General features: G+C 40.9%; 3 protein-coding genes across 7 annotated transcripts in view; all 3 read left to right on the top strand.

Annotated features, from left to right (window-relative positions):
- The window catches only part of LOC130256821 (phospholipid scramblase family member 5-like), a 13,386-nt gene extending 5,158 nt beyond the window's left edge, over positions 1-8,228 (top strand). The window contains exons 4-9 of the mRNA XM_056498850.1: positions 1-33; positions 4,663-4,705; positions 5,448-5,668; positions 6,510-6,671; positions 7,330-7,491; positions 8,190-8,228. The exon at positions 1-33 is cut by the window's left edge and continues 119 nt beyond it. Of these exons, the coding sequence (XP_056354825.1) occupies positions 1-33; positions 4,663-4,705; positions 5,448-5,668; positions 6,510-6,671; positions 7,330-7,491; positions 8,190-8,228 (660 nt within the window). The remainder of the gene's footprint in view (positions 34-4,662; positions 4,706-5,447; positions 5,669-6,509; positions 6,672-7,329; positions 7,492-8,189) is intronic.
- An 11,854-nt stretch (positions 8,229-20,082) lies between these two features.
- On the top strand, positions 20,083-32,008 carry LOC130256921 (phospholipid scramblase 1-like). Of its 4 annotated transcripts, none has more exons than XM_056499081.1 (11): positions 20,083-20,301; positions 22,303-22,412; positions 23,133-23,164; positions 23,777-23,845; positions 25,387-25,544; positions 26,496-26,538; positions 27,653-27,873; positions 28,600-28,761; positions 29,828-29,989; positions 30,937-31,469; positions 31,666-32,008. In XM_056499081.1, the coding sequence occupies exons 3-10, from the start codon at positions 23,158-23,160 to the stop codon at positions 30,967-30,969; spliced, it is 855 nt and encodes a 284-aa protein (XP_056355056.1). In that variant the 5' UTR covers positions 20,083-20,301; positions 22,303-22,412; positions 23,133-23,157; the 3' UTR covers positions 30,970-31,469; positions 31,666-32,008. The 4 variants fall into 4 exon arrangements, with proteins under 4 accessions (XP_056355056.1, XP_056355055.1, XP_056355057.1 ...); XM_056499080.1 differs by lacking the exon at positions 20,083-20,301 and adding an exon at positions 22,092-22,194; XM_056499082.1 differs by lacking the exons at positions 20,083-20,301; positions 23,777-23,845 and adding an exon at positions 22,108-22,194.
- A 19,163-nt stretch (positions 32,009-51,171) lies between these two features.
- PLOD2 (procollagen-lysine,2-oxoglutarate 5-dioxygenase 2) lies at positions 51,172-100,368 on the top strand. Of its 2 annotated transcripts, XM_056498884.1 has the most exons (20): positions 51,178-51,506; positions 66,084-66,175; positions 67,610-67,746; positions 72,464-72,627; positions 73,677-73,789; positions 75,655-75,718; positions 76,492-76,589; positions 78,306-78,407; positions 82,685-82,810; positions 84,384-84,505; positions 90,226-90,330; positions 90,571-90,696; positions 91,871-92,012; positions 93,205-93,267; positions 94,594-94,707; positions 95,101-95,166; positions 95,670-95,774; positions 97,612-97,758; positions 97,988-98,113; positions 99,162-100,368. In XM_056498884.1, the coding sequence occupies exons 1-20, from the start codon at positions 51,410-51,412 to the stop codon at positions 99,315-99,317; spliced, it is 2,265 nt and encodes a 754-aa protein (XP_056354859.1). In that variant the 5' UTR covers positions 51,178-51,409; the 3' UTR covers positions 99,318-100,368. The 2 variants fall into 2 exon arrangements, with proteins under 2 accessions (XP_056354860.1, XP_056354859.1); XM_056498885.1 differs by lacking the exon at positions 93,205-93,267 and having other exon boundaries at positions 51,172-51,506.
- Positions 100,369-143,496: the final 43,128 nt, after the last annotated feature.

Below are 143,496 nucleotides of genomic sequence, written 5' to 3'. Positions count from 1 at the left end.
AGCTTGCCACCTGGTCTGGAGTACCTGAACCAGGTCCTGAATATTTCTGAATGTTAGAATTGTTAGATTTCCTTTTATATTGCTTTGATACCCTGGAGGATGAGGTTGTTTGAGTTTTTCCCCTTTGAGGAGAGGTAGGCTGAGATAGAGAGGCTTTTGTGCTGTTTAATATTACTATGAGATAAGGAACAAAAAAAAAAAAAGAAGCTTTTTCTTCATTGCTAGCATTCATTTTGTAGAAATTAGATGTGCATAAGTCTGAGTGGCTACAAACTTGCATTAATTCTGTGTGGGGAAGAAAGTGCTCATGCCTGAGAGAGGAAAATGCTTGAAAATGGAGGCAGAGAAGGAGAGGGAAGAAAAATGAATGCTTCTGTCTTCTCCATCTTACTGCTAAACATGTGGCTGTCCCTTTTGCTCTGTGAAACCTCTCAGCCCCTGGAGCTCAGAGCACTGATGGTCTGCAGCTCTGCTCCAGAAATTTCATCTTTTCCTGAACCTTTTTACCAGGAGAGTCACTCCCTGCTGTTGACACTGACTGAGGTTTGCATTTCACATGTGGCTGGATTGTGCCACTCATACATGCTAAGTAAGGTGTCACACGCCCTGCCTGCTGTGGGCAGAGACAGAACCAGCCCCCAGCACAGTCAGATCACAATTCTGATACATCTCTGCTGTGTTTGCATTTTGGTGATGCTGGGAAATGCTTGCTTCGCTCAAGATGTGTATTTTAGGCACACATTTCTGCTAGCTTTGTGTAGAAGCAGAAAATGAATGTATTTTATATTTGGAGCTAAGTTACCTAGATAGCTAATGAAATGGGGAGACTCTTCAGAAGCAGTCTTTCATGTGGAGCCATGACTTTTATTTCAAGTTGCCTGAGCACAAAATGATATGTGTTGTCAATTACATGAGCATTTGCTTACAGACCGTGGAAGCTACATTTTTTAGTCTAAAAGTGATTGTGATAAGTAAGTACTTGGCAGGTTACATATTCAGGCTCCTGTAGGAACATGAATTACACCTCAGATTTACCCAGACAATGTAGGCGAGTGTGGCAAATATTGTCACTGCATTTTATGGAAGCTTTGCATCTGACATTAAGACAAAAGAGCAGGTCAGTCTCAGAGCTACAACTGGAACTGAAGACCTTGTTCATGCTTATTCTTGGCCTGTGCTGCACCCCTTCCTAATCATTCTTGATTTTCTCTGCAGTCTGAGAGTTGGGAAGCACGTGTGCAGTGCTGATTGTTGGCATGTACCCACAGCTTGAGTTTCTGTGCACTGCAGAATGTTTCAGTGTGGGATGCTGGAGCCATACAGGTGTGTGGCTGATGGATGCTGGATCCATACAGGTGTGTGGCTGATGGATGCTGGATCCATGCAGGTGTGTGGCTGAAGGATGCTGGATCCATACAGGTGTGTGGCTGATGGATGCTGGATCCATGCAGGTGTGTGGCTGAAGGATGCTGGAGCCATACAGGTGTGTGGCTGATGGATATTGGAGCCATACAGGTGTGTGGCTGATGGATGCTGGAGCCATACAGGTGTGTGGCTGATGGATGCTGGATCCATGCAGGTGTGTGGCTGATGGATGCTGGATCCATACAGGTGTGTGGCTGAAGGATGCTGGATCCATACAGGTGTGTGGCTGATGGATGCTGGCGCCATACAGGTGTGTGGCTGAAGGATGCTGGATCCATACAGGTGTGTGGCTGATGGATGCTGGAGCCATACAGGTGTGTGCCTGATGGATGCTGGATCCATGCAGGTGTGTGGCTGAAGGATGCTGGATCCATACAGGTGTGTGGCTGATGGATGCTGGAGCCATGCAGGTGTGTGGCTGAAGGATGCTGGATCCATACAGGTGTGTGGCTGATGGATGCTGGATCCATACAGGTGTGTGGCTGAAGGATGCTGGATCCATGCAGGTGTGTGGCTGATGAGAGGGGCTCATTCAGCATAGATGGGAGCATAAAAGAGGTCTCACCAGCAGGGAGAGGGCTGGCTGCAGAATGCCTGTGGGATTCTCAGATGCTTGGGTAATCCCTTGGGGTTTTTCCTCATGGGCTAAGAGAGTTTTCACATAATGAAATGCTCGAATGAAGATGTTTCTAGCAGAACTTGGAATTATTTATGCCACTGGGAAGACTTCTAGAAGACTGTGTTTCATTCTGGTGCTGTTGGTGAAATGTTGGTGTGCATTGGTGAAATGTGGGTCCAAACTGAAACAGGCACAGAGAGGTGCTACTGGAAGTGCACAGGGAATAGAGAACCTCCTTTAAAACAAAACTCCATCTGTTTCATCTGTAGACTAAAAGCAACACTATCAGAGAGGGAACCATACTGAGTGCCTAGAAGAGTAAACACACTGTGGGAAAGAGACATATTTAATTTATAGAATTATGTTACTGGTTGTGCATAAATACAGAATAACAAATAGAAATTACATTCTCCAGCAGGAGTGGGCAAGATAACTGGATAGATTTGAGAAAGCTGAATGTATTTCTCAATAAGACCATGGCATGTTTGACTCTGATACAAGGATCCAAGTTTAGTCAGTCTCAGAGAAATCCCTGCAATCTCATTCTAAATAGCAACCCAAGGATTGGATGAGAGGAATGGAAAATGTGTGTCCTGTAGGTAAAGGCCAGCCAGCAACATTTCACTCTGCAGGTCCACACCCAGAGTGAGTTCAAGTGAAAGAACAATTCCAGTTGGCTGTTTGAGGTGCACCAGAGAAGGGCAAAAAACTGCTTCTGCCTCAGCAAACACATCAGCTTTCTGTGACTATCACTCTTGAAAAAACTTCAACAACAAAAACTTACCTAAACCTCATTACTATCTTCCAGATTACAGCCATAGCTCAGAGTGTCCATAACAAAATCTGAATGAACCTGTTCCCACAGCAGGAATAAAACCTTGGAGGAGAATTTTCTGAGTACTTCAGCTGTATGTTGTGCCACCACACAGGTTTAACTACTTTTGTAAAAAACTTTTTTGTTTAGACTTGGTTAAATTGATGTAAATTTGATGCCCACAGAACTGAATAGTGAGAATTAGCTGTGTATAAGGAATTTTAATGTATCTGAGCTCAAGGGGACCAGACCCTTGTAAAGTCAAAGGGCTTTGGATGCTTTCAAATGCAAGTGCAGAATTCCCTCAATCCTCAAGTGCCCCAATAAAATGTATCAGAATATCTGCCCTGCAGAAACCAGTGAAAGGCAAAGCAAGGATAAAAAGTGATACTGCTGTGTTGTCTCAACATTGTTTATACATTGTGCACAGTAAACCAAAATCACTTAAAGCTTTTGACAATTCAGGCTCAATTTTCTTTTCCCTGTGAAAGTCTACATGGGGCAAAGAAATTTGTATTAAAATAAATACTAAACTACTAAAATAGCTCTACCATCTTTAACTTTTTAATTCTCTTTCCATCAGCAGAGCCCTTCCCATGAGCTCCAAGAGCTCTCTCATGAGACCCAAACAACAAACAGCAAAGCTTCTTGGGAGAATATTTTTACGTCTAAGTATTTTTTATTATTTCAATTACTGGCATGCACATTTCCGAGATTAATGGAAGGGATAAAGAAGTTCCTCTTTTTTACCAGCTTTTCTTTGCAGCCTGAACTACCTGCAGGAGCTGACTAGAAGTGACAAATGGCTGCAACAGTTTGAATACGTACCAGGCAAGATTTATCAATTTTAAAATATCCAGGGACTGAGCTGTGACATGCTGGTCTCAGAAGGTCGCTGTGTGCTTTGTGTCTGCAGCTGTGAGTAATGGCAAAACCCTGTGCCAAGCATTTGCTCATCAGGAATTTACAGAAAAATTATAGAAAAGAGATTGGTAAAGCCTAAAACTGTCACATAAAACAGCGTAAAAAGCCACATAAAACTGAAAGGTAGACTGAAATTAAGTCTTGCTGGTTTTATAATGCTAACAACTGTTCTAGAATAATGTCAGAGGGATGATAAGCACAGCAAAGCTGGGTATCATGGCAAGCAGTTTTCCTCCTGCATTTGTAACCAGCTCCTGGGGGAAGACATTTTCAGCCAGCTGAGTGTTTCACTGTTGTTTTGCTCATTCTGGTAGCCTGGCATGACCATTTGCCAGATTTAGGGTGCAGGGCTGGTGTTCCTGAGACCAGAGGGTTAAAGCTCTGTGTGCCATCGTTGGCATCCCCTGGCTGCCTTGCTGGGCTGCTCCAGCAAGGTCCTTTGGGATGTGGCCACTGCACCTTCTGAGCTGGAGCCAGGCTGACTCACTGATGCACTGCCACAGTGCCCAGCACCAGCCCTGCATTTGGGGTAAGGGGCTTCCCCTCTGCCAAAGAGGAGCAACAGGAGCAAGAAGAGGATTCTGTTTTCTCACACAGCCTTCTCTTGCTGTTGTCCTCCTTATTCCCCCAGTGAAGATGATTTTTCGTCAAACATATGGATGAATTACATGGCCACAGCACCTAATCTCACATTCCTCAGCCATAATTTCAGAGAGAAGTCCAAAGTGTGACTTGAGATATCCTTCAGGTACCCAGTCTGTGCACCTCTGGAAGGAAAGAAATCTTAATAACAGGAGATGAACAATGAAAATAGATGGGTGACCATTGGCAGCCCCAGACATATCCAAGACTCACCATCTTGTTTATTCTTTTAAAACAGCTGGACCAGATAATTATTCACCAGCAGGTGGAGCTTCTGGAAGGTATGGTGCAATCCTTGTCACCCTTTAACAGTGCTGGTACATGGGTGTCTCCAAAAGGCATCCAGGTGTTGCCCCCAGCTCACTGAAGTCACTGTGCACACTCCTGCTGCCCTTGTGTCAGGCTGTTATGCAGTGCTTTATTGTTTGCCTGTTCTGCAGCAAACCACTGAGGGGTGAGTAATCTCTACAACACTCCTAAATTCTCTCCCTCAGACACCTCCCTCTCAGTGTTATTAAAGTTTAACCATCTTTCCAAACCATGGGAAAATTTATTGCCCTTAACAATGACTAACTTTCTATGAGCAAATAGAGAAAGGAAGGTCAGAAAACATAAAATGAAGCAAAAGATTTTCTAATTACTGAAAAAGTATTAAGTTCTGTCAGTAAAACACTGTAAAATGTATTTCTCCCATTCGAAATGGTTGTGGCCTGGTTCTTGCATGACCTGCTGGGTGGAAGCTTTGTCACTGAAGTGGGGTTAGTCTCAGGATGTTGCTTTTCACAGATGATAGAGCCAGAAAAAGCCCAAACAAAAACTCAGGATCTGAATTCTCTGTTGTGATATGAATTAATTTCGTTCAAAACACAGATCTTTGTGCTGCTACTTCAAAACAATTTTTTAAGCAATCTGTGTCACAAGACTTTTAGAATAAATGCTCATACGCATATATACACTATCAATATACTACGGTAATAACAAAGATGATGTTAAGTTAATGTTCTATGTGTTTGGCTTTGTTAGCCGTACTCGGCAGGGAGCCCTGCAGCAAGTACGAGATCAAGAACGGGCTGGGGCAGCGGGTGTACGTGGCGGAGGAGGAGAACGGCTGCTGCGACCGGCGGCTGTGCGCGCCCGCCCGCGCCTTCACCATGCGCGTGGCGGACCGCGGCGGGCGGGAGGTGATGCGCGTCCTGCGGCCGCTGCGCTGCAGCAGCTGCTGCTGCCCCTGCTTCCTGCAGCAGGTCAGCATCCTGCACCGAGCGGCTCCTGCGCGGCACGAGGGGGTCGGGGATTCCCAGCTGTTGGTGAACCAGTTCTGCTCCCTGCGCGCCTCCTCCCTTCCATGCGACCTGGCTTTGCTGGCATCCCACACACAGCTCTCTGTCTGGTGATGTCTTCCCCAAAACGCTGCTCGCCCTGGCACAGGCAGGGATCACTGGACTCCAGGAGGGTGGAGGATTGAAGCCCAGGGAAGGTCCCTGGGGTCTGTGGGTGTGATTTCAAAGCAGCTCGTTGAGGATGCTGAGCCTTCACTCCATGGATCTGCCTCTTCAGGGCCATGTACCTCTGGGAATTGCAGAACATGGAAGTAGGCTGCTTGGAGTGAAAAAGGCAGATCCCATAGAGCATCAGCTCTGTAATTTTTTACTCTCCCTTATTCATAAATCTTTCTTGTGTTATGAAAATGTTTTACAGGTTAGCTCACCCACTTACCTTCTTAGCATTTATTTTTGTCAGAATTTTTAAAGAAGAGTTCCTTTGGTAGTACAGCTACTTAAAACAAGCTTGTAGGACACTCACTGAATACAATAACAATTTTCCCCCCAGTTTATAGCTTTTAAAAGTCTTTTATTGTATGTAAGATGTTGGTTTCTGGTGCAGCTTTTGAGCTTCATATTGTCCACTATCTTTAACAACCGACAATTCTGCAATATCCAGTTTCATGTTTGGTAAAACAATATCTTGCTAGATTGAGTAGATATATATTTTGTCATTATATAAACAGTACACTATCACAGAAAGATATATTAATATAAAATCAGTTAAAGACATTTTTTGTTGTTGTTTTCTTTTTTTTACTAGTTAGAAGTTCAGTCCCCACCAGGTACAATAGCTGGGTATCTTGTACAGAACTGGGACCCTTTTCTGCCAAAGTTTACTATACAGAATCAAAGTAAAGAAGATGTGCTAAAAATAATTGGCCCATGTGTAACCTGTGGCTGTTTTGAAGATGTTGACTTTGAGGTATGTTTTGTAAAAGAGTTAATGATTTAAAAGTTTTACTATTTTGAATAAATTTCTCAGATGAGAGGGAGAATGGGAGATACTTGAAGAAACCCAGAACAGTTTTCTGACGTGAGCAAAGTGCTTTGCCTTACTTAAGAATCATAAAGGATTATGATTATCATAAAGGATTTAAGAATCATTTTGGGTTTATCAACTCATTAGCTAAATCAGAAGACCCCAGTGGGTATTGTGTGAAATTTTAGTGTACTGTGAGAAACATGCAGATAGCTGCATAATTGAGAACATGCCTGTCTCCTGTGGGGACAGTGGTCCACAGCAGTGGGGCTAGGAGAAAATAAAAAACATGAGAGAGGAAAAAACCCCACAACTCTGTGAAAGAAAGGCAAAACTGGCATAAACTTTCAAGATTGCTTTCTCCCACTTTTTGTCAGCTCTAAAGATGCTGATGTTTCCAAACTTGAGACCCTTTCTTGCGTGCCACTCGTGAAGGAAATTTGACACTAATAGAACATCGCAGCCATGAGAATAAAAGGAGAACCTGACAGCTATAGCATACTCTGCATGTCAGGACACAGCCATTAATTCTGGGGAGATATCATCAGTGTGCACTTGATTTGTTTGCATTTATGTCTGCTCCTGTTTTTTCTTTGTGCAGGTAAAAACTCTCAATGAGATGACAACGATCGGCAAAATTTCCAAGTATTGGTCTGGATTTGTCAACAACGTCTTTACCAACACTGCCAACTTTGGGATCCAGGTCCCTGTGGATCTTGATGTGAGGATCAAGGCAGTGATCATTGGTGCTTGTTTCCTCATTGTAAGTGATCTTAAATTTTTGGTTATTTAACTATTTAAATAATACTATACATGCAGTTCAATATTTTATGTGGCAGAATCAAATCTCAACGTATATATCAAACCTACCAAACTCTCCCAAACCCCTTATTGTGTATAACAAAAAAATGTTATGTTGTTTTTAATGGTAGTTTAAAACCAATTCAAAAATTCTCTTGAGTGTTGTATGTAAGACCTTTAGGTGATATAAAAATTCCTACAAATATTCTCTCATGAAGATAACCATAAGAATTAAATGAGAAGGGGAATACTCAGTGCTAGGCATAAAGATGAACTGAAGATGTATCTTTCCTAGAATTAGAAATGTAGACCTCTTCTACCAACATAATTGTGTTAATGTGAAATGGTTTCAAAATCATCTGTGATACTTGCATCAGAGATTATAAACCAACATTACAATACTATTTAAATTATTCACTGAAACGTGTTTGCTTTAAAATTCCAACAGTTCATACATTTTGCTTTTAGTAGGATAGAAATGACAGTTAAATTTTCGGATTGCCCCCTCCAAAACTCCTGTTTCTCAGAGGCATTGATAAAAAGTGATTGACTAATATAATTACTTTGTGTAACAAAAGCCTACAAGTAAGACTTTTGATAGTAATTGTTGCATTTTTGTGCCTTCTATATCTAATTCACAGTTTGTTTGTTTATTTGTAGGACTTAATGTTCTTTGAAAATTCGTTGGATGGATTATAACAAGATGACAGAAACAATGAAATATACAGAATGTGTTTCAGTAGGTAAAAATGAACATAAATTGATCCTCTGGCTTTGAAGGCTTATACATTTCTAATTCTTTTTCATTTTCTTCCAGAAATCGCTTGAGCTTTGGACATGATTTTGAACTGCAAAAATCCTTGTTCCTTGAAGGAAAAGACAGGGAGCTAATGATGATGTTTATTAAAATATGTCTCGTGTAAATAATAATTTCCCACTTACATTTTATATGTGCTGTAGCTAAACACATACTTTTCACACAGAGCACTGTTGCTTTGGAACAGTGCTATTCTCTTCTTTCTCTTTTGATGTCCCTGCATGGGAAATCATGAAAGATTAGATGAAGGCTTGCAGCATCACTGATGAAAGTCTATGTTTAGAGAAGCCTTTGATGTTTTGCAAGTGCTGTACCAGTTACTAACCACATGAGGGTGTTTTGGGGGTTTTGCTTTTTTGTAATTTTAGAAATAATCTTCTGATTTGTTATTTAATTAATAGTAGCAAACTAATTTGTAAGTAACAAATATAAAGACATGCCCAATGGGAAATTCAAGATGTTATCTGTTTCAGTGAGTTGGAAGAAGGGAAGTTATGTTTGCTAGTACATTAATTTTGTGACAAAGATGGTTTTAATGAGTGGCAGCCAGAAATTAGGCTTCCAGCCCAAGACTTGGGAATGTAAGGTCTATTCTAAAAATCTGGTGTTCCACTGTTTCCACTGAAGGCAGGCCTGGATAAAGTTTGAGTGATGGTCCCCTGTGTGCTAGAGGCTCTCAAATCACTTCCCTTTGTATTAGCCAGTGTTAGGGATCCTGCTGCCATCTACTCAAGGCTTTCCTTGAAAGGTTTGTTCCTCTTTGAAACACCTGGTGGCTGATAATTTTTCATTCAGACTTGCCTGAGGCCATCCTAGAACAGAATATTCTTTTCCTTTGGCAAGCTCAAGTGCTTTCTATGACTGTGCAGAAGGAGCTTTTTGCAGTTCAGCAGTTTTATGTAGCTGCTCCTTCCTGCAGCCACACCTCATTGTGCTGTTCCCAAACATTTCCACCCACAGGCTTTTGCCAATAAAAACTTCCTCTGTAGGAATGATATATATACAAGACATAGATTTTTTTTGCTGTTTTTGCAAAATATTTGCTGTATGAACTTATTGTTCTCAAAAACTCCCTTCAAGAAGCAAACCAGTACCATGAAATATTGGTGGCAAATCCAATTGCTGTCATAGTTGTCAGTCAAGTTTCTAAAGGGAACATTTTACAAATCATTAGAAATGCTGGATTTTTTCCTTTTTTAGTGTCAACCAGTAATTCAATTCTTGCAAACAACCAACACATCAACGGAAAGAGAGGAGATAATGAATAATTCATAAAAATGAAAAAGAGCTAAATTTATCAGGTGATTAATGCTCAACAAATATTTAGACTAATTTTAAATTAATGTTCATGGATATGAATTCAAACACAGTGAAGTCAGGAAGTTGCAACTAACGATCCCATAGTGAAATTAACTCAGGAATGCTTATAGATTTAAACAGTATGTTTTAGATTATATACCACACTTAGGTATTTATACAGATTTACATATGTCTTGAAAAATAATTGTGGTTAACAAGCTCTGACAATCATCATTATCTGTTAACCATTTCACTCCTGGCTCTGGCTGTGACTCGCAGCAGTGCAATCAGGCTGCACGAGCTGGGAGCCACTGCTGCCACCTTTCCCAGGAGGAAACTCCCTGTGAGCTTCGCGGGCAAGAAGCTCCCTCGTGTGGAAATTTCAGAATTTGCAGAGGAATACAGGATGTTTTTGCTATTCTTGCTAATCTCACACTGATGTTGTTCTGTTCAATGCAGCTCCTGCACGCCTGGCTGTAGACTGAGAAATATAACCAGATTATTTTTTTCTCTTTAAATCCCTTTGCTGTCTAAGACAGAATCACTGCTGTTGTAGCCCAGAATCCTGGCTCTGCAGTTATTGAGCTATGTGTATCTGAACACTTGACTGCATTCAGTGCCTTAAGATCAGCAGGATCCCCACCTATCTCCCACTTTCCCCCTGCAATTCCCACTTTTCTTGTGGCCCTTAACAAGCCAAAGATGTCTCTAAGCAAATGTGTCCAACCTCATTGAAGTCAGCACAAAATAAGATTTTATTTATCCACAGGGCTGAATTTGGCTGTGAATGTCCATGTATATATATATATCTTCTAGGTATATGTTTTTTAATGAATTGCAACCAGATGATAACACTGGATTTCTCCCACGTAGTGACTTTGTTGCTGTTTTTTGTGTTAATACAAGGGTGTTCTGCTGTTGATGTGTATATACATGAGTATGTTTGAATACCTCTGTTTACACTCAGAGGCAGCTTCTGGGACATACAAGAACAGTCTCATTCCCTGGATAAAACAAGCAGTGGGGCTGGGATAGCTCTTGACCTCTGTGCCACCCTTCAGCTTCCTGGTGGAAATTCAGTGCCAATGCCAGTGCTTTTCCAGCTGGGAGATTTTCATCTAAACCCCAGCTGCCCCACAAGGGCAAGCATCCACCCTCAGCAGAGTTTATGGATTCTGCATGATATTGCTAGAGAAGAGCTAATGTGTTCTAAGATCTCAATAACCTACAGCTGTAACTAATAACCCTTTCTTATTAATAGCAATGTGTTACCCCATGGGCTAGGAGTGACTCCCAAAGAGAATTCAGAATCTCCCAAAGGTTCACAAGCTTTTTCTAAAGCGAATTCATGTTCTGGATATCATCTAGAAGGAAATGTGATTCCTCTAAAGAAACAGAAATTTTACTTAATCTGGCCAAGCAAATATTTTTGATCAGTAGCCAAACTGTAAATCAGTGTAGTTCACACTCCTTGTGTTCAGCAGATGGCAGTAACAGCTCATTATGACAGTATTCAGCTTTTCACATATTATAAGCTGTACCCAGGATGCTCATTGAAGTTCAACATACCTTTAACCTCTAATTAAATTCTACTCTTAACTGAAGGATTTTATTTTTTCTGTCCAATATTAAACCTTTGCCACACAATACTGGATTACCTTTATTGCCTGCAATTTACAGTGTGAATTATTGGTTATTTTATAAGATCTGATCAGGGTGTGGGTGAAATACAGTCTACCACAAAGTGAGCTCCTGTGGTCAGCACCCAGCCCAGATTTTGCACCTGGAGCATCTCTCCATTTTCTGCAGGTGGGCAGAGGAGAGCCCCAGGACACTCCACCTTCTGCAGGAACAGAAAGTGCCATGGGTAAAGGAGATTGCTGCGTGGTGGTGTACCCAGAAATGTGGAAGGTTTTTTAGTAAAAGGTCATGTCGTGATGGTCTGTCATTATGTGCTGGGACAGAGGGGGGAGATCCCCTGCAGTGCCCCAAACCCAGGTGGCACCAGCATGTGGGGAGGAGCTGGTTTGCATGTGGGTAATTCAGACACTTCCTGTGAGAGAGCAAAGACACAGAATTGCTTAAGTTCTGAGGTTCTTTGGTTATCTGATAATTTGGTGGATGCAAAAGTACTTTTCCTCAAAGACTTTGCTGTGTGTATTTAAAAAAGATATTTTTGCATCAATTTGGTTATTTGTTTTAGGATTAGACATACCTGGAAATGATCCAAAATACACATTTTCTAATAGAGTTGTCTAAGTGAAGCTGTTTGGAAAAAGAAAAAAAAAAAAAAAGAAATTCCCTCCTTTTGGCCCTCATTTGTATTGGTTTCTTTTCAATTAGAATGGTATATTCTGTGTTAGAATCATAGATCCTAGTTTAATTCAATTCAAGGTGAGTATTGAAGGAAAAATAACCTGCAAGTCATTTCATCAGGACTCATTAAGTTGACGTGCTCATTTGAAGGACTTGTTTTTATCTGTTCCAGTCACATTAGGTAAGTGCTCTATTTACACTTCTCATTTTTTGTTTTAGAAAAGCCCATACACAGCAGCAACCAAATCACAAAACATCCTGCAGGCTTCCTTTGCAGACAATGCTCTGAGAGAGATAACTGTTCCTATCTAGAAATGACCTTGGGTGTTTCCTCCTCCTGCCCCTCCCTTGTCCTCCCCAGATTGTAGAATCACAGGATGGTTTGGATTGGAAAAAACCTCAGAGATCATTTAGTTCTGCCTCTCTGCTATGGGCAGGGACACTTTTCACTAGACCACATTGCCCAAAGCCCTAAGAGAGATATCACAGTGCATGTGCCAAGGTCTGTTATTGCTTCATAAGTTTGTTCTTAGTCATTTATAGATTGCTTGAGTCACTTATGGAATCTTGAGTGAATTTTGGACAGGGTTAATGACTGTATTAATTTTCTATCCATGTGTTCTTTCTAGACCCTTGAAAAATTATGTTTTGCCATCAGGAATAATTTTAAGCAGCTGTCATGATAATGCTCATTTATACCAACAAGGACTGAGAAAATAAATGCAGGGATCAGAACAAGGCCACTACTAGAAATACCTTGTATGTTTCACACTTTTCTAGAATTCAAGAGAAAGTTTTGAGGTTTTTTGTTTTTTTTTTTTTTTTTTATTTATTTCTTCTTGGCTTCCTTAAGAGCCCAAAGTGTCAAAATACTGTTTTATTTAAAAAAGAAAGAATCCTATTTACTTTGCAAATTTGGGCTGTTATGTATAGAATAGTGTGCTCAGTGTATAGGATAGGAGTAAATAAAGATTTTTTTTTTAATAATTTGGTAATAATTAGTAATCTAGAGGACTTTTTGTTCCAAGCTGAGAATTGGGGTTTTTCAATCTGCAGAAGAGAAGGGCCCAGCCAGACTTTAAAGCACCTTTCAGTACCTAAAGCTGCCACGTGAAAGTTGGAGAGGGACTTTTGACAAGGACATGTCAAGGACAGACAAGGGGAGTGATTTAAGCTGAAAAAAGGCAGGTTTACATTAGACACAAGGAATAAACTCTTTGCTGTGAGGGTGCTGAGGCCCTGTCACAGGTGGCCCAGAGCAGCTGTGGCTGCCCCATCCCTGGAGTGTCCAAGGCCAGGCTTTGAATATAAGACTAGTTTACAAATGTTATGGTTTAAAATTCAAAGGACTTTAAAATAGATTAGTATTTAAACCAAGAACTGTGTGCACTTGACACTCCTTAGAGCATGGAACAGTTTTAAATATTTTCTGAATTAAATTTTTTATGAAATTTTTTCACTTAAATAAGCCTTCCATATGAGAGCAGCATCAACTCAATGCTCTGAAAATGCAACAGTTGAGATAAAAACAAGTTTAGCAGAAGCCAGGACAAGTGGGTTATTACTTAAATGAACAATTTTGTGAATAAATTAATTAAATGGTTCCCTATCAGGAAGAGTTTAATCTCTGGTTTTACTGCTTTCAGACTCTCAAGGGCCTGATATGAAATTAAATAAAAACTCACCAAAGAGTGAAATGCCACCAAGAATTAGTGGTGTGCAGTGTATTTCATCCTCCTTGACACAGTGGGTATTGCCCTTGCTAAGTCAGTGCAGTCCCACAGTTTGATCATTCCCTTTCCTAACTGAGCCTAATCAAAGATCAAAGAGATTTTTTTTTCCTTTTGCTGATCTGCAAGATGGGTCATTAAATGTCTTTTGTCTGCTGTGGGTACATACAGTATTCATCATTGTGATGCCAAAGCAGTACTTGCATTGTTACGAACACACAGTGTGTGGTGGTTCTGTCCTTGCTGAGGAAAAGGGTTCAACATGTGCATTTTGGCTGTGCTTTGCTCAATGCCTGCAAACAGTGAGTAAGGAGATGATGTGAAAGTTTCAGGGCAATAAAATAAGGACAAGAGACACTAAATCTAGGCAGGACTGTAGAAAGAAGCCCTCGTGCAAACAGGCAGGCGTGTCCTTGGCAAATATTTTTACAATAAGAGCACAGAAACACCAACTGATATGCCAAGATCATCTGTGCCAGCAGGCACAGCATCTAAATAAAGTGGCATGTGATCCACAAAAGCTTCTGCAAGGTGAAACTTTGCTTTTAGCTGCAGTGATTGGAACCAGTGGGACCAGGTGTTTTGGTTTGTAATTTATCAACAGATGAATTTACTTCCTTACCTCCTCCAAAGTTTATACTTTAACCTGCTGTTGTCATAAGGAGGTGTGGTTTTATTGCTGGGACACAAAGAAGATATGTGCATGACCCAACTAACACTCATTTGAAACAGTCCCATAAAGTGGTTTATCTCACCTCTGGTGTCTTTTGCAGTTCTCTCCTGCCAGTATTGAGTTTGAGTGAACACGAGGTTTTAGTTGAACTGCCACCATCCTGGGTAAGACCCCTGCCAAAAGGGAGCAAGTAAATGATTGTGGAGCTTGGGAAGAGGAAGAGTCTGATGGAAACAAATCCCTGCAAAATCAGGGTAATATGAGCTAAGGAAAGAGTATGAGAACAAAATTAGCAGGGGTGGGAGAAGAACACAAGGAGAATAAGGTATTTCTAAGATTAAATGGATGTTTTCTGTCAGAAGGGAAGCCTAATACAGTCTTTACAAATACATTCTGAGTGGAAAAGAATTATGGATTTTGCTAAAAATAAGCACCTGCTTGGTGAAGTTATAATTCTTTACTGCATTGCTGATCTGTTCAAGCTAAAATGTTCTTTTGTACTTCAGCAATATAACTGATAAGATATGATTAAGAGAGAAAAAATGTTTAAGAAAATCTGCAGAGTTGTAAAATGCCTCATGCAGCATTGATGTGCTTAGTACCATATATATTTATTACTACAAGTACCTTGGTGAACTTTTTTAATCTAAAGCCATTACAATAAACTGAAATAGAAGCCACTCCTGAAGCAGATATTTCATTGCAGATGTAGCAAAAAAAAAAAAAAAAAAAAAAAAAAAGTCTCAGTTTCTTCTCTTTTCCCATGATGTCCCAGAGAGTAAATTTTGTAAATAGCTTTATTCAGTGTCTAATTTATAAAACAAAAATATCTTCTTGACTGTAGTCTTTGTTGATTTGTAGTAGGATTTAGAGTTCCAGCACCTCAGTGAAGCATTAAAACCACAGAGCTTCACTGAAAACCTGATAAAACAAATGTTAGGGTTTGGATCACTCATGTGGCCTTCTGTCAGATGAGTTCAGTGCAACTGTAGACAGCTCTAAGAGCAAGTATTTTCTATTATTAGTTCAGAGAGAAATGGTGTAAAACCTTTGTTGTAAAGCCATAGAAAATGTTGCTTAATGTTAATATAGATCTAACTGGGCATAAATCATGTGCCCTGAAATTCTGGAAAAATCACTGCAAGAGAACCATATAGAATAATTATAAATACCAGTGTGAAAAATACTTTTACTTCAGTTTTGAAAGACTGCTTCAGGAATGTATTGGTTCCAGAAACTTGCAGAGTCTGCCTGCACAGAGCTCACAGGCCACCTTACCCCAGCCAGCTGCAGAAGCTGCAGAAGTTGGACCTCTCAGGATCAGGGGGACCTGGCACACAAGAGCTGGTCCTGCAGCAGAGCAGGAGCACCTGGGCAGGGCTGGCTCGTGTGTGTGTCCTCTGAAGGGGAAGGGAAAGGGAAAGGGGAAAGGGAAAGGGGGAAAGGGAAAGGGAAAGGGAAAGGGAAAGGGAAAGGGAAAGGGAAAGTGGGAAAGGGAAACTGGGGGAAAGGGAAAGGGAAAGGGGGAAAGAGAAACAGGGAAAGGGAAAGGGAAGAGGGGGAAAGGGAAAGGGAAAGGGAAAGGGAAAGGGGAAAGAGAAAGGGAAAGGGAAAGGGAAAGGGGAAAGGGAAAGGGAAAGGAAGCTGCAGCCTGGCCAGGAGGGCCCATCCCAGAGGCAGCTTGATGCATCCTGCTGCTGCCTTGCCAGCAGAGACATAGCTAAGGGAGAGGAGAAGAGAGGAGAGGGCATCTGCAGCAACCTGATCAGCAACAAGCAGCAGCTCAATTACATTAAAGAATTGAATCAGAGATTGGATGGCAAATACAATTTATAATACTGCATGATACAGCAACCAGGGAGAAAAACCTCCTGGGCTGGGAGTTACAAATCTGGCAAACTTGATTTAGGAAATAATAGGACTAAATGTGAAGCTCTGAAAGCTGTGCTCAGGATTTCTGGGAAATGGCTCTGGCTGAGGCCCACTGCTTTGATGAGCAATTTCTGAATGTGTGATTATTCCACATCCCAGGTAATCAGTGTGAGGAAAGAGTTTACAGTACCTGACATTGGTGACTATGTCTTAATAGTGAACAGGATGTAAATATTTTCCATTTTTCTTTTCCTGTGTTTTCTCCTCTCCAGCTTCCAAACCTTCCCAAATCCCCCAGCTGTCTGTGTAAGAAGCAGTGCCTGGTGCTGGGCTTCCTCAATTTTCATTCTTAATTGAGCTGTAAATTCACCTCATAAACTCTTGCAGATCTAGTGGTCCTTCTACATTTACAACTTTTTAATTATCTTCTTAATTAACGGAAGCCTCAAGGTCCCAGCACATTTTTATCAGATGAGTCTGTTATGAAACACATTAACTTGAACTTCATTGGTTTTAATAACATCCTTTCCTCAGTTTGGTTCTAGTATTGCTCTGTTTGTCCTCATGCTGATAAAAGTGCCAGTGTATATCACAGCACAGTCAAAGCCAGCTTCTCCTTTATCAGCAGCTCCTGAACAAGCCAAGGGTGCCTCATCAAGAACCTAAGGCTAGAAGGCATTATTTTCCATGATGCTGAATTCAAATGCAATGCAAGTATCCAGAAGATTAAGATACTATAAATGAAAGCAGATGTGGGCCTGGGTGCTGCATGACACTACAGAGAGGTGTGAGTGGTGAGCAGGGGCTCCAGAGGGTGGGCACAGGGAGCAGTGTGGCCAGTGAATCCCACCCACACGTGGTGTGTGCTTGTGAGAAAAGGCATTGGAGGAGGGGAGGGGAGTTCAAGGACCACTAGCACATCACTGCTGCTGCAACAGTGCTTAAATGAGAGAACTTGGCTTTGCAAAAACCCTCAAAGCCCTCCTTCTCCCCCAAACACAAACACAGGTAACTGAGCAGTCTGGGAGTTCACAGTGCCAGCTCTGACATACAGAGCTGGATGTCTGCCCAGGATGGGATAGTCCTGACTTGATTTTTTGGTGTATTTCATTAATTAGGCTGGTATTATTTATACTTTTTAGGAACAGAATCATGCCTAGGAAGATGTTCCCTGTAAGTATCTATTTGCAGTAGCAATATCCCTTCAGCAGAAAACAGGATTTACACAAGCTGCATTTTAAACTGTTGGTACCACAGTTAATCCTAAATGCTGTAAACTGTAATGGCCTATTTCTTTATGTCAAGTTGTTCTTTTCCTCCCAATATCCCCTTTTCTGACTGCAAAGCAGCTTATGCTGGTTCATCTACAGTGCTGACATTCAAAACCTTGCATGACTGGCAGCAGTAAAACTTTATTTAGCATCCTTCTCAGTCTGAGAAAGAAATTGCTGTGGCACAAAAACATTTACTAGCAAAACCAAATGTGTGGTATTGCTTCCATTGTTGTTAAGTTGTTGTTTTCCCCTTGTGCTTGAGTATCTGGAGGAAGGGCTGATGGTGACAGCTCTCTGCAAGAATTGCTTTTCCTCTGTGAGTGATTATTACGATTGTTAGTGACAACCCAGGGGGATGTGTTGCTCCTCAGGATACATAAAAATATAAGGAATGTTACTTTATGTGGTTTGGAACTCATAATTGTCCACTGATGCTATCTGGATGCTGAATTAACTCAAACATTACAACACTAAATCCATTTTCACCCAGTTTCCCTCTCAAAGGAAAACCTAATCCTCATTTGTTAGACTGCAGGCTTGATGACTGACTTGACATTGTTAAATGAATTCAAATATGTGAACAGGCCTGTTTACAATTTCACAATTACAAATCTTTAACACAGAGATGATGTGTTGGCTGCTTCTTCTGGCTTTATGACTGCATATTTTATTAAATTACTGGAGGCCTAACTACCAAAACAAAGGAGAGCTACACTGAGATTCAGGGGATGTCAGATGCCTGTCAAATGTTAGCAGGATGGAATCCATTTCCCCACTTCCACATCAAAGAAATACTAATAAATACTAATAATACTAATACTAATCCTAAGAATAGCAATTTATCTACTGTTAAAAATGCTTGGATTTAAGCTGCCTTTTGCTGCCTGTACATCATGTCTGTCACACTGGTGGTGGGCTCATGCTAGACTCGCCATGCTGTATTAAAATGCAGACATTGACTATTGGAACATTATTTGCCTGCCTGCTTTCAAAAGCACTACTAGTTTGGATGTAACATGCAGTATAAATGGGAAAAAACTTATTGATTCTGGGGAAGATTCCTTAAATGTGAATAGTTAGGGTGGAGGCAGTTGTTTGAAATCTAAACTTTCCAAGCAAGGTCTAAATTGTGAAAATTGTATCAGGTCATTATCACTTGGTCATCAAAAGTTGGGAGTGAAACTAGCACTGTAATTTCAAAGAAAGTGGAATTTTATTTTATTTTCACTTTCAGGGCATGAGGGGGATCTCTCTGCCTAACCCCTACACTGCAGATAGAGAACAGATGAGTTTAAATCTGTGTAAATAATTCAGACTCATTACATTTTCCCAAACTCATACGTATGAGCTAAACATTCCCACCAATTCTTCTGCACATTTAATATTATTAAATTATTTGATATAGGAAAGACTGATAAATTACTTCCTGTTTTGTAGATCATGGGCATCTTTTTTTCTGCCACTGGAGGTGAATAGGTTTTTTTCCTACTAACAGATGCATGAAAGGAAGAGATATGCTGCTATCTTTGTTCTCTCTGATAGGACAGCAATATTCTCATCTAAGAAGTAACATTCATCTCTATGTCAAAAAGTCATGTTTGCTTGGCAATACAATTTTAATTTCAGTGTGTAAGTCTGAACCAAGCTAAATATAACTATGCTATATTCCTGTAAAAAAGAAGGGTAGTAGCAAAAGCTACCATGTCTTTCTAATTTCCCAACCATGTCAAAATAATTCTGTTCCTATTTCTTAAGAGATGTCTAAAACCGTGGTGTCTGCACTTAATCCTCTTAGTGGACTCAATGCAGATGTGTGGGAAAATGCTAGTCAGCTTTAGATTCGATTCTTCTGTACCTGAGGAAACAAGTTAAATAAAATTCCCAAATCCCTGTCAAATCTGGTGTTTAAGTGAAATCCAGTGCAGGAGGAAGGTTTTATTGGTTTGGTTTTGTTTATGGAAAGTTCAATATTGAAATGGAGAGCTTATTTTGGGAGGTAGAAGACAAAAACTACAGAGTATCTCCAAGGTGACCTGCACTTACTGAATCCCCAGTCTTGGGTTTCATGCATGCACCAATTACTGTGATCAGATTTGTGTGGTTTACATGAAATGCAGTTTCCTTTGGAGAGGCATACCTGGACACCAGCAGCTCCAGTCTGACGTACATGAATGCACAGAAAGGGGTGCAGAAGATGGATTCACCAGAGCTGTTCATCAGGGCGGGACCCAACTCACTCCAAGTCCTTTGTTTCCCAAACAATTCAGCATTGTACGTTCTTGTTCCTGTAACCATGAAGTCCACATAAATATATTTTTCCTCCTGAGGTCCTGCCTTATAAGCAAGGTAAAATTGTTCCAAATACATTTGTTCTCCTTTCAGGGTGGACACAGAACTTGGCGTTGTCACCTGTATGTAACCTGATGTCCTCTGACTAAAAGGCAGAAATTAATCAATCAATCAATTAATTAATTAATTTTAAAAGGACTGAATGGGCATTGATGCTGATAGAAAAGGAAAAAGCAAATGTCACGGAGAGCAAGGCTGCAGAAATGTCGGCGTTTCTTGGCAGGGCTGGCAGCAGTTTCCTGCCCGGAGCCCTGCCCTGCCCTGCGCTGGCTCCCCGCCCCGCAGCGAGGGGAGGGACCGGGACACACCGGGACAGCCGGGACACACCGGGACAACCGGGACACACCGGGACAGCCGGGACACCCGGGACAGCCGGAATACACCGGGACAACCGGGACAACCGGGGAGGGATCGCTGCACTCGCTTCCAGCCGCTCAGTCAGGTGTGCGGGGCTGTGCTCACGGGGATGGGGATGTCAGCGGGGATGATGATGCTCAGCAGGATTGGGGATGGTCAGAGGGGATGGGGATGCTCAGCGGGGATTGGGGATGGTCAGCAGGGGTGGGGATGGTCAGCGGGGATTGGGGATGGTCAGCGAGGATGGGGGTGCTCAGCAGGGATTGGGGATGGTCAACGGGGATGATGATGCTCAGCCGGAATTGGGGATGGTCAGAGGGGATGGGGATGGTCAGCAGGGGTGGGGATGGTCAGAGGGGATGGCGATGCTCAGCGGGGATGGTCAGAGGAGATGGCGATGCTCAAGGGGGTGACGATGCTCAGCGAGGATGGGGGTGCTCAGCGGGGATTCGGGATGGTCAGCGAGGATGGGGGTGCTCAGCAGGGATTGGGGATGGTCAGCGGGGATGATGATGCTCAGCAGGGATTGGGGATGGTCAGCGGGGATGATGATGCTCAGCAGGGCCTGACGGGGAGAACGCCGCTCGCTCTGTGCCTGGTGGGTCGGGTTAATTTCGGGCGCATCCCTTCAGCGGAGTAACAGATTGCAGACCCGCCCTGAGGGCAGGTGTGCTGCCCCCAGGTCTCAGGAGAAAAGTCAGTGTAAGGGGAGAGGGTACCCTACTGCATCACAACAAAAAATAATATTAATTCCTCCTCTGACTAATATTTTGTTAACATTGGACAGAAATAATTCTGAAGCAGAGATTAATCTAAATTTTATTAGATCCACTAGATGATTTTTAAGCAGACTGTTTCTCCAGTGGTCAAGGTTAAAATCCAGGGACTGAGCAGTCTAATATAATGCAAAAAAAAAAAAGCACAAAAGGTGAACTATGCATGCCTCCTGGCTGTTTGGCTTCCTGTTTCTCGAATATTACAACTTGGAAATCTTGGAAATAGCCTGGCTTGTTGTTTATATGGTACAAAGCATGTTTGTGCTTGGGAGTTTACATTAACATACTCTTTGCAGCGTTCTAGTGAGCTGGATAAGAAATTAAACTATGTGTCCTACTGGATAAGAAATGCTTATCATTATGGTATTCTGTTTTTCTGATAAAGAGCAGAAGCCATGTAGTTAATGTAGTTATGTCTGAATGACTTGCAGCATATCTAGTGACATGTGTCAGGCTAAGGGATGTGTAGCTGTGTTATGTAGTTCTGAAAACGAGAAAGTGACTGAAAAGGAACTTGGACATTCATAAAAATGTGACTATCTTGGGATAAAATCAGAGTTGAGCTTTATAAAATACTTAATTGCTTTCTACTGTAGAGCATATCAACCTTTTCTAAATCCTAGATTGTGCAGCGGCTTGTGTGTGTGGTTGTAGGGACAATGAAAGATTCTGGACGACTACAAAGCCTTTCTTTTAAATAAATCATGTGATTCTGTCTCTACTCTCCCTTTACCAAAGGGTTTAGTTGTAATTCTCAGTATTTCACTGAAGTTCATGTAGCTGGCACATCTCACAATATAAACTGATCTTTTGCTAGTTTAAATAATTATTCTATGATTTGTGATATTCCTGCATTCATACAATTCATACTACATTCCAATCTACCCTATTAACCAACCCAGTTAAAGGGAGTGTAACCGGACAGTGGTTTTATTAGTAGAGCTAGTAAAGTAGAAGAAAAAGTGTATTTAAAAAGGAATATTTTACAAGAAACTGAAGCAGCTGCTCTGAAATAGGATGTTCTCTAGGATTTGGAGAGTGAGCTGGGTCCACAACATTCCAGAAGAGTCAGGCATCACCCTGGGAGATCTTTTATTCAGGAAGTAAAAACAGGGAGGAATTGCTTTCGGTTTCATTTCTCAGCCTCGTACATCTTCATTGAACTGAAGCAGCAAGGATAATCAGACAGAAAAAATATATTGGTAGTTTATTTTGAACTGGATTATTTTTAAAGAACAACTAGGTTTATTTTTTATTTTAAAGCTTTCAGACCTATTAGAAAGGGGTGCCTGTACCATTCTTTTTTACAGTTCCACGTTTGGACCTCCTGAGTGTTTTGGATCTGTTTGTAATAGCCTTTGCTGCTGTTGTCTTGCTTCACTCATTACCCCAGAGAAAGAAATAACTCTCAAGGTTATCAGTAAGTGGGGATTTTTTTTGTGTGTTTTAGTTTTGGGGATTTTTTGTGTGTGCTTTTAGTGGTTTTATTTTATTATTGTTTTGTTTTGTTTTGTTTTGTTTTGGGTTAGGTTGTGGGGGGTTTTTTTGTTTTGTTTCTTTGTTTGTTTGGGGTTTTTTTTGTGTGGGCTATATTGTTTGGCTGTTTTTTTAGGTTCTTTTTTTTATTCCTCTTGGCAACCACCCTTTGTTATCCTGTGGAGGCAAGTACTGGATATGTGATGTTTATTACTACCACTAGGGATGTGGAACAGGTTAAAGAACTGAGTAGGTGGCAGCATGGCTGCTCCAAGGTTTCTCTGAGCAGGTTTTGTGATCAACATCAATACACTGAACCAGCTGCCCTTAAATTACTGCAGTAAATTGTTCATAGGAATTACAGGATGTTTCTGAATGGCTGCACAGGGAAGTCTTGCACATCCCAATGCTTTTCTGAGTTGAGGATGATTTCAGGATCCTCAAAGCATGACTGCAGGCATAGGAAACTCAGACTTATGTAATAGTGGAGACATAGCTTAGAAGGAAGCTGAGATATTTATTTATTTTTGCTTGTATTTTTAATTTCACTTTCCCATACAGTTTAGAGAAGCAAATATCTTTTATCAATAATAGAGAATTCTGAGTTGCTCTTGTGTGAAATTATATATTTAAAAAATCATGAGACAAAAATGTTCTTTTGCAGAACAACTACAAGCAGATCTACAACAATGCAAGGTGAGTAAAATATAACCAAAATGTCAACTTTTACCAACATCAAAGACAGAACATTCAAGCCATATTAGCTTAGCTATTAGCTTACCTTCTAATGATATGAAATATGGATGAATGTTTTAACCTGAGGAGGCATTAGTATAGTCTGAACTTGAAGAAGCAGGGTTTTACACAGAGGGAAATGGCTCACTGCCATGTTCTGTACTGGAGGGCAGCCTGCCAGTTCCTGGCAATGCTTTGAATTCAAGCCCCTTTCTAAATATCAATGAACAAAAACATCTTTGCTGCAGACAGATCTGACTGCTTGAGCAGGGCTTGCATTAGGTGATCTCAGGAGGTCCCTTCCCAGTGAAACAATTCTGTGATTCTGTGACATCTTCATGGCATCCTGTGCAGTACCTGTCTTTCTTCTGTCTTTAGGGACCAGAACTCCATTAAGTTTTATTGATGCACACGTTGTCCATAAATATGATCTTGATGTATATTTTTGCTATACAGAAAACAGCTGCCTAGATTTTGTGCTGTGTGTGCTCTGGAAAAGGAGTCAGTGCTGGGGATCTTTCACCCAGGGTAGGAGGAAATTATCCATACTCAGCATATTTTCCATTTTTCCAGGACCTCAACCTGCCACAGCACCTGGAATGCCCTATGGCCCCCCTCAGCAGGTCCCTGGGGCTTACCAAGGTGGGTGGCTTGGTTACAGACCAGTGAGACTGCTGGGAAGCAAGCATGGGGAATATGGGGTTGTGCAAGGGAGATCATCTCCAATTTACTCTTCTGCTGTTGATTCTATAGAGTTTCTTTTAATTTCTGTTTTGCCCAGAAGTGATTTCTTTCCTTTGTGGTTCTACATGTTAGTGTGTGCTGAGCAGTACCAACAGTGGTAGGAGATAAAAACATCAGGTGTTCTCAGTGGTCATTGTGGGGAGTTTGCTAGGGAGGCTCACCAGGTGTTACTGATTGCAATGAATGTGCAGTAGGTTTTTACTGAGAATATATTTTTAAATTATCATGTTACTTCAGTACTTAACTTTATTTTTCTCTAGAAATATAGAAATGAAAAAAGAGTTGCTTTCCTCTTGCAGTTCTGCATGTGTTCAGTTCCTGTTTCACACTCTGTTGCTGTACTTTGCAGTTGGTTTTACTTACACTTTCCCTTACTTGCTCCTCTCCTCTTCTGTCTCATTTTCTGCTCCACTTCAAAATGCAGCACTCCTGAACAGCTTCTCTCATTCTGGCAATGATTTCTTTCTGAAGAACCAATCACAATAAATATCTAACAATCAGGCTCAGAGCACAAGTCAGAGGTAAAAAGCAAAATGTTTGGCCTAAGTTACTGTACTGTTAAAGCTTGTGCATCCTGGGACAAGGCACTCTGAGGTCTCTAAGTGCACTTGGCTGTAGCAGGGAGCAAGCACTCAGTGCTTGTGCCATGGGGGTGGCAGGAGCATTGCTCTTTTCAGTAACTGTATGTGCACACACTTGCCCACAGTAGCAGCAGGTAGATGGTGTGCATAGCCTGTGCTCAGACATAAAAGTGATTTTCAGTTCCCAAAGGGAGGATTCTGCTTTGGGGTGGGTGATGTGGCCACCTATGAGTTTTGAGCCACTGTTTACATCACCTGAGGTTCTGGCCTGCTTGTGGCCACAGCCTGATCTTTCACGTGCACTGGTCCATGGGTTGCAATGCAGTGTGAAATTTGGTGCTGAGCTGGTGTGGGCTGAAGGTCTGAGAGTTATCTGGTTTGAAAACTGTAGATGAACTTTGCTATAAGGACATTTCTTTTCACAAAAATAGAAGATATAGTTCCAGGAAAACCTTGTCTTAAAATTCCTCATTTGCTCAACAGGCAGCATGTAAATGCCAATGCTTTTTGTGTAATTTAAAGTATTCTTTCTTCTCTACTTATAAAAACCTTCATTTATTTATTTCTGCTTTTTTATTTGACTGTTTCTATGTGAATGAATGAAACTTCTTCTGTATTCAACAATGATGCAATTTTTAGATTTATTTTGTTTGGTTTTGTGTGAGGCATCAGAATCTCCCACAGCAGTGTAACTCCCTGCAGGAGAGTTATTGTATTCAAAACTAAAATATGTGAGGTATAAGGATCTGCATAGTTCCAAACAGTGAATAAATTACTCTTTTGAAGATGGATGGGGCAATTCTTTTCCAACATTTAGCTTTCATAACCATATCTCTCCTATCATGCCAAATGTCACAGGTGCAGGGAACTATGGATTCCAGGCACAGCCCATGGGATTCCCAGGTGGATTTGGTGTTCCACCTGTCCAGAACCAGCCCAACATGAATGGGGCAATCTGGATGCCTATTCCTCCTTCTATTCCCAACTGCCCTCCTGGACTGGAGTACCTCACACAGGTACCTGCACCCTTCCTCCTTCCCCAGACATGAGGCATTCTGCTCTGGGAAGCAGCCTGCATCATGAAATAGCTAAATAAAGCATCTGGCTATGTGCAGCTGAGTGGGTTGCTGCTTGTGGGCTTCTAAGCAAAGCCTTTTGTAATATCAGAATGCAGAGATGCCTGTTAGAGATATAGCTCTTGTTCATGGAGTGCCTTCCTGCCAAGGTGGGTGCTAAAGGCTGAGGGACACAGGGCTGCCATTCATCCTTCCCATTTCTAAAGTTTGGGAGATGTTATGTCCTTTGGAAAGGTGTGTAAAATAAATACCTATAATATGGGCAGCTCTAGCACATTAGAAACACTTAATTTTCTACATTATGCTTTCTTCACACCTCTTAATATTGTTAATAGAGCTGCCAGTCAGACTTCACAGCACAGAGAATGTTAATAGCAAAATAAGAATTGTTTCCACATTGCTGAATATGTCTTTGTACTGTAAAATACAGTTCATCTCAGCACTGGAAAGATTAATACTGATGTACTGTTGCCAGTTTTGCAAAGTGCTAAAAAAAAAAAGAAAAAGCAAAGAAACCAGCACTGGTGAGGAGAGGCTGATTTTACCCTGAATTTTCCTTAGAGCTGATCAGTAGCTGAGCTTCTGCTCTAGAATATCCCCATTTCCTGCTTTTGTCTGCCCGGAGTCTCTGGGACGTGATGTCAGAGCTCTGAGTCCTGAAAGGAGCAGAGGTGTGTCAGCCCTGAGTGCCTGTAGCCAGTTTGGGATCAGTCCAGTGCTCTGGAGAGAGCTGTTTCCATAGCTCAGCTGGGAGGCAATCTGCCTCTACACACTGCACTGATCCATACCTTTTTATTCTAAAATGAAACACCTGAGGTTCTTAAAATGGTAGATTTTCTTAGTTGCAACTTGTTAACTGTTTATTTTGTTTCATTTTTCAACCATGAACAGATTGACCAGATATTAATTCAACAGCAACTTGAGCTTCTTGAGAGTAAGTACAAAATATTTTAAACTAATAATTCCAAGAACAGTAAAGTTTAGGCTTTTTTTGACTCTATGCTTTTATGGTAGTTACCACCTTTGCCTTTCTTTATTACCTATCTCAATTCCTGCAGGAGTCCTGAAGAATTGGAAGAAAGGAAGAAGAAAATAGGAGGAAAGAGATTTTCAGCAGGTTCTAGATCTCAAAAGATGCACAGGAATGTAACTGAATAATCTTAGTTATAGATGCTATAGTTGATATATAGCTAGTTGTAGATGAAGTCACACATTTCCAATGTTACTTGTTAACAATGATTTCTACTTTCCTCTCTTCCTTACTTTAAGATCTTGTTTTCTGTCCTGTCCTATCCCACCTAATTCCATGTACTGGGATGTGGCTTTGATCCCATTTACAGGCAATCCTGCTGTTTTAGCAAACTGAATGGCTTTCCTTCTGCTCCCCTCATTCTGTGCTTCAAGAATATCCAAGTTGTATTATCAGTGCCTTTGAGATAGAAGGAATAAAATGGACCATACATCCCAGCTGGCCCTTAATGTTGCTGCTGCATTTTTCTTTCTGGTTTTTTCTTAAATTTAAAAGACTGCTTTCATTTGTTATAGAAATTACTTTAAAATTCTGTCCTGGCTCTTGTTGCTTTTGATGTGTGCTGCTGTAAATCTTCATTGAGAGGGTTGTTTTGTTTTTTTTTTTTTTTTTTTCTTTCTTATTCTAAATGTATTTGTGCTCTTTTCAGGCTTCACCCCCAAATTCACACCTCTCTTTAGTTTTTGTCCATTCAATTCTCCCCTGAGAACCTTCCCTGCTGTGTTATTGGTAATGGTGGTGCCTGTTCAGGCAGCAGGTGCCTGTGGCTGGAGGGGGCACTGGGGACAGATGGCAATCTCTGTTTCTCTCCCCATGTCCTTGTTCACGGTGACTTCTTCCCTCTGAACTTCTCCATGAGCCTTTGCTCCTTGAGGGTCCTTTCCTGTCATTTTCCTTGGCCAAAGCTGCCTCTGACAGGCTTGAGCAAGGCTTGCCTTCCCAAGGAGCAGCTGCAGACTCAGCAGGGACTTCTGACACACACTCCTAAGGAATTTAGCTGTTTTTTCCCATTTTCCAGTTGTGACTGGCTTTGAAACGAGCAACAAATACGAGCTGAGGAACGCAGTGGGGCAGAGGGTGTACTTTGCAGCAGAGGACACTGACTGCCTCAGCAGGAATTTCTGTGGCTCCGCTCGGCCCTTCGCGCTGCGGGTCATCGACAACCTGGGCCGGGAGGTGATAGCGCTGCACAGGCCCCTGCGCTGCTCCTCCTGCTGCTGCCCCTGCTGCCTGCAGGAGGTGGGTGCCTCTCCTGCCTCTCCCGGGCGGTGCCAGCTCGTCTTGGATCGGCACAGGAGGGAAATGGGTCAGGGATTGCCGGTTAGAGATCTGCGGGATTTGTGCCTGGGGTTCTTGGTCTGGGGAGAAGCAAGTGTGCTGCAGCACTTGGACTCATGGCCAGTGCTGATTGTGGTGACTGAACTTGTGGCTGGTGCTCGAATCTGCACTGGGGATGGACTTGGAATGGAAGAGAAAGGCAAGCCTTTCATAAAGTAACAGCTGGAATTTCCATTTCACAGCTCTGAAAGCTAGAGCGACATTCAACACAGGGGTCATGAGTTTTTTTAATATTAACATAATTCTGGAATGGCCCAACTTGTGAAACTCTAAATCTAACCTACTCAGAGCTCCTGCTGAGGCATTTGTAGTACCTGCAGCCTTTAATGCCTTCACTGAATGTTTTTGGAATATTCAGTACCTTTCTTTCACTGGACTTTGGTCTTTATATTGTAGATGCATAGTTTGTGTGCTCCAGAGCCTGAGGAGTCTCTTACTCTTTTCTTGAAGGCAAAAACTGAGTAAGAGGTCTGCAATCTGAGTGGTCTTCTGAAAACACTCACAGAAAAATGCTTTGTAAGGCCAGATTGTTGTGGAAACATATGTTGTTTCTCATGGTGTGGGTTTTGTCTCATTAGCAAATGGAAGCACGCTCACTCATGTGGATGTTTTCTCTTCCCTCTGAAGCTGGAAGTCCAGGCACCTCCAGGAACAACAGTTGGTTATGTTGTCCAGAACTGGCATGCCTGCCTGCCAAAGTTTACCATTCAAGATGAGAAAAGAACAGATATTCTGAAAATTATTGGCCCATGTATTGTGTGCCGGTGTTGTCAGGATGTTAATTTTGAGGTATGCAATGTAAAAACTGCTTGCATGTATCTGTTTTAAATAGTAGTTTGATATTAGTTTGTTGCTTGACCTATCAAATTAACTATAGTATATATTTAAGTATATATTAACTGTAGTAATATAAAGTAATTGCTACACCATCTTTTAATGCTGATATAATCAAAGAACTTGTCTAGATTCCTAAATTACTCTAGACAAACCAGACAAACTTCCAGAAATGATGTGTTAAAGCCACTCATCAGTGATCACTGGGAATTCCCTGTGGCTGCACACAAATCACTTAATTAAAATATTTAGCAGCAAAATTTTTTTGAATCTGTTATGTCAGGCTTGAAGAAAAATATAGTCAGCTGTATCAAGTATTTATTAAAATTACTTCCTTCAACCACTTATTTAATCATCTAATAATCATGCAATGAGCTAGTAAGTTAAGATAATTTAGACCTGAAATATGGAGTTGAATGACTGAAGAGTTACAACTTTCCTTTTAATATAATATTGATTAATGCAACGTTGTTTTTTGTGGACATTAAGTAAAAGACATATGAGGCTACAGTTTAATGTTTAAAATGATGTTGCAAATATTTACTGCGGCAAATTTTTATCTTTTTTTTTTGAAACTAGTCTTTCACATGACCCAGAAGGCTGGATCTAACTTTAGAAAATGCAGTGTTGCCAGAGGGCTAATGTCTCCTTTTGAACAGAAGAATGTAATTTGTTTAATTTTCACTTGAGCAGCTCCTAATGCATGGCAGGAGAAACTAATTCACTGTCTTGGCTAAAAGACACCACTTCCAGCAGAGTGTGTGCATGTGGTTGCTGCATCCCAGCACCATCAAGGAATTGAACTTCCCAGACAGATCCAGAATCAAATTCATGGCTCTAATTCTATAGACCAACTTTCTGATAGTCTGATTGCCTTTTGGTACAAACCCTTCCATTCAATAACTGTGTTACTTGAGGTAACAGTCTGAAGCTTTTAAATGGATCTATTCCAAAATGGATTTGGGAATATTATGAATCACAGGTGTAATGATGCTTTTTTAAATGTTATGTTAAACTACAGGTGAAGTCTGTGGATGAGACTTGTGCTGTTGGGAGGATTTCTAAGAAGTGGACTGGTTTTGTGCAGGAAGCTTTTACAGATACAGATACCTTTGGAATCTCATTTCCAATGGACCTTGATGTGAAAATGAAAGCTGTCATGATTGGTGCCTGCTTCCTTATTGTAAGTCTGTCATTCACTAGTACATGAACACAAACCAACCTTTTCACCCCCATGTTTAAATTGTGATGGTAAAGGAACCACTTTTGAGCTCCTTCAAGTGGGAAAGAGCTTGTGAACTTCTGTGTGTAAAACTGACCACAAAAGGCAACACAGAATTATTTTAGACAATAAGCTTGTCCTAGACTACATGAAGTGCTAGTTGTATTTAAGAAGAGTTTCATATTTGGTGGGACTGAAAACTCAGACTCATTAGCAAAGGAAAGCAAGTTTATGGATGGTGAAACCAGAGAAATACAGGTTAGCAGTAGCCAAGAGACCCATCCAAAGCTGAGCAGCCCACTGGTGGACATGCTCCTGTTTCACCTAACAGGACAGTTCTGCATCAAATACCAATACAGAACACGCACTGCTTCTGTGCTGGCTGGGCTGCTGAGGGCAGGAAAGGGGCATGTGAAGCACCTTGAATTTGGAAAGGTCTCACCAACCTCTGATTGCCCTGTGCACAGCAAGGTTTTGTTCAGCTGTGTGTGTTCCTGTGCTACCAAGTGCATCAAGTGCAGTGTCAGTGAGTGTGAGCAACCTGGGCTTCCAGGCACAGAAATGGGGTCCCCATCAGTAACCTAAAGACAGCATTATTGTGGTGGACTCCAGTCTGAGGTAAAATGAGAGGGAATCAGCCAGGTTGAACAAAGTCAGGGTGGAAATCTGAGTAAAGGAAGTATAGCTTTGCCTAGTGAAAAATTAAAAGTTCCCATGTTGGTCTTTCCCCATCTTCCTGTCTCTGTGGATGTCCCATTCTGGGAGACCCAGGTGGTGAGGGCATGGCAAATGTGCCCCACCTCCTTCTCACCCTTTCAGGTTTCCTAGAGGAAGGTGTACAGGGGATCTCAGAACTAAGAACCACATTTAAGAATTATTTGTTTTGTTTGCTTTTTTTATCCCTTTAGGACTTCATGTTTTTTGAGAATAATGGTAATTAAGGATCTGTGAGCAGGAGTTTGGGAGTGAAATCTAAATGTTCTCTATGGAAGGAAGAAGAACATGGATCTCCCAACTTTCCAACGAATTGCAGAGCTCCAGGAAGAATATGAGAAATGTACATGTTATAGTTACATTTCTATAATCTAAAAGCTTTATGTTTTTTTTAATTATTTTTTTCTAATCTGGTGAAATAATTTGTAGTATTCAAAAAAGGACTCTTAATCTCTACAGATCAATAATATGATTTAGAGAAGTATATATCAACCTTTTTTTCTTTTCAAAGAACTCTGTAATTTTAAAGTAATTAATTATAGTAGTTATTTATAACTACTATAATAATGCTTTGATTCCCAAAGAAGAAGAATACTTCTATATTCAATAATAATAATAACCTAAGCCTAATAAGGAGACACTGATATTTTCCTGGGTATTCTTCGGTAGTTTTGCCTTGGTGTTCACATTCTGTTGTCTCCATCTTCCTATCACACACATCAAATATGTACATTCAGAGCAAAGTAATGCACTTGAACAGAGCTATCTGAAATCAGTGTAGAATTTTATTACTCTGGTATACTGGGTCTGTCTGAGCTGGAGCTCATTCCCCAGCAGTGCTCACAGAGCTGTGCTTTGCTCTGGGAGCTGGTAACTCAGCAGGGCTTTGGCTGCAGATGAGCAGTGCTGGCCCAGCAGCAGAGCTGCATCTCCAGCATCCCCACTTTGGGGGTGGGCAAGGCTGGGGGGGAAAGGTCCTGGGAGGGGACACAGCCAGGCCAGGTGGCACAAACAGGCCAAAGGAATATTCCATGCCAAATGACATCAGCTCGAGTGTGAAAGACAAGAAAAGGAGGAGGAAGGCACTGCATTCATTTTTTACAGTGCTTGCCCTGCCAAGCAATCACTTCCATGCTGAAGCCCTAATTCCCAGGAAGTGGCTGGGCATTGGAAAGTACAAAATAAATTTTTTCTATATTTTTTTTTACTCTTGGTTTGTACACACACAAATGTTTGCTTTTGTTTTAATAAACTGCCTTATCTTAACCTACAAGGTGTATTGTGTCTTACCCCCCTGTCCCTCTGGGAAGGGGAGGCATAGGGTGGCTTGGTGGGCACCTGGCAGCCAGCTGAGGTCAGCCCACCACATCTGGTGATGAATGTGCTGTCAAATATGACTGCTCCTGAGCATGACCTAATTTTCTTGTTTGGGTTGTTTTGAAACTTAAGGCTTGCATGTTCACCAGTGGAAGTGTAGGGGTGGCAGGAAATAAAACTGTCTGTACCTGCTTCTGTTTAATAATCCTTAAGTAATTGCTTTGTGCAGGAGTGTGACCTGAGGCAAGGAAAAACTGGTTAGTTACTTCTCAGTTTCTCCAGCCCTCTTTGCTCCTCGTTTAGTCCATGGTTTTCACAGATTGTGAGTCTGTTTGTTTTGAGGCACAGAGTGAACAGAACAAGTGTTATGTGTAAACATACACAGTTTTACTTCAAAACCAGACACATTAGACAGCAGGTTAATTTCATAGCATTTATAGCTTTATTTAAATAATTTAAATATTTTATTCAAATGTCCAAGCAATGGATAAGTTGCAATTTCTCACCCCAGCACACAACCACATGCACAGAATGGTTCTTGGGATCCAGCTATGGGAAGAAGTCCTTGCCAATTGCATCCTAGTCCTGCTGAAGAGTCCTTTTGTTCAGTATTTTAAATGTATTGGTTGCTTCTGGCCAGTCAAAAAGCAAAAGAAAAGGTAAATGCCATTGCTGCTGTGTACCTGGATTCTCTTTGATGTTGGAATAATTGTGCAAATTTGGAATGACAGTCCAGGCTGTTCTGAAAGTCTTTAGAGTGTTTATTATTCCTTAATTAGCTTAATTAGTTAAATTAGCTTCTAGTGCTAAAGTTCCTTGTATATGGAATTGCTGGAGGTGCATTTTTGATTCATCAGCACTATTCTTGGGGAACTAACTTAATACTATTATTTTAAAAAATATTTTGTGCTTTATTTACCATCTGTTAATGAGATACCAGAAATTCAGTCGTGTTAAAATCTGTCAAAAGTTTCTGATTATTGAAGTTAGGAGTAGAAGCTACATGTGTTAGAAACCAGACCTGCCCTCTAGGGATTCACATGGCTAAACCCATCATTATTATTTTTCCTGCAAGGTGTGGCACACAGCTTCCTTTCTGCTGTAGCTCTGAAGTCCCAGGCTCAAGCCTTGATCCCTGAACTTCAGCAGTTATTTGAATATTCCATAAACATTGTTTGGGAGGTGTTTGAAAATACCTATTTACTCCCATGGCAGGTGCTGCATAGAATTTAAATTTACAATTTGCATTAGAGTGAGGTCAATGGCTAGCTGAAGAGTGGATGGAATAATATTTTGCAAGTAGACAAAACAAGGATACCTTTGCCTTTGGTGAAAAGGATCTTGTATCATAAATTCATCTGCTGACAATAAACTGGGGAGTGTATTCAAATTTAAGTGAGGTATTAGGAGGTTGACCTAATAGGACAGAGGACCAGGAGACTTTTTCATTCCTCCAAGTAATTATTTTTTTGGGTTTTTTTCTAAGTTATTCACCCTAAGTCCTGGAAGCACCGTTGCTCCAATAACCTTGGATACAAAATTACATAGAAAAATTAATGTACATCTCTGCAGGGCAGTGATGGAAGAATGGGAGAACACAAAAAGTTAAAAAATTATCAACTTCACATCAAGATGTATAGGAAAACAATTCTTGTATCTTAATGAGAATTTCAGTTGCAGCAGTAACAATTGTGTGAAGCTTAATCAGAGCAAAGATATCTGTGCTGACATACAGGTTTCTCAAATATAATGAAATCCAACAATGAAGTTGTGTAAGTTTTGCTGTTGCCCATTTAGATATTTTGATTTTGTGCTGCTCAAGTTTAGTTGTCAGATTGCTGCAGTTTATTCCTTTACCATATATTTAGCAAAATCAGTAAATAAGGTGAAAAATTAGATAACCTGAGAGAATAAGTGAATCCAGCTAAGGAGTAAGAATCTCCTAAGCATCTTAGATTTGCCAGAATTGTGGTAAGAACTGGAAAGAAAGTTCTATGACCTCAGATCATAAAACAACAGAGAGAGTGTTGGACTTTGAGGAATTTCCATCAGCTGGGGAACTGGATAACTCTGACACTGGTTACACAGCTCATAACTTTTGTCTTGTGAAACAATTCACACTCTGTCATGAAGGTAAAAATACTGCATGGTAAGTCCTAACTAAAGCTGTCAAGGGATAATTCTCTAGTTAACCAAACAATATCTTAGTGCCTTTGTCACCTCCCTTTTTTCTGATGCTATTGAATTGAAAAATGGTTAGTCCTTAAATTTTTTAAGGACTTCTGGAGACTTGCCCATTTCTGAAACTGTGTTAAATGAAGAATAAATCATTCTTTGAGCTGTCTTTTTTCGTTTTGAAAGAATAATAACAGCATCCATTTTTAATAAATCACCAGTGTAGAACTCTCCACTCTTCATCCTCCAGACAATAAGCAATACAACGATTTAACCCCCTGTCCATAAATCCAGGCTTTGTAAAGCATTAGAAGATTTCCAGCATGCTGTCTGTTATTCAATAGCATCTCAGTCAGATTGAGCTGTTACATAAAACCTTTTACAGAGTGAGATTTGCAGATGGGTTTCTCTTCTTCTGTTAATGACCTTTCCATCTGTGCCATCCTGGTAAGTTTTCATCTTCAGCTGCACAGGAGATGCAGTCACTTAATAAAACCCTAGGATCCATATAGCACACAAAAACATAATTTATATGATGTTTCTCAGTAGAAAAGCATAATTAATTCCACTTTCCAGAAAATGTTATAAATGCTAAAAAAAAGTGATTTACTTTAGTCAGTCGTTGGTGAGATTGGGTTTTTGCTAATACCCTTGCTAATTGGAAAATAGATGGAGCATTGTTTTAAAGTGTTGTATAACAGTTTGCCTTTTAAAAACATTTGAGTTCATATTTGCAAAGTTCACAAAAAGGTCTCCTTGGGTATTTTGTTGACCCAAGGACAGCCCTTCCATCCCTCATGTATCTCCTGTTGGCTTTACTAACAAGAATAACTTTGACCAAAAGCTGACAGTGGGAGCAGGACTGCACAGCAAAAGGTGAGTCAGGGAAGGAGAAAGCAGCTGGTTTCCTGAACTAAATTTAGCTCCCACTGCTGTAGGGGCAGGGGTAACCCTTGGGAAATGCAAGAGATAATAAAGAAAATCAAATCTTTGTGCAAAGGAATTTATTGTAAAATTACATGGTTCAAGTGTTTCACTGCTAATGGCTGTTGTATGATATGGATGTTAGTAATCTGTGAGAGGAAATGGTACAGGTAAAAGCATGATTCTGGGAAGGAGGTGTGAAACCAGAGACACTTGAAAATAAGGGAACCCCTCACAACCAGGGCAAGGAAAAAACCATGGGTTGCATTGAGGGGAAACCACAACTAATTGCACCACAAGATGAAGTCATGTTAGGAAAAAAGCAATCATGGTTTGATCTTAACATTAGTGAGGCAGAAGATAAAAAAGAACTTCAGAGAAAATAGCAAGCAGTCAAAAGGAGATCCTTTCCCTAACAAAGGAAAAGTGCAGCTCTCCCAGGGTGGAGGGAAGAGCCCAGCTGCTGGAATCCTGTTGGATCAGGGCTCTCATGTACTTTCATGATATATCATATTGATGAGCTGGGGGTTTAGCTCCCTGCCACCATTCACAGGGAGACTTCCATACAATACTGATTCTGGAGAGAATTTATCTTCTGGGTTATAGCTATATTTGCCCTACCACTTAGGTTTAGTTCATTAACAATTTTTACCTGATAACACTACATTTTTAAAGGCAGCAGTGAGGAGAAAATATCCATGAAAACACTGCAGCAAATGAAAGAGGAAGAGATGAAAACAGACATACAATGACTGTGCCTCTTATTTTTCGATGGGTGGCAGTGTTAGCATAGAAATTATCTTTCCACTGCTTAAACCTGGCTCTGAGATCCACAGGCAGTTTCCTTAGATGTCATACTGATTTTCTCACTGGAGGAATTTCACATTACACTATCTCCAAAATATGTATTCCCTACATGAGTGTGGAAAGCTAGATGTGTCTTTCCCACCAAAGCAGCAAAATCCTAAGCTTCCAATGCAATTACACACCACCAGGAAAATTAAAAAATGTGTGTGTGTGCATGTTAAACCATGATTGACTTAAAATACTTAGACAAAATACTGTGTAATATCCTTAAAGTTGCATTAGGCTTGGTAAATGGTATAATTTGGAATTGGACTATGATTTCTGACAGAATTTACTACAGAAAGCAAAAAGTTATTAATATATAACAGCAGGGTGCATCAAAGCAAACAGGCTGATTTCATTGCTGCTTTAATGTCACTGATTTATGTCTAAGGTGCATTTAGCCTCCTAGACATGAGATGGCTTCAATGTGAATGGGGGTGTGGACTGCCAGCCCCCTGGCTTTTGGTTTTTTTTTGTTTTGTTTTTTGTTTGTTTGTTTGTTTGGGTTTTTTTTGTGGGTTTTTTTTTTTTGGGGGGGGGTGGTTTTTTCTTTGTTTTATTTTTTTTGGGGGGGTTGTTGTTTTTGGTTGTTGTTTTTTTGTTGTTGTTGTTTTTGTTAAATTTAAACTTGCTGCTTATGCCTCGGCTGGTTTAACCTTTAGCTGACCCAGTTATCGAAGCAGGGCAGCTGGCAGCAGCTGAGGCAGTCGCTGTTTCTCCTTTGTTGCTTGCCTTTTTTAGGGAGCGACCCCGCTGGTGGGAGGCTGAGCAGCCAGCCCCGAGCTGTCCCCGCCCCGGTGCACAATCCCGGAGGGCAAATTAACGCCAAAAAATAAATTAGAGAGTGGGCTAGTGCAGCGCAGGTGCCACTGGCCAGGAGCCTCCAGTTCCTTGATTCGGGTGCTGCAGAGAGGGAGTGACATGGAGATGTTCAGCTACAGGAAAATTCCCAATCGACCCTACATCACCGCCCCAAGGAGCACGGATAGTGCATTCCCAGGTGCATTCCCAGGCGCATTCCCAGGTGCATTCCCAGGCGCATTCCGGGTGCATTCCCAGGCTCATTCCCAGGTTCATTCCCAGGCGCATTCCCAGGTTCATTCCCAGGCGCATTCCCAGGCTCATTCCCAGGCGCATTCCCAGGCTCATTCCCAGGTTCATTCCCAGGCGCATTCCCCGGTGCATTCCCAGGTGCATTCCCAGGTTCATTCCCAGGCTCATTCCCAGGCGCATTCCCAGGCTCATTCCCAGGTTCATTCCCAGGCTCATTCCCAGGCTCATTCCCAGGCGCATTCCCAGGTTCATTCCCAGGTGAATTCCCAGGTGAATTCCCATGTTCATTCCCAGGCGCATTCCCAGGTTCATTCCCAGGCTCATTCCCAGGCGCATTCCCAGGCTCATTCCCAAGGTTCATTCCCAGGTTCATTCCCAGGTTCATTCCCAGGCTCATTCCCAGGCTCATTCCCAGGCGCATTCCCAGGTTCATTCCCAGTTTCATTCCCAGGCTCATTCCCAGGTGCATTCCCAGGTTCATTCCCAGGCGCATTCCCAAGTTGCATTCCCACGGTTCATTCCCAGGCGCATTCTCAGGTTCATTCCCAGGTTCATTCCCAGGTGCATTCCCAGGCGCATTCCCAGGCGCATTCCCAGGTTCATTCCCAGGTGCATTCCCAGGTGCATTCCCAGGCTCATTCCCAGGCGCATTCCCAGGTTCATTCCCAGGTTCATTCCCAGGCGCATTCCCAGGCTCATTCCCAGGCTCATTCCCAGGTTCATTCCCAGGTGCATTCCCAGGTTCATTCCCAGGTTCATTCCCAGGCTCATTCCCAGGCTCATTCCCAGGCGCATTCCCAGGTTCATTCCCAGGTTCATTCCCAGGCGCATTCCCAGGCTCATTCCCAGGTGCATTCCCAGGTTCATTCCCAGGTTCATTCCCAGGCTCATTCCCAGGTTCATTCCCAGGCGCATTCCCAGGTTCATTCCCAGGTTCATTCCCAGGTGCATTCCCAGGCGCATTCCCAGGCGCATTCCCAGGTTCATTCCCAGGTTCATTCCCAGGCGCATTCCCAGGTTCATTCCCAGGCGCATTCTCAGGTGCATTCCCAGGCGCATTCCCAGGTTCATTCCCAGGTTCATTCCCAGGCTCATTCCCAGGTGCATTCCCAGGCTCATTCCCAGGCTCATTCCCAGGCTCATTCCCAGGTTCATTCCCAGGTGCATTCCCAGGTTCATTCCCAGGCTCATTCCCAGGCTCATTCCCAGGTGCATTCCCAGGTGCATTCCCAGGTTCATTCCCAGGTGCATTCCCAAGCTCATTCCCAGGCGCATTCCCAGGCGCATTCCCAGGTTCATTCCCAGGTGCATTCCCAGGTTCATTCCCAGGTTCATTCCCAGGCTCATTCCCAGGCGCATTCCCAGGTGTGTGCGGGCTGCAGCGCTGCCAGGGCTGCCTGCGGAGCCGGACCGGCGCTGGCCCCGCGGCGATGCTCGGGGCTGGCGGGAGCCCCGGGAGCTGCTGCGGGCAGCGAGCGCTGCCTGGAAACTCCCGAGCTGCCGAGGTCTGTGCTGGAGGCTATAATTAAAGCTATTCATAAGAAGGGAAGTATAAACAAAAGGTAACTCGCTAATTTAAATGACCCAGTCGTATGTTTTGACCCTGAAGACACTGAAGACTTTGGGGCTGCCTTGACTTTGTGGTTTTCAGCAGCATTTTGCTGGTATTGTGTATGGCCAGCACATCGGGACAATGGTGTTTTCTAACTGAGGTCCTGGCTGCACGTTCCTGCTCTGAAGTGTAGTCCTGCTCTTGTGTAAGTGTACAGTTCCTCCTGGATGTGGGATTTTTTTTGGCACAATTTGAACAGCACAGCCTCCCAAGGGATCTGACCTTGCACAAGCATTTCCTTGTGCTGGTCTGCTCTGTTTGGTTATACCCTGCTGTACAACTGAGCTGTCATGTACCTCACTGAGGAGCTCCCTCCAGCAGTCTTTACTTGCTGTAAGTTGTTCCTTCAGTTCTTTATGATCTTTCCCAAGCTCAGCCAGTATTTTAGCTCAAGTTCAGTCCCTGCCCTTACTGTGGCCCTCTCCAGCCACATGTAACTACACAAAGCAACACTCGCCCTGGGGAATTTGAACAAAATGAATCCTAACACTACAAGAGTGTGTGTTTGGCAAAGACCTACATATTAGCACCTAAATCCTGCCTTTCTTTGCTCCTGCAGCTGATCTTGCTTTCTAACTGGTATAAAACTTTTTTTTTTAATCCCACTGCTTACGACTGTATGAAGGGACTGAGGCACACTGTTTTATTGCCTCATTTTTCTGAGAGCAGAACTTGTGGCTCGTGGAAAATATAGGTCTTTCAGCAGACTGAGGCTGAGCTTGCTGACACTGTTTATGCCTGTATTCTGCTTGGTGCCAGATTGGGACAGAAAAGAAATACAAGCAAAGTTGTTCAACACAGACAAGGGCTCACTGTGCCCTGTCCTTTCCACTGAGCAAACTTGGGAAGGGCTATTAGAGGTGGCAAGCTAATATTAAATTGCACCAAGAATTAAAGCCAGCCATTGAAATGAACAAGAACTTACCTATGTGTTGCAGAGCATAAGAAAAAAAACATAAGGGAAAAGAGAATTAGTTGATGAGGTAGTGGTAGAGAAGAGAACAAGACAGAGGAAGGCAAAATCTGTTGAATAAACCAACTAAATTTTTGTACATTGTGCTCCATTTATGGTGTTCAGCTTTTTAAGCAATATGCCTAGCTGAAGGAAATACTTGTGCAAAATTGCATACTAATAAAAAGAAATGAAAAATAAATTTTTAAAAATCAGTGGTTATGCAGGCTCTAAGGAAAATACTGTGATTTGATGCCAGAATAAAACACCAACTAAGCAGCACCTCTTAAGCTGTAAATATGAAATTTTTACAGCAAATTGTTTTTCCTGGGGATTTGCACTTCAGTTATTATGTGGTGAAATTTAGCAAAAGTTCTCACTATCAGATGAACTCAAGCCAAATTTTCAGAGAGAAGTATGCACAAGTGAAGTTTTTATCTTTTCAGAAAGATGTAATGAGGTGTAAACATCTACAAAACATGTTTGACTTCAAAATCCTTTGAGCCAAGATGGGCAAATTCAAAGGCAAAGAGAACCTGGTCCAGAGGGCACCTAACCCCACTGATAAATCTCTGCAGCCCAGCTCAAATCTAGCCAGAGCAGTATTTATATCTGGGTACAGGTTGGGGGATTTTTCATTAGTCTACATTTATGATTAGATTTCAGCTATTTAAAAATGCAAATATACCTGCTGACAAAGAAAGAAAGCAAGAGAATGATGCTAAAAAGAACAGGGCTTGAAAATCTCAGAATAATCAAGCTGCAGTCTGGAGTGACTGGATAAAAGAACATGATAAGGATGATGATGATGATGAAGAAAAGAACAAAGAGCTTTCTTTGGAGGTGTGCTGCCAGATTACAGGTAAAAATTGGAAAATTGCTGCAATTCCTGAAGCTTCATTCCTTCCCTGAGACTGTTACCTTCCACCCCAGATAGCTCCTGAGCTGTCTCCCTGCAATTCATTTTGATTCAGCTGCTTTTTCTTTGGCTGTGAGGAAGAATAAGGCATTTTCCACTCAGGCTGCAACAAGTGATGCTGTCTGTCCTTGTGTGCTGAAGTAAATCTGTATTGATAAAGCATTTGCAAATGCCTTCCTACAAACTCCCACAGCAATTCTAGTAATAGCTGATGGCTGTTAACAGGCTGTCAGCATGGCATCAACAGTTTACTCTGCTGAGGACCAAAATGTTGTAATCTAACACATGTTCTTTTTTGGCTGTAATATGAGTGCATGAAAGAAATGCAGTGAGTGTGACATTCTGGTCAGAACACCTGATCAAGTGTCTCTTCTTGTGTTAAAATATAAGAGCTATAATATTTTTGCTCCCAAAAGAAAGAAAAAAGCAGCCAGGTAGAACAGTGAAGATGCTCCTGTTAATCTAGCAATTTTGTGCTTAAACTTTTTGTATATGATGGAATTCTCAAAATAATGATCCTTGAATTAATGATTACATTCCATTTAGTTAGGCAGTGCCCTGTTTTTGGAGATTTCTGTGACTGTGGGGCAGTAATTGAGTTTCTTCCAAGTCCCATCAGTTGTATGCTAATAAGTGCAAAAGATTACTTTGGTTTAAAAGTTTACATATGCAACTCCCAAAGGAGTTTTGGTGCATGATTAAGAATTTATTCAATAATTTTAAAATCTGTGGAAGTCTGGAAAGCATTCACATCCTCAAGAGTAGCATTCTCTTCCTCATCACCTGGGAGGGCACAGGGTCCCCTGCAGCCCTGGGCAGGGCAGGAGCAGCCAGGTGCTGTGCAGAGGGGCTGCAGGTCCCATTGCCAGTGGCACCTGCTGTCCCCCAGGGACCTGCCATCAGCAGCCACCTCAGGCACTGCACACTTGGAGAAACAGAGCATATTTGCTAGTACCTGCTTTCTGAATCTTTGCTTACAGCCAAGTATTTTCCAGTGGCTTTTGGGGAGACTGTACCACAGACGTGTTGCTTCCTTGCTCTCATCCACCCACCAGCTAAATTAGGTGCTATACAAATATTTAAACACCAAAGTATCCAAGTCTTTGCCCAGTCATGCTCTCTGGTTATGGAGCCCCAAAATGATGGGAATCACAGGCTGAAGTGTGCCTGGAGTTAGAAGTGAATGGAGAAATTAGAATGAAGTCTCCTCCATAATGACAGACTGATAAATCACGTCTGTTTTCCTCTACAATACAAAGAAGGAAAAAGCAAAAGAATGACCTAATTTAATACTGGAGATGAATAGTGTGACAGAAGAGTATTCCTAAAAACACACATGAAATGTAAATCCTCCTTTCCTGTGAGTGCCTGGGCAACAGTTGACTTCTGTGACTCACTTAACAGAAATTCCAAAGGGAAAAAGGTTAGGCTTTCTCTGGGATGAAAAGAACAAGAGTAAATGATATAAACGGTGATTGTAAAGCAAATTCCTGCCTAATGCCCCCTGTCTGCACTATATGAAAAGCAAACACAGCCAGTAAAGTTTTGATTGCTTCAGTAGGTTCCTTGTCTTTGGAGAGGTGAAGAGGACAGGCTCCACAAACAGAGCTCAAGGCTTTGAAGGCTGACTGGAGAGCACAGATCCCTTTCAGAAGGGAGGGAAGAGAACAGGGGTGCATCTCACCTGAGATTCTTGGTGTGCTGACTGAAAACCATGGGCATTTAACCATGTAGCAGCTTTTTCCTCACTCCAGTCAGTCATTGGTGTGACGTGGAATAAGCTACAGGAGAGTCACAGCCAAACCATCTTCCCCAGTTGGATGCAGGGAGAAAGAGTCAGAGTGGAAAAAGTGTGTGGATGGCCTACGTGCAGAGGAGTTCCAACTCACAGAGTCTGTTTGTGGAAGTTTATATTTAGCTACATCATCAGCTGTCTCAATTGCAGTCCTAGAGCATAGGGGGAATAAAAAGCTAGAATTATGTTTGAGAGCTGGAGAATTGTTTGTAATAACTCAGCAGAACAAATGTTTATTGATAAACAGCAATCTGGGCTGCTCGTGAACAGCAGAAGGAAGAGATGAAGGGCAGGATTAAATGGCCTGGTCTTACTAAAACAAGAATCTTCCTTCTCTCTGATACTGATTTGGAAAAAGACATGTGAGGTATCAAGAACAGAAAGAGGCTCCCACTGAGATTTTTCAGAAGCCTGACTAGCAGTGTATAAATTTTCTTAAATATCTGTGATTTAGAGGGGTTCACCCCTGAAACTACCCTCCTAAAGCCCAAATTGCAGGACCAAATGTACTGCCAATGTCAGGTTTTGCCAATCTTGACAGGTCATCAGAATTATTTTACTTAGAGACTTCATCTTCTTGAGCATCCAAACTAAATAAGCACAAATTGCAGTCTCTGAATTCAAAGTAGCTATTCTCCTGGCTTCTGTTGAGTGATGTGCTAAAAAATAATTAAATTTCAAAATCTTTTGAAAAGAGTTCTCTTGAGGTTCTGTTGGAAGTTCTCAATTTATTTCAGTCTTTCTATGAACAGTAGACAGGTGAGTTGTCTTGAACACAGAATAGATAACATTCATCAAAACTGTGCTGCTGTTCAAACTTTGCCTTCTCTGTGCCCTTTCTGTGTAAGCTGAGAACAGTCAAGCTCCCAGCCTTAAAAAAAATAGGATGTGTGCTTTTGCACACTGGCCTAAAAAATACAATTGAGAGGAACCATTCAGACTGGATGCATTTCCCTTTCACAGCTGTAACCTGAAACTTTTTTCATTCCTTCAGTAACTCCTGGCCATTTTAGTGTTAAAGATGGATGTGTTTTGCTCTCACACCTGCCCTGGCAGCCACTGAGTGAAGTGATGGAGAGCACAAGTGTGAGTTAACAGTTGTGATGCCTGCTCTGCAGACTGAGTTTTCCCTTTTACCAAATAAAGCTGTGTACACAGAGTGCACGATGGGAGAAGAGGATGAGAAAAAACCCTCAAAAGGTGTAAAGCTCCTAGATGCTTCTAAGTTTGAGAGCACACTCCCCTCCTGATTGAGTCATGAGGTTTTCTTGCTTCCCTGCTTCTGCCAGGGACACTGCTCACAACCTCAGCTTTCCTGGTAACTGTATTTAACTGTTTGTTTAAATATGCTATTTTTACTCTCCTTGTTTTTATTGGCTGCCACCTTTTTTCCCTGTAAAAGGTTTTTTTGTTTTTTTTTTTTGTCAAGAGGCAAAATAGTTAGGTATTGAAAAGCCATATAATATTTTGACCAGCCACTATTTTAAGAAAAATCTGTGGTTCTTAGCTTTCCTTCACCTTTCCTGAGGCTGCTCTTTCACACACTGCCTGCTGAAAAGTGGGAGCTGAAATGCCCTGTGGAAGGGGACTTTGCAGCAGCAAAATAATAGCCAGTCCATCTCCTTTCTTTTCTCTCTTGACTCTAGTGCTCTAGAAATGCTGCCAGAAGTTGTTTTCAGGCCATCTGGGATTCCTCATTTGCATCATACAGGAAGTAGGAACAAGACTAATTTAATGACAATTTTGTTATAAATCAAACTAAATTACTAAAAAAACCTACCTGTCAAAATTATGACAGCAGTTTCTATTTACCTCAAACAAGTTAGCTGGAGAGAATGAGATCATTGTGGATAGACAGAACAGACATAAAACTCCCAGAGCAGGGGAAGGAAAAGAAATTTTGACCAAAACCATTTCAGTAACAGAGGGTATGAAACCTGATGTCTTCCCATAGGGGAATACTTGTGGGACATGGTTCTCTGCTCCAGTGGTTTTCCCAAATTGCCACTCTAGAACTCTCCTCTGGTCTCCTGAAATCACACAAGTAGCTGGCTTTAGGGGAATCCTGTGAAACACATGGTGAGCCCCCCTGTGCTGTTGGTCACACACGTGTGGCACCCTCAGCCTGCTCAGCACCACAGGGTGGTAACTCCAGTGGAACACTTTTACTGTGATGAGGTTTTGGCAGACACAAAACTCCAATCGATTCCCAGCTCCAGAAAATTTCTTACAGGCATTTTTTCTACTAGTTTCTATTAATTCCACACAGCAAATGTTTAAAATTATTTTCCTTTTTTGCCAGTTTTCTTGGATGTTGCTTCCTTTTCTATTATATTCTTTTCTGCAGCCCCAAACTATAACAAAGGCAATGCTTTAGTCATGTTGATTAATTGTGCATTTCAACACCTCTCATTTGAGGCTCTGGGAAGCATTTTATAGTTTATTGGGTGATGGGAGTGAAATCTTTACAAGATCAACTGTGATCAGCAGGGATTACTCTGCAGGATTTAATTCTCAGTTTCTTTGCCTATATAAATCATGTAAAAATGAATGTGATGGAAGTGAAAAAAGAGGATCAGACCTTTGCCCACCAGAAGCAGTACCAGAGGTCTAATGCATCTGGTTTAAGGCCAGATCAGCAGGATTAATACTCTTATGGCACTCACTGACTTCTGTACCACAGGATTGGCCCTTGAGCTGGAGCAACCCTGTCCTAATGCTAAAGGATGGACCACAAACAAAAACTTAGCAGGGCTTTTCGTGGGTATTCATGTTTTGCTGCTCCCATCTCTGTAAAAGAATGCAAGAATCCTTGTAATTTCAAAGCCACTCGTTCAATCTCTTTGAGTAATTATGGGATGACAGCCGATTATACCCTGGAAATGCTTGCTAGCCCTATTAATCTTTTGCTCACATGGGCTGTTTATAGCTATAATTATAAATGAGTGAATGAAATGAAGTGATTTCTGATTGGGTGGTTTGGGGAAGAAACCATGACTCCAGCCCAAAAGGTTCCCAGTGCTCCATGGGGAAAGGTGCTGAGCATCCATGGAAATCAGTGGGGCTCAGCATCCCTGAGCAGCACTTGGCAGCTCTTGGCCATGGCTGGATCACACCCATAATCACACCACTGGGGCAGCAACCCAGAGAAATGTTCTGATTGAAATTGAGGATAAATTAAAGGGAGGCAACCAAAGAGAAACTATTTTCAGACAGTGAGACTAGAATTTCAGAGCCATTTAGCCAGATTCTTTGGAAATAAATTGTCTGTGGAAAAGTTCTTATTGGGGTTGAAGTACTTAAGAGGCCTTATTACAGGCTTGCAGACATATACTAAGTCAGACAATGTGATGCACAGCTTAATGCCATGTTATTGCCAGATGGACTTTTAAGTCCCTATTGAGATTTTTTTTTTAAAAAGAAGAAAAATTAATTCTAGTTTAATGCTAGTGTTTCATTGGCTTGTGGTCAAATTTAGATAACTTCAGTCAGCTAAACTTAATATATCTGAAGAAGGTTTTTTTCCTGTGACTGACAAGGGATTTTTTTTTATTGATTTGAATGTTAATTCCTATTAGTATTATTTTATAATAGCAAGCATCTATTTTCAGCTGCTCCTGATATGTTTTGAACTTATAATTCAAAACTATAATTTTCTTTTAAGAAATTACAACAGGTAAATAATTTAACTGGAAAAACTGGTATGACTTACCATCTCAAAGGTCTTTTATAATCTAGCCTCAAAAATTACCTCATGTAACTACTTTGATTAGTAAATTAGATCCATTATATAAGAAAAAACTCAAAACCTTTTACTTAATTTTATAGTTTATATCCACTTGGCCCAGGCATTAAAATCACTGCTATGGAATTACTGCTATAATACAACGAGAGGACAAAATTTATGCAACAAGAAAGACAAAGAGAAAAAGCTGGAATAGGAGATGAATCAATTCATTCTTTATAACAAATAACTAATGACTGCTTCTATTGAAAATACCTGGGGAATATCTGATTTTGCCCAAACAAAACTTTATCATCTGTTAGAATACCATGATATTTATTGAGGTAAGGGACTTGGGATCCTTGCATGATGATTTTATTTTATTTTTGGAAAGCTGCTGCTGGGGAATGGTTGAAAATCTCTTCTGTCTGTGGCTTCCCACACATCAATCTTGTTATTTTTCTTTTGTTTTAATTAATGTATAATGAATAATTTCAGTGTTACAAGGTTAGGGAAGGAAGTTCATGTCACCAACGCTTCTCCATTTTAGCCTTTGTGGAAAAGATAATCTAGTGGGGCTCCAGAGTAAAAGAATGGCTTTTGAGGTCTAAATGCAAGGTGAGATAAATTCAAGGAGAGGAAAAGCACTGGAACTGCACAGTCTCCTTTTTTTTTTAAGGGCAGTGAGATGAAGAGCAGTTGGAGGATGTGAAGAAGGTCTCATAAGAAGTTCCTGTGGTTTAGGCAGCTTTCTGAGACAGGACCTCCCTCCCTTTGCCTGCAGTGGTGGGCTGGTACTGCAGTGGACTCTCTTGGTTTCCATTCCACGTGGCATTGGCTACGTGCATTTTGAAATACAGAACTGGTGGTGGTTTGGGGAAGATGGGTTTCTAACCTCATGATAATTTCCTACAGACAATTAGGAGACAGGGAAAAGGAGGTACAGATGGGCAGATACAGACAGGGAGTTACTGAGACCATAAAAGAGCTCTCTAAATATCTAGGGAGAGCTACTGAAGGAATTAAGGTTAGAAACAATTCAGAAAGCTGTTGTTTTCTGCAGAGGACCTGCAGAATTTTGCCCAAATACTTGCCAGCTGAATGAGGTATTATTGCTGAGCTGTTGAAAATGTGCAGGGTCTGAAAAATAAATAAATTTGGTAACTGATTATGAGGTTAGAAAATAATTTTTCACATTTACTTTTGGAAGTGAGGACTGCTTCCAGTTGCTCCCACTCTTGTTTTCCTCAGTACTGCTGTAGTTTTAGGACAAAAAAAACTCCTTGGGCTCCCACGTTCAAAGCCTCACAACTAAAACTGCTGTCCTCCATGCCTACTTACAAAACAGATTCATTCCTTATGAAACAATTGCCAGGAGAGTGGAAAAGGCTCTATAAAGTAAAAAATCAAAGGAACAAATAGTGGCAATAGCAAGAATGTGAGCTTGTTTCTTGGAACACCTGTAGGAATTGCTTCAGGAGTTAACCTCTGTAGCTTAACAGGCATACTTGGACATTTCACTACAGACTGCCTACGCTGTTCTTTAAAATTGCTTTGGTTTGAGGGTAAGTTTCAGCTTAGGAGCTCAATATTTAAGTGTTTTAAGTGTTGCCGATGCTACACCAGTAATGCAGTCCTGAAGCAGCCTGCAAAAGCATCAGGAGAGCTGAAGACCCTGCTAACCACCAGCTGCCAGCTCAGGCCTTGAAGTTGGTATTTGTGCACAAAAGCAGCATTTCTAACCAAGTGTCTGTGAGAGCAGGGCAAGGCAGAGCCCCTGGGCACTGCACAGCTGGTGCAGCTCAGTTCTGCAGTTTCACAAGCATTTTCCTTTCCATCAGCCAATGTCCGAGAGAAGCCTCTGGGGGTAGGAGATGTCCCGACCACATCTGTCACTTTGAAAGCAGTGTTTTGGGTAGCTCTCAGCTCTGTTGTCTCTCTGGGGACAAAGCTTGCATTTCCTAAGAACAGTCTAAAATTGAAATTAGCCTTCAAGAGACCATGGAAAATGACAAGAAAATGCACAAAGTTCTAGTCCAAGTCTGGGCTTGCACTTACAGGTATGAGCTGTGTTTATATCACAGTTCTCTCAACCCATTTCCCTCCTACTTTAGAAATCTGTCTTTGCCAGCTATTTCCTTTCCTTTCACTGTTGCATATTTACAAAGTTCTTTCACCAATTCTTTTCATTCTTCCCTGGTACTGTTTACTTGTACACTTTGATAACAAAATGCCTCTTAGGCATTTGTCCAAGAGTGTTCCTCTTGGACACTCTCTCTTCCTTATGCCCATTGGTTTCCACCTGACAGTGCTGTTTCAGGACCTGTTTATTTTCTCTGATGAAAGCAGCTGCTTGTAACTGTGATTTCTCAAAGCACTGGGTATGTACATGACCTTCAGCCACTGATTTTACTCTCAATTCTAGGGGCTGAGTCTTTGTCTGACTCCCATTCCACCTCTGGGAGCCATGACATCATCTCCATGGTATTCTGAAATTATACCCAATGGTCTTGTTTTTTCCTCTCAGACTTTATTGAAGAAATCTGTGATTCCTTCCAGGGTTTTTGGTACTAAGTGTGTTCTGCATGTCTTTAGTGATTTATTCTCAATGAGGGTTTGGTGGATTTTTTTTCCAGCTTTGCAATTATACTTTCTATCTCTCAGTACAAGTGTTACCATTAAGCTGTTTTGGATCTGAGGTGAGGTTTAATCTGTTGAGGACTTCTTTTGAAATGCTTGTTTAAACTGTTTTCTACCTTAAAACTACAGCTGTGATATATTAACTATTTTTTCCATCTTCATTTTCCATTAACCAAATTTCTTGAGCTTTTTTATTGAAAAACCAAACCTGGAGATGTATGTGTGTGCAGGATTTTCCCAGTCATGGCATTTCTCACTTTCAGCTAATGTGGTGAGGTGACAGAAGTGGTCTGTTCCTGTTCTTGGAGGAGGGAGCAGAGGCTGTTTGTGGATGTGCAGTAACCTGGCCATCCTGTCTGCATTCAAAACATTTTTGCTCTCTGGTGAATCTTTGCATGCCTGGGAGAGGTGGGAGGGAAAGCTACATCATGAGTAATTGCCCAAGAACTGAAGGATCGTTTTTGTTTCTCCATCAATTGCACGATTACATTTTTAGTTCCCAGCTGCTGCTTTCATGAGCCCCTATGTTGCAGGAGCTCCTTCAGACCAAGGACCCAGTCTTTTTATTTGGTTTGCTCTCCATTCCTGCTGTCTGTGCAGTCTGATGCAGAAAGAATCAGCTCTTCCAATTAACCATAAAGGTGTCTGGGAGAATAATGCAGGCTCTGATTTCTGCCCTGGCTTCCAAATAACAGCACTCACTTCTTAGAGCTGTAGTAGCCCAGGTCAAGTTTTCCCGTTCTTTCCCTCTTATTCTTCTGTTCTCTATAGGTCCAAAAAAGAACATCTGTTAAGCCTATAGAGATATTTAGAATAAAAAATGAGGTGTCTATTTGATGGTTATATGCATGGAATTCAAATACATGAATCTTACTTTCACCACTAATTTTTGTTTTAGACTGTGCCTTTGGTCTTCAAATAGTATTTCCAAGGTGTAAATCTAGACTGATTCCAATAGGTTGACATCTGCTTTTATAATTTTATGTCACTTTTCAACATTTATGGTATCTTTTTGAATATGCTTTGTATCAGCAAAGCAAAGAATATGCTTTGTATACCATCAGTGTGGTAAGAAAAAGAGTGAAGGTGGGCCAGTACACTTCCTTTATCATCACCGTGCTTGCCTGCAGTGATTATTTTTTTTTTTTTTTTTGCTATTATTTAATGATAAAAATGTAGCAGTCTCGTGTGTTTTGATCAGACAATGAGCTGAATGCTGAGGTGATGGAGGCTTTGACAGACGCGTCCTTCTCAAGCAGAGCGGATTGGCAGTGCGCTCCCGATGCCATCAGGGCACACAGCCGGAAGGGTCGCATCGTGCTCACAGTGTCCCAGACAAAATCACATGTTCGGGAACAGGTTTATGGGGACATAATGGCCAGTGAAAGCACCGAGCAAATGTCCGGAGGAGCAGGCGAGTGCAACTGCTGGCACAGCGCAGGCGGGAGCGCCCGCGGCTCCACCATCCCCGCGGCCCCGCCATCCCCACGACTCCACCATCCCCACAGTTCCATCCTCCCCGCGACTCCATCATCCCCACAGTTCCATCCTCCCCGCAGCTCCATCCTCCCCGCGGCCCCACTCCCCACAGCTCCATCCTCCCCGCGGCTCCACCATCCCCGCGGCCCCACCATCCCCACAGTTCCATCCTCCCCGCGACTCCACCATCCCCACAGTTCCATCCTCCCCGCGGCTCCACCATCCCCGCGGCCCCACCATCCCCGCGACTCCACCATCCCCACAGTTCCATCCTCCCCGCGGCTCCACCATCCCCGCGGCCCCACCATCCCCACAGCTCCATCCTCCCCGCGGCCCCACCATCCCCACAGTTCCATCCTCCCCGCGGCTCCACCATCCCCGCAGCTCCATCCTCCCCTCGGCTCCATCCTCCCCGCGGCCCCACCATCCCCACAGTTCCATCCTCCCCGCGGCTCCACCATCCCCACAGTTCCATCCTCCCCGCGGCTCCACCATCCCCACAGTTCCATCCTCCCCGCGACTCCATCCTCCCCACAGTTCCATCCTCCCCGCGGCTCCATCATCCCCGCGGCTCCGCCATCTCCACGGCTCCATCCTCCCCGCGACTCCATCCTCCCCGCGGCCCCACCATCCCCGCGGCCCCACCATCCCCGCGGCCCCACCATCCCCGCGGCCCCATCATCCCCGCGGCTCCACCATCCCCACAGCTCCATCCTCCCCGCGGCCCCACCATCCCCACAGTTCCATCCTCCCCGCGGCCCCACCATCCCCACAGTTCCATCATCCCCGCGGCCCCACCATCCCCACAGTTCCATCCTCCCCGCGGCTCCACCATCCCCGCGGCTCCACCATCCCCACACTTCCATCCTCCCCGCAGCTCCATCCTCCCCGCGGCCCCACCATCCCCGCGGCCCCATCCCCGCCCGTGCAGCGCCGCGCCCGCGGCGGCGGGGCCGAGGCGGGGCTTGGCCGCTCGCCCCTCCCCGGCGGCGGCGGCCCCGTGCGCCCAGAGCGGCTCCTGTTGCGCCGCCGGTGCCCTCGCTGCCGGCCCTCCCAGCGCCTATAAAGCCGGGCGCGGGGGGAGCGCCCCTGGCCGCAGCGCGCCGCGGAGCGGGAGCAGGAGCAGGAGCGGGAGCGGTGCTGCCCGCCGGCTCCCCAGCCTCCGCCTGCGCCGCTCTCCTTCCCACGCCCGCCCCTTTCCCCCGTGCCGGCCGTGCGGAGGGCGAAGATGGCGAGGAGCGGCTCCCGGTGGCCGCGGCTCCTGCTGCTGGCGCTGCTGGCCCTGGCGCTGCGGGCGGCGGCGGAGCGGGGACCCGGCCCCGCAGGTGAGCGGGTGCGGGGCTGGGGTGCGGTGCGGGGGATGGGATTTGGTGGGGGGGGGGGTAGGTTGGGATGCGGTGGGGTGGTGGGTTGGGGTGCGGTGCAGGGGTTGGGATGCCGTGCGGGGTTTGGTTGGGATGCGGTGGGGGGGTTGGGGTGCGGTGCAGGGTTTGGTTGGGATGCGGTGGGGTGGTGGGTTGGGGTGCGGTGCAGGGGTTGGGATGCCGTGCGGGGTTTGGTTGATTGGGATGCGGTGCGGAGATTGGGATGCGGTGGCCGTGCCCGCGGGAGGTGTGTGCGGGCGGCGGGGGTCCGGCGGCATCGGCCGCTTTGTGCCCGCCGGCTCGGCAACATCCGCCGGGAAGGGAAGGCTGGGAGCCGCCGCTCGGCGGGCGATTTATTCATTTCCCGGCGGCCCGTCCCTGCCCCGCACCGTAACGCGCAGCGCTCGGCTCTGGGGGAAGGGGCCGCCGGGGCAGCGCTCCCCAGGTTGCCGTCGAGACGAACCGCTCGGCTGAAAGTGACTTAACCCGCCCACGAGTTCATAGATGCCTAATTCCACTTAAGGAAAAAAAAAAGAAAATAAAAAGGATTCCTTAAGAGGAATCGAGAATCCTAAACTTTCTCTTTGCCTGCTCCCCCTCCTTTTTCTCCCGTCCCCATGAGACAAGGTGTTGATGAACATATTTTTCCAGTGCTTGGAAAAGCAATAGCATCAGTCACTGCTTCTCTGAACTTGAGCAGCTGCTGAGGTTTCCTACTTCGTGCAAAAGTCAGCCAAAGACTGTGCCCCTTTCCATCCCCTGCCTTTTGCTTGTGTAGTGGTTTTTGTTTCAAGGAGCCAGGATGTAGAAAGAAATTTTATCTTCAGCATGTAAAATAAAAAAAAATATATAGAAAATTCCCTCAGAGAGAAGTGTCCAAACACATGTATGTCCAACAATATGCCAAAACTTATTTTTTACTGTTTAGAGTCTGTACTTCTGATTTCTGTTCTAGGCATACAGAGGTATTTCATCCCACTACATTATTACCACATTAAATCCAAAAGAGTTTCATTTCTTGGCTTGTTTTCTCAAGTTATTTTTAATATCTAGCTTAATTTCTTATTAGGTGAACAAGGAAGCTTCTTTATTTGGGCAGCAATTTTTGTCAGCAGATTCTAACTTTGATATTAAAGCCACTGATTTAGTTAAGTAGTGTAAATAGTTAAAATAATTAAAAAAACTGAACCGACTGTTGAAGAATACCAGACCTCTCAATGAAGTTCTGATTTCCAGTTTTCATAATACTTTGCTACTTTTGGTCATTCAGAGTATTTCTCTGAAGGCTATGGTGTGGTTGCTGTGTGTTGAGGGGGGTGTGAGCATTACTCTTCAGCCTTTGCTGCCCCTCGGAATGCACCCCCTGGGGACAGGTTTGAGCAAAAAGCTGAGCTCCTCTCCCTGTTTTCAGGGCAGTGAGGTTGTAAGTCGAACTTCTTTGGAAATCAGTTATGGTGAACAGTTATTTTCTCAAACATATTTATTCAAATAATGTTTTAACTGTGCACTTGAAATGTGGGCTCTCAGGCTGGTGTAAACTAATAGCTGGCGTGGTAAGGATTTTTCTTTAATCCTGCTGCTTTTCAAATGTGTGCAAAGCAGAATCCCTATTCCAGACAGCACTGTATGATTCAGCAACCCAAAAATAGACTGCTTTGTCTATATCAGTAATAAAAATGATTCTACACAAGTTACAGTGCAAGAAAGCACTGATAGGTTTACATATAGGCGTTCATGCAGGAAGACCTTAATTCTTTTTAATTTAGACACGAGTAGCCCGAATTGTAGCAATCTCTGCTGAACTGAAACCACTCTGAGTAGTTTCTTGACCTCAGACTCTGCCTGCTGTGTTACTTGTTTTTAATTCCAATTTTAACCCTTAAATGTTTTCCCTGAGTCTGTGCTATATTACTTGAAGAAGTGCAGACCTTATGGTGCCTCTATTTCTAGAATCTCTTCTTTAATTTCTAGTCTCTTGACACTTTGCACGATTCGGTGTAACACAGCGGGCGAAGACACAATTTACATGTCAGTTTTACTGCAGTCCATTGGTGTTGCTTGCTTGCAACAGAAGCTCTAACAAGACTGTCTGGAACCAGCTGCCAAGCTGCATCTTTGTTTCTTACTAAGACTTAGAAAGGCTTGGAAAAGTGATTGCAGGAGAGCTGCCTGTTGCACAGCGCTGGTCACAGGGAGCAATCAGTGCAGCCCTGTGGCAAAGAGCGTTTGCAGAAATCCCTCTGCGCTCCTGCCTTGGCCGCAGGTTTATGTTTCGGGCAATCACAGAGAAGAGCACTGTTGAGCTCTGAAACACTGGCTCCTGTGTGCTGAAGATGCAAAAGTTCCTGTGTTAAAACATCAGCGCTGAAATATTTCCATTGCACCGCGCTTGCTGCTCGCAGATTGCTTTTCGTGACTCACAGAAAGTCAGGAAACAACGCTGGTGATTGTGTGAGACAGACACTCTCCTGGCAGCAGATGTAAATGATGTTCTCACCTAGGCTGTTTTATCAATCAGTTTGCATGGAAAATGGCTTTGCAGCCTTGACTCTGTTCCCCAGAGCGGCTGTGGCGACTTGGCCGGAGCCGTGCCGAGGCGAGGGGCCCAGGTTGAATGGTGGCCATCAGGTGGGGTTTGAAGTGGGTCCCATGGTTTGTGGCTGTCTGTGTGCCCCCCAAAGCAGGAGGGGTGGCCTGGGGGGCTCCAGCAGCGTGGGTGGCTTCCCGGAGCAGCTGGGCTGGGAGGTGTGGCGGCTCTGAGCCACTGGGCTTTCCTCCACCCCGTGTCCCTCCAGTGCTGGTCACAAATGATTCCAGCAGTAATTGCTGGCTGGTCTGGCTCTGCGAGGGCTCACTTTGAGATACAGCATGTACTGCAGCCATTGGTGTTAATTTGGGCTCAGCCTGAGTGCTCTGAGTGACAGCGATCGATGGGCCTTTCCTTCTGGGTCACCTGTCGTGCCCAAACAAGAAAATTTAGTAATTGAACCTTCCTGACATGCTTACTGGAAGTACTGACAGACTCAGCTTGCTGAAGGAGAGGCCATGAGCACAGCACTCTGTGCCTGCCTCTCTCTCTCTGCCCAGTTTTCTGCCTCTTGCCTCTTCACTGGTGCTGCTTCTGTCTCCTCTTGTCCCACAGTACCTGAAGCTGCTCCATAAACCTGTGCTGTGGAAAAACCTCCTCCAGATCTCTTGGGAGTTTTGTGCCCTTTTTGTGAGGACTGTATGAAAAAGCTGCTCCTTAGAAGAGAAGGGTAGAAGCAGAGGGGGATGAAGCCAGGGCTGACTGCAGTAGACAGTGCTTGGGTTGCCTGTGTCTGGTAATGCAGGTGCCATCAGTGTGCACCACTTAGATGGGAATTACCTGCTCATGGTGATATCTTTAGCCTCCAGCTTTGAAATAAACAGTGAATGATAAATAAAACTCTGTGTAGTGGGAGGTGTGGGTGGTTGGCAGTTAGTTAAAATAGGCAAAAATTGCAGTAGAGGTGCAGAGCAGCAAAGTTGTGCTTTCATCATGTATTTTTCCCTGGAAAATACTCATCCTTGAAGACATCCAAGGTTTGCAGTCTGCTGCACTTGGGTTAGAGGCTGCACAATGCCAGTGTCTTCAGAAAAAAGCAAAAAAAGCCCCAAAAGAAACAAACAAAAAAAAGCAAACAAACAAAAAAAACTCTGTATATTTAATTGGTCAGGCTTTTCTTTCTTTCCTTTCTTTTACCTTCTTCATAGGTGAAGGTAATCATTAATTTGTGGAAGTACACCACAGGGCTGGATGTGACATTGCTTTGCTCTCTGATATGCAGTGGGGTTGCTGCACCTTTGACTGTAAAATGCATTTTCAGTTAAAGCAAGGAGAAGTAAAACAGTTGTGACCTTTATCATCAAGCCTGGATGCTGTAAATTGTGCTGAAGGGGCACAGTGGAATGACTGCTGTGTTTATCTGAGCCAGGGCTGGTTTGTGTGAAGTGTATTTCTGTCAAGGATCTAAACTAACATTATTTCTCAGGGTTTTCTTTAGGCTGGTGGCATGTACTGGAGAGTCATCATTTATAGGCAAGTTTTTAGCTTTTTTCCTCACTGCTGCTTACTTAAGGTTAAGTGACTTCATCTTTTCATGGGGAAGTGTTTAGTTTGTCTGTTGAATTAGCACTATTGCACTGTTCAATCAAAAGCAGTATCTTTCCATTTGTGTAGAGCTGCCAGTCTGAATTACAAATTAATTGACATGCTGCTCAAGTGAATTCCCTTGTCATGGGGAGTAAACATGGTCACAGTAAGGGCATTTTTATTTTCATTTATAATGTTAATTTTTTATAATTTTTGAGGGACCGGTTGCAAACAGGTTGGAAGGGAAGAATATTTTTGATCCCTCTTAATTTGAACAGTAGCAGGTTTCTCTGCAGCACAAAATACAACTTGATCAAACAGATTAGCAGCAGGTATGTGTCTCATGTGTGGTAATGTAGCTCTAGGGAATAAATGACACTTAACTCTCAGGGAATAAATGCTTGGAAGCACAGCCTGACACTACAGGTAACTTTAGCATTAATAGAACTGCTTCTAGATTTTTTTTCCTTAAGGTGAATTTGATTTTAAAAATATGGATGATACTGGTGATAAGGAGACTAAATACATTGTCGCAGTTTTATCCCAGATGTCTATTTTTGTAAGGAAAGAGCAAGTATGTTTTTAAAGCTGCAGTATTTGTAATTAATGGAAACATTGTAAAGGAAAAAAGGACAAAAAAATCCTAAACAAAAATAGGCATATAATTTAAGTGCTGCTCCTTTGAAAATGAATTCTGTACCTGTGGTTCTGTGCTGAATGAGCCCATTCTTGGTGGAATCAGTTGTGCAGAAATGAATCAACATCTGACAGCATTGCTCTTTTATTTATTTATTTTTTAAGTAAAAATAGACTGTTTAATTTTGTAATTTATGTGAAACTTTAATACAGTCTTTGTAAGCATTTTACCTAATTCTGCTCTAGCTCACTGTAAAGCCATTGTGTTGGATCAGAACCAGGCCCATACCTTTAATACCTGAAGTTGCTGAGTGAAATGTATGATGTTAAAAACACCTTTAAATATACATCATACATGGCCTGTCGTGGTGTCTTGTGTCACAAGCAGGACAGAATTTTTTATCTAATGGTTTGAAGGATTGTACAGGACAGGGCACATATGTGGAGTTTAAATTTCTTGTTCACACAGAAAAGGGAACTTTGAAAAGTATGAGTTTTGTTTTTTTTTTTCTGGGTGGTGTCACTTGTGTGTGAAGGATTTTACATGTCCAGTGTTCGGACACAGGGCCAGATGTGAAGCTGTAGGGCAGCTCTTTCAAGTGACCTGACTGATCTGGGTGGCAGCATCTGCTTACAGCATGAGCCACAGTGCAGGCACGAAGGACAGCAAAGGACAGCTGTGGATCTTCAGGATGGCCCCACTTCCAGCTTCAATTCCTTTATTTTTAAAGACCACTCAAAGGAGAAACTATTATTGCAAATCTTAACTGCTGAGTTTCATTGATGGCTTGATTAGCTGTCAAAAGATTAACTTCAGCAATGCCTGGTGCTGTGTGTGACCTTCTGTTTAAACAGCTGGGTTTGTTAAACAACAGCCCAGGAAGAAACATGCTTTTCTCCAGATACATATTTATGAGAGAGACAAGAGAGGGCAAGGCTACAAAAAGGCAGAAGCTGAGTAAACTTTCTCACTTAGGCAGCTGATGCTAATTGTGTCCTGCTCTCAGCTGCACAGCCCTGATGACAGTTCATAGCAGGGCTGTCCAAGCCAGGCACAGACAGTGCCATGACTCCCTGTGCTCTGCTCTCAAGATTTTTGTGGTTTGATTTCTGTTTGGGCACCCATAAACAGCTGCAAACCTGATCTGTTCCCCATTTGTCAGGAAGTTAGGCAGCTAGGAGTTCCTTCATGCATGGCAATGATGTCATTTACAAACAGTCAATTTTAATTTTTTTCTTAGTTTGGGAGCTAAGGAGCATGTCTTATCTTTGCTTTAATGCAGAATAGCTGACTCAGTACATAGGGTCTCATCCAAGTCCTCTGAAGCTGATGGAAAAACACTTTTCTGCTGCTGTGTTTGGCTTTGTTCAACTATCAAAACAAGGAAATCTTGCATTAGAGTGAGTGCAGGCCTGAGCACTGGCCAGTGCTGCACTCAGGGCTGCCCTGCATGATTGATGAGTGCACATACAGCTCTTAATGAGCTCTTGTTGACTATATATTCAATATACTGAATTAGAAGAAAGTAAGTTAAGAGCTGAGACATAATCAGCTTTCAAATGCTTCCTGAAATCAGTTGTGTATTGGGAGTTCCTGCTAGTCTTTGACAATGTGTGTAGGTATGGATATATACGGAAAGAGCTGTGATTTGTGTGTCACAAATTTTTATTTAATTGATTTGGAACCGGCTCTGTTCAACATTTGATCATTTTAATGTCACTGTTTTAGCTGCTGTGATATCAGAAGCAATGTGATAGAAGACAGCAGCTCTGTACACTTGCCATTTGAGTCAGTCTGCATGGAAGAGGAAAATGCCTGTTCACACCACTGCTGCTGTGAATTAAAGCCTGAGGGAAATTCAGTTTGCAGAAAAGAAAATAAATAAAAAAGAATTTTAGTGTCCTGTCCAGGGGCCATGTATTAGCAAGTGCTAATCCAGCATAAATTCTCTACTGTGAGAAAATTCAGAGCAGCTCTTGCTTAGTGTAAGGATGTGGTTTTGCTAACTCAGCTTCTCTGTTCCTTTAAAACACCGGAGAACAGGGAGAGCTCTGTGACAGGCAGCGTGTACTGTGGCTGAGGAAATTGCAACAGTACCAACTATTAAAGGAATTGACAGTGGGTGGTGATACTTTCTTTCCTTAGAGAGCTCCTGAAAGCTTCTGGCCTTTGTTAGATGTATTCTCTGTCTTGGGACAGTGTTGGCAGCTTTGTAGCAGCAGCTATTGATTGCTCTGCAGCTTCAGCAAGGTTTAGAGATAACATGGAAGAGCACAGGAAGGATAATCCACAGACAGCCCATGCACTGAGTGATCCTGATAACCATAATTGCCAGTTGTGGCTATAAACTGTTTGCAACAGCTTAAAGACACAAGTTTTTGTGGGTGGTAGCAGAGTTGATACCTGTCTACCTCCATTACTTCTGCAAAACTTTATACCATCAAAAGAAAGATTTCTACAAATCTATTAGTAGCTGGCCAATAAGAATCTCATAAGTTTTTGGAAATTACAAAAGTAGTGTTTGTGTTATTGTCTGTGTTTTGCAGTAAGACATGGATGCATAGAAATGCAGAGATTAAAGGGAGGTTTGTCATACAGAGGAAAACAGATCAAACTGAGGTCTGTACAGTAAGGTCTGCTTCTTCAAATTCTGGCCTTTAAAAACACTGGTTCTTAGAAAACTTCCCTGACACAAGGATTGTATTGGTATAGAAAATCAGTATGTACTATGTGTTTGGCAATCCATGACTGGTCTTAACTTGCTATATGTTAATTGTAATTTTATCTTCTATTTTAACTTGTACTGCTTTCTGATCTTTCATGAGCATTTCAAGCATATTTTCTCTCCCATCCAAGGATAGTTTTTAGCATCAATCCAGCCATGCTACTGAACTGCAGAGAATCCAGTGTTATGTGTTCATGGCTCTGTTCAGTGGGACTTTGGAGCCAGTCTGCCTCTCAGGGAGGCAGTGAAGTGTGGGATGAGTGGAGGCATGCAGCAGGGTCTGTGCAGAGCAGAAGACAACTCTACTGTACAAAGATCACGTTAAAAAAACTTCAGGACTCCCAAGTATGAAGTAGTATTGTTTTATGCCCCAGTCATCCTTCTCCCTCCTGCAGTGTAATGCACATTTATTTCCTGAGAAAAGAAGATGGCCATGTTTGCTATTTCAGCACATTGTTGTGTTTCTAAAGAATCCTAGGGGGAAAATAAACAGCTGTCGGATGGCTCTGTCTTTTCTCTCTTTATGCCAAAAGTTTTATTTGACCAGAAACTCTTCTGTTGGCTGACTACTTCATGTGAGCTTATGTCATGTCATAAGCTCTCACTGGATGTGTATATACACATATATGTATGTCCATATAGTTTGTGTTTTTCTCATTGTGTACTTAAGTTCTTTGTTTGCTGCTGGATTACAGTAACCAAACATATGTCTGTAGGTATAACTTATAATCATGGTTACATTCTATATGATGGGTTTTCCCCATCTCCAGCTGTTTGACATCTTTCAGAGTATGTGGCTTTTCAAATATTTTGTTTGACACAGAATCTAAAGTTTAGGCAATAACTCCTACTCACAGTGGAAAATTCAAATTCCTTTTTGAAAAGTCTAATATTGCCTTTGTGGATGATAAGTGTAAGAGTGTGTTGTGCAAAAATATCTGGATTTTGAAAGTGCTCTTTGGTATTTTAGTTATCTTAATGGTTCTTGGGATTTTGAACATACAGTCCGGGTCCATATAAATAGGAAAGTTGCTGCTGGCACCACTGGAAATTCTCTAGTTACCTGCAGAGCTTGTCTTGAAAGCATGTGGAAAGGTTGGGTTTTGTGCTCTTTAAGTCTGGCAAGAGGAATCCATGCTGAGAACAGTTTTCCAGTTGTGTTGAGCTTTAGTGCATTTCTCCAGTGACAGAAGCTTCTGTAGGTGTCAAGGCATGCTGAATCAAGTCTGTGCTTTGCTTGGGGCTTGTTTGGGGTTTTGTTTCTTCCTTTTTATTGTTCTTTTTCTTTGTTTGTGGGAAACTGTATCCTGTTGGTTTCCTACATTAATAGAGATTCAGGAGACATAGTAGATAATTATATAGCTTTATCAATGAGCTTGGATGCATCCATGTGCTTCTTCCAGGCATCTTCCAGCCTGTGCTTTAGTACCACCAGACCTTTCTTTTCCATTTTATATGCTTTTTTCTTCCCCTTAAATCCACAAAGGTATTCCTAGTATCCTTCCAGTTTTGAAGCTTTTTCTGTGATATCTAACTGGTTTATTAACTTGCTGTTGATTTATTTTGCACATTGTAATAACTAACTTTGTGTATCAATCTTTCTGTATCAATTAAATGAGCAATAATTCCTGTGTTGAGCACCTCAGGGTGGGATGTAATCTGCAAACAGGAAAGTAGGCTGTTTTATGTAGACTCTAGAATATGGATAAAAATATATTACAAGTACCAAATATCATTTGTTTACCATTATAAGCCATTAGTTTTAAAGATATAGGTTTTAATGTGGTACCATGAACAGATGTCCTTTGATCATCCAGCTCACTTCTGCTCCAGAGAAGTCTGTAGTACTTGAATCCAAGTCAGCTTCTGTGTGGCTGTGAGCAATATGTTCAGTTTTGGCTGCTCTGAAGCTACTATACTAGTGCCCACAACCCCTGGTAGAAATTATGTAGTAATCTCTGAGAGTGTTCATTCAAGATAAATAAGAACCATGTGGGTGTGTGAGGAATGACTGTAGTTCTTTGCATGCTTCTTTGCCAGGATACAAGGAGAAAGGTCACTGTGCTTAAAGCCGTCCTACCACGGCAATTCCTGGCTTAGACCTTGCCAGGCAATTAATTCACTGAAGGAAAAGGCTCTGGGTTGTTGGTCTTCTTTCTGGAAATAAATATTTGTTATGCAGAAGGTAGCAGAAAAAAAAGAATGATTTGTTTTGATAAAGTTTCACTGGGTTTCCTAATGTGCTGCATGTGCTCCATGTGCAGTGTTGTTGTCTTTCACAACTTGTGTGCTAGAGGGTTTCTAATTTGCATGTAAAAATGAATTCTGTTAGTCACTGGATATACTTTTCTTGGCTAAATGCATGCCCTCTCGGGCTTGTTTTCAAAACAGAACAGCTGTGTTGTGGGTGTAACTATTGGAAATCTGTCTGACACAATTTCATCCCAGTAACTGAACACATACCTGGCATGCAGCTCTTGGGAGATTTTTTTCATGCTTTCCTGTTGAACTGCAGCATAGGGTTTACATTTCCTTTTTACACAAACTGACTTGTGGGAATAAATGCCAAGCTGAGCATTTATTTTACTCCCATCAGTGAGTGCCAGGGTGCCTCTGGCAGCTGTGAGTGGGGAGCCAGCAGCCCCCACCCTCTGTGGCAGGAGAGTGGGGAGCAGTGGGAGCCCCTGCTGTGGCTTGGTCTCATGCAAGTTTGCTCTTTGAGCATGCTGTTCCTGTTGAAGACACTCCCAGGATGGTATTTGTCCCTGTGTGGGGTGGACAGCCAGGCTGAGCTGCAGAGCTCAAGCTGATGTGTAAGTCACACAGCAGAGCTCCTTAGGGTGGACACTCCATGGAGGGCAGGGGTTTGTGGAGGGGATGGTGGAGCAGGAATAGTGTCTAGCTGCTAATGGAATTGCTTGTGGGGGTTTTGCAGTGGGGATACCAGGCCACAGTGGCAGATTGGGGTGTCCTGCTGTGCCTGGGTCTTCATTGCACAGCTGGAGACAGGGATGCTGCTGGGGGCTCTGGGCACTCTCAGCCTGTGCAGGGAGGGCTGTGGTGCAGCCCTGAACCTCTGCACCCACAGGGTGTCCTGGGGCCAAACCTGCTCCCTGGACACTGTGGGTGGCAGCAGCTGAAATAGCATAGCTCATCCCAAAATGGAAATGACACTTGGATAAACTTACTGCCTTGGGAGGGCTGTGCTTCACATTGACTCTCCTGTGAGATGGTGAAAGTCACTTTGCATCCATGTTGCTGCTCAGAACTGGGGGAAGTGTTCCAAGAAGTTGTTGTACCTCAATGTAGTGAGCAAGGAATAGATTTTTCAAAGTGAATGAAGTTTAAAAGTTTAAAAAGGAATTAGCAGAAATATTTAGTGGTCAGAAGCTTTTTCTTCTCACTTCCACTGGAAGAAACAAACATCTCCCATGTCTGGTGGAAATCTGCCAGTGAAACTGTGCAAGTTATCACGTCTAAATATAGTCACAGCAACGTACAGGAACTAGGTTAATATTTTTTATTAGCTGGATAAGAATGGTTCTGCTTTCCTCATTTGGTCAATAATACCCTCTATCATGTGCCAAGGTAACTATCATTTACTGCAGTTTGCATTGTCTCTCCATATATACCATATAGAGAATAAAAACATGTTTCTCTGCTCTTTGGTCAGACACAGCTTTAAAAAAAAAAAAAAAAAAAAAAAGAAACCACCCTACAAACCAAAAAAAAACCACAAAAAAACCCCAAAAAACAGAGGCCCCAGTGAAGACTAAGTAATCTATAAGAAACTCTAATTCTAAAGATCTAAAGGGACTTCAAATGCTATAATTACACTTCTGCTGCACTTAAAAGTTATTTGAGTACCACCTGCACTTAAAAGTCAGTGGTGCAACACAGACATGAAATAAAGCCTCTTAAGCTTCTTCAACTCTCATTAAAAAAACAAAAGACAATGGGTAAACATGTTAAAAAGAAACCATTTCCAATGTAAAAAGTACCTTTAAAATAGCTTTCTTTTGTTCTGTTTGCAAACCCCACTCAGACAGCCCATGTAGATTGCTTCATTGTCTGTTGGTGCAGTTCAGGCTCTTTTGCCATTTCCTATCAGTATAAACTGTATTATTTGCCTGCTCAGCTTTCTTTCTTTTGTAAAGCTCAGGTTGAGATCCCTTATGATTTGGCACATTGTTCTGTTTCCTCCTGTTCCACAATGGTCAAGTAACATACCAGACTCCAAAGTGAATCTTGAAATACATGAATAATGTGTATTCCATTAAGAGAGAGTAACAATATCCCATAAAGAACAGTAGATTATTTTTTGCTTGCCAAACTGTACTTGTATGTTAGTTTAAACTTTTTTTGACTTAGTAACTGTGGAAGGAATCTGTTGCAGCCCACATTTTGTCATTTACATCATGTTGTCAAGTACAGATTTTTGAGCTCTTTGCTGTTAGCATTTCTCAGCAATGTGTAGGTGTGAAATATGCCTACTTCAAACCAAATTCCATGGTTATAGTCAGTGATCTGGTCACCTAGGAAACTTTTAATAATGGATCCACTTGGGTTGATTATGCAATTCTGGTATGATCAGATTTTTCCAGTTCTCTGTAATTTGAAAATGTAGTGCTTGACCAAAAAAGTAGTCGTAATTTCCTTCATAGAGGAAAACCCTCCTCTGTCATCAGTTCTGTTTTAGTCACAGTCTAAGATACAATGTTCTTTATTAATTTTGTAGTGATTTCAGTAGAATTACTTGAAATTGCATGATCTTTATAATAAATTGTCTGGAAGGTATTGAGCCATTATTGCTCTGTTTCTGTCTCCTTGTAAGTCCATGTGCCTCAGTGCCCTGAGGTCCTCCTGTCCTTTTGAGATGTACTTGGGGAATTTTCTTTTGATTCTTTGCTACAAAAAGTCTGCTGGCCCTTAAAGGAGGAGGAAAAAGGTGGAGCAATTAATCTTCTAAATCTGGCTTCCCAAAATTTTTGGATGTTCAAGTTGAGTTGATGGAAGAATTTGCAATGTTTCCAGTTTCTTCTTTGTTGCATATTGTATTGCAGGAGTGTGAGTCTGGTTCTGTAGAGCCAGCAGTGAAAATTGTCTCTAGGACCTTTGAGGAAAAGGATTGTGCATTGTCCCCCTGTTCCCCCATGCCTCCCAGACACCCTCAGTCAAAGGAGGAAAAAAACCCAAAACAGTGATAGCAGGATGTGAGAGGAATCCACAAAATTGTGTGTAGTGGGGAGGGCAGGTAGAAATGTTGTCTGCAGCTGAGGAACTTGGGCAGTGTCAGATAAAATTGCAGGAGCCCTGCTCAAGGCACAGATTGTTTTGGTGGTGTAGGTACTGGGCACAGGATGCTGTCACTGCTTAAGGGTTGCATCTGTTCAGGGAGTGACTCAGGAAGAGCCAGGTCACAAAGCAGATCAAGTGTTCTGCAGTTTGCAGAAACACCACCTGAGTCACCCTTAAACTGAGACCAGTAGCAAAAGCAGAGTTTCCATGTGTTTGTCTTAGCCCTGCTGTACCCCATGTATACCAGCAGAGCTGCTGGTGAGGATGGAGCAGCCAGACCACTGTCAGACCTGGCAGGATGCTCTGGTGACTTGGGCTGAACCTGAGCCATATTTCAGTGGAAAGAGAAAGGAAAGTGCCACCTGAGCCTGCTCTGCAGAGTTTGTCTGCTGTGGCTGCTTCAAGCAGACTTGAATTTCATTAGAACAGGGGGTTTTATGTTTCTCTACAAACTATGTCTGTATTCTGACAGGAATTTCTGTCTGAGTCAATACACTTGAAGTATTGGCTGCAGAGTATTGCATGAGTGAGTTGCAAGGTGCATTTCTTCTACAACGTGGGAACTGGGTCATCATGTTTTGTGTTAACTCTTGCTGGTGTCACATAAAGCAAAATGGGAAGTGGTGAGTGGTTTGAACACACTCAGGATGAATTTGGTCTCTGAGGATGCTAAGCCTGTGGTGGTGGACACAGCTGAAGAGTTAATTGGAATGTTTTCCACAGCAGACACTTGTGCACATGTTGCTGGATTGAGAAAGGTAAATCCAGAGGATGCTTTTTTGGCAAGTAATGCAGTAACAGGCATTCTGTCTGGAATACTCATCATAGGTGATTAATTTTATTTTATTGCAAGGATTGATCTCATGGGCTCTGTTTAGAGGGCAGCTGTTGCTTGAATTGGGGAAACTGCAATGTACTCTGGCATCCAGGCTGGTCTGATTAAATACTTCATTTTAGATAGGGATAAAGCTTCAAATTATAGCTTCAAATTATTTGGTTTCATTATGCAGCATATTGCATAGGGTTCTAAATGTTGTTCAGTAGTTTAATTGGGAAGCTATTTAGTGGAAATTCATGACCCCATTCGAACTGTGTTAAAAGCTCTGGAATGTGAAGAGGAAATTGATTGCATGGTCACTTGCCTGTGTGCAGGAAGAGGGCAAAATTAGCAGTGCTGTAATGTACATATGCTCTGAATAAAAAAAAACCAAAAAAAAACCCAAGGAAACTCCTTGCTTTTCTGTGTCTGCCCAAGGGCTTAAAAGCACTAAATGCTGTTTGTTGGGGGATTGATTTCATTGTTTTGTTGGTTTTTTTAAAGTTTATTTTCATGAAGAGTATGCACCATTGGCTTTCAGGGGAGCTCCTGGGGTTGGGTGAAGTTTTCTTACCACCACTCAGTCCTGTGGTAAGAGGTAGCATGATTACCTCAGACTGAAAAGTAGAAGGTTATTTTTGTTTTGAAAATTTCTTCCTGTCCAGTAGTCACACTGGCTTTGTTTTTGTGTCTTAAACTATTTGTTTACAGAGTAAATAGACTTACTTTGTCTTCCAGAGGATAATTTTAAATAGAGCACCTTGCCCATAGCAGTTGTTTGGAAATGTCTCACACCTATACTGTGGCAGTGTATTTGCCTCCTCTCTTTGAATGAGATACAGAAAGTCATGAAGCCCCCTGAGCTAGTGCTGCTGTTCATTGCATTTTATGTTACAAACTGTGCCCTGAAAGCATATTAATACATGTTCTTTTCTTTTCTTCCTCAGATAAACTTCTAGTCTTTACTGTAGCAACTAAAGAAACCGATGGCTTTCACCGTTTCATGCGAACTGCAAAGCATTTCAACTACACAGTAAAGGTATTGTGTGTTTTGTATTAAAGTGTTTTGTACCAGGTACCTGTGCTGTCCATGCTGTGAAACAGAACCAGTAAGTGGCAGGTGACCTTGCCTTAGTTCATTGTGTGCTGGGACAGGGAAGCAGCAGCAGAGCTGGGGAGCAGGAAGGGCTCTTGCTGCTCTCCCTGTTGCTCACCTGCTGATGCCTCTCTGAACAAGCCTTAGGAGCTGCTTCAGGGGTTTGTAGCTATCATGGTCAGCATCCTTCTCATTCACAGGTTCTGTCACATTTTACCACAGAGCCTGTTTTTTCAGTGTGGCTGATTTTGTTTGTGTGAACACCTCTGGGAGCTGTACTGCACTCAAGGGCTTTGGGTCCCCTTCCTTGAGCAAGGCTGGAACACTGCTGCACGGAAAGAAGGAGGATCACAACTGAAAATTTCTCTGTTTCCCAGGAACCTGTAATTTCTGAGAGGACAATACATTTCTATCATTCTTGCCAGCCTTTTCTGCCTTGCTCCACGCCTCTGTATGTCACGTACTTAGGTTGGCCTCTACATGACCTTGGGAAAAAGGGAGGTGCTAAACTTCTAAACTTTCCCCACAAATTGGTTCTGCCAAGAAAAAGTCCAGGAATTCAGATGCTATTATGAAATTTTTCTGCTTACTTAACACAGTGCCTGCACTATAAATAGGAAATTATTTGGGTCTTTGACTTCTACCACTGAATTTAGAGGACTGAGAGAACCTTTCCTAATATGATAAAGCTGTACTAGAGCACCTGAGCAGAGCAGCCTGAGCTCTGGATACATCTTTTAGCTTTGCAGATTTGTCCAAAACATAATGCAATGTAGTTTTTCCAGGCTTTATATGTTCCAAAAACATTATGTTCAAAACACAAGAGCTCTTTTTTTGGCATGTAATCTGCTATAGTGCTTGACTGGGGAGGAGTTTTATGTTTAACTGAGTTTTAGTAGTGAGCTGGGTACTGGGAAACCATCCTTCCCTATTTGTAAAAAAAGTTTGCAATTTGTATTAGTTATACCCTGATCCATCAAGGTCTTTTGTGCCTCCTGTTCCTAAAGGGAAGTTATTGAATTTCAAAGGTCTCATTCAGAATGTTTTTCTAATACAAATTTTGAAGCAATCCTTAGCTTTTCTTTTATATTTTTTTTTTTTTTTCTGAAGGAGACACATTTGAGTAAATGGCAGTAGCAGGCAACTGCTTGATTCTTATTTGGTTAAAAAATGTCTCTCTCATGTTTTTGCAGTGATGTCATTGTGCTGAATGTTGCTTCAGACATGAAAAACTTATGATGCTGGAAATGCTGGCTTGCTATGCTTTAATGTGTTGCTTCTGCTTTAGCATCTGTTTTCAATAAGGGTCTGCTTTAAAAAAGCCTTATGGGTTTGGGTACTAGCAAAAAGTGCTTTTTATTCCCCCTCTTATTCCAGGTTCTTGGCAAAGGTGAAGAATGGAAAGGTGGTGAGCTGCCCAACTCAATTGGTGGAGGGCAGAAAGTTCGACTGCTGAAAGAAGGGATTGAAAGCTACGCTGAGCAAGAGGACTTGGTTGTACTGTTTGTTGAATGGTGAGCAAACCTGACTTCTTGTCTCTGTTTTAGTTTGGGTAGACATGCAATAGCAGCTGCTGTGACATGCTGACAGTTGCATGATGCTTTTGTTCTTCACTGTGTTATTTGAGGGAGTTTGTGTCATTTTTTCTTCATTCATAAAAATAGTAGATTGCTTTTGGAGCAATATATAACAGATTTACAGATTTACTTGTTCATAGTTCTGCTGCCTCGAGGGGGTAAAAAAATGTTGCTGACAGGCATTTAGGCAAGCATTTGTCCTCTCCCTGTTCACTGCAGTGAGAGCAGGATGTGGCTGCAGGCTGGGAGTGTGGCTGGGAGGGGGAGCAAAAGCAGCTCCAGAAATAAAGTGTCCAGGAGGGACCAGAGGCACAATCTTGTTCCATGAAGTAACAGTGATATGGAGGAAGCTGGAAAATGGCTCCCTGAGGAAAGCATTTAACAGGAGAACTTCTCTGTGCTAGAGTTAATTTGTTGTTTTGTATAAGTTAACACTTTGGGAAAGTTGGAGTAGCCTATTAAACTGGTAGCAAATTCAGATATGTTAATTAATTTTCTGTTCCAATTTTACCTCTTGTGATAAGTAAAAGAAATACCTAGAAAGCAAAAAAATCTAGATAATTTTCATTAATTTATCATTATAAGGGATACTTATTATGCTGAATTTTATTTTTTTTCTGCTTAGGTCTGTAAAAGTTACCCAGTTTGGAGGTATACATCCAGTTTTTGAATTTCTTTTCTTATTGATTTGTTCAATTTTGCATTTGCTAAGTGGAAAAAGAATCTTTCTAAAAGTAAATACATTATATGTTTGTTCATAGTGTTGACCTACTAATCATAAAAGAACTGAAACTTTTAAAGGTTAATTTCAAAGATTTTGTCTGTGCTAAAGCTCAGCTGAATCAAGCATTCCCCCAATGTTTTCTACTAACATTGAATTTCTTTGTTTCTGAATTTATTATCCTAATTTATAACTATTTTCTTCCTATGTGGTATAATATGCAAATTTATTATCAAATTGGTACAAAGGTCTAGTTCAAATTTTCTCCATCATAATTTACCCTCTGGAGGGATAGGCTGTCTGCTGGCATGGGTGAGAGAGTACAGAGGACCATGTGTGTCAAAGTGCAAAAGCCAAAAATCTTTCTTCCCATGAAAAATCACAGGATTTAAGGCCTCCCAAGCTCCTGAAGTCAGAAATCCCAAGTACATATTTATTTAAAGCTGGTGGAACTGATCCCAGACAGGAGAGAAAAGACCAGTTTGCTGATTCTAGTATAATGTTTTAATTCTAATGAGCTTTTTCATTTCCAGAAATCCTGGTTTGCTATTTAAAGGCTGATCAATGTACCAGTAAGTTTGGAAAAGACAAATGTCATGAACTTCCTTTCTTCTTCAAGTGTTTTTTATTATATTCATTGTGAAGCATTTGGAATATTAATCTTGGGGGTGGGGAAAGGAAATATCTGGTTTGCTTACTGTAACTAGGCAAGTAATTTCTAGGGAACTGTTTACTTAACAAACTTAGTTTCTTGGTTAGTTTTTTTTTCCAGCAGTTTGTTACATGGCTCAAAATTCTGGAAATAGTTTGAGCTTCTTCTGTGGACAGCTTGTGCCTATGTGTAGATAGCAAAATGCCTGCAGATGGAACACCATTTAAATTAGGCTTGCTTTTGCTTGAGCTAACTTCTGGTTTATTTTGGACCATTTCAGATTGAACTGGCTAATGGCCAGTGTAGACTGGATGAATTGGTTGGTGTTGTGACTGTCCATCCAGAACTCCCATAGACATCTCTTTGTATCATGGAAGAATTTTGATGCCTCTCTGTTTGTTGTTTGTTTTGTTGTATTTTTTTAATATTTTTCTGAAACTAAGGGATAATTATATTTTCTGTGTATCTCAAAATGGTTCATGTGTTGTCCTGGTGGGGACACTGTCTAAGTGACAGAATAGTTTTGTGTCTGTTTTGTGACATTGCTAGTCACTAGTTGCCACTATAACTTGTATTTTGAGCTCTTACCCTGCAGCTCCAATAGCACCAAATTCTACTGTTAAAGTTGTGGATGGTCAGTTCTGGAGCACCTGAGTCCCTGCTGCTGTTTCCCTGTGTTGCTGGGAGTGCAGGGTGCACAGCAGGATGCTTTGCTGCTGCAAGAGAGGGAGGGAGGGTGGATTCCAGTCCCAAGCATCTGCCATCTGGGAGCTTCAGGAAATGGGATTAGGTTGTGGAAACTTTCTGTTTTTTTTTTTTTTTCCCTCCTTCTTTTTTTTTCTTCTTGCTTTCTACTTAATTGGAAGGATTTATGAAGAATAAATAAAAGAGTATCTGAGCTGTTCCTGTTCCTTCCTTCCAAGGAAGCCAGCTTTTTCCTGGATAAGTCAATACACTTTTTCCCTGTCAGATTTTGAAGTCCTGTTTGAAGAAAGTCATTAACAATAACAGTTTGAACTATCAAGGATAGTCTTGGGACCTGTTTTGTGATGGTCCAAGTGGTGTAGACCTGAAGAGAATCCCCCCTTACAGCAGGAGATGAGGTCTGAATAGGCTGAATGTAATCTGACAAAGCAGGTAAATGAGAAGATGATGCATTCATAGGTGTTAAGGAGATTTCCTTTTTCATGGAGAGAAAAGTGGGAGCCTCACAAAGCAGCTGGTGAGGATCCTGTCAGCAAGGGTGCAAGGTCCTGCCCAGGAAGAGATGTGGTGACAGGAAATCACCTCTTGGCAAAGCAGAGGAGCTTGGCCATTAATGGCAAGTGTGGGTTCCTGCTGGATTAATAGAGCTGCATGATATCCATTGCAGTTTAGCAGCTCAGCTCTGGGTTTAGGATTATAAACTGTGCTGCATTAAGTAGCATATCCCTTTCACAAGCAGAGCCCAGCATGTTGCTCAACTTTGGCTTTCTTCCACAGAGAGACAGTCCTTGGGAGCAATGTTCCAGGGTGCTGGGTTCCTTCCTGCAGCTGCAGCTCCTAGCAGCAGCAGCACTGCCCTGCACAGAGCAGAAGCACAGCCTGCCATGAGCTGCTGAGCTAAAGCCTCAGACAAATCTCTCTCTGTCTGTCTTCAACGTGTCTCCTGTTTCTTGTGTGTTCTACAGGCTCAGCCTGGCATTGAGTCAGGCGACAGAAACTAAATGGAAAAGGGAGCGAAGTGTATTCCTGTACATTTGGGCAGCAACAGGCATTTTTTGTGAAACTGGGGAAGGTCCAAAATGTACAATTTCTTTCATGAGTTCTTCTGCCAAAGTTGCAGAAAAACAGAGTTTTCAGAAAACCACTTACTTATATAGACTACATAACACACTTCCTCTCCAGGGTTCATACTTTGCTTTGTGGTGAAAATCTTTTTTTACATTTGTAAGCCAGCTGTTGTTCAGTTCTCTTAGGCCAATTTCATGAAATCCTCTTTGAAGAAAAGACATCTTGAATAGTTTCAGAACTGCAATAAAGGGGTACCACAAGTCAGTAATGGTTGATCTGTTGGTACTATTGCTGGCTAATCCATTGCAATGGAAAATGTTCTGTGTACTGCAGGTGGGGGTACAGCTGTCCTAGTTAGCCCAGCTAAAAGGCTTTGCAAGAAAAGTCTTGGTCAGGGTTAGACTTTGCTCTTTGCCTGTTATCAGGGCTGGTGATTTTTAATTTCTAAGGTACATGTGTAGAGTAAATATTCCTGTGCTCAGATGAGGAAACTGCAAGGCTGAGATGCTGCCACTAAAATATTTGGCTGCTTCAACCAGAGACTAATCTCTGATGTGATTCCAATTTCACTGTGACATTTCATGCTGTGTAAAGTGGACCTTGAAGAGGGAGGCATTGGCATGGGTCACCCAGAGCAGCTGTGGATGCCCAACCCCTGGCAAATTCCAAGTTCCAGGCCAGGTTGGATGGGGCTTTGGGCAGGCTGGTCCAGTGTGTGTGGCATCCCTGCCCATGCTGGGGGGTTGGTTTGCTTGCTTGGTTTGCTTGGCTGTGTTCCCAACCCCCTGTGCCTGCCAGGCATTGATTTAGATTTGGTTCAGCCCAAGAAACCACCAGGCTTGGGATGACCATTCTTACAGGACCTTGGCCAAACCCAGGCAGGTTTTGTTCTGGTTTGGCACACTGCTGACCTTTGCCTGTCTGTAACAGCCAAAGATGAGCCAAGGGCAGGTACAGTTTTTCATAAATAGCACTTTAAAGGGATTGAAGGAGAAATCTGTGCCTTGTCAGGATACAATATACTTTTTATGGGCAACTAGACTTCATTGACATCTAAGTGCATTCCTGATAAGACTTTTTAAAAGAGTCAGTGCTGCTGTGTTTAGGGACAAGATCATCTAGATTTTCCCAGTGAAAGTCATCTTTCAGTCCTACTTTTCATCTGTAAAAGTTTGATATTTTAAATTGGTGTTTTTAAAAACTTAAGCAAAATACATGAAAATGGGAAAATCAATTTCAGATAAATAAAATGTGAAGATAAAAGAATGTCCAAAATGTGGAAGACTAAAAAGCAGAAGGGGAAGCTACTTTGGATAAGTAGTACTGATTGAAGTTTCTCTCCTAGAAGGGTATAGAATTTTTACATGGTGGTTAAATATGATTTGAGTAATTTTTCAGAATGAAAGGGCTGTTTGATTTTTAAATTTGAATAGTCCAATGACTTGTTTTGAACACAGAAACACTACAATGAAACTTAACCTAACAGATGTATTTTCTTTCCTTTTAAGCTATGATGTTATCTTCGCTGGAGGCCCTGAAGAGCTGCTAAAGAAATTTCAGGAAACTAATCACAAGGTGGTGTTTGCAGCAGATGGGCTGATTTGGCCAGATAAAAGGCTGGCTGACAAGTATCCTCTGGTCCGGAGTGGGAAGCGATTCCTGAACTCAGGAGGCAAGTGTGACCCTCACACTTGAACTTGAGCATGAGCCATCTCAGTTACCTGCTGTATGTACTGGTGTGTGGAGCTGCTCCTGAAATACCCAAGTATAAAACTGATGGCTGCACCTGCTGTCATCTTCCTCCCCTCCCCACTTGAATAGCTCCTCTTCTGTGCTCGGTTTTCATTCAAATTTGCAGTGTGTGTTTGGCAATAACTTGTAAATGTAGTCAGGGTGTAGCAAGCAGCTGTGCAAGGATGGCAGAGCACAGGCCCAGGCAAAGCAGCACGTGCTGTCTGTGGCACAGCTCAGCCTGCTCACAGAATTCCTGAACTTGGCTGCCTGCTCCTGGAGACCTCTGCACACAGGGTGGGTGTGCTGGCAGCCCTTGTCAGCATGGCTTACACAGCTCCTTCTGCAAGGAGTGGGAGCTACTCCCTGTAATCTCAGTGATGGATGAATTCTGGAATCCTCCTTTAAATGCCAGCATTGCTAATAACTTTGCACTTGATTAATGCATGCACTGATACAAATACTGTGCTGTGCAGAAGCTGTTGAGTGTGTCATTTCTGGGACACCCTTCTGTGTGCAGATCTGGGAGTGTCCCTGTTTCTTTCCCTCACCTATCCATCCTATTTTTTTTTTATTTTATTTTGGTGTATATTGGTTTTGAGTTGAATTCTCATTGTGTTTCTGGCAGTATTATATTCAGGCATCTCTGCCAGTAAGAAGTGATTGATGAAAATCAAACTTTTTCCACAGATGGGCTTCTTGGGAAAGTGATAGTCTGATATCATGCTTTGGCATTCTCAAAACTATCCTGGGCAGATCTGATTTATTTTTTAACTTAAAATACCATTAGTATAAAAATAGCCATTAATTGTTAACTTTTTGAAACAGACCTGTTACATACCTCAGGAAGAAGGTTAGATTTTGAGCCAAGTTTCATAAATTTCATCCTTTTTCTTTACTGGCACCAGTCAGAGTGAAGTCCCTGGTTGGTGGGCAGTGTTGGCAGGGTAGTGCTTTTGATGGAAATAACCTGTGTGTGTGATGTTGCAGGATTTATTGGTTATGCTCCATACATAAATCGTATTGTGCAGCAATGGAATCTGCAGGATAATGATGATGACCAGCTGTTTTACACCAAAATCTATGTTGACCCATTGGCAAGGGTAGGTAGTAACTCACTTTCTCTTTTCTTTCTGCTTGAAATAACATGCTGCTCCTCATAAAACACCAGGAGATGAAAAGACAAGGAATGCTGTCTCTATACTGGAGTGCCATGTTGACAGTTGTTTGTTCTCCTGAGGTTCCTACTGCTGGAATGATGAACAGCCTCCCAAATGCTCATGACTTGATATATTATTTCAGGCTGTCTTCAGACCCAGGCAGGTTCTGCTTCACTGTTAGAAATAACAGCTCTGAGCTATATGATCAGACACATTTATCTCAATGAGGGTCCCATGTACTTGGCAGTTTGACAGCCAGAGAATGTGGCATTTTTCCAGGATGTCACTGAACTACTTGCTGATCCAGTGTTTTATATTTTGGCTTGCTGCCATTTCAGATCCTGCCTTCAGCTTTCTGTGCAAATATGTTCAATAAAGCTGCATTGTAAATTTTTGGTGAAAACCTCTCTGTGTCCTCACTGGAAGTTTTCTGCTGAGTTGCAGCATTAAACCATGATAGATGTTAGAGATATGTCTATGATGCTGGAAAAAGAGGGATAAGGGAAGTTAACAATATATTGATGCAAAAAGACTTTAGAGGCTGATATAGCAGAAGTTTGAGAAAGACTTTGGTAACTTGTATGCTTAAGGCAGATGTAAAAGTTTTTTAAATATATACATATTGTTTCTGGCATAACTTAAAGGAAAATCAGCTCTGATTTGATACAGGTTCAGAAATAGAATAGAATATTCCTGTTGGAAGGGACCTACAGTGATCATCTAGTCTGGCTGGCTGACCAATATGGGCCTGGCCCAATGACTAAGGTCATTGTCCAAAAGCTTTTTAAGCATTTGACAGGCTGGAGGTATTGACAACCTCTCTAGGAACTGATCCAGGGTTTGACCTATCCATAAAGAAATGCTTCCTAGTGTCCAGTCTGGACCTGCCTGGTGCAGCTCTGAGCCATTCCCAGCAGCTCAGCCCTCCCCAGGAGCTGCAGGGAGCAGGAGTGCCCCTCAGCCTGCTCCTCTGAGCAGACAAACCTCAGCTGCTGCTCTCAGGAAATCCCTCCCAGCCTCTATTGTTTCAATTGCTTGTATGCAAGTCAAGCCAGATGCCAGGTATGCAATTGAAGAGACAGGGTGTGGAGATATTAAAGCTGATTCTGCATCCCAGTCAGAAGTAACATAATTAGCTGTCTAAATGGATTGTCTTCCAGACCAGAGCTGTGTCTGTGCAGAGCACTGCTGCACCAACACTTCTGTGGTGCCTACACATCAGCACTGATTCCTTGTGTAGTGGTGATAAACCCAGTAGAATGTGTAAGAAAATCTTGGAAGACCAAAACAAAGGATGTCATCTGTATGGGGGTTTTTAAGTGTGTTTTAAATGTTAAATACTTGAATCAACGCTTCAAAGATGGGTAAAACATGGCATTTAAAGTTAGCTAGGATTAGTAATGTAACATTAGGAACATGTTTTAAAACCACCAGTGTTTTCTATTCTGACATGATACTTAAATTTGACTTTTATATTTTTGTGACTCTGAAACACAGCATGTTTTGTTTCTTGGCCAAGACTTGTTAATTCTTTTTTTTAAAGATACAAATTTTCTTTGGCTTATGCTGCTAAATTGCAGTTCCTGGGGAGTGTTATGACCTTTATCCTTCAAGTTTAAAGTTTCTGCATATACAAAACTGATTGCTGTAGAACTGCACAACTTTGGAATACAGAAAAATGTAGCAATGTAAAGAACACATAGAGTCATTTTCCCTGACTCCTTGCTTCCACTATGGAATAATTGCAATGTTACTGTAAAAACATTGGTTTTTAGAATGCCTCAACAGCTTTGGTGCTTTGATTTCAGGAGCACATTAACATTACTTTGGACCACAAATGTGCAATTTTCCAGACCCTAAATGGAGCTGTTGGTGAGTGTATGATTTGCACATTGTGTGTTTCATTAACTGTTATTAACATTTATTTTTTGGCTTAACTATGAATGTAGTTCTTTACATGTGCTTATTTTGGATGGGTAAACCTGATCCTCGCATAATTTACAGGTCTTTTGGGTTGATTATTAATTGAAATGTCTCATTGATAAAATATTTGATTTAAAATAGAAAAAAATAGTTTTAAATGAATTAAGTTGGCAGCAAATACAGAGTTAAGGATATTTTTTCCATCTGCCTTTCCAAAACTTAATTACAGGAGTAAAATTAGTAATTAAAATTGCATTTTAGATATTCTTAAGCCAACAGCTGTACATAATGAAGTAGAATGTAGAATAATGTAGAATTTCCTTTATTTAGCAGTCATGAATTTTGATGAAAAAATGCATCCTTGGAAGCTTCCTATCTTGCATCTGACCTCCAATTTTGGAACAACATTTTGTATTCAGATCATATCTGAAATAACTGATTTCTCTATAAATAGTATTTGCACTAAATTAGAATTATTTTTAAAGCAGATTTTATCCCAATACTGAAACTGCTGATGAGAAAATATGAAGTTTGATGTTGCCTTATTTATCATAAGGAGCTTAGAATTCAAGATCTAGTTAAAAAAAATGAACAAAAGCTTCTAAATAAATAATACCAGCAATGATAGCAACAGCAAGATATATTATATTAGCAAGGACTTAAAAACTCTGAAATTTTAGCCTTTATTAATGAACTTACTGTACTGCTTTGTTTATTTGCAGATGAAGTCCTTTTGAAATTTGAAGAAGGAAAAGTAAGAGCAAGGAATTCAGTGTATGACACTCTGCCAGTCACCATTCATGGAAATGGTCCAACTAAAGTGAGTGACAGTTTGGTTTGATTTTCATGTAAAACCAAAACATAAATTAAGGCAAAAAATAAAATAGAAGAAGAGTGTAAGACAGTCATAGCGCACCCCCAGTGCACATTTCCATTTGATGTTATAAGGAATTGAGAGGATAAAAACCCCCTTTGAATTCATGTTATTCTGCTGTCACTGTAAATTGATATTGCTGCTGAAACAACTCATTCTGCTCCCAAATTCATTGTAGCTTGAGATATTAGAAGCAAGTAAGCCTTTGTTAATTTGTTGACTAACACAGAACTGTTCTTGGAGCTAGTGAAGAATGTCCATCTGGTTATTAAATGGCAATCAGAATAATAGGGGCAGGATAATCTAGCCAGGAGTGATGGGCTGGGATACAAAACAACACATCTGTTCCTGCCTGGACCCAGGAGTGTGCATACACAGATATAGGAAAATGCACTGCATTTAGGGCAGAGAAGAAGTCCCAGTGTAAGTGCCTGTCTGGGGACACGTGTGGCTGGCTCTGCCATTGCTGTCACTGTTACTGTCACTGCTGTCAGTGTGCCCAGGGCCTGTCAGCTTTGCTGGAGCACTGGCTGCCCTGTGAAATAGCTGTTTTGGCAGGTTCTGTTCATGTGTAAGGATTCAGGGGTCAGAGGTCCCTGCACAGTTTCTCTGAGAGGAATGGCTGTGTTTTGGGAATATGGCAGCTTTGTCCTGAGCCAAAGAAGTGTAAAGGTGGATTGTTTACAGGAGTGTCTGTTGGCTGAAGGTTTGGGCATGGTTACTTTCTGATTTATTCTGAATAAGTGTTCCTTACTGTAGCTCCTTATTTTCAGAGAAATGCCTTTCAGGAGAATGGAGTAAAGTTTGGAACTCACTAATATCCCAGGGACTGCTGCTCCTTTGTTTGAGCACTTGCATTTTGGTTTTGGAATTAGTGAATATAGTGATGCCTTTATCTGTTTGACTTATAACTAGTCAGTAGGGGTGAAATATATATATTCCAGTTCCTTCCATTTTTGCCTCAATTAAGACCTAAAATTCTGTTATCACTGGCTTTGCTGACATGTTGCCAATGAAAGGAAAGGTTCTGTATTTTACAATTGGGCAAACAGTTTAGGATGGAACTTCTTATTCTAACCCAAGAGATATGCTACATTAAAAAAAACAACTCTGCCTCTGCCTGCAGTGATGTTTTAAAAACAAAGAGGAAACTCTTACTATGCATCACTTTGTCAGTGTGGTTAAGTTCTTCTGTTTTATACCCAGGATACAATCAAAAGGACAATAATATATTAGGTAAAAAGTTTTCTCTAGTTAGTAAATAAACTAGCATAAAAATAATTCCCAGAATCAACTCCCAATAGCTAAAAGTTTTTTATTCATAAAATGATTCTGCTTTGTACTTAGTCTCTCCAATCTGCAGATTAGTAAATTGCATTGGTTAGATACACTTCTCGAAATAAATACCAAATAATTTTTATGTTCTGATGTGTAATACTTTTATTTTTCATCCCAAGTGCATGCCATTTGTATGAAATACTCATTTTTGTAGAATTTTGTGGTACGTATATAATCTCTGCTTTTATCTGCTGTTTTTTATGTTTGCTTCTTGTCAGTTGCCTTTAGTTAAAAGTGATTAAATGAGTAAACCTAAATTGTTTGAAGGGTACAGATCATCCTTTGCACATATCTTTCATTAATTTGAATTCATTTATGTACCAGATTCACCTGAATTATTTGGGGAATTACATTCCTAATGCTTGGACACGGGAAACTGGTTGCACTGTTTGTGATTTGGACTTGCTAGACCTGTCAGCAGTGAAGGTAAGAATACTCTGCACTGGAACAAGGCCCTTTTGGGTGCAGTTAAGGGAGTGTTTAGGGATTTCTGAGGCCAAGGGGCTTCTTCATGAAATATTATATTTTACTGCTTTCAGGAATATTTTTATCCATCTATTTTAATATAGGTTTGCACATTATTACTGAAGATGATGCCATCCCCAAAAGCCTTCCAGATCTTCACCTCTGTTCTGTGAGGGTGAATGAACAATTTTTGAATTGTGCAAGGTTCTAGAGAATAATTAAAATTTTGGAAGGGGTAGAAAAACTCCAGATATTTCAGAATTCTTTACCTACAAAACAGTCAACAGGCATCATTTGAACAACTTCTATTGCAAATAGAGCTTAATAGTTAACTAATTACTATTTTCTGAGATTAAACAATCCAAAACTGCTTTGCCTTGTAGAAGAAAATACACACATTTGTATTGTGTAAGTAAATATGTTTCTGTAGATAAAGATCTGATGTAATTGAGACTGGATTTCAGTGCAGTTTTCAGAACTCTTGTAGGACAAATACACACATACACATGGCATGTGTGTATATCCTGTACTTGGCAGCTTTGGCTCCTCCACTCCAAGCATGATGCCTTTTATATATCTATAAATATTTCAGCTTGTACACAGTAAATTTGAGGCAGAGTAAATACTAATCTCCACCATGTGGAATTGTAAGACTTGGACCAAATAGTGAATTCTGATTATTCCTAAAGGCTTTTTCCAGCAGATGTTTCATTTCTGTTCTGTATTGAAGGTTTGAATGAGAACAGGTTTTAGAAGATCATGTTGAGGATAGCATGAAAGAACTGGTGGCTTGTTATCCTTGTAATGAAAGGAAAAAGTGAGACAATTTATGAACAATAAGTAGCTAATGGACTGGAATATAAACAAAAAAAAATTATTGTTGGAATTTTAATAACTTTCAAATTCTTTCTATGTTTTTAAATTTTAGTTTTGCTTTTAATGGAAACATTCTGATGGTGTTCTAATTAGATAGTGTTTGCATTCCCATTGTAAAGTTTACCCGAGGAAAAGATGTTGTCAAAGATTTTTTTCCAGTAATGTTGGTAATTAAGACATGGTTTTGGAGCAGTTAAATCTTAGAGCCAGTAAAGGGGATGCAATGATTTACTGGATAGCTTCCTACAGTTTATATACATCTCCTTGGAATGTGTCTTCTTTACTGTAATGCATTCATGCCTCACTCACTCTGCCAGAAGTAATAACAAGGCTATTCCTTGGCCTCAGTGGAAGTGTTTACTTCAGGCATTTCTAAATACCAGCAGTATTTCATTTTCTGAACGTGCTCTCTGTTCAGGCCAGTCTGGTTGCCACTTAAAAAGAAATTTTCAGTGGAAAGAGCATTTCCTGTTCTGTGCCTCTCATAATTTTCTCCATATTGTTTTATTTAACTGCCTGCATTTATACATTCATATCTTATTTTAGTTGTTTTTTGGGATTGCTCAAAAAGGAGCTCAGATATACATATGCAAGTTCTTTTGCTCAGTCCTTGACCTTTTGACAGAAACAGGATCTCCTGGGCTGCAGTCATGGCTGAGGTGTGGGAAAACTCAGGAGCTGCTCTCTTCTGTGCCACCCCCAAATTAGCCACCTGTTCAGGTAGAAGCAGCATAATGGGACAGAAATTAGAAAGGGCACAGGAACTCAATAAGTGCTAATTTTTGCTACTTTCTTAAGGGTTCTTTGTTGTTTGTTTTTTTTTTTTTCTGAAACCTAAATTAAGTTTGTTGCCCAATTTAACCTCCCTAGAAATGCTTTTAAGTTCTAAAGCTTCTTACTGGTGTGGAGACTTTCCAGTGTGGCTGAAAAGGATGATCTCAGTCCTCTTCTCATTTCACTGGCAACTCTTGTGACAAGAGATCCTGGACTTTGCTCTGTGCAATTGTACTGAGAAATTGTCCTGTACTTCTTCCAAAAATTGTCTTACACTCAACTACTGTTTATTAAAAAGTAAAGTTTAGAACTCAAATACATGACTTCACTGAAGATGAGAAAATCTGTCAGAGAAAATGAAACATATGGGTGCAGACTGGGTATTCCCAAAGTGGTTTTGCTGAGAGGCAACTTCTGATTTCATATACTCAAAATGCTCATTGTGACCTAGATTCAGATTATGCAGTGACAACTCTTTGTGGTAAACCAAGGTCTGAATTGATGAACTCTGTGCTTGGAGGAGATGCTGTTTACAGGAATTTTTATTCCTAATTTTTTAAACACCATTTTGCTTTGGTCACGTTGAGATTTCAGTGTAGAGCCAAGTGGTTCATGTTTCAGTATAATGAAGGAGTGTCAGTAATTCCTCATTGTCCCCATAGCCTTTTCACATCCAGCCTGCACCTTTCTCTCTACCCTGGAGAATAAGGGGAGAATGACTCTGAATGAGAAAAATGTACAAAGTGCAATCAGTGCAGCAGTTGTAGCACACATGTGTGCTCAGCTTAGCCTGGGCAGCTTTCCTTGTCCCTGGCACCAGTGGGACCAGTTCCTGTGACAGCCTCAGCAGTGCTACCAGAGAGGGGCAGGTGGCTGCTGGAGACACATCAGCTGTTGTGGAGTTACTGGGGTCTCTGTGTGGCTGTGTGTAATGGTTTTGAAAGCAGTGAGAGGCTCCAAGTCAGAAATACAGTTTAATAGGAAAAAAGAGAAAAATGAAATACATGCAATAGCACAAAAGAAAAAAAACACTGACAGAGTCAGAATACAACCTGACATCCCACTAGTGAGGGTGGTGGTAGCATCCAGATGAAGTGGTCCTCTTGAAGCAGTGATCCTGTAGAAAGGTCTGGTAGCTCTTGTCCTCTGGAAACCAGTGGGTAAGGACTGCTTTGGTGTTCCAAATCTGTTTTTATCTAGGTAAGAAATGCTTGGCTCCTCCCCCTGGCTGGAGCATCTCACAATGGGATGATGTAATTTTATCAGTCATGCAGTGGGACTCAATGACCATTAACAGGAGATATCTCCCTAGAGGAAGGATGGGTCATGGGAAAGATAAAGAACACTGCCCTATCTGGTTTTAACAGCTGGCCCATTAGCAGAGGATATCTCCCACAGAATAAGGATCACTGCCCCTCCTGGTTTCAGCAGATGGTGGTAGAACACAGACTTTTGGGCACATCTTTACACTGTAAGCTGGGACACTGTTTTCACAGCAGCACTTACCAGGTTTGCAGATGCAGCTGTGGATGGATGGGAGGTGCTCAGGGCCAGCACTGGATGTTTCCTTGCTGGGGAACTGGCCAGGATGTTCCTGGGCTCTGATGTAGACTGTGGCTCTGTGAAACCTCAGCATGTGTTGATGGTTTATCCAGACACTTCTCAAGTGGGTGTTGGCCTGCTTAAAAACCTAGCTGGCAGCCTTTTATGCTCATATTAGGTTTCTCTCTGAGCCTTGTAATGGATTAGGTTTTTATAGTAATTGTCTGGTTTAGAGATGGAAATAATTTTTAGTCAGTGTATTTCTTTGTGTAGGAGTTGAGGCCTTTGAAGGTTAATTTTTTTTGTCTTGTGTAGTGCAGTAATACATTTCAGGACTACAGAAAAGTGCTGTCTGTGTTTCCTTTAGTGATCGTGATCTCATGATCTCTATCAAGCACATACAAAGGAGCCAAATACCATCAAAAGATGTGAATTCACTTTAAAATAAGGTCCATGAAAGTTCAGTATTCTTGGATGTAAGGAGAGAAGCTGTTAGTTTATTAAAGATATCTCTAAAATCAGTGAGTGTCAAAATGAATGGGGAGAAAGAGTGCATATACATTTATAGAGGAGTATTGCAGTCTTTGGCTGAAAGTACAGCTGAATAAAATATTTTGTGGTATTTATTCATTAACTATTTTAAAAGAACTGGTCTCCCCTATATTTTCTTGTAAATGTAATCTGTGTCTGTACCTTGTTAAAAAAAAAATTGCCATTCTGTTCTAGGTGTATTTCCTTAAATCATTCTTTTGCTGTTTTAGTGGGTTTTTCTAAAGCAAGAAATTTAAGAACCATATTACATTATTTTCTACTTCCAGTATGTGTTATTAAATTCAAATAGTTTTGTATCAATATTGAATCCATTATCTTTGCTTATTTTGTGAAGCCAGTGAAAATAAATGGGCTGCATAGCACTTTTGAGCACACTGGTTGTTTGAAAGATGTGTGGACTGAGTTTACTACATGACATTAGCTGCTTTTTACTATAACTAATCTTAGAAAAGAGGCAAGTCTTATTGGTTGTGTCAAAATATCATTTTTTTTAGGAATATCCAAGGGTAAAAATTGGTGTTTTCATTGAACAACCCACTCCTTTCCTAACTAAATTTTTAGACAGACTGTTGACTCTGGACTACCCACGGGAGGCACTCAGTATCTTCGTTCATAATAATGTAAGTATGACTTTATCATTGCACAAAGCTTCAATTGTGGAAATTATGTGATGAATCAAAGTGTGGAGTATGTGGATTTGATATAAGAACACAGTTAAAATGCACAGGAAGAGATAATCCTGCAGAGTTTAGCATTCAGAGCTGGAAAAATTAAATGAAATTGTGTCAGGACTTACTGAAGTCTATTTAAAGAAACTGCTTAGATTCTTTTACTAATGAAAAAATGTATTTTGAAGTGTGTGCTTCTGGGGGAAGTACTGACTGGCATAAAACAATAGAATAGAATAAGAACAGAGCAGTTCCAGTTGGAAGGAGCCATCTGGGCCAGCTGCTGGCCACTTCAGGACTGACCAGCAGTGACAGCAAATAATTAACAACCTGAGAGCTGACTGGCATTTTCTCTGTCTTGCTGACACACCAGTGCATTTTTGTTTCTCCTGCTGGGTCCATGGAAAGATTGCTGTGTTCAGGTATATTTTGACTGGCACTGCAGATAAGTTACTTTTGAATACTCTCTGCTAATTACCTAATGACCTGGCATTGCTGATACTTCCCCAGTGACTTCAGTAAGTTTTGCTATTTTAGGCAGCTTGGTCTAATGGAAGCTGTCCCTGCTCATGGCAGGAGGGTTGGAAGGAGATGATCTTTAAAGTCCCTTCCAACCCAAATCATTCTGTGATTCTGTGAATTCAGTGACTGAGATGTCAAATGTGTGTAATTATTTTGAAAAAAAAAAAGAGGCTGGAAGAGAAATGGGAGTAAAATTTCTTTTTACCCCTTTTCAGTGTGCGTGCATTGCTGTTGATTTGATAGCAAAAAAGGGATCAGTAATAGAAGTAGAGCTTATCTCTAAAGTATTAATTTTGGTTTTGTAAGGGAATTTTGAAGGTATAAGTGCTATGTGCACATGGGAATTGTGGCTGTGTAGGTTTTGTAGCTTCAGCCAAAAGATTTATGGTATTTGAAATGGAATGTAAAAACTGAACAGCTTTTTATTACAGAGGGGGAAAACCCCTACCCAATATTTCAATTATTCTAATGTCAACCATAATAGACAAAAGCTACAATGAGGGCACTGGTTTGGAGGTATTGTGTGCATCTGAGACCTCTTAAGTAAAGATAAATAGAAAAGTAAGGAGGAGGGTAAATAAAAATTAAAGGAACAGTCAGTGGGACTACATTTTTGAGAAACAATGGCTGTGCCTGTACAATTTAGTACATTACACTCATTAAAGTGATTCTGGAGAGAAAGAAAAAACTCCTGCATGCCATGAGGTTGTAGGATGGGTTTTAAGGACTGAAACATAAATATCCTGAAAAATACTGCATAGATGGTTTGTGAATCTTCAATTGTTGTGCAGCTTTGATTAATATTGCTGAAGTGTTGGATTATTTTCCTAAAGTCTTGGACAGAGGAGGTTCATTTTAATGACAGATATACTGGAATATCTTCAAACAGTGTTTGGCATCTGTTTCTTTAGAACAGAATACAGTGTGTTCTTGGACACTGTGGTTATGATTCATAGTAATTTGTGCCTTACATTTGCTATAAAAAATGTTTACCTGATTACAGGAGGTTTACCATGAAAAGCACATCAAGAAATTCTGGGAAAAAGCCAAGAACATTATCAGAAATATTAAGATTGTTGGACCTGAAGAAAACTTGAGTCAAGCAGAAGCTCGGAACATGGGAATGTAAGTTCTGATTTATAAATCTGTTATATTGATGCACACACTCACATTGTTTCATTTCACATGTCTATTATTTTGCATCTTAAACATTTACATATTCACCTGTGAAAATGGGAGCTTTTGTGGTAGAAAAGATCTAGACATAAGATATGAATTGTTGAGTGTTTTATGGTTTCTGTCTATTATAAAAAGCTGTTGATCATTGTGAAACAATCTGGTTTGGGCTGCTTCCATAGTCTGCCATCCTGTGATGATGGCATAAACAATGCACAGTATTTATTTTATTTTCCAGCTACCTTACTGCAGAGTTTTCATTTTTGCATTGGGTGTGCTTTTAACAATTGCACTTGTCCTAGTGCTTACTATTTTTGATTTTTTCTTAAGTGACATTATATTTAAGTAAACATATGGTTGAAGCTTGACCTGGATGTTCAGGTGACTGAATTTTATTTCTTCCTGTCATACAAAGAGGCAGGAATATACTTTAAGAGAGCTGTAGCAGAAGTTTCTCACAAAGGCAACTGACTTTATCTTATGTTTGGTCTTGCTTTTTGCTTTTGCTCTTACTATAGTATCCAAAACTTGAGCTTTTAAACCTGGCATTTTCCATGAGCTGAGCTTTGGAGTTTGTATCCCTGCCAGACTTGTGCCAGGGTGTCTCTGGTGGCTCCTGCAGAGTGGCTGTGGCTCCCCCAGTTCATCAGTCACCTGATGGAGTTCCTCAGCCAGGATCCCACCAAGGTCAGGACCACCTTGCTGTGGCCCTGGAGCAGGATGCATTCCATGATAATTCTTTGACTCACTCTTCTACCAAATCTTCCCTGAGTGTCAGAGCAGAGAAGTTAATTTCAGAAGGCCATTTTCTGTTCAGAGGTTGAGCATAGGCTCAGCTGAAAGAATGAAGGTCTTGAGTCTCTGTGGTGTTCTTGGAAATTTGTTTGAATGGGGCTTTGTTGTGCTGAAGCCACTGGAAAACTGATCTCAGGCTGAGATCCAAACCTCTCCCCTTGCCTTTCTAGGAATGCTGCAGATGTCCAGTGTTAGTCTAAGCACCCATTCACATTTATAAGTCATTATACTGCAATGGGAATAACTTTAAAAGAGTGTTTCTTCAAACTTGTTTATTGTTCTGATTTAGAGATTGATATTCAGTCTTCTGATTCATCTTCTCCTGCCTCTATCTGTGCTATTGACAGATAGAACAAAACTATCTGCCTCAAATACTTGCTTTATTGCAAATCTGCTCTTAATGTCTCTTTTTTAGTTTCCAGTAGATTTAGAATTAATTTGATCTTCTCACTTGCACATTTCACACAGAGTCTATTTAGTTGAAGAAGCCCAACAGGGTTCAGTTAATACAAAGAAGGGGCACTTAAGCATTGAAGGTCTAGTTTGTTTTCAGCAGAATACTTTGGAGGATATAATTCAGCTTGATCAGTTTTCTCCTCACCTCTCTTCTTGGCTTTTGGCTCAGTAAAAGTGGTGATAAATCATAATGATATTCTCAGTAAATGACACTCTCTTGTCAGTATAAATGTGAGAAAATAACCTTTATTCAGTTTCACCCATAGCCATGCAGCAAACTTTGGCCAACTTTTCTAGTTCACATAATAAAGAATAATTGAAGCATTTAATTCTTGCTTCTTCCTGATATGGAAAGCCCTCTCATGTGCTTGTGACAGTTGGACGGATGTTGGAAAGGATCCAAAACTGTGTAGTCTACAAAACAATACTGGGAAACAGGAGTGCACAGCTTTCCTTTTTGTGTGCTGAGTTGAGGTAAAAAGAAAGGAAAACTAAGTAGAATAAAGGGAAGAAAGCTTTAGCTGCTTGTTGTCTGAATATTTTTCTCTGCATTTTCATCTCTTGAAGCACTTGAGTGGCATTTCCATATCTTTCTTTTCTTTTAGCCCTTGTCTATAAGGTATGAGTTCTAACAGTTCTTTTTTACTTTAAGGAAAAATTATCTTTGGTTTTGCCTTGGTTGCAGATGAGATTTCAGCCAGCTGTTACAGAATTTGTTATGACAGAAAACATAAAAAGCAATTAAATATGTTCAAATAATAACAGAAACTTGGGAAATACTCACTTCTGTGGTTTTATTTATAAAAAGCATATTTTCCATAATATTTTTTGTCCTGGTACTTGCAGTCTTCATGGTTTCTCATTTGGAGGAGCTGGTTCTTTTTTGTTCCTCCCTCAAAAGTATTAGTAACAGAATAGGGTAGGAATTTTCCAAAACTTTATAAAAATGGCATTTATTTCAGCTTTTATGTGGGAACAGGAATATGCACATTTTAATGATAGTTTACATTGAAAGCTTTCAAAAGAATTCAGGAAAAATAGTAAAGAGATCAGAGTCAGAGTTCATGGACAGCACTGTTGAATTTTGAGCTGTGTTTGGGGTCTCCTGTGTGTTTCTTGAAGGAGGATATTAAGTCATTGTCTCTGATTTCTCCTTTGGTATTGATAAACAATGGCATGGACACAGGGAGTGGGACACAGCCTTTGAGTAGGGCAAGTATCTTGGCTGTGGGGAAGGAAGAGCAGGGATTAAATCTTTGTCTCCCAGATGTCAAGTGCTTTCTTTTAGAGACTTGGATTTTCTGCTTCTCCTGAAGACTTCAGTAGTTTGGGTTTCAGTCTCAGATGGAGGAAGAACACTGAACTTTGGGTGCTGCTGAAAAACACCCATAGCTGATTTCAGTAGTTTCCAGGTGTGATAACTGTGGCAGCAATTCTTTAACCTGAGATGCAAAACTAAACATTAGTGCTTTATCTGTTTTCTGGATTTGTTTGTTTTTAGTGATGGTTGATGTGAATGTGTTTATGCTGCTGTGGCTGTCTGGAGAGAGGCAAAATGTAACCCTAAATGGCAGGGGATGTCACCCAGGCTTTTGGTTGCAGACTTGTGTCTGGAACATCTTTTCTTTCAGAGGTCTGTCAAGTGATTCAAGTGCTCTGCCTCTGGGCTTGCAGTCCACATTTGGAATTGTATTTCCAAACTGAGAGGTCTAAAAATGATAACTTGATTAATTGAAAGTTCAAACTATGTCTAAAAAGAAAAAAAAAAAAAAAAAAAAAGAGATGGCTCAATGGTAGAGAGGTTGGGTAGACAATATGTCTGTGCTACAACTGAGTAGACCCTTGGATATCTCAGTGGAAAGTGTGATGAGGGGAAGAGCTGTGACATTCTTCCATTTTCAGATGAGGTCACTGTTCCAGATGGACTTGTGGTTTGTAAAAGCAGTCAAACATCACTCTGATTGCAAAACACTTTAAACTGATCTGCTGAGCTTCATGCTGCCAACCAAAAAATCTTGGCTTTCTTCTAAATGGTTGTTAATCACTACACTGAAATTTCTCTAAGCTATGTACAAGAGCACAGCTTTCTTTTCAATATTTGGTCTTAGTTTAGAGCAGGTGAGTGTAAAGCAAGTAGATTGAAGGTTTTAGCCATTGAATTTAGATAAGGAAGCATTTTGCACCTGAGCTTTGCCAGAAAGCACTTTCCACCTGTTCCTTGGAGTGCCCTGGATATGCATACAAGTAGTTTCACATATAATCTGGGATTTCTACATCTGGGGAGGTTAGCACAGAGTGCAAGAATGTAATACTCTAAAACATGGGAATATAAAGGGTTACATTTATTTCCTTGGGCAAAGCTGCTGGGCAACACTGAAAACCTAAAGAGAAGATGTATTAGTTTCTTGAGAGTGTGCTTGCTTTTCTAATTTTGACTGAAACCTTTATCACTTTACTACATTTCTATAATTAAAAACATTAATTCTATGCATGTTTTTGTTAGCAGCAGAGGGTTTACTTGCTTTTGGGGCAGTGCTGGCAAGTGTTGTGGCTGGAACCCTGGACTGGGATCAAATCTGGTCTCAGGTTTATTTTCCTCACTAGAATGAGGATAAAGGACCTGAATGTTTTTGGAAGAAATATAACATCTAATGCCAAGTGCAGTATAAAAGTCAGGTTGCTATTAATAATTGTAATTAAGCCAATGATAAAGCTACATGAGACTTATGTTCAGTGGTTGTAAAGCTTTGAACAGAATGGATTAGTAATGGAAAATACCATAAAGAGTGAATTGCAGGACTATGTTATGGCCAAAATAAAACCTGCTGGTTTCAGTTTGGGCAATTATGTGGGAAAGTGCTGATTAAGGAATTTCTGTCATAAAAATGTGTCTATAAGATGTCAGTAAAGCCAAGCCCAGAGACTGACCAGAGTTCTAAACTGGGTTTGTGTTCAAACACAGTGGTTTTAGCAGCAGTGGGAGAACCATTTCTGGCATATGGATATTTTAATTTTTTTTCTGAAATTATTGCTAGATCTTTAGTGATCAAGCTTGAAGAGGAAGGAGTGCTTAATGTCACAGAATAAAAAAGCTTTACCATTTACTGTGATTCTAACAAAGTCATACCTCTTTATTCCTTTGAGAAGAAGAAATTTTGAACAGAAAGACCCAAAAGGTGTTGATAAGTAGGAATTCTGATGGAAGATTTAGTGATAGTTTGGAGGGGTGGAAGAAGAGCAGGCAGGAAGCCATGGCAGCTGTTACCTTGACTTGTAGGTAACCTGTCACATCCACCCTTCATCAGATCTTTTGAAGTGACAGAGATCTTTGCCTTTGCAGAAAAACTCACAATCAATCAAATCAAGTGGAACTTGAACTATTATAGATATTATGAAACAAGATAGTAAGATAATGTTTCAAGCTGTTACAGTGGAATTAAAATAGGGAAAATAGAAAAATTCAGTAATACCACCTGCATGATAGGAAGCTATTGCTGTGGTATTGACTTGAGGAAATTGTTCTACCTTCTCAAAAAGTGTATTTGATTTCCTATAATCCACTGTTCTGATGGCATAGTAAAGCTGAATTCACTATATGAAGTTTTGGCCTATAAAGTCCATCCTACAAAGAAACATACAAACATAGTCTGTGTATCTTTTATATTTAATGTAGAATGTGTTTTCTTTGTCTTTCTATTGAAGGTGTGGGAATTTGTGCAAACAGTTAATTCTTCTGAGATCAAAATCACAATTGATAGAAATAATGTATGGACACAATTCAATTACCTTCTCCAGTATAAATTCAAACATTTGCAATTGGTTTATATTGCTCTTTACCAACTTTGTTCTGGTAGGTCAAAAAGACAAAGAAAAGGTCTTTAAATATATATTTTTTTATAGTTTTTGTCTTACACTCTCCATAATGTTTCAACTACCATTCAGATTAGCAGATTGCATCTGTGGAATCTTTTACCAAAGACAGCATTACAGCCACATGCAGTTACTTGCTAGAGGAGCTTACTAAATAAGGTCATACTTCACTATTAAGTGATTGTACAGATACCCTGCTATACAAGTTAATGGCATGTTCCCCCTGCCCCATTTGCCATTAGGACACTGTAGAAGGTATTAGTGAACTTGGTAAAGGCTAGAGGCCATTTAGTTAACTAAAAGAAAAATACAAGGTGTCTAATCCATGTATTTTAATCATTTAGTTAATCACACTACTGTGATCTAAAGACACTTTTCTTTACAATGCTGTGCTGCAGAGGACTTTTAATGCAATGAATCAGTTCAGTACTTACTTGGGGTTTGGGGGTTTTTAAAAATATTTTTGTTTGTTTTGTTTGTGAGGTTTTTTTCTGGACATGTGGACATTATTATTAACATGAGTTAATAATTCTTTTTTGTCATTTTAGGGACCTTTGTCGCCAGGATAAAACATGTGAATATTACTTAAGCATAGATGCAGATGTGGTGCTGACAAACCCAAAAACTTTAAGAATACTGATAGAACAGAACAGGTATAGTAAATCTCTTATTTTGTAGAATTTCCTCGAAATTGAAAGGATTCCCTGGGGTCTGTCCAGAGAAAATAAGATGCCATTTGTTTTTGCAGAGTTAAATCCTCTTTGTTTACTTGTGGTATTTCACTGCCATAGCTCATAACAGCCTTGGGGGCCAACAATTCACAAAGCATTTTGTTCCTGTCAAACAGCAATTCCTGATTTTCATATTTTCTTATTCAATCTGTCACTTCACAGGAAGATAATTGCTCCGCTCGTAACTCGCCATGGGAAGCTCTGGTCCAATTTCTGGGGGGCTCTGAGCCCTGATGGTTATTATGCTCGATCAGAAGATTATGTGGACATTGTCCAAGGGAACAGAGTGTAAGTAACTGTGAACTGATTGTTAAAGTCAGGGTACCAATATGGTTGTTAGCAACATATTGCATGCAAATACAAGAATATGGTATTATTCCTGGAGAGGTGAGGTTGGGTATATTGTTTTGTGTTTTCTGTTTCATAGAAATACATTTTATTTCCACCCACATCTTGGAAAAAAAAGCCAAGTGTTTAAAATGTTTAAAACTGGACACAGTCATTACTGGTGGCTGTCTGATGGTGTCTGGTTGCTCTAGCAGTGCACAGTACAGAAAAAGGCAGGGTAAACAAACAGCAAACCCAAAACTCTACATCCCTGGAACCTTAGCCAAAAGGGATGGTTGTTGTATTCATCAAATGACTTGTCATCTCTTTGGGGCAAATGGAACAGCTGCAATTTCTTTGTTTCATCCTGTGTGTGATGTCAGGTGTATCTTAAGGAGCTCTTCAGCAATATTTTTGTCAAGGATAAACTTTTGGGTTTGTCCTTCCCCTAAATTAATGTGATGTAAGTTGCTCTAAGCTTGACTCTTCCATATGGTGATGCCTTTTTTTGCCCTGGGAGAACAAAAAGGTCTGAATCAGGCTGCTTGATGAATAGGACTGGCTTGCTTTCAGTCCTGCTGTACTAAAAGATGTGCTTGTGATGCTGTGAGGGGGGAACTCTGCAGAGAGAGTGTTTTGAAAGCAGTGCTTTTGTGTTGATATTGGCCCAGCTCACATAAATACATGGCCTGCTGTGATTTGTGGGTATTTGTGTGAGGAGGTCAGCTCAGCTGTGTGAAGTCTCAGTGAAGTCTTTAAACTCATTTAAAAATCTGTTTTGGAGTTACTTCTCCATCTGGTAATGTAGAATAATATTATAAGAGACTTTAACTGGTTGCCTTAGCTATGGAAACATGAGGTACATGTGTAGTTAAAACTCTATAGAAAATGTGACCTTGCTATATTTTTATAACAGTATTTCATAAAAATTACATTACTGCCCACGCCTACATTTGAGATGTCCAGATGTAGTTTTCCAAGTGTCTTGGGAGCCTTTCAGCTTCTTCTCCTTGCAACTTGCTTAGTCTTGCCAGCAAATACAGAGATGCTGATTTAATAGAATAGGCAACAAGCTAGTTTTCATAGCTTTAAACTATTTTTGTGTTGGTTTTTTTTCTTTTCTTGTTTTCAACAGAGGAGTGTGGAATATCCCTTATATGGCTAATATATACTTAATAAAGGGGCAAACTCTGAGATCTGAGATGAAAGAAAAGAACTACTTCCTGCGTGATAAGTTGGATCCTGATATGGCACTCTGCAGGAATGCCAGGGAGATGGTAAGGTGCACCTGGAACAGCCTGCTTTCAACACACACCTTTCTGTGTCCTGCTCTCCTCATGGACTGCTTTACTTGATTGATCCTGGGTATTATGTTTTACTTCTAATTCAAAGTACTGGCCAATTTTTGTGTGATAAAAGCCTTAAGGTGTATTTCTTTAAATTGTTGAGAACACAGTTTTTTTCAAGGCCAGTGCACTGATGCACTGACTGCATGGTGATTTCTAGTTAAATTCCCTGAAAATATCTGTATGGTTAAAATACCTTTCTCATTGGCACAGCCTCAAGAGATGAAAGGGGGCTCAACTGCTCTGCTGTGTATGAAAAAATTCAAAACTTACCAATGCATTTGGATCACCTCTATCATGCACATTTTTATACAGTGTGAAATTTCCAGTAAACTAAGTTGGAATTATTTTGCAATTTTTTATTAAGTAGGTATATATTGAAACTAATGGTGGGCAGTGTTATATAAAAAGCCTAGGTGGTTTAAGAAATGGTAGGAATCTTAGGGAGCAGGAATTACTCATTAATTTTTCTAGATAGATGAAAACTGTATCAGATAAATGGTACTTGCATTAATCTGGAAGTAATGAGAGAACTTACTTGTATCTGTAAAGTTATGAATGTGTAAATCCATATTTCTACTGATATTTACACTAGTTTCAGCACAGAGACAAATAAGACCTAAACCAGACCTATTTCCAGACACTATAGCATTGAAAAATATTTTTGCTGAATTGAACAAGAAAAGTTGGCAAGTATTAATTTTTTTATTCCCTCATAACAAGGCATGATCTCCTCTGTACTGATTCTTCAGAACATCCCCGTCCAGTCCTGTTGTACTCAAACCTCCTCAGCATCAGTTCCTGCCAAACCTCTGCTTTCCATGTGCTCATTAAACTAATCTGACTGGCTCAGGAAATTGCTCCCTCTTTCCCTCTCTGTCAGTCTGGGCTGTAGGAGGGTTTGGTACGTGCTTGTTTTGCAGCAGATAAGAAGGGGCTGGTGGAAACAGCTTTGACATGTGTATGAAGAGCTTTGCTTGGAGATGCATGTTGTCTGTAAAGCCATATCAGCTTTTGATCAAAGGCTGCTCTTTCCCTGATGTGACTGTGGAAACCTAAAAGTAGTTGGAAAAAGAGAGAGATTGTGTCAGAAAACTGATGTGATGATTCTCCTTCATTTTAGACTTTACAAAGGGAAAAAGACTCCCCTTCTTCGGAAACATTCCATATGCTCAGAGCCCCAAAGGTGTTGCTTTATTTTTTTTTATTAATTAGTTATTCTTACATGCAGTATCATTCTACCACAGGAAGATACTTCTCCTCTGTCCACTTCCTCTGTTGAAATGCTGCTCTGACTTTCTCTTCAGTCTTCTAAGGGGCAGGTTTTTGCCAGGGACAGGGTTTTCATGCCCAGCTGAAAGCATCTCAGAGAGGCTCTTTGTTTGCTCAGGGGGTTTCTCAGTGCATCTGAGGTCAAGGGGTGCTGGCACTGCTTCTGTAGCTGAAATGGATGGAGCAGTGCTAGGCAGGAGCAAAGCTCAGATCACTGCTAGGTCTGCCCCTCAGTCACCACATTGTCACTTTAAGCTGTTTTTCTTGACCCAGGCCCTCCTTATTCTCCCTGCTGCAGCTATTTTATGATTTGGTAAGTGCCCAGAACTGGGCATGTTTAACATAATCATTATCTTTCTAACAGTTTAACTCTTTTTCAGACAAAAACAAAGACAGAAGTACCAAAGTACTCAAATGGTAATGTCTTCATCTGCTGCAAATCCAAAAGTCACAAACATTTCAGAAATAAAGTTTTAGTCTGAAAAACTTTAAACTAAAAAAAAATAAATCCCATAGAACCTAAATTTCTTTTTAAAAATACTATTTTCTGCTACTACTTCTAATCAAGAGAGTTCTGTTAATACCTTCTGTTAATAGCCTGATAATAAAGCTGTATCTTACCACACTTGAAATCTTGCATATAATTACATGAACAGACTTGAGAGTGCTCAGCTGTTTTGGACACTGATCTGAATATTCTTATTGCAATATTTGCCAATATCTTTTTATTTCAGGCCAATTCACCAGATGGATCATGTAATGAATACTCTGAAATAAGTTTCTTGTTCTGACTTTCATGAACCCTTTGATTGTTGGCTTATTCTTTCAGTTTTTAATTTGAAACGAAGCCCTAGATGTTGGTTTTCTTGTGTGTGACATTTTCAGTTGCAGATCAGTTGCTTTCAGTGTGTCTGCTTAAGTTTTCTGGAAAGTAAATCAACCAATCACTCCTCTGCTTTTTCCTTTCTACAACTCTGCATATGTTCTCAACAATATTTGTTTTGGTTTAAAGTGTTTAGAAAATAAATACAGGCATATGCTTGTAAACAACAATTTATGAAGAGTAGCTGGTGATTAGAGTAACCATTTGAAAATTGAAATGCTAAATTAACAGCACCTTATCAATATATGTGTACAAATGTGTGATTACATTTTCTGAAAGCACAATAATGAACAGACCTATTTAAAACTTTGCTAAGATGGACAGTTTTGCTAATGATGCTTTCTCTAATTGCTATAGGGTGTTTTCATGTACATTACCAACAGACATGAATTTGGAAGACTTCTTTCTACAGCCAATTACAATACCTCCCACTACAACAATGACCTCTGGCAGATATTTGAGAATCCTGTGGTATGCATCTAATTACTGTTAAAATGTTATTTCAGTTTTAAAAAGTATAAATTTATATATTATGAAGAACTTGAAATTTAAAGGCTTTATGTGGAGAACTTTTGTTTACTGTGTGCTAAACATTGATTATGTTCTCACCCATCTAAGCAAGTGACAGTATATCATATCAGTAAGCCAGCTGGTGACCAGAGCTTGAAATTGGAGATATGTCCCTGAGGTAACAGGTTTCATGATTTTTGACATGATGGGAACCAGTTTTTGTATGAGAATAAGAATTTTTTTAAAATTGTTTTGGTGCTTTTAGTAGAGCAAATGAAGAGTACAAATAATTTTTTATCATTTGTGAACATTGTTTTTCTGTTGTAATGTTTTTAAATCATGTTTTTAAATTAGGACTGGAAGGAAACTTACATAAATCCAAACTACTCAAAGATCTTCACTGATAATATAGTAGAGCAGGTGAGTATAAGCAGTTTTTTTAAGAATTTGTGGCACTGATAGATAACAAATTGGCATGCAGTAAATATTTCTGTGCAAATGCTGTTTTGTTCTGTGACTAAACAGTTTTTTGATGTCTTGGAACAGAACTGAATTTTTGCCATTTGATCTAGGCTGCTTGCTTTTATGCAGCTGATCTGGACAGAGCACTTGTGGTGGATGATCAGTTGTGGCAATTAGGGACAGTGATTTAATGAACATTGCCTCTCTAAAGAGCAGGGGTAAATTGTTTGTGTGTAAGGCAGAGTTAAGTTTTAAGTTTTTCCATATTAACTGTAATGTGGAAGACCAGGGCTGTTACTTAGAGCCATAAGGCACAGAAGGTGTGGGTGCCCTGACACGTTCCTAGTGCTGCCTCAGGGCTTAGAATGGAGCTCAGAGTTTTTGCTATTGTGAGAATGTGCTTGAGAATCAAGTTTTTAATTGTTTGGGGATTTTTTTTTTTTTTTTTTTTTTTTTTGTAGCCATGTCCAGATGTGTTTTGGTTTCCCATATTTTCTGACACTGCCTGTGATGAATTAGTAGAAGAAATGGAACATTTTGGGCAATGGTCTGGTGGAAAACACCAAGTAAGTGTCAGCCTACACAAACATAATCTTAATGAGTGATCTTAACTACTTTTACAATAGAAAGTCACAGTGTACTGCAACAAACATCCCAGCAATTGCCAAGGGGCTGGAACATCTGCTTTGTGGTATGGAGTGCTTAGTTTAGTCTACCATGGAGCTGCTTCTTCAGATTTAGAGCCATTCTTCACTTAATGTTGTGGTGTGCTGACCCTGGCTGGATGCCAGGCACCCACAAAGTCACTGTCACTGCCCTCATCTGGACAGGAGAGAGAAAGTAAAAAACAGAGTTTGGCTTGAGAGATAAGGACAGGGAAAGATCATTCAATAGCCATCAAAGGCAAAGCAGACCCAGTTTGTTAAATTTATTCCCCATTTTCTCCACCTCCTCCTCCCCAGCAGTGCACAGGGGTGGGAAAATGGGAGATTGGGGTCATCACATTCTCTGCCACTCCCTCCTCAGGGGAGGGCTCCTCACATTCCTCCCCTGCTCCACTGTGGGTCCCCTGTGGGGTCACAAGTCCTGCCAGATAAACTGCTGCAGTGTGGGCTTGTCTCTGCTGCCAGGACCCTGCTCCAGCACAGGCTGCCATGGGGCCACAGCCTCCTCTGGGCATCCCCCTGTGTGCCATGGGGTCCCTGGGGCTGCAGGAGGGTCTCTGCTCCCCCAGGGGCTGCAGGGCTCAGTTCCCTCTCCAAGGGCTGTGCCAGGGGCTGCAGGGCTCAGTTCCCTCTCCAGGGGCTGCAGGGCTCAGTTCCCTCTCCAAGGGCTGTGCCAGGGGCTGCAGGGCTCAGTTCCCTCTCCATGGGCTGCCCCAGGGGATGCAGGGCAGTCTCAGCTCCAGAGCCTGGAGCAGCCCCTGCCCCTCTTCCCTTGCCCCTGCTGTCTGCAGGCTTTTCTCTCACATATCCCCAGTCTCCTTTCCAGCTGCAGTTTCTGTTGCACTGGTTTTTCCTCTCTCACAAAGGCACTGCCACCACAGGAGTGCTGTGTCTGCCACTGCTGCCTCAGCCTTGGCCAGTGGCAGGTGTGTCTTGCTGGCCCCACAGGGGAAGTTTCCAGCAGCTCCTCACAAAGGACACCCCTGCAGCCCCTCTGCTACCCAAGCTGTGCCACATGAACCCAGTGCAGACTGAATTAGCAAACTGGACATTAACAGGGGTGCAGCTCTGTGGCAGGCACCTGACAGTTACCCAGGGCTGATTTTGGATAGATGCTGATAGCTGTTCAGACAGGTTTTGCTCATTTACCTCTTAAGTACTAATTTGTCAGACTTGTCCCCCTAAGGAGTTGCCTGAAAATCTTATGAGCTATTGTGTCAACGTTCTCATAGAATTCAAGGTATTTATTAACTACCACTAAAATCAGAGGAATATTTCTCTTATTCACAAATGTGGTACCATGAGAAATTATTGTCATAATTGTAGTACAGGTAGGAGCCTTTGGAAAGAATTTTAACATGCTTTTATCTTCAAATTATTTCAACATTTATTACCCTGCCAAGTTGAGGCCTGCAGTCTCTTGATCTGATAGAATTTCTGTTGCACCTGCAGCTCAGTAAATAAATCTTATTATCCCAAGAAGCCCTTTTATTTACAGGCAACACATCCAAATATTGATTATCCTTTAAAAACTTCCAATTTTTACTCACTGATATCTCAGAACACTTTTTTCCCTTGACAGTTAGCTGTGGAATTGCTGTAGAGCAAGCTCATGGCACCCACTGAAGCATTGCTTTGTTGCAGTTCTGTGATTCTGCAGATTCTGAATAAATGTTTGTTGAAATGTCAGAAGCACTCCACGCTGCTGTTTCCAAGCTGTTTGTGGTGTTTTCACTAGGACAGCCGCATTTCTGGGGGTTATGAAAATGTCCCAACCGATGACATTCACATGAAGCAGATAGGGCTGGATAATGAATGGCTGCATTTCATCCGCGAGTTCATTGCCCCAGTAACACTCAAAGTCTTTGCTGGCTATTATACCAAGGTATGGGCTGAAAGCTAACAGGTAATTACTCCATGGTATGACTAAATTTAAGTATTTTAATGAATATATGTCTTTGGTTTGGTTGGGGAGTTTATGCTTGTCATAATAGTGGTTAAAGATGAATGTTGTTGATTTTTTTACTTTAACTAAGCTTTTAACAAAATCCCAAGAATCCTGTGTGTGGCTTGGCAGTTCCCAGCTGGAATTCTGAGTGCATGTTTTGTTGCAGGGCTATGCTCTACTGAACTTTGTTGTGAAATACAGCCCTGACAGACAGCGGTCGCTCAGACCTCACCACGACTCCTCTACCTTCACCATCAACATCGCCCTCAACAAAGTGGGAGAGGACTTTCAGGTAAGTCATGGACTTAAGAAATGGTGTCCTTTGAGTATCTAATGTTATTTCTAAACTAGAGCCCAACCACATATATGTAGACACCCAGCTGAGGAGGAAAAGATGCACATCCCTAATTGAGATACATTATGCCTTGTGGTTTTTTGGCAAGTACTACATTTTCTCAATTCCAGAATCCAGATGCAGTCAGGCTGAATTGATCAAACAGATTTCAGATGGTGGGAGAGAAAGGGTTTGAAAAAAAACTTGGGAGATGTTACTCATTTAATTTTTAACATTTCTGAAATGCTTCATTTCTGTACAGTGAAAACCAGCTTTTCAAAAGAGTTTAAATAGTGTCTAAAAGTTGACTCAAGGGCCTTTTTTTCAGATTTTTTTAAAGATTCTTTTTTAGATCAGCCGCAGAATGAAAATTTTACTCTTGTATCTGTTAAGGTTTTTTCTGAGCTAATTTTTTCTAGTCTGATATTGATTCCAATAAAGCAGTCCCCAGAGTGTGGAGCTAGGCAGGACAGTGACAATAATATCCAACTTTACTTACAGAGAAATTTAACCTGTTGTGTTCATAAGCCTGTATCATTCACAGTCCCTAACACAAATAAATGTGCTTGCCACACTTACTGTTTTAGAAAGCACACCTTCAGTTGGCAATCAGCAGCCAGATTAATTCATTTAAGATTTGTTTAAATGCTGTCCTGGATAGGGGTGCAGTTCTGAAACAAGGCCTGTGAACACAATTTGCTTCTCTTTGGTAGAATCTATAGTGAAGTTATTGAAGAATAATTGAAGTTATTGTCAGATTTGTTGCTTGAATGAGTTGTTATCCAGAGAATGCTAAAGCAAGACCAGGGGAAATGAAAATGCTTGTCTGTTAATTAATGCTCTAAAGAGGATGTCATATAAACAACCTTGCTAAGGGATGATAAAAGAAAAAAACCCAGTGTATTAATAATAGCAAATTATTTGAAGTAATGGATATATAAAAAGGAATTTCTTAAAACACAAGATAAATGTCTGGGGTTTTACTGTGTTTGTGTTTTTACCACAGGGAGGTGGATGTAAATTTCTTAGGTACAACTGCTCCATTGAGTCTCCCAGGAAAGGATGGAGCTTCATGCACCCAGGAAGACTTACACATTTACACGAAGGACTTCCTATCCTGAATGGTACAAGATACATTGCAGTATCATTTATTGATCCTTAATTTTATTTTTTTGTCCTGTTCAACAGCAGTGTTCTTTACATAAACATTTATTTATAGATTTCTTCTGGAAGATGGTGATAAAAGAAACTTTAAGTTACTGTTACTACACAGCAGAGGTACTTTGGGCTAAAAGGAGGAAAACAGAAAATGTTCTAATATGGTTGAAGATTTCTTGATATCTGCTCTGAGCCTTGAGTCCCAAAGTAAACATGTCCTCCTTGTTTTTCCATTCTGCTGTCCTAAAGAGTGGGTAAGGAGAGAAAATGGAAAAGCACAGTGAACCCATTTCTTCCTTGAAAAAAACCCAAACCCCAAGCAGCGCTAAATACAAAATCATCGGAAAATATTATCGTGGTTTTCATTCAGTAAAGTGGCACAGCTAAAGTCTGCTGGTCTGTATGCTTGGTACCAACCAATGCAAGAAAAATCACAGCATAAAAACAAAATCAAATGAATCTTGTTTACAGTTGTTTCTGGTAAGCAATAATTCCATATGCTGGTTTATACTGAAGGGAGAAGGTACCCTGGTCTCTTAATTCATAGTCAGTATTGAAATGTACACCCTTAGAAGGAAAAAAAATAAATAAATTGCAGAGATGGTACAAGGATTAAATCCTTTATCTAAGGAGAAAATGTTTTATCATTTGTTCTGAGAACTTATCCTGTTGAAAGCTTTTCTTCAGCAAGTGACCTTTGTTTAAAGTGTTATTTTTCTAAATGTGTAGTTGCACCCAATGGATACTGGAAAATTGATGCTTATTTTCAGAACGCTGGTAAATTTTAATAGGATGTTTTATAGGGACAGTTTTCTACTCTTAAAATTACTTGAATTTTGTATCAGGAAAATGAAATGGTGGCAGTCTCTTTTAAAGCTAAGGGTCTTAACTTGACATTTATTTTAAAGAAATTGGTTTAAAATATTCCTACTGTATCTACTGTTTGTAATTTAAAGAAACTTGAAGCTAACTGTCTCAAAGTCTACCGTGCCAAAATGCACGACATGTTGGAAAACCTTGTGAAAAATAAAGGGTAATTTTAAATTAATAGAGCAGCTGTTATTTGTATCAAGTAGTTTCTTTGCATTTGTGACTGTTCTTAAAGGAACTGATTTACTGATAAATATTTTCTAATGATCTGTGGGTAGGAGATGGGCATGTCAGACTTTGGGTTGTTTGCTATTGAAATTATTTCAGTGAGTGCCTGTGTACCAAGCCTTGAATTGCTTTTTCAGAATGGCCCAGCAGGATGATGGTTCCTGGGTTTGTTTTTATATGGAGGCTATTTGATGATCTAAACAATACTTCACTTTTTAACTTTGTATCCTTGAAGAAGCTTTATATCACATTTTGTAAACAGAAACTTTATTTGCAGCTGACAGGATTAGGAGAGAGTTTCAAAGATTTTTCTTTTACTGGAACTAACCACATCTGCTCATTTCCCTGTTCTGCAGTTTTGAGGAATGAGTTGTAGTCCTATTTAAATTTATGCTGAAGCAAATACATCAAAGTGAGTTAACTTCAATATTGTATTAAAATGGGCTGGCTTGAAAAGCAATGGCTTTTGACAAGAATTTTTTTGCTTTCTTTTAATTTCTCTTTACACTGTCAACTTTTCTTCTTTTCAGGCTGATATTTGGGGGTTGCTATCCCTCACCTTTGTTTCCTGGTGTGGAACAGCTGTCTCAGTGTCTCTCTCTTCTCTACTGCCTGTGCTTAGACAAACCTTACAGATAAGAAAATCTTCAGGCCTTCCAAATTAAAACAGCCTTTGTTTATCATTTTTTTTTCTGAGCATTTTTCTGTGGTCTCTTAGGCTAACATAGAACAGAATAATATTTTTCACCATTGGATCAGTCAACAGACAGTTTATTGTTTTGAGGAGATTTCTTGGAACAAAAATCACAAGAATACAATCCTGTAACACAGGGGAGTTTCTGCAGAATTTTTTCTTCCCCATAACTTGTTTTTCAGTTATGTATTCTGTAATGCTCAGCAAAGTTTCTTTTTTTTTTTTTTTAGTGTATCTTTTGCCTCAAGAAAACCCTGAGGGCTTTATTTACTGGTAAATTTTTGTGTTTGCAATTCAGCTCCCTCTGTCACTTAGTGACACAAAACTGCATTTACTGTGCTGCACATTTGTTGGAAGGGAAAATGTTTTTGCCATGCTTGGGTTGCTGATGTTCTCCCTTATTTCTTCTCTCAAAAAAGTATTTGCAAAGGGTGGCAGATGCCTTTCAGGTGGACAGAAACAGGTATGGAAGTGTTCTCATTAACTTCTTGGGAACTCACACATGGCAGGAAAAGAGATTTTTTTCTGAGCAGTTCACCTGGATTAGTTCTGAAAGCTTTGCTGTGCTGTTGGAATGTGGGGATGTGAGCTCACACAGACTGAACAGAAGTGCCACTATTAGAAGATTCTTTCTATATTTCATTTCTTTTAGAAGCACTTAGACTCTCATGCCTCTTTAGCAAAGTTTGTTTTGGGGCATAGAAGACACAGCAGCAACCTAAATTCCAGCAGTGTATGAGAAGCCTTGGGAGTACAGGGACATAAGGGTGCTCTGCAACAGATGAGGCATTTGTAAAGTATTTTGTTTGCTCTGCCTTCCTCTAGCTTTACTTTTCACTGTTAAGTGCTTGGGGAGACTGTGGTGTGGTTAAGTGAGCAGAATATTGGCAATAGCTTATATACTGCATATAGCTTGGCTTTATTTCATATTTGTGAACTATTCCAGCTCTACTCCTAAGAAATGTTCAGTGCTTTTGGTTGTATTTTACACATTTAATCTTCTTTAACATCACTGTTCAACAAGTAATTCCAATATCTATTTGTCAGTTCATTTTTTTGTTCCCAAAGAATTACTGTTTCGTGCTTACTGTGAGTGGGTAGGAATCAGTCTATGACAAGCCCCAAAAGAATATAGATTTTTTTTCAGTAAGGCAATAATAATGAAATTTATTTGATTGTGCCTGTTTCTTTATAATGACTTTTCCCCCACATCTTCTGTATTCATGGACTAAATGCAATTCAACCCTGGGCTTCCACAGCAGCTTATCTTTTGTAGCAGATAGAGATATTAAAGAGACAGAAAAACCATAGAGGACCCTTGAACTTCTTTCCTCCCATGTAACCAGTTTTACTTTTGTTTTTCTGCTTGAAAGAACTGGTTTGGGTTTTTCTCTTCAGCTACTGCACTGAGCTTTTTGAAGAACTTCTGTTTTATTTGATTTATTTCTGATATGGTCTTCAGTGGATTCAGTTTTGGTATGAGTAAGTATTTTTTTTTAATCTTTGCCTCCCTGAATTCTCACTTTCTTGCATGGCAGAGTAAGCTGCTCTGCTATTTTTGTGAGTGGAAGGGAAGACAATACCTGTCTCAGCAGCCCTGAGACTGAGGTGATAAATAAGTTACTTGAGTATTACTTTTTTTTAATTATAGGATTTTTTGATTCCACAGCAGACTATGAATTGGAGGGCAGAGCTTTATTGGGAGTTCTTAGAGATGAGGTTTGCATTAGCAGTGTTAACTGTGGAGTTGTAAGAATAAATAATTAATTTATGACTGCCAGGATTTCGTTGTACCTAGATGGTGGAAGTGCCACTTAAATGCCTTTACAACATGGTGTCCCAATGTATTTTCTATATCTTAATGCAGGAAGTTACTTGGAATCTAATAAAGCAGATAGTCTTGCTCAACAGTGCTGAAGAACCTTGGTCCAAATTTTAAATGCAAATGGAAAGAGAAGCTTTTCTTCCATGAAATATTTGGCACTTTGTCACCTTTTTTTTTTTTTTTTTTTTTTTTTTTTTCCCTCCCCTCTTCTTCTGTGTATAATTAACTTCCAATTTGACATATGGGTCAAATCTGTATGAGTGCATCTCACTTACAGGGTGGTAATTGTCTTTTATTGTATTTCAGGGCTGGGGGAGGGAAGAATGAGGAAGGGATGGATGAAAGTTCAGAATTCACCCCACACAATTGCTTCCTTCTGCAGCTGTTTGCACAGAGCTGTGTGCTAGAGCACCTCAATCCTAAACCAACAGGAGGAGGTCTGAGAAGCAGTTGATATCCTGGCATGGTGCTAAGGCTGTTAAATGCAGGATCATCTCTTTCTGTTTTGGCTGTGTTAAAGCAATGCCCCTCAGGATTATTTTGCACAAGGATCAAATGTTAAGATCAGCTCTGTGATAAAATCATATTACTCTTAAGCTGTTCAATAGAGCATGGCAGCAGTTTAAAAGCAGGATTTCAGTCAGATGATTGCAGCTGTGTTGGCACCAGTGCAGCTGCAGGAGCAGCAAGGCTGAGCCTGGCCAGCGAGGAGGGTCTTGGCCTGGGTGATGCTGGGCTGCTTAGGCAGTGGAGAGGACTCTGCTCTCTTGAAAAATCCTGCCTGTGTTTTGGGTCCTGAATACTGATCCCTTTACACTTGCCTGCTCCACTTCTGCTTTATGGCTGTTGAATGTCTGAGTGCCTGAGGTTGGCAAGGGAGGTGTATAGTCATATAGTAGCAGACTCATCAGGAACTGGTCTGCTGGCCTCAAACCAGAGTTCTCCTATTTCCCAGAATTTTGCTCAGTTGTGAAAGGAGTTGCTCAACTACCAGTGACTCTGCACCATTTTGTTTCTGCAGTCTGTTGAGAGAGGGGAGCAGAATAAATTTATTATAAGCTACTTCCTTGCTGCAATATCTGTAGTGCAGACAGGGCATGAAAGCATTGGATTTTTAGAGCTGGAATGACAGTGTGAGCAGTAATGTAAGCCCATGAGATGGTTTACCATATTTAATACTTTAAAACATCAGGACCTACCCTTCAGAGTGGGCTTTGCTAACACTTCAGGCTTTAACCTTTCTCAGACATGGGTTGCTGGTCTCTCACAATGTACAATCACCACTGTCCCTGTGTGCAGGGGAGGTTTGCACCTTGCTCTTTTCCACTTCTCCATGTCTTTAGCAGCAGGACTAGCAGAATAACTGCTCAGGACTTTGTTCCTTAAAGCAAACTGCTGACTGATAACAATCACTCTTCTGTGAAGGGAAGGTGTTTGACTTGTGGTGTTAATATTTGAATAGGTCTTTCTCCACTTCTTGTGGTAGCAGTTGGGATGGGGAGGTGGAATTGGTGAGGTACCAGAGAGAGCAAGCTCATCCTGCTCTGGTCCCACAGTAAGCACTCTGGTTAGAGAAATCTAGGGTTTGCTGCTAGAGTCTGATCCAACTTAGTTGCCTCCAGGATGTGTATAAAGAGCTTAGAGAAAATGGAGTGTGCTTTATAAGGATTAACTCCTCTGATGTTTTAGCTCCTAAATTCTATCAAGTCTCTGGGCTTATGAAAGATGAAGATCTGGGGAGGTTAACTTGCTTTTTCCTCAGAGACTTCTAACACAGACATGGTGATTAAGGTATTTCTGTAAGAAGTGCCTGCTAAAGGAAGGTGCTCCAGCATGTGAGAAATTTGGGCAGAAAGTATTAAGTATAAGCTACTAGCAGCTGGTTTTATCTTTGGCAGTGCTGGGAGAATGTACAAGGTGGGTGGGTACAGAGTGCAACAATGAAATTCTGGCACAGCCAAATTTAGAGACTCAGCATCTCTGAATCACTTTTGTACACTGATTCACCCAGGGAGCTGTTTCAAGCATTTGGGAATTGTTTAAAACACAGACCATGTAAAGTAGCATAGGTACTGATAAATAAAGTGATTTGCCTTAGAATTTCTAGATCCAGCTGTCACAGACTTGTCTTTGCTGTGCCATCAGGAATTGTAAACTGGAGATTTTGATAGAGTTACTTGGAAATAGAGGAAATTCTCAGTTCTCTCCATCCAAACCATGCCCCCTTCACATCTCAGCTGTTTGCCAGATGTCAGCTTTCCAGGGACAAAAAATAAGCATGGGTGGCCAGTGGCTTTTGCATGAATGGAGGCAGGAGCAAGGGAGACAGAGACAAGGGATCTTTATTCTCAAGTGTTCTTGAAGTGTAAATTTTTAAACTGCTTCTTCAGAGCACTGATGTAAAAGAGCACAGATGATTTCCTGATTTCCTTCTAGAAGTGAGTGCAGCCAGTGGGGTGAGGTGGACATAGAGGCTCCAGGCAGGAGCAGTTTCTCAGACCCCACAGGCAATCCCTCCCTGCTGAGCTTGTGGCTGCTGGAGCAGGTGAGCAGTGCCCTGTTTCACTGCTGTGGTCTGTCTTTGCTGAGGGCTTTTTACTCTTCCTCTCATTATCCATCAGTGCATGTGTACAAACACAAACCCATGCTTCATTTTTTCTATAGCCTGGCTGTAGCTTGGTCTTGTTCTGCAAACAGGGTTTTTTCATTGTGCAGCTCATACTGAAAAAAAATTATCCCTAACAGAGAAAAATACACAAGCATAGCTTCATTCTTCTCTAAATATTGCTGACAAAAGGACATATAAATATGATCTTCACATGAATCCATGTTAATTGTTCAAATAGCAAAAGCAGAAAAATGAGTTGTTCTTTAGCTTGAACATAGTAGTATGGGAAATGCTCTGTTTTCCACCATTAGGTAGATACAATCTACCTGAAATCTCACAAACAGGAAGGCCTGAATATACATCCCAGTATGTTTCCAAAATAGCTGTTCAGGTGTTCTTGAAAGGTGTTTTTTTTTTTTTTTTTTTGAGCAAATAAGTGGATCTGTTCTTGGCAAGCCATTCCCATTTTTATTTACTTTTAGTATCAAGGGAACTAAAGTACATTAATGTGCTGCTATAGCAGCATTCAAATGCTGGGAATCAAAAGCTCAAAATAAAACAAAGATTATATTGCAGAGGAGAAAAAAATTTTGCAGCCATTAAGACAACAAAAATATTATTTACATGGAATATTTTATGACCAGAACCCTGAGATGGCACTTGACGAATGTAATGAAAATATCACAGCCCTGTGACCACTTTTCTTTTCTTTTCTTTTTTTTTTTTCACAATTTTACCTTTCTTTAAACAGAGCTTCTAACTGCAGACTTTATTCCTGAAGGGTCTTTTCCTTGTGTACAACCAAAATGAGAGATTTCATTAAAATATGTGTATTCAGAAATAAAGCCAAATTACCAGCCTAATCAAGGTTCCTTAGCTGAGATGCCCCCACATGCAATGCTCCAAGCAGCTCCAACACCTGCCCAGTCTCATGTGTGGCATTAAAATCCCATGAGTGTTTAAATATAAAGAAACTCTGGTTGACAAAGTGTAGAGATCTGCAGCAAGCAAATCTTATTCTTTTTTCTGGAAATTTCCTTACAGAGTTATTTGATTTTTGCAGTAAAATATTCACAAACTAAAACTGCAGCTCCTTGCTAATGCAAAAGGAATTGGTCTCATAAGGCTGAAAAATTTTTTTTTGCTTCACAAAGGAGCTTTAGAGAAGGGTACTCATGTATTTATTGTGACTCAAATATAAATTCAGCTTCTGTATAGTTCTTTTATAAGTACTCCCATCTGCTTTTGCCCTTTTGTTTTGGATGTGCTTATCTCCAGGCTGAAGATTTTATGTACAGCCTGCTGTATTGCAGTGCTGCTACTTTACTTCAAAGGCAAGCCAAGGAAACTCTTTTGGAATATCTTCCACAGAAAATCTGCTCATGATACAAACTTACAGCAAACTTTACTAGATTTTTATCTTTTCCCTTTTAAATGTCTAAGAAGTGATGAGTGTTTGTTGCTAATGATAAGAATGTTTTCCTTTCACTACTGAAGCTTGCAGATTTTTTTTAAAAAACCCTACTAAGCAAAACTGATTAGGGATTCAGTTTCATCTTTAAAAGGAAAGAAAGAAGTTTGTGGGTTTGGTTTTTTGGGTTTGTTTTTGTTTGTTGGAGTTTTTTTTTCTTTAATAATGGAACCAAGTAGATGTATATGAAGTAAAGTTATAAATCTTAATCCATAGAAAATGGGTTTAGAAAATTGCAAGGCAGTGGAATTGAGTGAGCAAGTGGCAACATTGCATATTATGGTCTATCCTTCATGCAAAAAATAGCATTAAATGTCTTATTTCAATCTATTTGCCAAGTTGTAATGGAGAGTGAAATATATTGACCATGTCAGAAGTTAACAGATCCTCTGTCTTTAATTTCTGTTCTAAGGGCCTGATTTCCCAGTAGGGATTTCTGCTGCCATTTCTTACATTTGGCCAGTTGAAACAAGAATTAATTATAAGCCCACTAATTGGAACCCCTACATTCTCCCACCCAACTTAAATTTACTCTTTGTTTCCCTGCCAACAGTTGTTAGATAAATTAAATTCTTTATTTTTTGCCTTTGCTGTGCTGCCTTTGGTGTGTGTTGCCTGGTGCAACGAGCACTGCTAAGACATGGCACTTCTCCATCCCTTGTGCCAGCTCCTTTCTTGAATCCAGTATTTTCCTGAATGCCTGTGGTCCACTGGTAAAGTGATTACAGAGATGCCTGCAGTCCTTCCTCACCATTTTATGAAACATTTCACTGCTTCTCTTGGATTCCTGGAAGTTGGTTGTAGATACAGAGCTTCTTTCTGTGTTCCCACCTGGTTTGAGTTCAGCATGTTGGTAGCTCTCTGTATAAAGTGAACCTTGATAAAGAGAATATTCTTCTTTTTCATCTAGCTTTCCAACTGCCTAAGTTTTGAATTATGAATGTTTTTCTGTGTAGTAGAGTGGTGTGGGAAAGGAGAAAACAGTCCAACAACACAGCCAATACCACTGGCAATAAAAATGCTACTTAAATGTGAAGCATGGTTTCTTCATGATATGCTTCTCCAGGCTCTAGTTCTTCTCTCTTCATCCCTCTTTCAGTTCAGAAATAAATATATTCAAACCAAATGCCAAAGTAGAACTTTCCTTTCCTTTTTAGACCAGCAGTAAGTTCAGGACTGTATAAAGTCTTGCATAGATAGTGGACTAACAGTTTTGCACAGTGCCAATTTTGTATTTATTTATCATTCAGGAAATTATTTGAAGGTGTGTTGAAACACTTTGAACTGAGCTGCTGCCCTCTGCAAGCTGGAGTGCATTATGTTTTGGTTAAATGATAACAGATGAAGCTCAAAGAAGGCCCTCTGAATATGGAATGGTGCTTTTTGTGCTCATTTTCATGAGAACTTGGGGCAGAAGGCTACTAGAATTATCATATTCACTAAACTTAAACCAAGAATAATAACAGCATGAAAAATGCTTATAATTTAGGAGTGATTTTTGGATAGTCCTACAATAGCCTCCTGTCTGCTCAGCTTCTGGTCATTTATTCTGCTATGTTGGGTATGTATTGCATAAATATACCACAAGAACATTATTTAATTTATTTGGTGGTTACTTAAGGCTGCTCACAAGAATGTTCTTTAAAACTGTGCTAAATAGAGGCTAAATAACCATAATATTGAAAGAATTAAAATGTATGAACAATAAAATAATGAGGTCTGTTTTGGGGCCATGTGTGCAAAATGCTGAATTTCTGCACATTTGACGTAAGCTTCTTCTTGGACATGACCCTTCTTAATTTCATCTCACGATCTGTGTTCTGTAAACTCCCTTCTGTAATTTGTTGGGGAGGTCAAAGTATTTAAGCTAGTTAATAAAAGTATGAACTAACAGAGACAGAAAAAAGGCTTTGTCTTATCTTTTTTCTCTGGTGAGTAGAAGCTGTAGATGGAGTAGTACCTTTATCCTCTGCCTGCCATCTTGCAGCCAAAATTGAATTGTACAGGTGCTTGTTAAAACCAGGATGAGGTCTGGATAATAGAAATTAGGACAGAAATACAGCTGCAAAAATACTTCATCATAATACTTAAGGTACAGTTATAAGAGTCAAGTCAAGCAATATGGTCATATTTGCACAGTGCACCCAAGAATGTCATGAATAACACTTCATACCCACATTTTTCGGGGGAAGTTGCAATTTACAACCTGGGAAAGGTTGAAATAGCATCTGGTAACAGAGCAGCGCTCGCACAGCCTTTCATCTGAGTGCGTCAGAGGATCTGATGGGAAAACTGTGGCTCAGAACTGATTTGTTCATTCCATTTGGCAGCAAGTCTGGGAAGAGGCAGCAGTCTCAGTCTGCAGTCTGGCCGTGGCCCCTGCTGATGGCTCAGTTGCCAGGCGAGCGCTTCCCGGCAGCGCGGCTGGGGCTGGAGCAGGGACAGCCTCTGCCAGCTGCAAGGGAGGAAACACTAAACCTTCCAGCAAGCTGATGCTTGGTGCAGGATCTCTTCCCTGGTCCTATTCTGTTACTTTCTAAAAATGTCTTCTGGTAGGAGCCCAGAACCCGCCGGGCTGCAGGAGCCAAGAGCAGCACCAGCACCGCGGTGCATGGGAGCATCTCCTCCCTTCCCTCCACCCCCTGCTCCTGCTCAGCTCTCCTTTCCTGTTTTACCTGCTGCCTCTCACTCTGGTGCTCTTGCAAATTTGGATGTTAATATATGGAGGTTGTGTTAATTATTTGGTTAATGTTTTCCGAGAGTTTGTTTGAGTGTGCCATTTCCATGTGGTGCAGGGTGGTGAGTATGAAGTTACTTGGTGAGGTGTGACCCCCTTTCCAAGCCTTTCTGTTAATTATTTGTCTAAGAGAAAATAACTGTTACCTCCCAGAAGGAAAATGTCATCATGCTTCTTTGAAATTATTTGCTGCTCCAAATATTGAAACCCTAATTTATTTTTAATATCTTCATTCCTTGCCAAAACACTCAAATATTTCAAGTGACCACTGACATATATGTTTAGTTGTACATTTTCAAAGCCAGGTCAGAAAAATAATATAGAACTTTATCTATATAAAAAAAAATGTCACAGAACCACGTCTTGAAGTTTCTTAACAATAAGCAGGTGAGTAGAGCAATTTTCATCAGCTCTAATTTGATGGATTTGTCTACTCAGTCAAGTCAGAAAAACATAAATGGAAACTTTATATATTTCAGTGATTGCATTAACCAATTATGTGGTTTGTAGGCTTCAGAGAAAAATACAAAAAAGGAAAAATTATGTACACTTTACACCTTAAACCTGTAAAATTCTTGGGCTATTGTGTGTTATTAATTATTTATTCATTGCTAATTTATTTTCTTTACCTGTTCTGGAGGTAAAGATCTTGAGCTGCTGAGTAATAGAATGTGAAATCTTTGAGTTGCCTTGCAAGTTCTCTGTTGGCAAAGTTCAGTTGTTTCAATGTAACTTTATTGTCAAAGGAAGTCATTATCAGAAAAGGCAATTTCTTTGTGAGTAAAGCCATTTTGAATTTTTTTGATTGACTTTTGATTTTATTGTTGATGTCATCTTCTCTGTGGGCTGAAAAGTTACTGTTTTGAACCACATGGAACCTTTGCATGCAATGGGATTTCCTTTACAGTGAATGGGAAGAGCATTTAAAAAAAAAAAACAAAACAAAACCCTGGAAAATAAGGGAATTCCTAAACTAGCCTTAAAGACTAATCCAGAAAAAAAAATCCTTATCTTCTTTGGTGGTTACTTAATGTTTTGCTCCTTCAAAGTGCACTAAAGGAGAATACAAAGAGTTAATAACCTTTTTTCTTAAAAGAATGGAAAATGTAGCAAGTATCTATACTTACCATGGGACTTCTGTGGTAGCAATGAGTCAGGTTACAGCAGACTGATGGGGCAAGGGGGAAAGGACAACTTTCTTTTCAAAGAAAGCAGTGTTGGGAATAGGAAGGAGCATGGAGTGGCTCTTGTGCCACGTGTCAGCATTGCTTCACAAGCACCACTGCTGCTCTTCAGTCCTGCTGGACAGCCTGGTTATCCTACAGCCCTCTGCAACCACAGCTGGGCTGTCAGCTGGCTAATCATGCTGTGTTTATCCTGAGAGGTCATTCTTGGCCAGGCAGCAGTGCAGATCTGGCAGTCCCAGGCTGTGAGAGAGCGAGGCAGGGCGATGGAGCCGAGGCTTTCGTCACAGCAGTGGAAAGTTTGGAGATGTGGAGTGGGTTCAGTCTGTGCTTTGGGCTGGGGACGCAGGGAGAGCTGTTTGTTTTCATGGCTCTGCTTTCCCTCGACAGCCATCCTCACTGCAGGAGCACAGGAGGAGGTGTGGATGCAAGAGCTGAGGCTTGGGCAGCTGCCAGGGCAGCTGCTTCCTCCATCACCCTTCATCACCTTCCTTCATTATCCCTGGGCTCAGGTGACATGGCTGGGAAGCAACGGCAGCAATGTCCTGTTGCCATTTTTAGTCCTGACTGACATTTATAGCATCAGGCACAGAAGAGGTTCCTCAGCTCTGAGTAAATGAAGCCTCTGAATCAAGAGCTGTATGGCTGCTAATAAAGCAGCTGCTTACTCCTCAGATCTTGCATGCTCGGGAATTCTTCACATCTCTGGTCAGTTTTCATTTGTAGATATATGGAAACTATATATCCATCAAGGAAGGTGCTAGTAAGGACAAATGAATGTGTGTAGTATATTTTATCTGAATTGCCATTTGGATGGAGGTGCTTTCAGAAATGGCTTTTTAACTGGACGACTCTTTCAGAGCTGAAGTGATTCAGAGGAAAAATAAAGCCTGTGAAACTCACTTCAAGCAGGGGTGGGAAGAGGCAGTAACTTGTCTCTTGCTCCATTATATAATAGGTATATATTATATACAGGTTTTATATTTATATTATATATTATATATAGGTTTTAGGAGTGCTTTCAGCTGCAGAATCAGTTCTTCTGAAAGCAGCTTGTACAGACAACAGATTTTTCCATGTCCTGACTCTAAGGGGTGTTGGCTCCTGTGTTTGCAGCCATGAGGAAGAAGCTCAGCTTGAAGGCTTGTGCCAAAGCTTATTGCTGAGGACAGAGAGCATGAGCCCTGGCTGCTGCCAGGCTGTGGGCTCTCCCCACACCTCTGGGAGCCTCAGAGAGGCACTGGGAGGCAACATCCATCCCTCTCTCTTTTATGACAGCATACCTGAGTTTTGCTGTGCTTCACTTCCTCCCTCCCAGAATAGAGTAAATATTTGTCCTATTTTGGAAATCTGCCCTGAAGGTGTGTGGGTATAAGAACTGGACAGGGAATAAGGAGGAATGTTTCTGCTAAAGCTGCTGCAGGAGAGAAAAGTAGCTATTTAATTTTTTTTTTTTTTCTCCCTCCTCTTCCTCCTCAGGAACAAAATCCACCAAAATTACAATTTCAGGAAATGCACAGATTGGCTTTAAAAATTTCCTTCTGCTTCAATGTATTTTCTTTGCTGGCTTATCTCTGGAATTCATCTGCATTCATTGTGTCAGCAGTCACTATAGCCTAAGCACTGCTGTAAGAGTTTCCAGGGGATTTTATTAATTTGACTCCTTGTGTTATGCTGATGCCTAATCAATGGATTGATTGTGGCAAGAAAGATTTCAGAAAATTGACTTTGTTTGCCAGCTCATGATAATTGCTGATTTAAACTTGGCAATTGTTAAGGGAAGATGGTGGCTCCTACAGGCTGTATTGGACAGATGTATATGAATGCTGATTATATTATTTACTGTGTAGATCTCAGCTGACTGCATGCTAACCAGCTTCTTTTTCCTTAGCTAGCCTGGAGTTGCTTTTCTAGCAGTTTGTACTTTGCTCAATGCCTCGCCACGTATGTACTTTCTCTCCTAGTCTTTTACTCTGCACAGATGCTCTGTTGATGATCTTTGAACACAGGCAGGGAAAAGCCCCTTGTCATAAATATTTTCTTTTTTTTTTTTTTTTTCCACCTCTTTTTGGCAATGAAGCATTTGGCCACGTCTTCGTGTTCCCTTCCTACCAGTATTGCTTCCAGATGTTGTCGTGGTGCTTTTTTCTTGTTTGCCTTTGGATTGTCACTGGATCATTAGCACTCTGTTTTTAAGAGGGAAGCCTTTGACTTGGTAGCAAGCAGACATGAACCCAAGCCACAACTGTCTGACCTCAGCTTCCTCTGTTTGAGGTTGTTTGGATTTAAGATGTTGGTTTGGCCTATGGCAACAGTCAGAGGCAGCCACAAAGTGCATTTCTGGATTCAGAGGTGGATTTTACCAATGATCCAAGACTGCAGAGCTGATTGCTTCATGGTGACTACGTGTAGATTCAAATCCTGTTGCTAAAGATTTAACCCCTTTCCTTTTGTTTGGAACACTGCTATGGGCAGCTTGCATCTTCAGAGGAATTAAATAACCTGGAACTCTGTGCTTGATGTGATTTTGTTCTCAAGGGCCATAAATATCATGAGGGAATGGAGGATGGTGTCACTCCAGACTGGAAGTGAGACCATCTCTCCCCAATGACCCTGGCACAGACCTGAGCTGTGCTGCTCTGATAGGGGGAGTTGGAGCTCAGGTTCTTCCTGCAGCTGCCTCAAACACCTTTTCCTTCCCATTGCTCCTGGAGGAGTCTCAGGGAGTCAACCTTGTTGGAGTGACAGATGTGACAGTGCTGGAGCTTTGCAGAGAGAATTATTAATTACCAATGTAAGTATCAAAACAGGTTTTATGAACCTGTGTTCCTCATAGCTCTCACCACTCATGAATCAAGCACAAGAAAAGGAGAATGCTCTTTTCTCACATAGCCCAGGTAATCCCATCCCATCTCCTGTCTGTTGCTTTTGGCATGAAGAAATCAAGCTTCCCAGTCTTTAAGTGGTGTGTGTGTGTTCTGTGAATCACTGATTTTGGAGTGTTTCCTACCTCCTACTGATGGGGAATTTGCTCCTTTACCCCATCCTTAGGAAATGGAAGATTAGCTGGAGACCTTAACTGTAAGCCATCCCCAAATCAATGCAGCCACAGTTCAGAATGCAGACAGGCCCCAAATTCAGTCTGGTGCAGAAATGGGGAGCTGCAGTCCCCAAGTGACAAGATATGAGAAAAGTCACACAAGTGACAAAGTCTAAACTCTGTTATAACAAGGCTGTCAGACAAATTTATTCCAGCCTAGGCAAGGGAAAGGCCTTCATCAAATTTCAACAAAAATGTTTTTTGTCTGGGGTTCCTCAAGACTGAAGCCCCCCAGGCAAAGGATAAAAAAAAAAAAAAAAAAAAAAAAAAATCACTCTACCATTAAAAAACTGCAGAAGAAATTGAAGAGTTGCTTTTGTTCCAGCAAACTTCATGTCTCTCTTCCCCTCCCTTGGCTGGAAGAAAGTCAGCATAAATACCATATTGTAAACTGTGGTTGATTTGGCAAGATGCAGATATTTATTCCTATGGAATAATTTCCTATGCAGCAGACTTGTTTCCAAAAGTAGTCCAGAAGTGATTAAATCTGGAGAACAATGTTACATTTACATGATCCACAGGAATTCAGCTCACCTGTGCTTGCTCCTTCTCAGCTGGAAAGGAGCAAGTCAAGCCCAGATTTCCCTTGCTGTGGTGAAGGTGTGAAGGAGCTCAGGGGCTCTCCCTTTTTTTGGCCCACAGGAGGGCAACATCGAGCTGCAGCTGAAACAGCATTGCCAGAGCAGGTGCACACTTTGCTAATATAAGGATCAATGAATTGAAACGAATTAGCTAATTTAGCAGTATTAGAGACTATGGCTAGTTAGTGGTATGTCAGTCTGCATCCTCTCTGGCTTTGGTTGTATTTGTGGTTAATCTGTAATTGCTCTAAATTTTGTCATCTGTAGCCAACAATGTATGATGTGAAAACAAGACGAAGTTGTTTATTCAGGTGTAGTCCTGTTTTTTGTTATTTCTTCTTGCTTCTCTTTCCAAACTGTGTTGCACATTTTAATGTTGCATTGAGGAAAATGGGCTCCTAGGGTTATGATTTTGAGTTGTGGCATTATCTGAGAGCACCTGTATGTGAAAGCTGTGTTACACAGACTGCAGGCTGACAACTGCACAGTACTGATGGCATGAAGTTCAGTTCTTTCAGCAACATATCAGCCTTGGTGTTTAATGCAGGTGGCTTGCAGTGGCAGTGCAGCAAAGGCAGCAGCACAAAGGGTTTGTTTTGCAATAACCTGCAGTCTCCATAAATGCTGATCACACTCTGGAGTGAGGTGCTCTGGGAGGCTGAGAAGCCTGACTCTAGAGGAGCTGAAATATGGAGCAGATCAGCCAGATCCTAAGAGGCTGAGAAACCAGATCAGACAGAGCTTGGCACTCAGATTTTCTGAGCCTCTGGATACATGATGCTTTCAGGTTCACAGAACTGTAGAGTATGCTGTGCTGGAAGAGACCCATCAGGATCATTGATTGACAGGTGAGTGAGGGGAGAGGGGGCTTGTGACTGCAGCCAAGACTTCACAAACCTTTCTTCTGGGTGTTGCTTTGGCTGGCAAAGCTGGTTTTGCCAGGAGAATTACCAGGGGAATTACCTGAACTCTCAGGGCCTTTTCTCCAAGGGGGGATGGAGACCCAGATGGAGGTTGTGGTACAGCAGGCAAGGAATAAAATTTTTGTTTCTAACCAAAATTATCTGGAGAGATAAGCAAGGTAAAGTGCTTTAGTAAAGGTGATGTCTTCTATTAGGGCAACTAATCCACAGTCAGGTTGAGGGAGGATTCAGGTTTTGCATGGATGTTAGTGGTATGGTTAAGAGATCTTCATTCAGGTACTTTGGGGTTTCATAGAGGCAGTATATTGCCAATTAAAACAAAATTTATAGTTTGAAAACCCCCTTCCCCAGCAATATAAGCTAAAAGCATTATTGAAACTGAAAACTAGGAGTCTGTAACAAGGCATGGATTTTTGTGCCAAATTCCATAGTTGTGCAAGGGGATAATACTTGAATTTCCTTTTTATTGCTCAAATCAGGAAAGAATGACCTAGCCTTCCCCCCAGCCCCCCTTTTTTCCTTTTTTTTTTTACCCCAGGAATTCCCAAAGTATATTGGCATATACTAAACCAACATTGATAGGACATTATAGATGATGGATTGGTGTGTAAAGGATACATCCTAGTATTTTATTACAAAAGCAATTGTTTTGGATGTGTATCACTTCTAGTTTAGCCAGAGGCAGTTATATAGTTTCATATAGCCAGTAAGATTAACTCTCTGTGAATTGACATTTTGGGAAGCTATCAATCTTGCAAGGACTCAAAAAAAGTCTCAAGTAGAAGAATAGGCTTGTGTCTATTTTGCTCTTTATCAGCAAGTGCCATTTTTGGGTCCTTGGGAACTAGACTTGATCCAAATCATTATTCTTTAATGAAGGAAAAAAGAAATCAATCTGGAAATTATTTGGCCTTCAAACCTACTCTGTTGGCCTTCTGTTGTTGGATTCTCAACAGCTTTGTTTGTGCAGTCCTGGCCTTGCCAGGTCCTTGGATGTATTAGCTAAACTCACTATCAGCAAAGGGTGTGAGTACTAAGGGATGCTAAGGGATCAATCAGCATGATCTGCTAAGGGTGAGTAATAATAAAAGCTTAGAGTTGTTATGTAAAGTTCAATTGTGCTAATGAAAATTTAAAGGAAAGAAACCCAGATGACTTTTAAGTCTCTTAAGAGTTATTTCTTAAAATAACTCCAGTTTCTAAAGGTGCATTTGACTTATTTTTGAGGTTTTTGTGGAATCTAGGAGGTCTGTCCCACTTACATTTTACCTCCTCCTACTGGTTTGTTGAAATGTGCTGGGGGCAAGCTGCTCCATGCATGGTTACAGTGGGAGGGCTGCCCCATGAAGAGCAGTCAGGCACATTGAAACCAGGGGAAAAAAGAGGCCAGAATCAGCACTAAAGGGGGCACATGTAGATATGTGGCATGGCCATGCTGTGGAGGGGCAGGAGCAGGGCTCAGGGCTGTGTCCAGCTCCTTCTCTGGCCATGGCAGTCCCCAGAGCAGAGGCAGACCCAGGGCTCTGTCAGCCACACCTGCCATGGCAGAGAATTGTCCACAATGGGCAAAGCAACCCCAGGCTCCCTCCCAGACCTGGTGTGCAGGGGTAGAACCCCAAGGGCAGCATAGCAGGAGCAGGTAAAACACTGTTTCAGATGAGCTCAATCTGCCCTGACTTGCCTCAAACAAAGGTGCCGCAATTTGCTCAATTTTTCTCTCCATCTACAAATTCCCTTCTCATGCCACCTCTAATCCCTGTTCTCCAACCCCCCTTTTTCTCCTCCTTGAGCACTCTACCAACCCCTTCTGATGAGTAATTTCACAAGCTGTCTCTGGTGCCTGTGCCTCCCCCATTGTGCTGCATTGCTGTGGCAGCCCCAGGTGAGCCTTTGCTATTGAGGAACTCTACAAATTGTGCATGGGATTGGATAAGAAACATCCCAAAGTCATCCCTGCTGCTGTGAGAAAAGCCTGTGGAGCTGGAATGTTAGATTCTCATTGACAGCTGATTTACAGTAAGTGGGATGATGTGGTATGGAAATATGATGTTCATTAAAAACACAGCCCATCAAAATACTCCCCCCTTTTTTTTCACCTCCACCTCCAAAAAGCATAAAGTATTTGGGCTGGATCCACTTGTAGCACAGGTTTCTACATTAAACAGTGTCAAATGGCAAAACTTAGACAAAAATCTGAAACTGAGGAAGGAGACAGAATATAGGGTGGTTACAGGGGTTAGTATTGTTTCAACATAAATGTAAAAGACTGCTGTTCTCTACTCCACAGCCTTGCAAAATCAAGCTTCAGATTGCATAAAGCATTGAACAATGATGACAACCTCTTGGACAGAGCTGCACCCACCCCACCACTTAGGATGGTGTGCAAGTTTTCTGCTACCAAGGACTGGCGTGGGCTTTCTGGCTTGGTTTGACTTTTTCAATTGAAAAATATGACTTCAAAGTGGAGCATGTGTTTTTGTATGCATGTAGCTGTGCTTTCTATAAACTCACTGATTTCAATTAGTCCCTGGGCCCTTGGTGTGGACGCCAGGACTGGGCTGTGACTTGCCCCTGGTGAGGCAGGAATCCACACAGCTGCAGTGACTGCCTTGGGGTGTGCACAGCTGGGTCTGGGGCACTGCAGTACAGAAAAGGAGTAAAGATCACTTGGTGTTTCCAAATTCTGTCACTGAACAACCTACACTTGCATGCACACACAAATTCTTCTTCTAAAAAGGAAGTGCTCTGCGTGCACTGTGTGCTCTGAATGTAATCCCTTAGACACCAGCTGCTGAACACCCATAAATGATTTGAAATTTATTCCCCAGCAGTGACTTCCTACTGTGGAGGAGAATCAGGGACTTTACAAAGTGTTCTGGGATTTGTACTGGGTGACTGTAGGCACAACCTGGGCAGGGTTGGGGGGATTGGGAGTCCTTAAAGCAGGGCTGTGGGATGCTCAGGAGGGCAGAGAACCATGTGGCAGCCAGTGAGGGTAGGAAGCAGAGTTTTTGCAGTTAAAAACACAGCCCCAACTACAGGCACAGGCAGTTTCCATAATTCCTGACCAGCAGAGACTGACCTTGTTCCCCTGTGTCTTATAAACCTTTCCATGGAGTCTCTCTGAGGGGGATGGGGACATGGACAGGACCAAGCCCGCCCTGGTGATGCTCTGAGCTTGCTGCCAGCTCTGTCACTGTACTAGCATGACACTTCTGAGTCAGCAAGTCCTGCAGAGAAGCAAGAACATTTGTGTGGGCTCTGTGCTGCACTCATGGAGTCAGGTGGCTTTTGGACCAGCTCAGGTGGTCTGTGTCCTCCAGGGCATGGGCACAGTGAACACAAGTTGGTTCTAAGTGTCTCAGGTGGGTGAAAGACAATTTGTTTATTGAACTGTAAAAAAAGGAATGAGGAGCTCTCAGGTGGGTACAAACACCTTAATTCTCCTGAAGTGCATGGTGATGTGTCTCCTCAAAACCTCTCACTGTAGTTTGGGACTTAACATGTCATGATGAATGTAATTCTAAATTCCAGGAATTCTAAACTTCTGAACAGTACTAAGAAATTAAAATCTAAAGGTCTGGATCATCAGCATGAGATAACGACTGTACATCTTGACTTCACAGAGTTCAGAGTCACTCTCCACTTCTGCAGTAGTAAAAATTTCTTTAAGCAGAGGTGCCCATTTTCGGTTGTTTAAATAACGTGTCAGAAGAGCAGGAGTGTGCATGGATAAGGGCATGATTGATGAGGGGGTGGAGAATGACTATTACTTTGATGTTTAATATTACAGGCAAACCAGAGACGGATGTTTTCATTCCATTTTCTGTCTTCAAAAGGATGGTAAATTAAGGGTGGTCCTGGGTAGCAAGGTGCTTTTCAAAAAGTGCAAGGGAACAGCACTGAAATTGATGCATTAGTCATTCTTCTCTTTGTCCTCTGAAAAATGAAAATGCTGCCTGCTGGATTATGGAATACTGCTGATGGTGTCATTTGTCATGAAAAACTGTGCTTGCTTTCTGCACCACCTTTTTTAATAATTGATACCTACTCTAAGATCCAAACTCACAGTATTTGTGTAGTGACAGAAAATAAAACCTCCAACAGAGAGCCACAGATAATAAATTGACTTTTTCTTATGCTTCTTCTACTGAGATTTTGAGCAGAATTTTCAAATCTGGAGAAAATGCTTATAAAAACTTTTAAAAGTGAGCAGATAAGGAGTTGATATATCTGGAAACAGTAACTACAAGGAGCATGTGATGCTGCCATTTGGAGAGTTTATATGGTCCTATGTATTCACTTTGTCTTATTAGTTCAAAATATCTGGTTTGCTCAGGGAGAAACTGATTTTTAATAAAATAGATACAATAAAGGTAAGGAAAGAAGGCAGCTACTACTTAAACTATCAGATTATCTCAGTTTTTTGAGTATGTAAACCTAATTGCCAAGAGCAATTCTCTGCCTAGCAAATATATATATATATATCTGTGCAGTCTGTGCTCCCAGTTATAAAATTGGATTTGGCAACCATTAGGTCTAGCAATACACCAGTGCTGTTGGTGTTTGGGTCTCCCTGGGAATTCCTCTAACCAATGGGAGCAGTGACCAGGAATTCTTGGCTGCAGGATCACTTATTTGCTGCCAACCTCTTTTATCAAAGGATCCATAAGCCTCTAAGCTGTAGTGTCCTTTTTTGCTAGACACAATCAATACCAGTGTCCCAGTGTCCTTGAAGAGCTGAAAAGGTCAAAGACTGTTGATTTGAGCTGATGGGACCCTTTTCCCTTAGGAATTCTACAAGCAGAAGCACCTGAGTTCAGAAAGCCATCCTAGATTATTTTTTTGTTGTTTCAAAAATTGTTCTTTCAAATAGTCCATTGAAATAAGGATTTCTCTTTCATATCTTCCAAAAAAGAACTTCTGCCAAATGTCAGCTGAGGTGGAAACCATGAGTTCAGTGTATGCACAAACTGAGCAGCACCAACTGGCACTGAGCTCTGGCAGAGGTGCTCACTCTGTTTTGAAAGGGCCACCTCCAGGAGCAAGAGGCAAGTTCAACAACATCATATTTTCCAGTTTTCTCTGAGTGTTGATGATTTTCATACTTTTAAGATTTATATCATAAAGCCAGAGAAGGAAATAGCAGCACCAAATGTCAGAACATTCTGTTTGCAGCCAGGTCTCCTTGGGTAAGGCTGGCTTGCATTTTCCACATGGCAGCAGTCTTGGCTAAAGTGAGCTGTTCTGGCTGTCCTAACAGTGGAATGGCTTTCTGCAAACACTTCTTAAAAACCTAGAAAACAACAAGCAGAGTGAATGGGTTGCTAGCATTTCTAAATGCATATTAGAGGAATTAAAATTCTGTCAGCACATGTTTGGATGAAGGCTGAAGCCCTAACTCACAGGACTGAACAGCAGAAAGTACTGAATATTGGTTTTAGTTGGGTGGCAGGAATCTGGTAACCTTCTTCCTCAAAGGAAAAGTAATTTCAGTGTACACACAGGAAGGAACAGCTAATTCTGATTTTTTTAATTAAAGGGATAAACATTCATTTTCTAAATTTTAAGAATTAATGAATATTTGTTCTGTTAATTTCTTTGGTAATCATACCTTCACTAAGTTTTCTCTCTGTTTGCTGCCTTCTACATAGATTTACATAGGACACATTCAGCAGTGAATAGATTTTGGATAGCCTCACTGATAGTGAAATCCTATAACCACTGCCCTCTTTCATAAGGAATTATCCAACTACTTTTTCAGCCTCTAAAAATTAATTGCACAAACTTTACTCATTAAAAATAATGGCATAACTCAATCTATTTTTTCCCAGGAATACTGATTTTTTTCCTCTCTATATATTTTAAATATTAAAATGTTAAGGGTATTTTTGTGGGGAACATACATGATGTAAGAGTATTTCTGCATTAGGCACATTAAAATCAATCCTTTCTTGCTTATTAAAATAAATTCATGCATTGGCTAGTCTGCACTGCCTACTGTTAAATATCTTTGTCTTTCTCTGAACAGACTTTGTGTCTTGAAAGTAAGAGAGGTTTGACTTGTGATCCTTGACCATCACTGAATTTCCATACAAATGGTGGAACAGTTTCCTTCTGACAGAAAAAACTATTCCAGAGAAGTTTACAAACCTTGGATGAGGATGTTACTAATGGATGTGGTTTCACATTTCTTCCCATTTCAGGTTTGGACAAGGTGTGCATATGTATGTAAAACAGTGAAAGCAAGAAAGCAAAGCCCAGGAGGACAGAAGCAATCACTCTATTGTTGGAGAATGGCTTTTTTAACAGAGATAAGTCAAAATCTTGCTGTAGCCTAAATTTGCTACAAACCTTAATAAACTTTTAGGTCACATTTGCAGTTAAATGCCTTGGTATAGATTAGAAAACAAAGTAAATTAAGTATTAAAATAAGTCACAAAATCAAAATGGTGTTATATCTTTCTTGCTTTTGTTTCTTTGTTGTTTTTGTTGTTCCTAGCATGTACTTAGCCATTTTCACATCTAGCAATCTTGCCATAATACAGGAGGGTGGAGTTGCTTACTTTTCAACATTCCTCTATGTGTGTTACTATTGCCTTCTGTGCTCTTTGCTGAGGAGAGCATAAATAGTTTCTGATGCTAAAGGGAATATTCAGAAACTTTTCTGAGAGTGTGCTTGCCAAAAGACAGCATTCCTGAGTCTGCTTGAGAAAAAAGCCTAGTAGAGATTTTCAGTAATTAGGTTAATATTTATGTATTTATGTAACTGTAATTTCAGTAAATAGGTTAATATTTATGTTTAAGGCATGAAATTTAGAATGTTTAATTGCATCATGAATTTTTTCCACATGGTCTGGAGGTCTTTGAACATTTTTCAAATCTCAGTTTCTTAAATGTCCAAGTATTAAAGCCACATTAGTATTCAGAAAGAATTTTGAATCTTCATGCCTTATTTGCTCAGGCTAAGTGTGCATCCCACTTTGATTAAGATTTCGCTGGTCCTGGAGTAAAATCATTAAAGATTCATAAACGACCATTGCTTTTTCTCCTCCTTGAGAATGTACTGACACATTTTATGCAATTATTTGTCTCAAGTATAATCCTGAACTTTTAACCCCCTTTAAATTCTCTTATGCCTACTTATATTAAGTCCAAAAATCTTCATTTCAAAGCATTTTAAAAAGCTAATATACAATTCATTTGAGTTCAGTGCAAGTAAAATTATGAAAAAGCACTCTGTCATGGAAAGGCTCATTGCTAATTAACTACATGGGTGGTTTCCTTTGAGGAATAATTTCTCTCAATTCTTTAATTTCCAGGTTAAAACGCCTTTGTGTCTAGGCTCATCTTTTGGAAAGATATCTCTAAAAGTGACAGCTGGATGATGTTGTCCTCCAAGGTGAAGTCTGCTATCACATCTCCTGCTCACACAGCTCAGCTCCACGGCATGGGGACACACAAGGAGTTTAATCCATGAGAAATTTAATTTTTTTTCTCTTATCTTGGCTTCTGAGCACACAAGACTCGTGCTTCCTTTAGCACTCATCTAAGCCAGTCCCTCCATTCTTGCTCATTATTTGTGGCTGGTGTGAAGTGAGGGGAGTGTGGCATTTCCAGGGTGTGCCCCAAGCCAGCAGGCAGCATCTCTGCCAGGGCATGGCCCCTGCCCTTGGTGCTCCTGGAGCTGCTGGGCACACCTGGCTGCCTGTCCCACTGTGGGGTTTCCTCTGGAGCACTGGGAGCTGCTCTCCATCCTGTCAGACCCATGGGCAGCACCTTTTCCTTCCTCCTGGCTTGTGCTCCAGCTCAGCTGCAGGTGGAAAACCCAGCAGAAACAGATGAGAGCCATTATGTTCAGAGCCTGGAACACTTTAATGCTGAAATACACAGAAAGCAATTCAAATTGGTAAGTACACAGAGCTGGGAGAGTAACCAGCCTTTTCCCATCAGTTATCCTAAGAGTAAGGGAATTCATTTTAGAAGTCTGTATAAAATGCTCTTGAATATCCAGTCTTGTTATTAAAACAGCCGTCTTTAATGTGTTTATAAATTTCAAATGTGTACTTACTACAATTAAAACTGATGATAAAACCCTCACTGGCTCCAAGAGTCAGGATTCATCAGAACACTCAATTAGTCATTACTGGGAAAACACCTGCACAGGATTTTAGGTTATCAAACTTGCCTGCTTTTCATGCTTTGGTTTAAACTCAATCTACACTGGAGCCTAAGCAGGATTTTAATATAAAATAGGAAGGCAATGTGTACACTGGGGAAGAAAGACATTCAATTTATATTCTCAGTAAAAGCTAAATTGTCTTTGTTTAAGGTGGACTATAAATCTCCCTATATTAATGGTGTCTAAATCTTAAGCAAGATGGTTTTTTAGGTCTTAGAAATTCTTCCCAGCCATCTCTTTTTCTCATGTTTGCTTTAATTAAAGAGCTAATGCATTACTGACATCAGAAATACCAGGAAACAAATGTTTAGTCAAAAAGAACAAATTAAAATTTTAACCAAATTATTAAAAACATTTCAGGGTGACTTGTTTTGAAAAGCCTTTTTCTATCAGAAACCAAGAACTGAATAATTTACCATGTGTCCATGCATTCAGAGCACAGGAATTGGAGTTGTAGCAGTCATCCTTAATGCTGAAAATTGGTATTTCTCTATATAAGTCTTTGAAGAGAAAAAAAAATCCCACCTAATCTTTTTTTTTTCCAGTCCTCCTTCATGGTCATTAAGGTATAAAGCAATTTTTTAAAGTGGCTAGCTTGCTTTTGCCTATTTAGGACTTTTAGTTTAGCCAAGGGAATAAGAAAATTTCCCCCTATTCCTCTGATTATGTTACTTCCAGTCATGTGTAATCTGAGTGTAGCCAGTCTTAGCTGAGAATGTGAGTAAAAGGGTCCTAATTTCTTTTTCAGAATGAAAAGTGAAATACATCCTTTGACAAGTTACCACTGAGACTGGTTTTCAAACATTTAGCAAAATTTTTTGTCTCATCTATTGTGTTGCTACCTCTCATCTTTGATAGAGTTACTATTTTTCTAAGTTGTTATGTAGTCATCTTCTCAAACAAAGTTTCTAGAAGTTATTTTTATTATTTAACATACACATACACACACATATATATATATATATAAAAAATGGGCAACTTTCAGCAATTTTACCAATGAGCTTTCTCCTGGATGAGGTCTTTACTACTAAAAACAAAAGAATTTAAAATATTAAGAGATTACCATTCTTGATACAGCTTTGAAAATATAGCTGTTATAAAAAAAATCCCATCAGGTGTTTTGACTTCCTTCAAGGTTATCCAAGTAAAAACACAGGAAACCCCCCCTGAAAAGTTGGATAACCTTGGCTTTCATAAAAGAAAAAGCTGTACAAGGTTTCAACATCTCTTTTATATAAAAAAAATAAAGCCTGAGTGCTGATTTTCAGATTCACTCCATTTGAGCCACAGGATTTTCTGATATTGTTATTTATAACTACACTCTTGTCAGCTGGATATTTATGTATACAACTATCCATGCTTTTCTTTTAGACTAATCATCTGCAACTATGACCTTTAAAAATATACTAAAGCATTATTAATCTGCTAATATTTTAGCCATCACATATAATTTTTTCTTTTGTTGTGTTTTTTTTTTGTTTTGTTTTTTTTTGTTTTTTGTTTTTGTTTTTGTTTTGTTTTGTTTTGTTTTCTTTTTACAAATATGTTGTCTGTAATTTATTTCTTGATGAAACTAATTCCCTGGAAGTAAACTTATTGACCTTCAGGGTCTATACAGCAAGAGGAGAATAGAGAACTTCAAGAGATGGTGCCTGTAAAACCCTCTCAACTGTTAACATGCACAAATCTATTATGACTCTAGAATTGAATTTCACATGTTGATTACCAGTGAAGCTGATGAGACTGCAAGAAAATATTTATTTTGGGTAGTTTAATCTTCAAAAATTGCTCCATGACCTTTAACAATGATATTATTGCTTTGCTGGGACTTGTATCTTACTTGCATGAGTGGTTTGCTGCTTAGTGCCTTGTCAGAGGGATCTGTGCCAAAACAGAGATCTAGGATTGGAAGGGCTCAAGTGCCAAGGTCTGCATGTCTTATGCTGCTCCATTTCCCTCTGAGGGTTGTTTTTTTCTCTCTGCTTTCAGTCCATTTGGAGCAAAGCCCTGCTTTGCTGGTGTGACTGGGCTGTGGTGCTGGTGAGAGCAAAGTGTTTGTAAGGAGCCTTGCATGGGCAGCACTCCTGCTGCCACAACACGACCTGCCTGCCATCCCATAGCAGTCTAATTTCCTCAATCTGCCACCTTCTTACTACTGCAGCATCAGAACTCTCTTCCTAAAAGAGCAAAACTCTTGCTAGCCAGGGATCTCTCTATTTCCATTGAGCAGCAAACACTTTTCTGTAGCACAACCTGAGATTGTGATCTTCTCTCTGCTGAAGCTTTCAGGAAGATTTGGGCTGGGTGGAAACCTGTGGCAGAATCAAAAATGCATTTATTCCCAGCACTCCATGCCCAATCCATCCTTTCTACTGCTTGTGTCAGCACACAGGCTCAGTGATGCTGTGGCTGTGCCAATAACTCCACCACTGTTTCCATGACAGTAAAAGGATCAGGAAAATGTCTGTTTGTGGATGTTTGCTGGTTTTCCTTTAGAAGCTTTCATAGCAATGAAACCCATAATGCTTAGGTGGCCTCTGTGGCAGAATTACTGAATATTTAATAATGATGATGAAATAGACTCTGATTCTTTACTGTGGTGAAAAAGTTAGCATTTAGGTAGCAAATACACAGCACTGTGCCCTCAAACTGCCTGATTTAGGAAATTTTGTGCCTGATTAACGTGTTAAATGTGTGGGACATATTGGATCAAAGCTGGGGTATAAAAAGTTCACTGAAATGTTTTGAAAGAGTTGCAGTAAGAAGGCTTTTAAACAAGGCTTTTATTTTGGATCAATATTCTAAATGAACACCTTGAAAGCAATGTTTCTGTCACTGCAGCAGAGTGTTAAACAGGCAAGCTCTATTCTGTGCTAGGTAACTCTGCAGACTGATTTTAGAAAGCTGAGGAAAATGTACTACAGAAACCCACATTTCCTTCTAGATGTTGCCACTTGGGCACTGTAAAGCATCCACAGTGGGGAGGAAGAATCTGGTGCTTACTTTGAAAATTCTCAGACAGAAGACACTCTGGTTCGTGTACGCCTAGAAAACCACAGAATTCCCTGAAGTGTTTTCTGTCTCAAATAGAAACATTATTTCTTCCTGAGGAGTGGCCTGGTTTTCAGCATGGAAAAGGAAAATAACCCAACAGGCTGGAAAGTACTCTGAGACAAAAATAATGACATGCAAAACTTGTTGATCAGCATTTCCCTGTTTTGGAGAATGGTCCTTCTGCTCTGAAAGGCAGCAGGGTTACATTCTGCTACTGGAGCTGAACTGTCCCCTCCCTCTGTGCCTCGAAGGAGTTAGGTGCAGATCCAAAATATTTAACGCTATTCCAGTGTGTAATGTTAATTTGGAGCATCAGGAGAGAGTGGCAGTTTGCATTCAGGGATGACCACGGCAGCTTACTCCATCCATGCCCTCCTGGAGGGCGAGGGACTGGAAGCACAGGGCACTGAGTCACTGCTGATGACTTCACCAGCTTCATTCCTTTTATTTTGCCATAGTTTTCTAGACATTTATGAAATCTACATGGAAATTTAATTTTTTTTTTTTTTGCAGGTGTGGTAGGAACCTGAAAGGAGGTTGTAGCCTGGTGGGGGCTGATCCCTTCTCCAAGAGGAAAAGCCCTCAGATTGTGCCAAAGGTTTAGATTGTACACTAGGAAAAATTTCTTCACTGAAAGGGTGGTGAGGCACTGCTGCCCAGGGGAATGGAATCACTGTCCTTAGAGGTGTTCAAAAGCAATGGAGATGTGCTGCCACAGGCATGGTTTAGTGCTGGACCTGGCAGTGTTAGGTTAAAGGTTGGACTCAATGGTCTTAGAGGCCTTTTCCAATGTAAAGGATTCTGTGATTCTAGGAAATGCCTGGCTGCAACTTGTCCTTTAACTGCTCAACTGAAAAAAAGTATCTCACAAAGTAATTTTTTTCTTTTTCTTTTTTTTTTTTAAAGACCTTTACAAATATGCAAGAAAACCTGAGGTTTGGCCCTTAATATCTTACAGATGTTGTCATTATACTTACCAAACCACATCGTTATTGTTGGAGCTGAGGCTGGTGCTGCAGGAGCTGCTAGAGCACTTCAGTAAGGCAGGTGGGGAAAAGCTGGAATTAAAGCCTCTGTGCTTTGTGCTGTTTGCATAAGTATTTTTTAAAGCTCTGGTTACAGACCTGTGGTGAGAAGCAACTCAGTCCTCAGACTATTCACAGCTGGAATTTTTTGTCATGATAAGAGGAAGAGTAGGGCGAGAGCAGAAGACAGAGGGGGAACCTGAGGAGATCCCTGCTTAGCACTGCCTTGCAAAGATCAGGTCTGGAGTCAAAAATAAATTCAAATAGTCTCTTTTGCTTTCTTGCACATCAATAGTCTATTATTAACACCCAATATCTGTGCCCCAAAATTAGTTTAATTAGCCTAATCTTAATAGGATGGCTCATCTAAATATTCATCTACATTGTCCAGGGACCACCTAAAGTAAGTTGATTGGAAACTGCTTATAAATTGCAAATTTGCATTGATCCTTTCTGCCCACCCTTGCTTTCAGATGGAGTTCATGTTCAGGAAAACTTTCCCATAAAGCCAATCCATAACTTGGAACTGCTGCAGTCAATACATTGACACACATGGCAAGTGCAGACAGATGAGGGAAATAAATAAGTCAGATTTGTTTTCAGGAAAAATACAAACTCTGCTGGTTGACAGGCCACTGTTATTGTGCTCCTCACTTCTCAGGGCTCAGCTCATCTTCCCACAGGTTCAGCTCCCTGTTATCATTAGAACTGACCAGAATTTTAACTCTGAGGTAAGCATAGTATGTAAATGCATTCCTGCTTCCAAATCCATCAATGACAGAGTTTAGTCTTCTCTGGGCAGGAGTGCAGGCACTAGAATAAGCCCTATCCATAAAAAATGATCTTTAATTTTCCTGAACCAGCTCAATATCCACTCTGAATACCCCTGTTGGAAACACCCCTGAGCTGAGGCTCGTTGTTATGACAGAGCTTGCTAAGGTGTGACAGCCAGGGTGGGGACATTATTAGGAGAAAACTCATCAGGCCACCAGAGGAGCAGGGTGTGTTGAGTCCTGCTGGGCTCTGTGAGAGTCAGAGCTCAGCACATGGCAGGGTAATGTGCTGGGGTCCTGAGGCTCGAGGGATGAGCTCTGAGCTAGACTCCACAGGGAAAGGAAATTCCAGCTGGGAATTGTTGGAATGAGCACAGGGGTGTGGAAGGGAGGCTGTGAGTTTCTTCCCTAGCACACAGCTCCCCTTTTCTATTAGACTGTGGTACAGCTCCAAGCACTTTGAGCACTATTAACTCCTTCATGCTGCCAGAAACAATACCAGGAGCAATTCATCAAGGGGAAATCCTGCATGTAATAACAATGCAGCACCAAGCCACATAAACAATGTTTTCAATACTGAAATAATTCAAATATTTCCATTTCTTTCTTATTTATTTATTCTAGGCAACTATCCCCACTTTGCCATTCCTGCTGCATATGGAAAATTAGATATTATGTGTTCTTGAACTCTCACAGTTGATTTAACCATTTGGAGGTATAATGACAATGAAATTAGGTGAAAATCCCATAAACCATCAAAATTACACATCTAGGAGCACACAGAGTTCAGAGTTAATATTTCTGCTGGAACAAAGATGTAGAGCACATTGTTGTTTTCATTTGGTCATGATGACTTTCCAAATTGCTGACATGCAGTGGTAGGAAAAGCCTTCCTACTACTCTTTGTGTGAAATCAAAAGGTCTTTTTTCTCTCAATTTATTTCTCAAATATTCTTTTCCCAATTTCATACCTCCGAGAAGTAATGAAATAATTTTGTATGCTCCAAGTCCTTGCAAATCTGTGAGCTGTTTGTGCCCTGAAAGCAAGCAGGGGCACACAGCTGTCCTGCCAAGGAAGAAGTCAGGTACCCTTCAGAGAGCTGAATGCAACAGGAAATGTTACTGAGGTTCACTGAAACATTAGAAGTGTTTTTCACAATATGCAGGATATTTGTATTGACCTGTGTAACATGCTGCAAATAACTCCCTGCAGCTCCCATCATCCTCAGAAATACCTGATGACTCTTTTCCCCCCCTTCTAAATGCTTTAAGATATGTTCATTTAGATATTTTGCATCAGGTATTCCCATCCTCAGGAAGGCTGTAAATAGATTTCTGAAAAGTGTAGCACTTTTAAATGTACATTTTCTCAATTCTTGGCAAAAATAAATTGATCAAAAAGGCACTCAGTAAGGCATTCCAGATTTCCATATTCAGAATTCAACAAAATGCTTTAAAACAATAAGAAAATACACCAGGTAATAGTAGGCTATTGAAAAGAAAAATGAGGAAGGGAGTTCAGTAACGGAGTACTTTTTCTTTTCTCTTTCTCTTCTCTTCCTCTTTTCTTTTCTTTTCTTTTCTTTTCTTTTCTTTTCTTTTCTTTTCTTTTCTTTTCTTTTCTTTTCTTTTCTTTTCTTTTCTTTTCTTTTCTTTTCTTTTCTTTTCTTTTCTTTTCTTTTCTTTTCTTTTCTTTTCTTTTTTCTTTTCTTTATCAAAAGTTTCTATGTAAAAAAGTTTTTATATTAGACTTTTATGACAACAATGATTTTATCTCTGCTGGGATAACCTGACTGCTATTCACTGAAGCAGCAACAGGCTGCAGGAATACCCATGCACCCTACTGTTTATGTATTTATTTCTCGTGTGTATTCCTGAGAAAAGCCCATAGGAATCAAAGTATAAATCCTGTCAGAAAAGAGGTTTTGTGAGAGATGCAGAAAACTTTATAAAACTAAAAAGCCTACTTACTAGTTTTAAAACCAGATGTGATAGGCCCCTATGAAATCATTTCCTACTGCTATCATGCTGATTAGCTGCACAGACTGTGTTCCTGCTCTCCTGAGCAGATGGACTCTACTCCTCTGCAAACTCCAGAGTTACTGCACAACAGAACTGTTTAATTTTGAAGTCCTGTTAAAAAAATAGTCCTGTTTTAGATTTACTTCTTGATGAAGATTCACATTTTTTTACTCCAGGGTAATATTTCTCCAAAGTCTAAATCCCTACCACTTTATTCCTGGAAGGATTCACAGGTTTAGGCTCCAGCTTTTGCTGTGTTATGTTGGTCTGGCCTGATTTTCTGTCTGGTGCCTGCTACACTCCACCCATCTGCCTGTGTGACTGAAGAGGCAGCATTAAACAATCTTTGCTTATGACAGCAGAGAACTCAGATACTTTCAAACCCTCTGTGTTTGTTTTCTTGGGTAAGAAAACAACTCCTGCTTCAATGGCTGTCTTGAGGACTTCAAGGTAAATATGAATAGTTGCATGAACCAGCTTTATGACTATGGCCAGTCTTAGTCTGACACAATGCAGCAATCAAGCACAGAATACAGAGCTCTTTCCCATCTGTCTTTATGTAGCACAGAGCAGGCTGGATAGTGCATATATATATATATATATATATGTATGTATATACACACACATATAAGTATGTTTAAATGCTTCCTGTCAGTATAAGACAGAACTGTGACTACTATAATACTGCAAATTGCACTGAACATTTTATGAACTCAAAATTTATGTTACTGTTTAGTTTTTTTCTGCTTTTCTGCCATGTGTTTTCTTGGAAATACCTCAAGCTGACAATATATCAACTGAGTTCTGAGTTAACAACTTTACTGCCTTATTTTATATTTCTAAAAATTATGTTGGAGAATTTAGTACCTGTGAAGCTCTAATAGCTTTAGGGCTTAATTCAATATAAGGATCTATAGCAGCACAGCTAGCACACACCATGACAGATGGATAAAGAAGCTGCAACTCCATTTATTTGGAAGGAGTTGCATAAGCCAAACCTGAGTACAAAATCTGAGTTTCTAGTACACATCTAGACAGGCACAGTCCCACACGGACTTCAAGGCTCATATGAGCCCTCCTGCTGCTCCACATGGGGAGGGATGCTTGGTCCCTTCCTCACAAAGTTCAGAGGAGCAATTTCTAGTCTCAGGACCTCAGCTGTCACAAGAAGGTGTAACTGCTGTCCCTCTCCAAGTGACTGCATCATGACCACAGCCTAACCCAGAGTTCCCTCCCCCAGCACCTTCACCTCAGCTGGCAGCATCTCTGCTTCTTCTGTCCACGTTTGTGGGTGACAAAAACAAGTGGCAGATTGGACAAAAATATTATTTGCATGGCTGAGATCACCCAGCCTTCACAGATCTGACAATGAAGCATTAATTCATACTCTAGCAATTATTTTTGCAGTTGACATTAGATTGATCCCAAGTGTCTGTTCACATCTGCTTGAAGGATTTGTATTTTACACTTCTTGCTGAGCATATAATGAAATGTAAATTCCCTGACTCACCATGTACAAAAATGGCTTACAAAAAGGATTTTCTCTTTCTCTGTCATATAACTCAACAAAGCCAGGTCTCTGCTTGCTCTTTCAGCTGATTTAGCACCCTCTCACTCAGGAAGGAAACCAGGGAACATACCTTTCTTACATAATTTTTATTACATTCTGAATCATCCTCTTAGCGTCCACCCTGGGTTTAATTTTTGACTGAGTTAAGATATTTGAGACAGATCTGAAGACAAATTCCTATTGACCCAGAGCCCAGGGAGCCCTTAAGGAACATCTTGATCTTCATGATCTTCACTCTGCTGTCCTGCAAGTATTTCCTTCAGAAAGGATGCTTAGGCATGATTGCAGGAGCTGTAAGTTGTTTCATATATTCTTTCACAGAAAGAAATGCTGTGGGTCTATTGCATTTCTTTCCCACTTTGTTAACAATCTACAACTTTTTCCTATAAATCTGTGAAATTTTTATTAGGTAAATGAGCATGCCTGTTCTGCAGCAGAGGATCAGCCTGGCTTGTAATCTGTGAGAAATTATATGAACTATTTGAAAGCTAATTTTTTTTTTTTTTTTAATGTAGAGAAGCTCAGGGGATGGATGTGCCTGTTTGTTTTATCTCATGTGCTCTTTGACATCAGTGCTGCTCTCTGTTCCTCTCCACAGGGAAGGATTTCAGTTGTAGAGAGCTGACCTTATGAATTGCCATTAATTAACACTTGCACATGGAAATTAGCACCTCTAGCACAGGCATGCAGAGAAGCTGCTACTCCCTGAGAAATGCACACAAGGTACCAACAGCTCTGCCCAAGTGTGAGCAGCTCCTTCCTGCATCTTGTGCCAGGCCAAGCACTCAGACCTGCACAACCCACCTCTGAGACAAAGGAAAATATTCCTGAGGATCTTAATGGGGAAGTAAGTTATATTGCCAGAATGTGTCATCTTCAACAAAAAAATCACATTTTCTAGTCCTCTTAGAGAACCAAGAATGTTCCAACTATATGAAAAGCCTATGGTCTGAAAACTCTCCTAAAATGTCTAAATACAGAGGAATTCAAGTTTTTTATAACTTTACGGCACAAAAGTTTTTATTTTCTCTCAAATATTTCTTCATTTTTCAGTCAATCTATGTGGTTATCAGCTAATATTACAAAATTTAGAAAATATATAGAGTTGCTCTACAATATAGTTTGAGTTTATGTTGCTCTGGCACATAAATCAGATGCCAGAGGGAACAGCCATTTTTTAAATTATCTCAAGGCTGTAAGAAAATTACTAGTTATTTTTGAATATAGCTGTTCCTTCAGTTTGATCATCTATGTGGGTTTATAACCTCCTTGATTTTAAACATTTAAACAAAAGCATTTTCAATACTGTCTGGAGGAGGGCCATGCTATGATCTGCCTGCTATGGGATTGATCAAATTATCTTTCTGATAAATAGCAGGCAGTTGGACTGCCAATAGTCAAAAATAGTACTCAGGGAATAAAATAATCTGGCTGTAGAAAAAAAATCCTTTATTCCATAATAACAAATGAGAAAATATTTGTGTGGAATATCAACATTTCTGGCAGGAAAGCCTTATACATAAAGAAAAAAAAAAGTTCCCTAGCATGTAAATTGCAAATTGTAAATTAATGTATATTTAGACCAGGGAACAGTGCCTCTTTTCTCATGGAAACAATCTTGCTTTTGTACAAGAGGAAATGGCCCCTATAAATTTAACCTTCCTAACCTGTAGATCTTATCACAAATGGGCAAAACGTTTCCATCAAGCTCCTTTTCAAGTCCTTCAAAGGAGAAACAAGTTTGTAGTTAACATATATGCAGCCATGAGCCCGTGAGTTTGGTGTTTCCTGGTGTTGTGCCAGGGCAGAACCACAAATGTACTTGAAGCATCTCCTCTTAGGAAAATGTCATCCCCTTCACCCTCTGAGAGCCAGAAATGTTTCCATTTAGGAAAAAAAAAAAAAAAGTGGTGTGGTGGCACTTACCACCACAAATGGAGATCTTTGATGAAATCACATGGATGGGGCTGTTCTGACTGTACAGGATATAATTTGCCTGCTCCACAAATGGAAACAAAAGAAATCAGTGTCTGATGGTCCTTGTGGCCTGGTGTGTATCACATTGTTTATTTAAATGTATCACATTGTTTATTTAAACAGATCAATGAATCTGGGGATCTATTGCACAGCTTAATTCATAATTCATAATTCATTTCAAATTGAAAATGGAAGATAAATGATTTAGCAGTTGAATAGTAAAAATGCAAATTTTTGTGCTTTTTTGCCTGCTGGAGGGATGTGGTTATGCATAAACATTTCCACTGGGATCTAGTGACTGTAGCTGGATGGAGTTTGCACTGACAGCTCTGGGCCCCATCTAGAACTAATCTGTTTAACAGCTCAGTCTGAAGCCCCATTCAGTACAACTCATCTAAATAGATATTTCTTATGCACACTGATTTTAAAGTAATTATTTAAATTATTATGGCTGTTCTGTTTTCCACAGAGCCTGTCAGAAGTTCTGCTTGACCTCCATTTACAGTCAGCTTTCTGGGAATTCAGGATCTCATGGCAAGAGAAAAATCTGCAAAATCTTGTAGAATTCCCTGCATTCAGTGCTGCAAGTACTGAATGGTTTAATCCTACAGGATTGAGTTTCAAAAAACTCATCATTACAACAACTTCAGCTTCCAGGGTGTAGCTGACCCTCAGAGGTACAGCACTCCAAATGGGTAAGAGTCTTAAACTAATTTTTTCCCATCTTGGAAGACATGTAAAAGTTATTAGTTAGAGATTACATTTTAGGCAGAACTGGTTCTAATGAAACTTGAGTAAACCAGAAATATAATTTAGCAACACAGATTGGTTTTGGGGAACAAACATATTAAAAACTCCCCAAAAAAATAAAAATCACAGCACATTTAAAGTAATCAAAATGTTAACCTGTTTGTCTGTGAACAATTAATGAATAGTCTAGATGATGCACAGTGCTTAAGTTCTGTAATTGAGAATGGGAAACACACCCCTGCATTTCAATTTCAGTGGAAATCTACACAGCTGAGAAGAATATGATCATCATCACTGTTTAAATTGCCCTTTCTACTTCTTTCTTTAAGGTGTATTTTTTTCTGTATCAGTAACTGGGCAGAATGGACCAAATGAAAAAAAAAGCTGAATACTTCACTAAATTTTTGATAGGTAATTTCAGAAAGGCTTAGGATGCAGTGGCTCCTTACAGAACTTTGGGGACTGCCTTATGCTAGGAGTGCAGTTGATGGAACTTTTCTACTTTTGATTTTATCTTTTTAAAGTAACAGACATGAAGTGTGGGGCACTCAGATAGAAGTGTGTCATTCAAATTAGAGAATACTACCAGGCAGTTTTCTAATGCTCCCTTGAAGTGCTTCCTAAACCTCCATGCAGCTTTGTTTGCAAGTAGTCTCATCAAATAAACATCAAACACCAAATAAACATCAAAACCAGTGAAAGCAAGGCAGTCACAGCTTATGGCCAGTAATGAACTGGATGAGTAAGGAACATTTTCTGAAGCTATGGCCATGGTCCTGAGCTGCTGTCCACTCCACAGGGAGAGCCAGGGAAAAGTTGCTGCAGCCCCAGGGCTCCTGCCTGCCTGCAGCCTGGCTTCTGGGCTGGAGGAACTCTGCTCAGCTTTCTCCTCTGCTAATCTGAGTTTGCTCCACACAGATGCTGAATGGCAAATCTCAAAACAGGAATAAACTGCTTACCTTCCAAAAGGCAATCTGCATGAGAGGTGTCTGCTGAAAGTGTGTGAGAGCAGCTACCAGCCATGCATTGTGGAACCACAATACATCAGGAGACAGAGGGAAAAGGAACAGAGCACCTCTGTGTACACTAAACCAGTTACTTCATTGTGATAAACCAGAGCTTAGCAGAGCTCTGAGCTTTGTCAAATGAGGCACTCCACAAAGTCTGAGTTTTGCCCCTGCTTTTCAGTGCACTCTTTTAGTTGCATGAGTAAAAGCTTGGGTGGAAGTGACAGCACAGCCAGAGCATGACAGGAGCAAGGCAGCACTGAGCCCCCTGAGCCAGCAGATCAAACTCCCTGAGGGGTCAGGATGGCTGGGGGTGCTGTCAGGAGCAAACACCCCACCGTGGCTCTGAGCTTCAGCCTCTCTGATGGATGTCTCAGCAAGCTGCCTGCTACCAGCCTTGTCAAACATATTTCTGCACCAACACAGAAGAGCAAAAATAGCTCTCTCACCTCTTGTTAGATGTCCACGGCCACAATACCCCTGTCCAGATTAATAAGTCATTACTAATTTAGAACAGCATAGCTCATATACCTCTTTACATGCACCCTGCTCTGCAGGGGTAGCCAAGCAGCAGGACATTTTCAACACCACCTGTGCAGCCTGGCTCACAGCCTGGCAGAGAAGCTCTGGGTGGTCTCCAGACACCAAGTGCAGTCGTGCTGACCCTGCACGTCCAGCTGTACTTAGAGGGACTTGGAAATGTATAATGCTATGTTAGTAAGTAAAACCCCTATTTAGGCTAACTCAAAGCAGCTTTTAATCTTTGCTAATGAAAATCTGCAGTTATGATCCTAAGTCTTTTTCCAAATACTTCTGCAGCGTTGGGTGCAATCCAACACTTGCTGGCTTAAAAGAAAAGAATCTGGCTGGAGAAGGCCACTGCTGCTGACAGTCCTGTACCAGCTGCCCAACAGGGGAAGAGTCCAAAATTCAGCAGGGGCTTCCCTGGCCAACCTACTGCTGCCACTGTGCTTGCACAGGCCTCCAGCACAGACCCTGAGCAGTGCAGAGCTGCACTGTGCACCCAGCTGTGCCAGGGGACAAGGAGCCCAGTCTTTCCTTTAGCACTGTGTCACCGCTCCAGTGCTCCTCAGGGAGCTCTTTCTCTTCTCAAGGAACTGGAGGTTTTGCACAACCACAGCCTCAGATTCCAGTTTCTATAGCAATATAAGTTGCCTACCTGTGAGCTGAGGAAAGGTTGATCAAATTTGTAGTGTTTTTACTCTTTAGCCAGAGCAGACGGGGCTCCAAGCAAAATAATCTGCAGCCTGGAGGGACCACTTGGCACTTGAGTTCACTTCATAAGCATCTCCTTTGCCAGCATGTCTGAGCTAGAGAGGGCAAACCTGGACATGACAGCTGAATGAGAGCAGGTTAGGAAGCACTAATGACTGTTGTTCACTTCCAGACTCCTCAAACCAGAGAGAACTGAGTAATGACTTTTGACTAGAGCAACACTAATGCATTTGTGGCTTTCCCATGGCTGCCTCGCCTGGAGCAGAGTGTGGCACAGGCTGGCTCTGCTGCTCAGGTATTTTCCTTCCCTTGGGAAGATGTCAGTGCAGTTTGTCAAGTAAGTTCAGAGCAGGCTGAGAAGGGCCACAGTGCTTGGAGACTGTCAGTGCAGGGACACGCTGGCGTGAGGAGCGGCTGCTGGGCTCCCAGGCTGGGCTGAGCCTCTTTGGGTGAGCACTGACAGCTCCTCAGGTAAACCACCAAAGTGCCATTGCAACCTGATGTCACACTGAGAGTGGCAGGGAGGAGACCTGTCTGTCAAAGTCTGCAGGGAGCCAGAGCCCTGTTTGTGCAGCAGTGCTGCTGCAGCCTCGGTGCTCAGCCCCGAGGTGAGCTCTGAGCAGTGAAAACAAGCCCCTGTAATGAGGTCTGGGGGGCTCTGTGCCAGCTCCTCATTAGTGAGCAGGCTGCCCTGCAAAAGGCAAACCCCATCAGCCTGGGCAGGCAGAGTGTGCTGGGTCTGCTGCTGATTTACCAAGCTCAGCTGTTCTGGGTTAAGCAGTCACATATGGGAACTTGTTGGGAGCTTCCTTCAAGTAAGCCCTAAAGTAAGTTACATCTTTATGGGAAAATGTTTAAAAATAAAACCATATGAAGAAGCATGCAGGAGAATGAGCTGGAAAGGGAAAGAGAGCTCTGTTTTTATTTTGCTGTAACTCACTGTCTGCATCTGGTAAACAAGAAGAGGATGAAGCAACCACTAAAAGTGAAGTTACTATTTCAGGGGTGAAGAGAATGGAGATTATTCCAAACTTACCTTCAAAGATTTTTATTGATCTTATGGGATTTTTTTCTACTCCTTATGGGCAACAGAGCTAGAGTTTTTTTTCTTTGTTTCTGTTTCTCCAGTTGTGAACAATTATTATAGTAGGGACAGGCACTGGAAATAGCATAAGCTGGAGTTATCATCACTCTCCTGTGCCCATGAGTATTTCAGTATTTGGTTTTCATCTCTGCTGGATCAGAGCAGATCCTTTATGTGGGATGGTGATTCCAACAAAGTCATGGCTTTGAAGACATGTTTCCATGCAAATGTAATTATTTTTTTGACTACTAGAAAAATATTGCATAGAAATGTGACTTGAGCACAGCTACACTGTCAGTAGGATAAAATCTGTGATGCAGGGTCCCTGGTAGAGTCCATCACATGTGAGCTGTAATTGAAGGACATAAGTTCATACAGTTTGCTCTTCCCTGGTTCTGAAAGAGCAATGAGTGATTTTTGCTGGGCCTTTAGCTAGGAAATGCAGTTAAAGTTTGCAAGGGAGTTGACAGAGGCTTCTCAGGAATGAAGGGCTTGTGGTCCATGGAAAATTGTTTAATGGTGGCAAAGAAATGTTTAAAGTTGGAATAGAAATGGGTTCTACTGGGGAACCCCAGAATTTCCCTTAATACAGTCTCATTTCCCATCTTTATACACCTCTAGGAAAAGGTCTGTGAATATCAGTTTACAGTGTGAAAAATTAATATTACCACTTATAGCCTCTGTTCTTTCCCAGTGTGTTTTGCTGCAAGATTTGGAGTATTTTCACAATCAGCAAGGGTAAAGGAAAACATTTGGAGAAATTGGCAGAAACATGCTAACAGTTTAGCAGGAAGCTGAACATTCTATTTCCATGGAAGTGTATAAACTGAGATCTTTTTACAAGTAGGAGGAAATGAAGCTTGTGCTTTGAGGGTTTTAAAAATAAGTTGCTGTATCTACCACATATTGCATTAAAACTCACATATGCCCAAACTGGCACTCTCAATTAAGTCTATAAGTACCTGGAACTGATACATTCATTGACAGGTAAGTGGTGTCATTGTCCTCTTAGGTTTGTATGACTTAGTGCTCCCATTTTTAAATTCTGTCTTCTAATTTTAATGAAGGTTCAGCCTTCAGAGATCTGCAGATCTCCCAGGGGTGAAGCAGGGGCTGGAGGATGTGAGAACAGAGGAGCACAAGTGCTTGGCTGGGCTGCTCCTGGCTTCCACAGCATTCTCAGCAGCCTGAAGGAATCCTGAAGAATGCAGATTTCTCCATATCTTTGAAAAATAAAACCCAGCACCAAAAAATCTTTGCACTTTCATTCAAGAATCAGTTCAGTGACTTTGACGCAACTATGAAGCAATATTCTATATTTCTCTTTTTTTATCAATATTTTTCTTTCATAGAATTCATATATTTTCTATTTTAACTTATTCTGCTGTTAATGGCCATGAAATATCAGTCAGTTTTTGAGAATACAGCTTTTCCTTCTTTGTAAAAAAAGTTCTACTTCTGTTTTTTCCTCAGTCACGAGTCCTCTCAGATCTGACCCCATGACTGCTCTTTTAGTGTTCTGGATGGATATTCCTTGTGTGAACAAGTAAATTTCAGCCTTGGATGAATGTTGAATATGGTAATTTTAATTTCTGTAGTCACAGTTCATTAGCTAACCATAGTTTCATCTCAATATTCTACTTTATCGTCTTTACAAAAATGTAGGCATATGTTATATTTAATTTTTAGGCATAAAGTTCTTAAATTTTTTTATCATCCTACTGCTTAACAGTTCTGTTTACTTTCTTTTTCTCATTTACTTTTTTCTATTTACTTAACTAATTCTTTTGGAATGCATTTTAAATTGAATTTAAAAATTCAAACTGAATTTATATTTTGACAAACTTCACTCTATTAATTAGGTCTTTGTCCATTGAAACCCAGTTATTTTACTCCCTTTGTCTGAAATCTAATTTAAACAAGACTCATAAGTGCAGCAGAACTATTGTTCTCTACATATTTGTAAAAATCTGCACTTATTATACAAAAGCAGCAGAATATGTTCTTTGTTTTGAAAATGAAAATCAATAGGATTTTATCTGAAGCAGGTGCCTCTAGAAAGGACACCTGGGAACTAAAAGCTTTTTCATATGTAATTGGTGGAGACTATTTCATGAAAATTAATTATAAATGGAAAAATATGAGCCACCTTATGAGCAACAGCAGAGCTTTCCAAATACAAATCTGAAGCTCTTGAAAACAATCCTCTCAGTCCTCAAATGAGTTAAATTTCTAATTTTTCTTGCAAGTGTTTTCTAAAGGGTTTTGTGAAAGGTGAAAAGAATTGCTGACATCACACTCAGAAACTGAGAGGTACAAAACAGGTTTATATAAGCTGGTGCTACGTCAATTTTGTTTGCATACTCATTTAAAAAATATTCTAAAAAAAATTCTTCATTTTCCCACAAAAAAAACCCCTCTCATCTAGATTTATGCCATATGAACACCAAGAGGTGACAATTTCCCCTGATGTAATAAACGCTCAGTATCAGAAATACTTATTATTTTTAAACATAAATCATAAAAATATTTTATGCTTGAGAAATGGACTCAGCATTTGGGTGCCAAATGGCTCAGACCAAAATCCTTTCAGCTGCAAAGGTTTTATTCACTCTAAACCTGCAAGAGTCTGAAGAGAGAGGCAAGGTTTGATGTTTGTGAATTCACTGAGAAGTGAGACAGCTGTAAAGAGAGACACCAAAATAATCTGTTTTTTACTGAAAATGCAGCTCCCTCTGTGCAGTGTTTGTTTGCATCTCCCAGGTGCTGTCTGAGGACACGAGTTCTATCCCTGCATGGCCTCTCCAGGGCTCTGCTGGGCTTTGTGAGTGTCCTCCAGCTGGGAGACAAAGATGTGCATTCAGGCACTGGACCTTCCCTTTGGCTCAGGGAATTAAAAACCAGGGAAAAGCAGCTCTTCAGCAGCATTCAGGCTTGGGCAGCCCTGCCCTCCTCTCACTGTGCCTGGCAGGAATGCTGCTCCTCCCTGGAGCGTGCAGCAGGCAAAGAGGGGAGGATTGCACTCAGAACTGTGTGTGTGCACAAACACACCTGATATTCTCCTTAACAGGTTTGTGGATGAACTGCTGGATTATAAAAAAGAAAATCTTTAGAAATAATGTCACTTGAAAAGGCCCAGTAGAAAAGTCAACTCAGATCTAGCTCCAGGTATCTGCCCAAAGTAGGGGACAAAAAGGGGGCAGAAGGAAAAATTCTTGTCAAGACAGAGAAAGAGAGCTGTGAATTGCTTCTGTTCTTTGAAAGAGTTTTCCCTTCTCATACTATGGTCCATGTCCTAACACCATGACAGTTCTCACACCATACCTGAGGTAATGGGACACTCACCTCGTCTGGGGTCTCTCAGTATTACTCCAGTCTTAATTGCTTAATTGGACTCCAGTCCCAATGCTGACATTCACTTTCTGTGGGCCTGTGTAAAAAATTTCAGTGGAGCTGCATCCAAGTTCAGCAAACTATAAACTGATGGATATTATCTTTATTGGCACCACAGAGAGCTTTTTGACTTTTTATTTTCATGAAATATATAACATAGAAATATTGTCATGTTTATAGTAGAATCATGAGGACTTTTTTGCTCTTTTACTTGATATTGCATTGTGAAGAGCATCCAAGATCATCCATTTCTTTAACAGCTTTTTCACTTCTACATGAGTCCACTACCATTTTACTTCAGGATTCATATTCAATGTTTGTTATCTGCCAAGTTATTTTCCTTCTCACTTAGATGTTTGCCTCCACTCTGCTGACCTGTATCTCTACATGCTTTTTTCCTACACCATAAAGTGTGCTGGACTCAGGAGCCAGTGCATCAATTTTTACATAAACACCTTTGTTCCCTCTAGCCCTTTTCTGTTTTGGCATTATCACACAGTGTTGCTGCTCTGACACTTATGAAAGGTTAATCATTGTGACAGCACAGGTATCAAGCAGAAATATTAAGCAGCCTCTTGCCTGCTGATGCATTCACTAATTATACACAGCATGGGGACTTTTTACATAATGGCTGTGCTTCACTAATCCCTGCCCAGCATTTCAGGGAGAGTGGAGAGAAAATCCTGTCCAGAGCAGTGGATTTCTTAAGGTTTTGGTTGGCATGCCCTCAGTCATGGCCCATCCTTTAGAAATCCAGGGACAGAGGTGATGACAAATTTTGGAACTTTATCCATTATTTCTGGGCTTCAAAGCAGCCTGGAAAGCATTTGGAGCATGCTGGGGTTATGGAGCACTGCTGGGCTGTGCTGGCAGCCAGTTTGAGTTGGTTACTTTTGTCAAGTGAAGATCCAGGCATCTGCAGTGGGAAAAAATTGGCACAAGTGCTTTGTTCAGGTACAGTCCAGGCAATGTGTTTAAACCTGATAAGATCTAGGGACTTAAAGACAGATTGGCTTAATCATGAGTTTAATGACTCCCAGTACCGAGGTGATGGGTAATCCATCTTTCAAAAAGAGTGGTCTGGGAGCAGATTGTAAATCAACCAGGATAAAAATTTTGTTGTGAAGCAAGAAAGTAACTATCTTCAGGTGACACTGTGACATTGATGCCTGGGGCAAAGATAGAGTGCAGAAACCACAGAAACTGCAGCCTGGTGATTTCTGTAGAGGTACATAGGTGCAATTTGTGCAGCAGTTTCTGATCTGAGGAAAGCAGATCCTTAAGTGTGGATCATGGAGATTAATGAGTCAGCAGACCAGCAGAAGAAGCTGCAGGCTTAAAGAAAGATGGAGTTATTAAAGGAGCAGTGGTATGTAGCATACAAAAACATATGAAATTATTAAAATAAGGACAGCAAATCTGTCTAAAGGGCATTCCTGTCACTGAGTAGCAAACACAGCCACCTTTTTGGAAGGTGTCCCCAGCACAAATATTGCATCTAACTGGAGCAGGAGTGGCCAACAACAGTAAGATACAATAAAAATGTGTGAAAGAGGCACGAGCCCCCTGTGAAGGAGTAGCTCAGGTAGTCCATGAGTGGTTAATGACAGAGAGAGAGATGCTCCTACCCAAGGAAACCCAGGGAAGGCACTGGTACCTGCCTGGATGCTTGTTAATCCACATGACAGTGTGTGTGTGACACTGGGGATGCCAGCAGGGAGCTGCAGGGCTGATATTCCTCCTGGGAATCCCTGCCTGGCCTGGGTTCAGGTGCCTGAGGGAGCAGTGCACATCTGCAGGCTTGGTGAGCTTTGGCCAAGTACAACAGTGCTTGCTGCATGCTCTGAAAGCAAATTCTGCTCAAGAGAGACAATTTTATGGTTAAAATA

Source organism: Oenanthe melanoleuca, chromosome 9, assembly GCF_029582105.1.
Source record: "Oenanthe melanoleuca isolate GR-GAL-2019-014 chromosome 9, OMel1.0, whole genome shotgun sequence".
Classification (NCBI taxonomy): domain Eukaryota; kingdom Metazoa; phylum Chordata; class Aves; order Passeriformes; family Muscicapidae; genus Oenanthe; species Oenanthe melanoleuca.
The sequence above is the reverse complement of the archived record's forward strand: the minus strand, read 5'-3'. Positions and strand labels throughout refer to the sequence as shown.

What these genes read in the sequence shown, in the direction of transcription:
- LOC130256921 (XM_056499078.1), top strand. Translation starts at nt 23,119, where the DNA reads ATGTTCTTTTGCAGAACAACTACAAGCAGATCTACAACAATGCAAG. An exon ending in GACTGGAGTACCTCACACAG is followed by an intron (nt 25,545 to 26,495) that starts GTACCTGCACCC and finishes AACCATGAACAG; the next exon opens with ATTGACCAGATATTAATTCA. An exon ending in TTGGTGCCTGCTTCCTTATT is followed by an intron (nt 29,990 to 30,936) that starts GTAAGTCTGTCA and finishes TTATCCCTTTAG; the next exon opens with GACTTCATGTTTTTTGAGAA.
- PLOD2 (XM_056498884.1), top strand. Translation starts at nt 51,410, where the DNA reads ATGGCGAGGAGCGGCTCCCGGTGGCCGCGGCTCCTGCTGCTGGCGCTG. An exon ending in GCGATTCCTGAACTCAGGAG is followed by an intron (nt 72,628 to 73,676) that starts GCAAGTGTGACC and finishes GTGATGTTGCAG; the next exon opens with GATTTATTGGTTATGCTCCA. An exon ending in ATACTGATAGAACAGAACAG is followed by an intron (nt 90,331 to 90,570) that starts GTATAGTAAATC and finishes GTCACTTCACAG; the next exon opens with GAAGATAATTGCTCCGCTCG.